The 121896-nt window shown below is 34.2% G+C and overlaps 2 protein-coding genes across 3 annotated transcripts; both read right to left on the bottom strand.

The window, feature by feature from the left end:
• Positions 1-2064: 2064 nt before the first annotated feature.
• On the bottom strand, positions 2065-16902 carry LOC143245042 (uncharacterized). The gene is made up of 6 exons (XM_076490829.1): positions 16697-16902; positions 11526-11628; positions 8252-8337; positions 4686-4787; positions 3821-3874; positions 2065-2566 (listed from the first exon to the last, which is right to left on the bottom strand). The coding sequence occupies exons 1-6, from the start codon at positions 16769-16771 to the stop codon at positions 2489-2491; spliced, it is 498 nt and encodes a 165-aa protein (XP_076346944.1). The 5' UTR covers positions 16772-16902; the 3' UTR covers positions 2065-2488.
• A 3570-nt stretch (positions 16903-20472) lies between these two features.
• LOC143245041 (uncharacterized) lies at positions 20473-98788 on the bottom strand. 2 transcript variants are annotated; one of them, XM_076490827.1, is made up of 32 exons: positions 98507-98788; positions 92006-92084; positions 69466-69740; positions 65424-65619; positions 64195-64328; positions 59685-59807; positions 58576-58809; positions 58001-58156; positions 57081-57263; positions 47566-47793; positions 46933-47280; positions 46290-46508; positions 44851-45207; positions 44547-44702; positions 42518-42746; positions 41127-41328; positions 40258-40411; positions 39574-39777; positions 39187-39421; positions 38034-38250; positions 36477-36681; positions 35287-35526; positions 31747-31885; positions 30971-31130; positions 29887-30041; positions 29450-29528; positions 28961-29265; positions 28312-28640; positions 27608-27754; positions 25197-25348; positions 24278-24425; positions 20473-23526 (listed from the first exon to the last, which is right to left on the bottom strand). In XM_076490827.1, exons 1-32 carry the CDS (start codon positions 98577-98579, stop codon positions 22139-22141), a joined length of 7449 nt encoding a protein of 2482 aa, XP_076346942.1. In that variant the 5' UTR covers positions 98580-98788; the 3' UTR covers positions 20473-22138. The 2 variants fall into 2 exon arrangements, with proteins under 2 accessions (XP_076346942.1, XP_076346943.1); XM_076490828.1 differs by lacking the exons at positions 92006-92084; positions 98507-98788 and adding an exon at positions 75826-75843.
• Positions 98789-121896: the final 23108 nt, after the last annotated feature.

Raw genomic sequence — 121896 nt, 5'->3', positions numbered from 1 at the left:
CTAGAAAAAAATGTGAAAAATCGTAAAAGCACAGAAAAACTTGACTGCAACGTATATAATATTTAAATTTTCTACTATTTGTACTAAACGGACGATAGAGTTATTGTGTTGTCAAAGTATGTAAAAAGACTATTGTATAACTCACAAATTTTACTAAAATCTATCAATGCATTTTACTACTATTACCTTACGTATACAATTAGAAATAAAAGCACCTTATCCTATCTTGCAAAGGCTTTTCTGTTGTTTGTTTGTTGTTAAGTCCAAAGCTATACATGCCCCCCGCTAGTACAGCGGTATGTCTCAGGATTTACAACGCTAAAATCAGGGGTTCGATTCCCCTCGGTGGGCTGAGCAGATAGCCCTTTGTGGGTTTGCTATACGAAAAACACACGCACCAAAGCTACACAAAGGGGCTACATGTCCTCTGCTAACCAAAAATGTTACTTGTTTGTTTATAGTTAAGCACAGAGTTACACAGTGAGCTATCTGTGCTCTGTCAACCACTGGTATCGAAATCCGGTTTCTAGCGTTATAATTCCACAGACATAGGGGTTGCACCACCAGGAGGCACACAGATATCAAATCTCGAATTTTATCGTTATATGCCCATAAACTTAACGCTGCGTCACGAGAACGGTCTTGAAGAGGGATAGAAATTTTCGAGATCAACCATTTACTAATTTTCAAAGATATTGGTAATTTTACAAAATACCAATATCCATTTTAATTCCTCGCTGACACGTTTATATATAATGTTTTGATTTTTCGAATTTCGCGCAAAGCTACACGAGGTCTATCTGCGCTACTCGTTCCTAATTTAGCAGTGCAAGACTAGAGGGAAGGCAGCTAGTCATCACCACCCACCGCCAACTCTTGGGCTACTCTTTTACAAACGAATAGTGAGATTGACCGTTAAATTATAACACCTCCACGGCTGAAAAGGCGAGAATGTTTGGTGCGACGGAGATTCGAATCCGCGACCCTCAGATTACTAGTCGAGCGTCTTAATCACCTGGCCATGCAACGCATATATAATGGATTCCTCTAGTGCCAGGTTTATCTTCAGATATACAATAAAAATATTAAAATACGCGTTTCAATATTTCATGGTCCCAATATTTCATTAATTATTTGAAACATAAAATGGTACACTCTGGGAGAAAGTTTAGGGAAATTATCTTTCTTCATTGGTGTTTTCCTTTAAGAGCAATGGTATACAAAGTGATTTAACTGAAGAACAACAACAAAAAATACAATCGCCCACAACGTCAAACAGTTGAATAGTCCTACATTTTAAAATTATTCATACACGAAAATTCGCTACACTGTTGAGAATGAGAATAGGACGAACTGTTTCTCTTTAACGTTATCTTTAAAAAAGTAAATAATGCTTTCAATACAAAAGTTTTAAGACGAATCATACTTCGGATTATCATTAATCTCAAACAAAATTGTGAGTAGGTGGAATTCAGGGTTAAGAATATTGACGTGTTCCATTAAATATCTGTGAACATTTTAAAGATATCCAACATCACAATGAAAGTAAAAAATTCGGTTGTGAACCGAATGTTAAAACATTTAAAATAGAATAAGCGACTGTAAATTAATAAAATGAAATTATTGTTTATACTTGTTTGAAAATGAAAGATACACCTGTGACACATCTTCGGTAAGTGTATGTAAAGGTGGTATACTAGTGTTTGGTTTAAAATCTACGAATACAGTTTTGCTTGTGTTATACTAAGTTCGATTCTTTACAAGATTACAATTTGTCGTTGGATAATTTATCTCATAATTTTCATCATGGTTTGTGAGTTAAAGAAAATGGAGCCTAAATGTTACTTAAATCACTATTATGAACTAATAAAGAACAAAAACCAGTTGTTACTTTCTGCACAAAATAAAAGATATCCGTGCTTGTAAGACGAAGTGATAATGCTTGTATGACGAACTTTTATTCCTGGTAACATGAACTCACACTCTGATTCCACATCATCATATGATGTGTTATCGTATAATAATTTATCATAACTCGTTTCAACAGTATAATAAGTAGTTTAATAGAACAAAAATGAAGATTACAAAATCTTATCATCCCATGATGGTTTTATAAGCCAGAACAAACTTAAAAACAAAATACAACAATACAAGAAGAAAGATAACTGACCTCGTGTTCTTGACTAAATATTTCGTCAACGGCTACAAAAACAAAATTTTACTCATATTTGAAGCGACTTGTCTGGTGTTTGTCGGTGTGTATAAATATATATACATCCATTCTCAAAACTCAGTAACTGGTTGATTAGATAAAAATAACCCATTGGAAAATCAATGACATGATAAGTCATCAAACGTGGTTGTTTCGCAGTACAAGAAAAATAATATATTATATATATATATATTTATATAAAGAAGGAATACAACGTTCGATAAGGTTTCAACACATGACAAAGCCACGACTGTAAGAGTTCCAGAAACCGAATATTTAAATGGCAGATCGAAGCTGTGTAACATCTGTCCTGAGTATTTGATATTGAGATAGCACGCACAGGAAGCAATATATCTATATAGAAAAATATATACCATTCCTAAGCAAGTGAACTGGGCCATAAGATAATATTATTGCTAAGAAAATGTACTAAATTTTATTCACGCTAGAAAAAATTATATTATTCAAAAATTAGTTTATTACTTTAAATCTATTATAACGATTTATTTTATTACGGATCTTCAATACCCCTTATTATGTACTCATAATGTATGTTTTACTAGAAAAAAAGAACGAATAAAATATAAGATTTTTTATTGTTCTATATGACAACATTTAATGTGAAAGATACATAAACTAGTATGTTACCCATGGTTTCTTAAATAATATAAACTATATAATGGTTTCTGACCAAACAATGGAACAATTAGGACTAATATTAACGCTCTAAAAATCGGGCAAGACAACTTTTTTGGGGCATTTGTTTATTTTATTTTTGCTTTTATGATTTTTTTATATTTTATTTTACCCTTTCCGCATACTTGACGTTGTTGTTTGATTGGAAATGTTCTAAACTAATATCCATCATTTAACACTGTCATTAATTATTTAAATTAATTAAAATTTTCTAAACTTAATAATTGCGTTGATTTGTTATTGTTTCGAAATGTTTGTCGTTATTAATACATCTGAAAAAATTATCATAAAGTTATTTCTATTAAATCTCACTAGAGGCGCTGCTAACATACGTTATAAAGCAAACAATACTCTGTTTTAATCGATAATAAGCAAGTATTTCTCTTCATATTCTTAATACTGTTGTAAATAAATAAATGCACGAGAAACGTGTTTCACTACAATAATAAAAATAGCTTTGTAACTAAAACTACTGATTAAAAAGTACAGGATTTATGTATTAAATTAATAGTCATGATCTGAGACTACAAACAGAAAATATGAACTATTCTACGGGTGATAGCATGCTCATAACCGGAAAAACATACTTATGCGCGTATACTTGTATATAGAGGTTTGTAGGCCAAGCAGATAACTAAGTTCATGAACATCGAAAAATTAATCACTGTAGTTTTATTTTGTATTTCTTTACTATTGTTCAACTTTGAATATATTTAAGATTTCCTTTAATTATTAAAAACAAACAACAAGACTATTAACGCCCACAGTTTGACATGTTATAAGTAACTTTATAGGATTAGTCTACTATTCAACAAAAATTCAACTGGTAAAAGATTTCAGAAAATCCTTTAAAGAACTATAAAAATCAAAATAACGAAAATTTTATTTGTGCAAACAGTAAAATAAACTTACATTGCAGGCAGAAAACGCCACCACAAGGACAATAATGACTTGTATTAATTCCATCTAGAAATAGAATAAATCAATAAAGAGGTTATTAAATATATTTATCCAATTGTTATCAATGATTCAATGCTGAGTGTATAACTACTGACACTTTCTCAAGCAGTTATATTCATAACTTTAAGTTAACCCCGTTAGTTGCATTTTATTTTACAATTGTTATTACTTTTCCTCATTTATAATCATACCTTTTAGTTAAAAAAAAAACTTTCTAAATAACCCACTACAATTCAGTCACATTTTGTATTTTTTAAAGACTTATATATTTGTAGCGGCCGAACAAAAATATTTCTCCAAACAGTACGGCACTTGTAATAAATTGTATGACATTTATTTCTGTTACCAATGCCATGAGATCAATGTTTTTTAATGGTATCATTTTTGTAAAATTCCATGTCTCCGGCATTTTTTGTCACGTGACCTGAATCGCCCTTCTCTGGAGGCGTGTTTTGTTCTGAAAATTATCTGTTGTCTCTTTCTGATTGACTTGTATTGTTTTCAGGTTGCTGCTTTTCCTGTATATAAAAATGTTAATATGGAGTGTTTTAATTGACAACATAATAAGAAAAAACAACGATTTACTGTAATTAAACATAATAGTATAATTGCCACAGAGGTCGTTGTGCTGTGGTGAAAGGGAGTACGACTTCTGAAACAAACAAAAAAATCCACTCTCAGAATTAGTATGACGATTACCACCTTAAATAAGCTTTTTTTAAGTGTATGTTACATCTTTATAAGACTACTATTTAGGGTAATGGACATATGCTGACGTAATCACTACATTTGTTTCACTATTTACATGAAAACTTACCTTGTTGCTTGTTGATAGAATGATAAAAGCTAAAACGACAAGGTTTGCCAAAGTGTTAAAACCCATCCAAAACATCCACGGAAGGAAAAAAGTCCTACTGTTCTATAATAGGAAATTTTAAAATGTTGAAATGTTTATTTTTAACAAAATGTTCTTAAGACGTAAAAACTAATGTTTGAATACACTCATGGGACTATAATTTGCGTGTTTTTTTTTCGACTCGTAATCTGAGGGTCACGGGTTCGAATTCTTGTCGCACCAAACATGATCGCCCTTTCAGCCGTGGGGGCGTTATAATGTGACGGTCAAACCCACTATTCGTTGGTAAAAGAGTAGCCCAAGAGTTGGCAGTGGGTGGTGATGACTAGTTGCCTTCCCTCTTGTCGTACACTGATAAATTAGGGACGACTAGCGCAGATAGCCCTCGAGTAGCTTTGCGCGAAATTCAAAACAAGCGTTTTTTATTTCGTGTTTTATATTTCACTTTTACTCAGATGAAAGTTTTACTTCAACAAATCATTCTACAAACAGTATCTTGCTTTTTCAGAGGGCTCATGTTTTATATTTATTTATAAAAATATAGCTTTTAGAAAAGCAGTTTAGGAGGTTGACAACGTTTTCTTCATACAAATTGTCTCTTTTCTTGGGTAGTAGACAACATTTTGAGTTTTACAGAATTTTGTTAAAATGTGACAGATCGTTACGTAGTACTAGAAAGTTTCGAACAGATGAAAACAGATTGGTTGATATTCGAATTCACTTTGCTTACTACTTAGATGTTCCAGCCTATTAAATATTGTTTTTTTGAGTCAGGCGTGGTCTAATAATTAGTGTTTCCGCAGTGTGAATCATAAAGTTTTTGGTTCGCTAACCATTGTTGCAAAACTGCACTACGCTCTTTCGGACAGTGTCGGTCAGACAAAAGCAGTCCAAAAGTTTACGGTAGTATTGTTGACGCGGTTTTATTCTATAGCTTATCAGTTAAAAATTAGTGATGACTATGTACAGACAGCCTTTTATACAGGTGTGGGTGAGATTAGCTGGTAAACAAGTAATTTTTGCAAAACTTTAGAGCTTTGTCAATCAGCTTGTAAGACTAGGATCCTATTGGCTGCCTATCTTTGTATGATTAAGATTACGTGTGGAAGTGCCGAATTAAAGTGCTTGTAGGTGTAGTCCTTATAATGTTAAAATAGCAGTCTTGTTAAGATATCACACAATATTGTAATGTTGAAATAGTGGTCTTGTTAAGGTATCACACAATATTGTAATGTTGAAATAGTGGTCTTGTTAAGGTATCACACAATATTGTAATGTTGAAATAGTGGTCTTGTTAAGGTATCACACAATATTGTAATGTTGAAGTAGTGGTCTTGTTAAGGTATCATCACACAATATTGTAATGTAGAAATAGTGGTCTTTTAAAGGTAATACACCATCTTGTAATGTTAAAATGATGGAGTTTTCAAGGTATCACACAATACTGTAATGTTTAAATAGTAGTCTTTGAACGCTATTACACGATACTGTAACATTGAAATAGTGATCTTTTAAAGGTATCTCACAATCTTGTAGTGTTGAAATATTCTTGAAGAAGTAAAAAACTGAGCCGGACTTAAAGCCAAAATTTTTGCTTTCTCTTCTTCAGGAAGGGGAAGAAGAGGAATTCTTTTTACTGCAGATGTACTGACTGTTAAATTGTACTTTATGAGAAAGATGTTCTAGATCCTGTGCTACCATTGAAACTACATCTTTCATAATCTGTAGTGCTCAATCTGATGGCCATGTTCATGCACTATTACCTGAAACTTCAAATACCATTGTCACAATCTTCTGAGAAAGATGAAAAGGTTAGTCTTAGACCATAAATCTTGACAAACTTTCTGCAGCCTTCTACTGTGCGTGAACGTCATCTCGTAAGACCAACGTCACAAATGTCCATTGGAAGTGAACCCTCTGTTCTAGCCATAAAGGAGAGACAGGAGATGTGCATGAAAACAATGCCAAAATATAAATTTGCTGCCTAAACTTTTTTCTCTTTTTAATGAATATGGTTTAATTTGTTCAAAAGACAAAAGCCTAAGTTATCAACTTAAAAAAACAATGTTTATATTTTTATAAATGACCAACAAGTGAAAAAAAACTATTGCCATCCTCTCTTTCTCCTAACTTAATATAATATTTTAACTTTTTCCGACCTCATAAATTCAACACTTTAACTTCTGCTTTGAATGATGCTTACGATACATTTCCCACTAATTTATTTATGTTTTTCTTCATTAAAATTGGGATCAAGCTATCAAAATAAAACATACCAATAGAAATAATCACACTTCCTGTGAAAGTAAAGGTGTAGTAAACAAATAAATTCCTCAAACATTGTATATTACACATAATTTAAAAAAAACAACTAGATAATAAACGTTTATAAATAATTATTTTCATGAAACAAAACACGATTATTATTATTTAAGGTAAGTGTGAGAGTCTATAACATCAAAATTTAGCTTCTGATAACCCAGTGGGCAGAGACATAGATAGAGCATTGCTTATCATTTCACTTAGCAAACAAACCGATAGATGTATTCTTGATGAAGACAGTTTCACCTGTCAAAAACACTAAGGTGCTATCGCTTTTGTTTAATACACAGAACTGTAGTTTGCTGTTGTTTACTGTTTCATAAATACAAAACCGAAATATTTAATAACAATAATATTTACTTCTATTTATAGTAAGCCCAATAAGCCGAAATGCCCTTGCCTTTTACTTTGAACACTGACCACAGGAAATCAAAACATTCAGCAGTACCCTACCACAGTAACGGACTGACTGTCACTCTTATAACACACTCACAGCTTAAAGTTCGGGAGATAATTCATGTTATTTATTACTCAGGTCAAATTTGCATCGGCAGCTCCAGAATTTAGAGCTCTACCATGGGACGAACCCGTAGCCCTAAAACATTATTAAAAAGCTGTATGTTTTATAGAATAACTTGGGTGAATTTTATCTAAAACCAAATTATATGGTCTTATTTTACAGTTGCATTCAGATAGTAACATTTTGAAATTTCCCTTCGATTCTTTTATGGTGCATGTGGGACTTAGCTTTATTTTGTTTGTTTGTTAGTTTTAGAATTTCGCACAAAGCTACTCGAGGGCTATCTGTGCTAGCCGTCCCTAATTTAGCAGTGTAAGACTAGAGGGAAGGCAGCTAGTCATCACCACCCACCGCCAACTCTTGGGCTACTCTTTTACCAACGAATAGTGGGATTGACCGTGACATTATAACGCCCCCACGGCTGAAAGGGCGAGCATGTTTGGCGCAACCGGGATGCGAACCCGCGACTCTCAGATTACGAGTCTCACGCCTTAACACGCTACTTAGCTTTATAAAAATCCTTTTTTTGTGTGTGGTCATGCACGACATAAAGGATCTAATACAGAGTAAATTTTCCTAGATTAATTTTAATGCTATGTTTCAATTCAATGTTTAAACCAGATCTAACAAAAACAAAATATTAATTGTCTCTAATGCTTCTGATATCAACAAACTTGTAACTCACATTTATCCCTCCATATACCAAGAATGGACTAGAGACTGTGAAACCCAGACTTTTAACTAGTAAAAATAGACTAAGATTTCGGTTTTCTGAAATGAAAATATTATATATTATATTTTTCAGTGAAAACATTTTTTTTTTTACTTTTCAATACAAAAGTAACACTATAAATTCAATTTCATTTTTTTAATGCAACCAACGACTTTAAACATTGATTGGATAAAAAATAATGCATGAAATTGATGAAACTTTGTAGAATGGACGGCAACTGCCTATTGTGGAGACAAAAGTGTAGAGGACGACATTTCGAAAGTCTTCTGCCTTTTGTCCATTTTACAAAGTTTCATCATGAATACTCTGTCTAAACAATCTATCAAAGAATGTATGATATTTCCGCGTAATCGGTTTATGTTGCTGGTAATAAACATTGTATTCATGGTAAGTTGTAGCTTAGCTTTCTTGCTTTTCAAGGAAATGATTCAAAAACTTTATAAAATGTATGGTTTACCAGATTCATTTGAGAGTTACGTCATATGAACTGTAAAAACATGATGAGCCCAAAAAAACTTTATAAAATGTATGGTTCACCAGATTCATTTTAGAGTTATGTCATATGAACTGTGAAAACCTGATGAGCCCAAAAACTTTATGCAGGCATTTCATAATGACACAGTGTATCTGCTCATTTGCATAATACTCAAACATAAGTGGTTCAAATTAAGCAATTTAAATAGAACATGTTTTAGGCAAAGAGTTTTCCTGATTCACATGACTTGCGACTTTCTATTTGATAAGTAGAAATATTTCTCAACATTTTTACACAAAATATCAGGTCATCCCTTAAGTGATTGCCGATTTTAGGTTCAGAAAAAGAGAAATGATTTCAAATGCTTTTAATGTTATTTAATCAATAATGTATGTTCCATTATTATTAAGTACCTCCTGCCAACGATTCACAAGCTTCTGAACGACACTTCTATAAAATTCTTGGGGTTTGAAGGAAAAGAATGTAGAGAAGGTAGTTTTGACATCTTCAGATATTCCAAGATATTTTTTAACAATATATTTATGCAAACTTCGGAATATATGATAATCAGATGGGGCAAGGTCTGGAGAATAAGGAGGATGTGAAAGTTTTTCCCAGTCTAACTCATCAATTTTTGCATATGTGATCCTTGCTGTATGGGATCGTGCATTATCTTGGTGTAACACAACTCCTTTACGATTGATCAAAGCAGGCCTATTTTCTTTCAGCGCAATATTCAATACTCTAACTGATGACAACAGAAGTCTGATGTAATTGTTACATTGAGTGGCAGTAACTCAAAGTGGATCACACCAACAATATCCCACCAAACTCTTAATAAGACTTTACTAGGGTGGATGTCCATTTTGCGCTGTGTTTTAGCCAGAGTACCTGCACTGAACAATTATCTGCGGTGCTTAACATTTTTATAAAATATCTATTTTTCGTTTACAGTTACTAACCTGTCCAAAACAGATGAGTTACGTTCATGAGAGTGCAGAGAAGTGCAAATATCCACTCTTGCTCTAAGGTTGACTTCTGTCAAATCATGGGGGACCAATTTTCCAAGTCGTGACACCTTTCCAAGCAGTTGCAGATGACGGTGAACTGTTGAATGGGTTGAATTAAGCTTCTGTGCTAGTTCTTTAACTGTTAGAGCACAATATTCATTTAGTGCATCCAACAGCAAGTCATCATTAAACTCAACAGAACGACCTGAACTTGGCACATCACTTAAGCTGTAGTCACCTGATTTGAACTTCTGAAATCACCTTCGACATTTTCTTTCATTGAGAGACTCTACACCATAAATACCTTGAATGTTCCATGTAGTTTCTGCTGCACTATTGCCTTTTATAAACTCATAAAGCATTATTTGCCTAATGTGTTCCTCAGACACATTCATCTTCATAAGAGTTTATTTGATTAATGATATGAAAAGCAGAGTTCAGATAGTTTAATGACTTTCTGTATTAAAGTTTCGGGCATCACTTATAGGACGACCTGATACTTAGCGTTTTTATTTTACATTGTTGTTAACATGGGCTACTGTTCATACAGAACACACTGCGTCGTATTTTCCTAGGGCCAAAATTTAAACCTTCACTGTATAGTAGCTAATATGGCAATACAATAAAACTAAACATATAGTTATTAATATCCATCGAGCAGATTATATTGGATTAAGCGCACAGTCTTATCTTATAAACGCTAAATAAATAAATACGTTTATATTATTTACTGTTGGAAATTAGAACTCATTGATTGGGTAAGAAGATAACGATTTTTTCTCAAGCCTATACCATACTTTTAAAACAGTATAATTGTGGACGTTTAATAAACGTTGGGAATACAATAAATAAATTCAAAGAGTTATACTAAAAAAAAAAAAGACAGAGGGGAAACAAAAATCCGATGAAGCAATTAATTTTGTTTTTAAATATACGTATAGATACTTCTTTTTTATCAAATTATTAAACATTTATATTTATTTTAAAATATTTTTAATAAACATTTATACATTGTTTTTTATTTCCCTTTTGTATTAGTTTTGCACGTTTTTGGTGCATAATTTAGAAAATAAGTACGTGTCCATAGAGCTCCAAACTTATCTTTGTCATTCAATGTTATATTAATATATACTACCGTTTGTAAAATAGTGTAACCAACTATACAGTATCACAGTAATTAAACTCTGTAGGAAAAAAAAATTAATATAAGTTATCTTTAAGCGGCATGTTAGTATACTCAAGAAGGATACGTAAGTACAATATTCATGAAAACAAACAAGATTTTCATAGAACTAGAATATTTATATTGACACACCGAAGCTTTACTGGATAAATGAAAAACAAACATCGAATCGAATAACGGTTTTAAAACTTCTGATTAAGCAGAAAAGTTATATATATTTTTCTAGGAAATAATGATCAAACTTATAAAAATCTTCATATGCAACTGTTACTTCTGCGTTGAATGTTTTCTTTCGTCAAATTCTAACCCTCGTACAAGATGTGAGGTTGGCTATGCTAAGCCTATTTTAATACATTAAGTGTGACTAATATATCTGAAATGTAAAGACTCTACTGTTTTACTGGATTAAAAATATGAATTACGACCATAAACTGTTTTACTGAGGGTTTCTGAACATTTTTGTAATTTTAAAGAAATTTGCAAGCATTTCTTAGAAACAAAACCAAGTGTTTCTTGTAGAAAAACAAGCTAACCCAAAATTGCAGTATGCCTACTTACGATTAACATCCAGATTAATACCCCAGGACGATAGTATGTTCTCAATATTCTCTAAGTTCAACGTCATTTCCACACTTAACATGGCCAGCAACACCGAAAGAACCTGTTAAATAAGCACAGTTTTTCATCTACTTGACAATATAATAGTTACAACGTTTAATACTGAAATCAACTGCAATAATAATGGAACTTGTTGAACGAGACAAGAATAAAATTACGTAGAAATACTTTGAGAAGTTGCTAAACTCTGTATACTAAAGTATCAAAATCTACTTCTAACTTTTGTAAAAAGAGACTAAAATAAACTCTATGTTCTAAGTATCAAAAACACTTCCTAATCTTTATGAGTTGATAATATAAACTGAAAAATAAGTAGTACAATTTCCACAAAAATTAAAGAAACCTGTGGAATTTATCAAGTATTAAACTCAAACCAAGCTAACCTGTTGAAATACGTTATTGAAATTAATAAATCCATCCTCGAACATTAAAAGATTTGATAATTCTCATATTCTTAATGAATATTGTTAAAACAAAACATTGTTACAGTTATTGAAACTACCTTCAAGTACTAAAAGAAGTTTTTTGTAGTTAATAAATCTACCTTCAAACAATGAAATATCCTATTTAAATTAACGTGATATTTTAAGTATTATAACAACTTACAAAACCCAAGACACTGTTAAATTAATTCAGGTATGAAAATTAGGCAGCGTTAGGCAGCTTGTTAAAATAAAAAACAAACGTGCAAACACATAGTTTAAATAGACTGAACGTTTGCGCGTTTGTTTTAGAAAAAAAGCAAAACAAAAAAACATATTGGGCTATCTTCTGTGTCCACAACAGAGAATCGACCCCGAGATTTTAGCGTAAATTTATGCTGTCCTACCAGGGAGTCATACTGAAGTAACTTATTGAAATAATCTCATAATTTTAACTGTAGAGTTGCCCACGAACCATTTAAAGACTGGTTTAAATAACTAGAGTATTCTGATTACTAAACTTGAAAGTCCCCCCCCCCTCAGTGGCACAGCGACATGTCTGCCAACTCATACTGCTATAAACCGGGTATCGATATCCGTGGTGGGCAGAGCACAGATAGCCCATTGTGTAGCTTTGTGCTTAATTCTAAACAAACAAAAAACTGAGAAAATCGTTTCAGACATAATATTGTAGAAACGTATTTTGTAGATTGACGAGTTCTCATGGATTATTTGCAGGGATGTCGCTGGGCACTGGCACAAGGGGCCTGTACCATGAACTCACAGTTTGTGTATTTAAAATATCAGAATAGAGAATTATGATTGACACCATACTGAAATGCGTCTACGGGCCCGAGCCCTGAATCTATTACGTACCTAACAAAGTCTCTGTTATTTGATTAAAAAAAATTCAACAACTGTAAAGGAATTTCTTTCTTTCTTCGGTGATGTTTGCTATAAACTACTCTCACTATAACACAAGTTATAGACCTAAGTTCAAGAACGACATTTAGTAGAAACTGTGATACTAATGCACGATAAAGATACAAATAAATTTATAGGTTTGTCTCGCTAATCAATCGAGAAACATAACAAAGGCGATAAATCTCTTCACTGACACTGAGCTGAATCACAAGAATGCTAATTAACTCAATGGTTCACACAATCAAATCGTACCTTTGTTTCTATATACTACATGAAATATTTAATTTCTACAAGGCCTTAACTTTCATAAACTTTATAAACATATTGAATCATCATTATGATTATCTTCCTTTATACTGATATATTAAAAATATAACTTACAAGAGTTTTTTAATTATCAAAACCAGTAATAAGTTCAAAAAGAAACATAAGATATAGTTCATGGTATAGGCTCTTTAACAGGCAGGAAGGGGAAAAATCTTGCGACAAATTTCGTATTAAAATTACTGATCAGAATTAATTATGAATAGTTTTATACAATACGATATCCCTAATAATTTCAAATCCCTCTAAAGTTTACTAGCCTCACTTTAAATATTATCGTATTATTTTTATTATGCGACATTATAAAAATTTTGTAAGCTGGAAAAACATTGTAAGACAAAGACAGACGGCAAATATACAATTTTAGAAGAGAAATTTAAAAATATATTTTTATATTAATTTGAAAACATACCATTACAAAGATAAATGGCCCGGCAGGGCCAGGTGGGTTAAGGCGTTCGACTCGTAATCCAAGGTTCGCGGGTTCGAATCCCCGTCGCACCAAAAAAACATGCTCATCCTTACAGCCGTGGGGGCGTTATAAAGTTACGATCAAACCCACTATTCGTTGGTAAAAAGAGTAGCCCAAGAGTTGGCGGTGGGTGGTGATGACTAGCTCCCTTCCCTCTAACCTTACACTGCTAAATTAGGGACGGCTAGCGCACATAGCCCTCGTGTAGCTTTGCGCAAAATTAAAAAAAAAAAACAAGAAACAAAGCATTGGCCAAATCACGTGTTTCTTCATTCCAGTTCTGAAGTGATGGCGCGTGAGGTTTGTTATTCGAGAAACACAGGTTAGCCATCCATATTTCTGAACCATTGACCATATTGACCAAAGAAGAAACTGGCCGTCGGCAACTAATTTTACTTTGTACCTTATTACCGTTAATTACTGTGTATCGCTTTTTGTTATATTTTGTACATATATTAACACCAGGTACATAACATGTGAACGATTATTTTGATATTACCTCTACTACTGTTTTACGCTTGAGAAGTTTGACACAAGATCTCCTTACAAGGCCTTTTGAAAACGTACTGATTTATACGTACATAAAAAGATGCGTCTATCCTGAACTCCACCTTCGGTGAAGAATTCGCTAAGTTTACGCGCTATTGACGGGAGCATTAATCTTGATTTATACACACACAAGCAGATGTGTTTATCTGGTTTTACATTTACGCAGATATACGTGTTAATATCGATTTGTAAGTACATTAACAGATCCGTCAATCTTGGTTTGTATGTACAGATAAACGCATTAATCTCGGTTTGTTATGTACAGATAAACGCATTAATTTCGGTTTGTACACAATACAGATAAATGCGTTAATCTTGGTCTAAATGTACACCAACAGATCCGTTAACCTTGGTTTGTACGTACAAAACCTTGGTCGTGATATACGTTTACGTATAATAGATGGAAGCTTGTCTATCTGTATCATTTTTAACATATAACAAATGTAAAGTGTGCATTTATAGTCCAGTGTGTTTTGTTTTTAATACAGTCGATATCACATACGTTTCTTAAATATTATTCATAAACCCTTGTGTACTTATTTAGGTTTACGTTCACAATACCAGGGTTATTGTTCTTAGTTTAGTACAGTATTGGCGGCAAGGGTTTGTTTTGTTATGAATTTCGCGCAAAGCTACACGAGGGCTATCTGCGCTAACCATCCATACTTTAGCAGTGTAAGACTAGAGGGAAGGCAGCTAGCGATCATCACCCACCGCCAACTCTTGGGCTACTCTTTTACCAACGAATTGTGGCATTGACCGTCATATTATAATGTCCCCACGGCTGAAAGGACGAGAATGTTTGGTCTGATGGGGATTCTAACCAGCGACCCTCGGATTAGGAGTCGAGTACAGTGGCAATAGTTTCAGAATCGATCATTCCGCGAACATTTGGTATACTTAAAAAATCCTGCTGCTGTCGTCAGGTGGGTCAGTGATAAGTTTGTGGGCCTAACAACTCTAAAATCTGGAGTTTGATTCTATGCGGTGAACAGATAGCCAAATGTGTGACTTTGCACTAAAACAAACAGTCTCTTAACAGTAACAAAAAAAAAGTGTTTGTGTGTGTTTAATCAATGTCTTCGAATTTTATCTCGGTTTACACACACCGCGTCAAGTGTCGAATGTTCAATACATTTTGTTCTGTTTTTGATATGACTGATTTCTTAATCAACTTCGATTTATTTACATTATCGGAAATCTTTTATCATTGTTAATAAACATAACACTAGATATACATATTGATATTCAAACAGTGTCGGAAGTAAAAGATAAGGACTATGTAGAAGATTACCTCGTTCTATGCAAATTAGAAATTTATTTCAAACCATTGTAGAGGTAACGTTGATGTAAAGCGACATATGTCCAAACTACGTTATGACATCGGCGTTCGTAAACTCGTCGCTTTTTGGACGCAAAATACTCATATATTTAGAAAATAAAGATATTCGAAGATATCCCTCGTACTTAATAGTACTAAAAACGGAAGAATATGGATCATCTTGAGGATCCAGTGTCATCCAAAATAGATACCTGCTACAAGTTCTATAACAGTGAAAATCCATGAGCACGTAGGGCAATAACAAAAGCTCCGTGTGCCGTAGGCAATATTACATAAAATAAAGAAGAAAGATTTCCGTCTGAGAAAATAATCAAGTAACATGTACACAAGTTGGGTTTGTGCCATATCTGCTCAGCCGTCGCATACCTTAAGTATTTGGAGAATAAAACAGGTATTCCTGTTATTCTATATGAAGACATACTAGTCGAGTTGCATAATACAGCGTCTATGGATTTCTTTGCAATCGCACTGTTGAAACAGAAGCTCGAAAACCGCACAATAGATGGCTTATGAAAACAATGAAGGCGGGAGAGGTGTGATTTGGATATGACAGCCTTAATTAAGACGGAGCTTTTGAATGGGAACTACGTCTTGTTACTATTGTCAAGATGGGAGGTCGGCAGAGAGGGGATTGCCAAATGTGGTGATGATGACTGTAATGGCCGTAGTGAGACTCTAAACTCGTTTTAATATAACAAACTAAGCCTCTGTAAAATGGGGTGTATTAATCCTCTTGGTATTAACATTTAGTATCATGTTCATTAATTTTAGTGCATGCGCAGAAACCAGAGTATTGAAAATCTCGACAAATAACATTGAAATTGGTTTCTACCTAAAGCGAGTTGGACATAGAATTTCACTAACACTGAGTAATTAGAATGTAAACGAAAAATATTATACATTTTTCAACATAATTCCCGGATTTTATGTCCGTTTTCGAACAAATTGCATTGAGAACTTTCACGTACATTTTATATTGCACAAAATATTTTGATTATAAAAAGTTGTAACTACATCAGTACAACCAAAAACATTCTACCTCGCACTAAAATCTAGCTTATATTTACCGAAGACTTACCACTGTGTAAACACCGCAGATAATCGTCCCGTCTCTAGTGGTTTGATTACAACAAAAACTCCGTAGAAGAGGCATTGCGATTAGGTTTACGATGCCGAGCACTAGCGAAGTCCAGGCTTATAGTCTTGACTGTTTCATAACAAGCTAACTATACGATACTGCATATTATTATACACTTGTATCATTCGTTCGATTGTAATCATTGTTTCTGAGGCACAAATAATCGAAAAGAAACTCTTATCGGTGTCAGACACGAACATTTGAACACCACAGGTAGACGTAATTATTGCTATTCAATACAATCGATGTACTGTACGTATTTATTTCCCTATTAAAATCGCGAACGAATTTCTGCCAGTTTCTGATATCATGTTATTTTGAAAACAGAACTCTTTAAACCATTAAAACTGTTAACCTTACCATTTTTACTCACTCCTTCACTTTTGTAATTGTCTATTATTTTATTTAGTGTTTGACGTATTTGCATCTATGCCAAATTGAAATTGTTCTTTGGTTTTAAACTAATAACTAGAAATAAAAGCTCCCAGTTAGCAGCACCCTACCGTAAATCATACACACTAAGAGATTGAATGACAAACCCGATTTTAACCATTCAAGATAATAGCTCCCTAATGCTCTAGATTCGGCATGGCCATGTGGTTAAGGCACTTGACTCGTAATCCGAAGGTGGCGGGTTCAAATCCCCGTAGCACCAAACATTCCCGCCCTCTCAGCCGTGAGAATGTTATAATATGACGGCAGTAAATTCAACTATTCATTGGTAAAAGAGTAGCTCAAGAATTGGCGGTGGTTGATGATGACTGGCTGCCTTCCCTCTAGTCTTACACTGTAAAATAAGGGACGGCTAGCGTAGACAGCCCTCGTGTAGCTTTGCGCAAAGTCCAAAACCAAACCAAACCTAATGCTCTGAAAAACACCTACATTTAAGACTCTACTAACACACCGAGGTTTTTATTTATTTGACAAATTTCAATTTATGCCTTATAACACTAAGCTACAGTCATGTGAAAAAGTTAGGACACCCTATGAAAGCCTGTGTATTTTTGTAACTTTTTGAAAAATAGATATTTAATCTTAATTTTAACAATACTGAGAGATTATAGGAATACAACTAAACAATTAAAACTGAAGAAAAAACTTTAAGATCTTCTGTAAATGTAATTCTACAAAAACGCATATTCTAACTGAGGAAAAAAGTAGGACACCCTACCCCCTAATAGCTAGTGTTACCCCCTTTGGCTGAAATAACTGCAGTGAGACGCTTCTTGTAGCCATCTACCAGTCTCTGACATCGGTCTGAAGAAAGTTTGCCCCACTCCTCAATGCAGAATTCTTTCAGCTGTGAGATGTTTGAGGGGTTTCTTGCATGTACAGCCCGTTTCAAGTCACCCAACAGTATCTCAATGGGATTAAGATCTAGACTTTGACTCGGCCAATCCAGGACTCTCCATTTATTAGTTTTCAGCCAGTCCTTGGTTGATTTACTGGTATGTTTTGGGTTATTGTCGTGTTGCAGGGTCCAGTTCCGCTTCAGCTTTAATTTTATTACAGATGGTCTCACATGTTCCTCAAGCACCTTCTGATACACAGGATGCATGGTGGATTCTCTGATTGTGAGCTGTCCAGGTCCTGCTGCAGCAAAGCAGCCCCAAACCATGATACTTCCACCTCCATGCTTCACAGTTGGTATGAGGTTCTCTTCCTAGAATGCTGTATTTGGTTTATACCAAACATGCCCTCTGTTCTGGTGTCTAAATAATTCAAATTTGGACTAATTTGTCCAAATAACATTATTCCAGAAGTCCTGGTCTTTGTCTACATTCACTCTGGCAAACTTCAGTCTGGCCTTGATGTTTCTCTTAGAGAGCAAAGGTTTCATCCTTGCACACCTCCCATGCAAGTTAAACTTGTGCAGTCTCTTTCTGATTGTAGAGGCATGCACTTTCACATCAACAGTAGCCAGAGCCTGCTGTAGGTCCCGTGATGACATGTTAGGGTGTTTGGAGACCTCTTTTAGCATCTTGCGGTCTGCTCTCGGAGTGAACTTGCTTGGACGACCAGACCTGGGCATGTTGGCAGTTGTTTTGAAAGCCCTCCACTTGTTGACTATTTTCCGAACAGTGGAATGGCTGATTTCAAAATCTTTTTGGGATCTTTTTAAATCCCTTACCAGACTCATAAGCTGCTACAATTTTCTTTCTGAAGGCCTCAGACAGCTCTTTTGCTCTCACCATGGTGCTTACTCTCACTTCAAGTCAGGAGCACACCAAACTAAATGTCTGAGGTTTAAATAGGGCAAGCTTCATTCAAAATGCTGAGTAACGATCTTCTTTCTAATCATGTGCACCTAGTGTGATACAACTTGTGTGAGTTGAGCCATTTTAAGTGGAAATAAATGTGGGGGGCGTCCTAACTTTTTCCTCAGTTAGAATATGCATTTTTGTAGAATTACATTTACAGAAGATCTTGAAAAGTCTTTTCTTCAGTTTTAATTGTTTAGTTATATTCCTATAATCTCTCAGTATTGTTGAAATTGAGATTAAATATCTATATATCCAAAAATGTTACAAAAATACACAGGCTTTCCTAGGATTCCTAACTTTTTCACATGACTGTAAGTCTTGCGTTCTTCATTATTTTTAGTTCAGGTCAAAACACATATAATGAGGTTTGAGACTGTAAATTTTATCAGCTGAATTTTTTACAATGTAAATTCAAGGTGTAAATAATATATGTATTAAATATCTTATGATGTCAGTTTTTAAGGTTTTTTTAAATTATACACACTAAACATCAGTGATAACTTAAAATTAATGACGTATGTTGACATTATTACTTTTAATTATAACTTTATTGCTTTTTTAAATACGAAAAATAAATACAAGCGTAAACATATACACACATGCATTCTGATGTATTAACTCGGTATCTTAATTAGTTTTTGGTTTTATGTCACCTTATCAGTTTGCTGAAGTTATTTTTGTTAAAAACTAAATATTTCTTAAAGGCGTTGTTCTTAGTTGAACATTAGAACATTTGTTAGAAACTTCAATGTTGACCAATAGTTTAAAGTGTTGGAAAGTTTTCAAAAATGTACTGAATTCAAACATTTCTGAAGATTCCACTGTGTTAGGAAAAGATTACAAAATTTATAGTAATAAAGGCATTTATTACTGGACAATTAATTTTCCGTGTACGTTATAAATGTAAAGCAGCAATTTCTATTTGTGCAGATGTGCCTTTCGACAATGCATGGACATTGTCTTGAACAGGGCCGGAGTAAACGTGGGTTACTCTGACTCTCGTGTAGTGTCTACACTTAAAAGTAGTGCTCACAAAAGTTAAGGAAGGAGGTAGAGAACCTGACCCTCCATGGTATAAAAACTATCCAAACACCAACAAGGAAACGAGCGAAAGATTTCTGAAATAATGTTGTTATACTTAACATAAAAATGTCGTTTGCCTCCAAATACAATTTCCTTTCAAAGTTTGTACGTTTCATTCTAAATGAAGACAAGACAAAAATTAGTAATGACAAACTTTCTAGGATTTTTTTTTGGTATTTATATTCTTATAATATTGCGCTGTACACAGTTATATCAGTTGGTTAAAGCATTTTGAGTTTACACATTTATAGAAATATATTTGTGACTACTCTCAGTTAGGGTGTAAGTACTTGCTGTGTAGTTTGTTTTAATTAATTAAACCAATTAATTATTTGCACTTATAAAAGTTAAAAAATACAACTATAAATACGTGTATGAAATGTATACATTTAATACTGTAAAAATCTATAGAATTTGTTTTGTACACATACAAAAATATTGGTTAAAAACATCAAACACTTATATATCATATATACACGCAAAAGAAGAATGACTAATATAGGTCATATATGATATATCATGCATCTCAACTTACTAGCCAGTCCTGAAAAACAACTAACATACACTATGATTGGATTTATATTACAAAAAATACAAGTGTTTTGAAAAAAACATTTACAGTACATTCTTATAAATAATTTAATAAAAGCAGATCATAGTTCATACAATAGTGATCAGTAATCTTTTATAAATTTAAAACTGATAACTGTAGTTTATATAAAGTCCAAATAAAATACCAGACACTAACATCAGTTAAACATGGCTGGATTTCATTTTTTTAATAACAGAATAATAAGTATCTTACAATACAATATATAGCTCTTTTATCCATATATCAGAGTTTAATAAGTTTCTTCTCTTTCTTTTACGAATGTACATATATGTATTTTTTGTCATAAAACAACCTTTCCACATCCTTATATTTTTACATTCTATAGGCTTGTTTTAATGCTTTACTATTTTACATTATTACACTTAAGGTTGAAAAAAGTTCTGATAACTTAAGGAAAAAAATGAAAAAACAACATAAGTTTGTATTCTTTGTTTTGGTGAGGTTCTAAAGAAAACTTAAAGTAAACAAACATTAAAATTTAAAATACTGACAATTACTATATTCGTATAATGGAGCTGACAAAAAACAAACAAACCAGAAACGAATACAAGTGAAGTGGATACTTTCTGGTAAATTCAGATGTTATTTTTTCCTAGTTACATATATACATTTCTGTTGTAAAAAGAAACTGGCTTAAAAATAAAACAAACTTTAAGAAGATTCATGAGATCTTCAGAATAATCAAGAGATGAAAAATGCAGTGTTATCTAAAACTTACAAAGGAAGACACTCATCGCAAAAAGAAACAACAAACCGATATGTTGAACAAATTTCATAAACTGCACACACACACACACACACAAAAAAAGGTTGCTGGTTTAATAACTTGAGTGGACTGCAATTTCCTGTTGAATGAAAAACAGATGGCATTTCTGCTTCCACTTAAAAAAGAAACTAGATTAAAGATAAACCAAAATCTTAATAAAAATTTAATTGCACTGAATAAGAAACAAAATTACCAAATTACATGTACAAAAGTTAATAATTTCCTTGTTTCAGGTAGCATAATAAAAAAACATTATACATACCCTCTACTAATATATTTTACAATGAAATAAGACTGAATAGTCTACGTCTTATAGCAAAGCCACATCAAACTATCTGCTGTTTACTGAGGGTATTTAAAACCCTAATTTCAGTATTGTAAATCTGTAGACTTACTGCTGTCCCAGCAGGGAATCAAGCCTGAAGAGGTTTCTATGTAAATTATAATGTTCTTATCACTGAAAATGAATAAACATGACACACACACACACACATGTGAACTTCTTTAATAAATATATATTATCTGTAGTGAGTAAATTCTTTTCAGTGAGTATGATGTGAGGGAAGATTTGTTTTTACAAGTTCTCTCTTTCTTGAGTCATTTTTTTTTATCTTCCTCATCACATCACATTTTCAAACAAAAACACAATATAATTATTAAATAAATACTGCTCCTGGTGGTGGATGTGTACTTTGAATTTGTTGTTGAGGATGAGGTGTTGCTTGTTGTTGTTGTGATTTTGCAGAGGAAAGTGTTTGCAAATTTTTTGAATTCATTGGGCTAGAAACACTTTCTGACCAATCACTTTGAGCAGAATGGTGGGAAGAGCTTGACCAATGCCCAGGAGATTCAGGAGAAGGAGTTAAGTATGTCTCTGGGGTGTGCAAATATTGACGGTGAGTAGCCTCTGATCCACTACAGCTATGTTGGGAAGGAGGGGTTGGAAAATGAAATGGATGGTTAAAAGGCACTTGTTGCTGACCAGTTGCTGATCCATGTGGATTTATCTTTTGAGAATTTGAGTCTAGCATGACAGAGTAATCACAGGCATGTCTGGCACTTTGTTGAGGTTCAATATGTGCATTGTCTTGCTGGAAAGAAGATCTCATTGCAGCCATATGGGTGGGAGAGGTTGGAAGTGAGGGTCTTTGCTTTTCTGGAGAAGATGAAGAAAGTTGACAGGAGGTTGGCACCTGGATCAATGTTAGGTTATCTGGTACTGAACTCTGTTGACAGTGATGAGGTGTAATATTACATACTGTCTGCATATGAGGGAACATCCCCTTATTTACATATGCCAGAAGTCCATCCTTACTTCTTATATTTCCATAAGCCTCTGGATAAATACATTCATTATAATGAGGAGATTGTTTTATGGGCATTGTGCACGTTATACTACCTAATGATGTGAAAATTGGGTGAGTTGAGGCTAATTCATGTCCATTGTAAAAACTTTTATCAAAAGTAGAATGTTCACCATTTGTGGGATGCAAATCAAAGGAGTTAAATAAGGGTAAGTTATTCTGGCCTTCCAACCCATGCACAGTAGCTAGGATTTGATCTTTATGTTTTTTTATTGAAGCTTTTCTTCCAATTCCTTCCTTACTATTCTGAAAAGAGAGGTTTTGCTCTTTCTGTATAGACATTGGAACCATATTGTTAATTTTTGGCCTTCTTTTGGGCTTGGTAGATCTTTTGGAACCATTGACTATAAGTAGAGGAGACATTGATGGATGATTGGCACCCATGCTATTAGGCATTTGAGACATCTGGGGAATATATTCATCCAACATTCTCACAATATCATGATGCATACGCTCCAAAGCTACATCTCTTGGCAAACGATCCATTTCGTCAGTAATGTCTCGATTTCCAAGGTGTTCTAGTAGCATTCTAACACTTTGATAACTACCCTCTCTGGCAGCTAGGAAGAGAGGGGTCTCCCCCTTTCCATCTCGGACATCCTTATTTGCTCCACAAGACAACAAAGCTTGAACAGCATCTACATTATTAACTGCTGCTGCCCAGTGTAATGGTGTTTTTCCTAAAAAATCAAATGAGAAAAAAACTAAATTAGAGTTGACGGACTTAAGTACATGCAGTACCTAACTATATAAAAAAATGGATTTTTTTTTATCATGATACAAATTTTTTTAAACTTTCTCTAAAAAACAAATAAAACTCAAATTAGATATTTGGTAAGTAAATAAATATTTAATTCAAACTGTCTCTTAGAGTTAAAATAAAAACAAACTCAAAATTGATAAACTGGATTTTAAAGTAAACACCTAGACTCCAGAGAAGTGATTATACCTGAAGAGTTTTTTAGTAGGTTGGTTATCTGTTTTTGAGAGGTATCATGCGACCACTCTCATATGCTTACTCTTTCGTAAAGTCAGAAAAAAATTAATATACTTTTACACTTAATTGACCTTGTGACATTTAGTCTCTCAAGTAAGCTGAACATGAATAATTAAAATCTTGATTAATAAAATTCAAAACTAATGATAAAATTTAACTGGCTGAAAGTAATTAAAACCCAATCATGGCAGAATATTCATTGTTTAGAACTATATTAAAATTGCTGGTTTCTAGTATCACTGCTCCGAGTTGAGAAGTTGTATATATAGAAAGCCATATTTTCTATAATTAAAAAAACAAACTAGAAATAAATAACAAGACATTTAATTAAAAAAATAATTAAATGTCTTGTTATTTATTTCTTTTTTTTGTGAAAGGGGGGTTCCTTCTAACAATCTACTCTACTGTTGATTAGTATTAGCAACATATCTCACCAAGATCATCAGATGCATTAATATCAGCTTCTGCATTTATCAGGTCTTCAACTATTCCCTCAATAGCAAGTCTTGAAGCCAGGATCAATGGTGTTGTTCCATCATGCATTCTAGCATTTAAGTTTGTAGCTCTATTCCTTAACAAAATCTGAAAGCAAAATAAACTAATTAATACCAGTGAAAGCTGATGTTTCATGAAATGCAAATTTTAAAGATAAACAGAAAAATCAAATTCTTAGAAATAAAGCTATTCAAACACGTAGCTACAAAAATGTTCTCATGGTATCATAGCAACAGAAATTATTAAAGTAAAAAAAACAAAACAATTACTAATCATGTGATATTAAAAACAAAAATAACCTTAGCTCCTACCATATTATATATATATATATATATATATATATAACACAATGTTTTAATTGAAACAATCTGTTCCACTTTTTAGGATCTTATTTTACTTAGTTATATTTTGAAAGTTAGATTAAATAAACTAATGCATAATATTTTCAATGGTAAACATGTAATATAATAAGTGTTTACAGATTTTTCCAGTGATATTTTGATGTTTGTAATGTTAGATATCAACATAAAGCTTGGAAAGTTCCAGCATTATATACCATGTAAGCTAATTTTGGTATAAGTAGTACAAATAAGCCTATAGATCCTGAAACAAGCACTGAAATTGAGTAGAGGCTTCACTGAGAGCAGATAGCTATAAACTAAAGTGTTGAAATGCCTTAAGTTTAGTTACTAGAAACCATATTTGATCAGTTTTAAAGAGTATGGAAATTGATAACATAATATTTTTTGCTGTGTTTACATTTAATGTACATATATGTTAATGTATTGTTAAAATAATGCTACATTTTACATTACTAAAATGTAAATCCAAGTATTTTAAGTGTTATATCATCATTACCTGAAAGACTCCCTGAGCATCAGCTGAGATGGCAGCATGCAAAGGAGTTCGACCTGTATTGTCTTGTGAATTGGCATCAGCACCCGCATCAAGAAGTCGTTTAGCAGCATCAGCCCGAGCATATCTAGCAGCAAGATGGAGAGAGGTTTCTCCTAGATTTTACAAAGATGTTGAAAATAAATTAGGATTTGAATTCAATAACATATCATTAAAGGACTACAAGTAAGAACACGTTTTGTAAAAGAAGCTCCTTGTTACTGGAAACTAATCCCAGTTCTTTACAAGGTGAGCTTGAAAGTTAATTTTAGTCTTTCATCTTTGTACTCTGAGGGAACTCTTAAACATTACATTTTTTGCTTCTATATATTTATTTTTTATTTTTCATTTCAATTGCAATGAAGAACCTTCTAAAATAATACATTTTCTTGTACTATAAGATTTATGCTAATCTAGACATAAATTATAGACGATCTATTTAAATCATTATATGCAAGAATGTTAAGTCATCTTATCAGGATTCTTTGGTTTTAGCTTAAGATCTTATAATGCTAAACTTTAGGATTCAGTTTCTGAGATGGATAGAACAAAGATGGCTCATTGTGCACCTTTGCACTGAAACAAAAACATTTTATAAGGTCTTTCATTGTAAAAGTGGATTTCCTGACACAGAAACTGTTTAACATCCTTTATTAATAAATGGACACATATCACACTGAAAACTTCTAAAAGTATGATTCAGACAAAATATGTCAAAATTTCAAATATTTTATGTAAAACAAATTCTTGCAAAGTTTGCTCTATGATATCACAAAATATGATTTGATTTAATGAATTTTAATAGTATTGTTGTCTTATGTTTTTAGTCTAGACATTTTTTGAAATTTGTGTTGTGAGAAAGAATCTATCAGAGGAATGGAAAGATTGGTCTGCACTTCCACTGTTACAGTAGAATGTAGTGCAGTAGCATATATTCACAAGAAGAAGCCTTTGAATGGCCCAACTGATGACACTGGGAATATCTGAGAGAGTTGAGTTATATGGTCGTACCTTACAGTTCAGATAACCTGCCTTGAGAGTGGCAGTTGGACATGACAATTTAAATGTCAAGGTAAGAACAAGTATAAATGGGATACATATGTTATAAAGGTTTCTCAGTCAAGAAATCAATGATAAGAAAACAAGGTACAGAAACAGTTGGAGGTGAGGACTGGAGGGCAGTCTTCCAAACATGGTCACTTTCAATTTATCTGTTTTATTAATTATTATTTTATCTTTTTTCAAGGATCTAAATATCCACAATAAGTTTAGAATGATTCCATGCTCACTGATCCCACCCACCATGGTGTCTTACAAGAGGACAATGCAGCAATGCCAAGGTTTTATGAGTACTATACCCAAATGTTAGCATCAGGTCCATTGTCCACAACAACTGTTGAGAATACCCAATATTGGTAGTCTATTTACCCCAGTCCAACAGGACCAGTTGACTGACCCTGGGGGCCAGCAAAAGGTCACCTGTTTACAGGAATTCAAAGACAAAGTGAGGTATTGCAATGCCCTACACATTCCTCAACCAGGATCCTCTCTCTCTTCTCCTTCATGGTTTGCCATGCATGGCAAACACATGGGTGGATGTTCAGATAGGAGAGGAGGTAAACTGAAAATAAAAAAACCATCTCTGGGAGTTCCTCTCACCATGTATAAAAATCTACCTGGGGAAGATTTGTATTCTGTTCAGCTATGAAAAAGTTCAACATAACATGATGGGTGTGGTCTTGATGTTTGGAACTTACGGTTCTGCATAGTTTAAATAATATGAGCCATATATAAAGAGTAGTTTAGATTACAGTGCAAAAGCAAGTTTGTTAGTCAGTTAATAAGCAAACAGTGCTGTAAATATTAATTAAGTTTGCACATCACAGAAAAATAAAAAATTAACAAGTGAAGGGAATTTCTGTTAGATATAGTTTATTTATGATGGTAGAACTATTAGTGAATGTAGTTATACTAACAGCAAACATAAAGGTTCGAGAAATGAAACATTTTTGTTCATACTATGTGGACTGGATTTTTCCATTATTAGTTTTTACCAAATAATCAAAAAAAAATCCATCAAGCAATATAAAAAACATTACAACAATAGCTATATTTTAATTACTATAAAAATGAAACAAAATATTGTATTATTAACTACTAACTTTTTATCACAATAGGAAGTTTTCAAACAGCTGTTTGTGGGATAATAGTTCTATTTTTGTACAACATGCTTCCTTTTTACTTATTTATTTATGAAAAAAAAATCCATAATAGGTAACCTATCATATTTTAATTCAAAAACATTAGTCTGAGATTTAACTTTTATTAATCAATTTTTATTCATTCAGTTTGGGTGAAGAATTTAAATGACAAACCTGTTCTCTCAGTTATCATGTTGACCTTAGCTCCTTGATTAAGAAGGTCTTGTATCATGCTAACAGAACCGTAATCTTCCTCTACATCTTCACCCATGTCCAAACCTCCTCCTCGAAAGGATGCTAACATAAGGGGTGTGAGACCTTCTAAATAAAATAAAATATGGTTAGGGATTTAAAAAAAAAAGATCTTTCAAAAATAATTCAGAAAAAGTAAGACTATATGAGACAAGTACAATCTGAAATAAGGCAATATTTTAAAATCTACTAAACTAGTGAAATTCTGACTCAGTTTTATATATTTAAATGGCATGGCAGAATGTTTAATACTTTGGACTATTAGTTGAAATGTTGCATGTTTGAGGCTTGCATATGTAATACCAAGACACTACTGCAACTACTTCAGTCTACCCATCTGTAAAATGGGTACCACTTCATGGTTTTTGGTTAGCCCACAATGGGCCATCTTGAGTACCATGTCAACATTCTCATATGAAACTGAAACAAGCCCTGGCTCCTATATATCATCTAGGCATGGGATGGGTTGGACTTTAACATTTTTACATATTTCAAAATCCTATAAAGTAACAGATCATTTCAATGGATGTTATTGTTGTAGCATTTTTGAGAGATTACATATTTAGAAATATTTAGCTCTCATTCTGTAAAGCAATATTTGAAAAAAATTAATATAAAATAAATACCTGGCCCTCTAACATCAACATTTCCTGGATCTAATTCACTGTCTCCTTGTGGAGGAGTCAATGCAAGAATATCAGAATTATGAACATCTGCTGCATCAAGATGTTGCTGCGTCCAAGGTCGAGAATCATTTTCATCGTAATCGGTAGAGGTCATTACTGTGTGAGTATCTCCAAAACTGGGATCTGGAGAATGATCAGTTTTCATTCTCTTCATACAGGGATGATCTCCTATGTCTTCATCATTCCATCTTCCTATGTCAGAAGGAATGGCATTGTTATTGCTGGAATCCACATCAGTTCTGTGAGTAAAAGCATGCTTGTGCATATTCCTGCAGTTAAAAAAATAAGTCACAGTTTAAGTATAATGAACAAAGTTTGAATTTTAAAACTCACATTTCAAATGTGTTACTTTAAATAGGTTTTTCAAGTAAATTTACAAAAATGTTTAATTGCAATAAGCATTTTGTTTTAATTATTGAGAAACATACAGTACAGTTACTTTACTTGCTAATGGGAGAAAACATTCTTATTAATTTGATTTGCAACACGTATTAGTTTCTTCAACTATTTAAAGATTTACAAGATTTTATAAGTTACAAATTCTTTATATTATAACATTCTTAAGTGAATGAAATACCATCAATTATACCTCATCTCCTGTCCATCTGGTCTTCGACGTTGTGACTGCTGTCTTTGAAAACTATTACTGTTAAAGAAACCGTCAGGAAACCAGGTGATGCCCCTTACTCGTTTCCTCTGTGCTGTAACAAGTACTCCGAGCAGAAGTCCAAACAAGATTATCAAAATCACTCCAATAACAATGTAAACCATATTTGGATAGGTGACATCAGGAGTGTGAGTATCCTCAGGTTTACCTGAACCTTGAATCTTTTCAATTTGGAAAGCAGTATCAAGAGAGTGACGTGAATGAGATGCAGCAAGAAATCGTGCAGCCTGTGAAGTGAAGTATATTTCTTATGCATCTCGATAAATAAAAATCATCACATCTAAAATGTTATTTTATATACTTGGCTATAATTTTAACATATATTGGAAAAAACCAACTGGACCATAAATCTTGTAAACACTTCTTTATTCATAAGCTTACAAAAGCAACATAAATTAGCTCTGTACTTACTTCTGCTGCTGACTGGAAACATTCACTATACATGGATTTAAGACACTGTTGATTATCAATCTCCAAATGAACCTCAATTCTGTGAAAATATAAAACTAAAATTGAAACAAATTTAAAAGTTAAAAAGTAACTTATTACACTGAAGAGTGCCAATATGTAAAATCTGACTTTTAAATAACCATAACAGAACTTGAAGAAGCTAGAAGCATTACTGGTATTTCAAATAATACATCAGTATTTATTATGGTCTTGTTTCTTAAACACCATAAGTTATTTCTATCTATCAGTTCTTATGATACCTTCAACAAAATTGTAATCAATTTTAGAAAAACTTTAGATTTTCTTTCTTTATATAAAACAATTATCACACAGTAAAAACAAATTATTATACTGAAAACATCTGGCTACTAATGTGGGATGTCAACAAGGAAACTCACCCAAATTTTCCACTATGCCGGGAAAGTTCATCTGGATCCTCAGGCTCCCATGGATAAATCATCTGATCTCCTTTAATGTTTGTTTTAATTTTTACATTTGTTCGTAGAACATGTCCAATTTCCCTCAAAAGTGAGATGTTGGTAGCTTGAAAGTCCTGTCAACAATCAAACAATTTTGCTTACATCGAATAACAGCATCATAAAAACTACAGAATGTATTTTCTAGTAATATAGCATGTCACTTTTAAGCACTATATAAGAAAAAAAAAATTTCACCTTAATTACATATCAACCCAGTTTCATATCTTACATTTCTTGCATAAATAAATCTTGAATATATTACAGTAACAATTATAAAATATATGAAACATAAGAAAGGAAAAATATTTATTACACTGTTAAAGTTTGTCTGTTTTAGGCTCTGTGTCTGTTGCATGGATCAAACCTCAAGTTATAGTGTTATAAGCCTTCGTACTTAGTGATGGGTCATAAATATGTAATATACTTTTAAAAATCTCCCAAATAAGAAATTTTTGTGATATTTTTGTCCAATGCTTTCGATATTAACATCAATAACAGAATTAGTTCCTGGTTGACAATTCATGATAAATTCATATTATACATTTATTAATAACTTCAAGAAAATAATACATTCATAATATTTGAGATAAGCATATAATTTATACCTTTTGTGGTAATAAATCAACATAAAATTGTTTCTCCATCATCACATTTTCTAAAAAAATTACTTCCTTGATTTTTGGCTACAAAGAATTAATATCTTAACATAGAAAAAACAACAACAAAAAAACAAAACAATGGTAAACGTTATAAGGATAGTCACTAGTTTGTAGTTACTGAATAATTTCAAAAATTAATTAGATGTGAAAGAACTAAAGACATTTTGCACACTTAGAAATTACTTATGAAAATCATTAAGTTTTTTTAAATTAATATTCAATGAATTAAATTATATCAAATATTTGATTTGAAGTTTTGTTGAAATTGAAATGAAAGTAATAAATAATTGCTGGTTTTTATTGTTTAACCATTTATAAAATTGCCTGAAATTGACTTTACTTACTAATGAATCCATCAAAATAAACAGGACGAGTTCACCATCTGCTAACTGGGGATGATCATATTCACAATCCAAACCATCCCAATTACACTCCTCATTATTACATCCAGAATCACACCTTCCATTTGCATAATTCATTTGGCAGTAGCTATCATATAATTCACTGTAAAAGTTAAAAACAAAGTTCTTGAAAGCTTTTCTAGAATGAAGTATTTCTGATTTGATGCACACTCTAACAATAAGCATTCTAAACAGACTTATAAAACTAAATTAATGGAAATTAATTTCTACTAATGTAATAGAAAATTATACCTATCAGTTGTTTTTTTCATATAATGTCTTATCATAAAAATTTGAATTTCTCTTATAAACTCATATAAAGTATATAGCCATAGGTTTAAGTTTTTTTCAACAGGCACAATGACAAAATATTTTGAGTACCAATATTAAGATTTAAAATAAAAATTGAAGTTGACCTTACTATTTTCTGAATTCTATATAAATGAATGAAGCTATTACACACTTTACTTTATTTAAAAACATTTTTTTAATCTTTAATTTATGAAATGTTAAAATATTAAAGAAACTTTAAATATATCTTCAGTAATAGGGTTTTAAAACAGCTTTAATTTCAAAAAAGCATGAGAGAGTAAACCTTCTGATACATCATCTTTTAAACTGTACATTAATCTAGAGATGTTTATACAGAGTGAAGTTTCAAACAAGGGGAAAATGAAATTCTAATTCCAATAGTTAAACATTGTTCAAATTCTACGTACTTGCACGGTGAAAGGTACTGAGTGCAATCAAATCCATCAAAAAGACATTCAGTGTTGTTACATTCAGGATTGCATTCACGATTACGGAATACATCCCAACAGTTGATAGCTGCTGTACAATTCTCCCATGGATTGATACCTATGAATAAAACATTTTGTTTTTAGCTGTGTTTCATTTAAAATATTTTTACATGGATAGATTAGTTTCATTATAGCATAATACTATGTTTGTCAGCTTAGAGTCAACATTCGAACTACTTCATTGAGCCAGAATTGGTACAATTCAATACACTACACATTGGCCACCTTTCTAGCTAGTGATGTTTCAGTGCTAGTAGACTTAGATAAAGGCTAAAACATGATGAATATTCTAACAATTAGGTAAACATTTAATTCAACTCAACAAAACTTCAAAGCATTTATGGTGTGGATAGTTTTTGAGGCTCAGTGTACATAATTTTTGCAAGACAATTTGGATTACTTTAAATTCTGTGACTAAATAATGCCATATCTAACTTAAAAACAAATTTCAGTTCTACTGCCTTATTAGTTCTTTAGGATATCCAAACATATTCTGTGTTTAGTACTTTTTAGGTTACTTTATTATATACATGAAATTTCTATGAAGTTTAATTATAATATGCAATTAAAATTGTATTAATAATAATGCTTTTCTTTAATACGTACAATTTTAATAGTTAAATAATGTTATAATTGTCAATTATTTGTCAACTGTACTATTTATTCTTCTAATTAAATATTCATAAGAGGTGCCCAGTGATTTACTAAGAATGAATTTTATCTAATAACTGACATTCATAGATATATTAAAGTGGGTCTGTCTATTTTGAGCTTAAAGGATTCTGTTATATTTGTGTTACAAATACTGAAATAATAAGCATCCTTCTATTGTAAATGGTGTTTTTAAGATCATTAGATATTTTCTATCATTTTCAGATTTAGATAATTATAACAGTTGCTCTGTATAAACATAAATTGTATGCTGACAATGATTTATGTCTGGTTTTGGGGAGATATTCCGAGATAAATCATAGTTGTAACTCCTATTTTTGAAATCAAAAATAAACCATATATATCTGGAATTATAAAAAGAAAAAAACAATAACATATATGTAAATAAATTCAGCACTTTTCAGTTCTTAACTACTCTTGGCATATAATAATGAGAATAAGCAGTGAAAGTGTGTAATTTGAGTACGTAATGATACATATTCACAAAATATGAAATTAAAACAAAACATAACCATTTCTATCAGAGTTTAGTGTAGAAATAAAAATAATACAAGAAACTTAAAATAACCTATATACAAGACAATACAAATAGACTGAATGACATGTTGAACTGTTGCTAAAGGTTATCAAACTGATTATCAAAACTTTGAGAAGTTGCATCTATGTAAAATAGTGCAACTAATTACTTAAAATGTAGAAAGGTGTGATATGTCTTCATTGTTTCACCAGAAAATGTCAAATTTGGTTCTTGAGAAATAATAAATCTTTTCACCAGATTGTCTAATGTTTATTTCCAGTGATTTCCCAAATTCATTCACCCAAAACAGAATGTTATATATGTGTACAAAACACACTGTTATAGTGAAAAGACAGTATCCCTTGAAACTGTGAACAAACTATCAAGTAACATCCAACTCCATAGAGCTGTAGATTACGTAACTGAGTTAAAGATCAGTGGTATAATGGATTCCATGAAGAAAGTTATTCAAAACAAAGTTGGTGTAAGATCAGGAAAATAAAAGTTCTTTAACAGAATTGGGTATTGTCTGTATCTTCAGTGAGCATGTAAAATCTTAACATAATTGTTCAATGCATTGTATTAAAAATGATTTTTGCAAATCGACTAAAAATTAATACAGTCACAAAAACACAGACTGTTTTAGCTACAAGTCTTGTTTAAAGCCCAGCAGTGACATTATTGAAATATGTGGGACTGAAAAGTAAGCTACAAGTAATGATACTTGGGCAAAAATGAAGCTTTTCTTAGGGCATAAATTGTTAGTTAATTAACATAAATATGGTGTTAAAATTACATAATAAATTTAAAAACAGTGCAAAACAAGAACTTTGTATATGCTATTGTTGTAATCAACTTCATGATGAAACTTGAAGCTACATATTTCAAAGAACAAACAGAAGAATGTTACGGGTAAATAGGAATAAGCTGGCATGGAACAATGATAGAATATTATTCCTTAAATGAAGAGACGAGTGAAATTGGTTGCCACAATTGTTCACCTCATGATATCTTAATAGATAACAACTGACAAAATTCCACTGCAGTTTTTTTTTTTAATCTAACAAGATTTGTTCTGATGTATATCAAACATGAATTACATCACATTTAAGAAGGTTGAGTTAGAAAGTGATAATTTAAACTGTTACATATGCAAGAAGGTTTGTTTTTGTTGGCTTTTCTAAGAGAATAATTATTCAGTTTATCTATATTGACATTCAAGACGGGAGGAAGCTTATATGATGCCAGAAATATTTAAGGTAGCATTTGTGAGTAAAATATATCTTCAATTATCATGACAAAATTGTGTGTTTGAGTAGGGAGCATAGTAGTCATTTAAAAACTTCTTAGTAGCTGTTATGTGGGAACAACTGGTGATTGATTGTGCAGTCTGGTAAAACAGTCGAGTTTACCGAGAACCAAACCACTGAGAAGAAATGCAAATAGATTTTAAATAGGGCAAGTAATTATCAGAACTACTTAATGCTAAAATAGCAATGAAGCCTTGATTTGCTATACAGAAATTCAAATAAAGTTTCAATAACACAATGGCAAATGGATTTTGAACTACTTATAAAGTGAAAACAAGATATCCAATTTGAAAATTCAAGAAAATGAAAACTGATTTGATACTGTACCTGAAATACAATAACTAATCAATGGTTCTGAGAACCATTCTAATTACCAATTCTTCTTATATTTCATCCTTGATTTTTCTTTTTGCTAAAATATTTTGTAAATATTTGTATGCTTTGTCTGTTACTGTTCTTATTTAAACATTCCTGGTTATTGTTGTGAATTAAACACCAAAGGATAACAAACTATTAAAAACCAGTGCAAACAATAACAAAAAGTTATAAGGATCAAGCTAACCTTAGATGTTTTTTTTAACATTTTGTAAATTTTGGTATGGTTAAGTCAAAAGTGCAGTTAAAATACATTAAAAGTTAATAAAGCCTTACATGGCATTGTAGAAATTTATTAACTAGGTAACATTATCCAATAAATGCCTCTGCTTCTACTAAATACATTTGTCTTAGAACAAGCACACGAATGCATTTTAATAAATTCTGTTAATATGTCTACAAAAAATGTCATGCTTTTTTCTTATGAAAAGACTGACCAGCCAACACCTAAACTATGCCTACCATATATCAGGACCATTGGTTAAATGCACTTTAATCAATGGACAAAAACTGAAAAGCAGATCTGGATAATATCCAAAAATAGAAGTAAATGAATAAACTAAACTGGCTTTTGAATACAATTACCCAAAGAACAATCTCCTCCATCAAAATTGCAAGCCAAACTGTTACACTCTTCATCACAATGATAATCTCTAGCTTTAGTTTTGCACATTTGGAAAATACACTGTTTCTTCTCTTCCTCTAAAGACTTCTGTAGGTTCTCAACTGAAATAAATACTGCTCCAGTTCCTCCTCTGAAGACAGGATCAAAATTTTCACAACGAAGCCCTTTCCATCTTTGTGGACAGATGCATTCAAATTTACCTGATTAAAAAAAAAAAAAACTTCGTGTTTTAAGGTGTGAATACTTATCTTCATTGATAAATTTTACTAAAAGATGTACTAAAAGTATCATAAGTGTCTTCATGGATGTTTTAAGATCAGTTTGTTAGTTGTTTTTTTTAACTATCAGTCATATGTTTCACAGAAATGACTTATAAACAAATTGAAAATCATTTAGCACAAATATGTAATAAAAATGATCAATATTAACTAAAAAATTGTATTCTGTTACACAATAGAACACTTTCTGGTTAGATGCCTGTAATTTAAAAAAAGAAAAAGGTTATAAGTTCGCTCTGATACTAAGTTTCTAATACATTAAAATGTTATCAGAATCCCGAGTTTCTTATTGATTAAAATTTGTAGATACCTTTTAATTACAATTCCGAACAAAATAAAAAACTAGATATTCATAAGCTAACTTTTTCAAACTTGTGAAAATTATTTTTACATATCAACCAAAATGAAAAATGGATTAGTTAGTTTTTTTGTTTCAAAGCAAAGCCACATTGATATGTCCACCATGGAAAATCAAACCTTGAATTTTAGCAGTGCAAGTTTGTAGACTTACTTCTGTCACATTAGGGCATATATGGATTAGTATCTTCAAAAAAAAACTTTAAAGAGAGCAAGCTGTCAAATAGAAAAAGTGAGGAGAAATGTAACTTATTTATGATAAAGAGTTTTAAGTATTAACAATACCAAAGGAAACAGCAGTTTTACAGAGACTTGTGAGCATAATAAGTAGTTATTCATTTGATTCACTTTAATATGTCTTGAGATTTTTTTTCATGGTTTATTTATTTTTTTGTTCAATAACTTCAGTAGGCTTCTGTCCATGGTTTGAAATGTTTAGTTTTGTTAATTTTGTGATTAGCTTTAGAAACATTTAGTCACTAAACACTAAAGATACACAACAGAAAAGTACTTACCAATTCTATTAATGCAAGTCCCTTCATTCAGACATGGTGATGACATACACTCATCATAAATATCAATATCACAGTATTTGCCATTAGTCCCCTGAGGACAGATGCAAGTGTACCCAGTACGATGAGGTTCGCAATAGCCTCCATTTTTACAAGGGTTACTAATGCATGTAATGTCAGTGTTACTGCAGTTTTCTCCCCAAAATCCCTAAAAATAGAATATAAGCAACTACAGTTAGAGCAGATCAGAGCTGTTTGTGCATTGAGAGTTTTATCAGATATTTCCGAATTTTTACTGTCAGTTAAAAGTAAACAAAGTCTCACTTCTTAAGTCAGACCACATTTCTTGTCAGAACATTCTGTGATAGTCTGACATTTTCCTGTACCTACTATAATTTTTTGTTTATCTGGAAATATGATGACTGAAATTCACTCCCTGTTAGCTCCATCAATGCTTAACAAATTGATTTATGAGAAATTTTATTATTCAGTGGTATCCATAAACTTCAAACCATTATGTGTGTGCACGTGTTGTGTATCTTACATACTGTAACTATTCTACCATTTTACATAAGATTAGAGGGAAAAAGACTTATTTTAAAATTGAATTAAGATATAACTTTTTTTTCGTACTTTGCAGAAATAAGCAATATTTGTGCCTAATAGGGAAATTGCATATAACTTGCTTAATGATAAGATTAGTACAATGTTATAAGCTATATTTTCAATGTTATAATTTAGTTATTTGCTAGAGAAAGCTGCTAATCTCAAGATGGCTGGCATGGGTATTAGCACTTTAACTCCCTAGTTAACCTGAAGATGACCTAAGAAAGGTTGAAAAGCTGTTCTGTACTTTATTTTAATTAAAGTGCTAATATCCACATCAGCTGTTTCGAGAATACATTTTTACTTCAATTGGGTTTCTTGTCATCACCAAAGCTGCTAATCAGAATAATGATATTAGATCTAGACAGTTCCTAAATGCAGTCCTATAGAATACCTAGAAAATTCACAACCTAGAAATTTTTATAGGATTGGAGAAGTGGGAGTACATTATAAATATCAGTAATCAGTTTGTGAAGATCAATGATAATTTATTGGAATTTAAATGTTTCAGTTCTATTAGCAAGGAATTTCTGTTGAAAAATATACATATTTGTAAACTTAGGCCTATCACTTGTGTCAGTGTGAATATATCAAGCAAATTTTATAAAGAAAAAAAATTATTATCATGTTAAGTGGAAAAAACCAAAAAGCAACAGTTCTGCAATATCATAAGCAGAGTCTACCAGAAAGTATAAGTAAATTTAAACCTAATTTTTCCAATAACACTCATTCAGTTTTTAACTTCTAGAGTATTCACAAGTTTTCCATAGCATTATTCATAAAACTACTACAGTTATACAGTTATATTAAAGCAATAATATTAATAAAAATTAATACATGTAAGAAGAAAAAAATATTATGTTTCAAGCACAAACATTTAGCAACTTGCAACACTACTAATGTTATTTCATTTTTCTTAAACATATGTTTATACATAAGAGTTAAGACACTTACAATAGGGCAGACACAGTTAGGACCATTGTGACTGCTATTACAGATTCCACCATTTAAACATGGATTTGAAGCACAGAAGTCAACCCTGATCTCACAGTGTCGACCCATAAAGCCAGGTTTACATCCACATTGATAGTCATTTACTAACTGTACACAGTCCTGAGCCCCAGGGTTACTACACGGGTTGGAGAGGCATTCGTTTACATCACCTTCACATCTAAAATCATACATTAATGGTCAAGATCAGTTGCAAACTATTACGAGTCATACTGAATATATCTTAAATTGTAGTACGATGGCTAAAACATTTTGGCATTGCTAACATTACTTCTATTAAGACAAAGCCACATTGAGCTATCTACTTTGTTCAGCATGAAGAATCTGTAGATTTATTGTTGTGACAAAAAAGTGACAAACTTGTCTGGATGCTATTTCTCAAACTAATTATGAAAATATTTATTTGTAAACCAGTTGAGTAAAATAGTTAGTTTTTCATAAAGTGAAACACTGACCCCCAGGAGAAGACTAAAATACAAAAATAATAACATGAACCTATTCTACTTTATTTGGGGTAAATCGTAAGCTAAACATAACTGTGTAACATAATGAACAAATAGTATTTTTATGTAACTGATTAGTAAGAAATATATGCTAATTGGATTAATTATTTAAATCTGTTTAAATGTTTGAGAATTTTTCAAAGTAAAATATCACTATATATACAGAACTTCAAATTTCTGTCAAAATTTTTATTAACATACACGTATAAGAAAAAAAAGAAAGTGTTTTTTTACATTTTTATATTATTCTTACTTAATTATGTTTCTGAGAACACTAATAAATATAGCTTTTCTTCTCCATTCCACAAAACATTGAGCTTTGTGAACTGCATAAAAAATGATTAGAAGAATGACAAAGGTTGTTTGTTTAAGAACAAAGCCACACCTGTTGCATCTGCTGCAGGAAATTAAACCCTGAATTTTAGTGTTGTAAGTCCATAAACTTACTGCTGTCCTATAGGGGATAAATGAGGGAGGTAAAAAATTTAACTGACATATTTCACATTTATTAGATACACTGATAGAATAATAATAAAATGTTTTAATAATCAGTGTATCAAGGAAAGTAGTATGAATATAAATATAAGGTTTACCTTGGTCCCACAAATCCTGGTGGACACGCACATTCATAGCCTCCAACTTTATCAATACAAGAGCCTTCATGGTGACATGCTCCATCAAAACATTCATTCTCATTTATCTCACACAGGACACCTACAGTTCCACGAGGACAGGAGCAAGCAAATCTATTAACCAGATCATGGCATGTCCCTCCATTCTGACATGGTTCTGGGTGACAATCATCAATATTGACCTCACAGTTCAAGCCTGAAAAAAATATAAATACACTATATTTTTCCTTGGTTCATAGTTACATTTCCATTAGTGCCAACATATTGTTAGAAAAACAAAACAAACACTAGCAGAAAAGAACAAAGTAAACACATTATAGTGTTCTGATTATGTCAAACAACAATCACCTTCATATCCAGAAGGGCAGTCACATCTGTATCGTCCAATCATGTCATGACAAGTTGCACCATTTTGGCATGGTTGTGATGCACATTCATTGATTTCATGCTGACAGTAACTTCCTTCATAGCCCTTTAGGCAGTAGCATTGATGACTGTTTCCAATGTTTTCACATGTACCACCATTTTTGCACAATTCACTCACCTTAATGCCTAGAGAAGATACAAAATTAAGTTTATATAATCTACTAAATAACAGATGAGCTAATAAAAAAGTTTCATTTTCTAAGTTATCATTTGAGGCAAAGATCACCCATCAATGTAGTAACAATATAAAAGTACATTATGTTTATTTTACTAAACCTTACATTTAAAAACTGTCAACAACTTCTATAAAAAAAAAAAAAAGGAGCTAGGAATGAAACCACTGATCTGTAGAGTTCAGTCCTATTAATAAAATCAATATTTTCACATATATCTTTGATGTCCATTCAATATTTAGATGACATATGTACTTTGGTAATTCTTTATTATACTTCACCTATTTCAGACATACTGAACTTTATAAGCAGTAAGTACAAAACTTATGGCATATGAGATGTAATTACAAATATAGTTTCCTTCTTTGGGAAATTCATTTCAAATCTAAAAGGATGATCAGGGTTCACTAGTCTAAAACAATAACAGACATACCTTTCTGAAGGGCAGCATCAGAGCAAGACACCATTGACACATCACAGAGGATACCTGTCCATCCAGGTTGACACATGCAATGGTACGTATTTTTGTTTTGCTTACATGTAGCTCCATTCATACATGGTTTTGTATTACACCAGTCAACCACATCCTGTAATGTAAGAAATTAATAACTCGTTTGAATGTTTGTTTGAAGTTAAACACAAAGCAACACAAATCTGTGCTCTGCCCACCATGGGTATCAAAACCCAATTTTTAGTGTTGTAAGTCCACAGACATAATGCTGTGCCTCTGGGAGGGCCTCTAATTTGAAAATGAACAAAATAATACATTTCACACCACTACAAACACTGTTTTAATAGAAAACATATCTATCGTTTCACATAAATATATTGTTATAATTAATTTGAATGTTTTAATTAATTTAGGTTACATCTTAAACAGTTTAAAAACCTAATGTTAATTAAAACGTTTCAAATAAAGATAAACAAGTCGGTATTTTTGAGCAATTCCAAAAAAACATGAACACTATGTGAAAATCCAAACAAACATGTGATTTAAAAATGTCTAACTAGTGGTAAAACTCAAGAATTAGAAAGTAAGCTACAATAAAAAACAAATAAAATATAGTATATAAAGACATGTTATTTGGGTACACCAAATTAAAAATTGCTTTTACTCAAAAAATTAATCAAGCTTTAATTTTATATGTATGGTATTGTCTTAATAAATTGTCATTACTTTTAATTACTTAAAAATTAGGTTTATCTCACAATGATTATTTACAAGAAATTTTATGAATGCAGCAAATTTTATAGATATGTTCATAGCTACAAAATACAAAAACAATGGACATCTGTTCCTACTTGACATTGCAATCCTATATAGCCAAATACACAGTGGCATGTGTAGTACCCCACATGGTCAACACATGTTGCTCCATTCTCACAGGGATTGGAATCACACTCATTAATGTGTAATTGGCAGTTTGAACCTGTGTATCCCTTGGCACAGTGACATGTGTAAGTATTAATTCCATCTAAACATGTTCCTCCATTCATGCACGAACTGGAAAACATGAAATACTTTAAAACATACTCCTATTACAGCTAACATTTCACTTATAACAGCCTGTAAAAACTAGCAAGGAGAACACATAGTATAATTATCCTTTTGCCATGTACAATCTCAGTAGTCATACATATTTATAGCTAAAGTTTGGAACCCTTATCTTTCTGACAACAACCTTATATTTGTATCCAGCATAACCAATAATAACCAATGCAGACATAACTGAATTTGATTTACAATTATATTATTCACCTAAGTATAGTAAAAGTCTTAAATAAAATTGTTCCTTTGAGTATTGCGAAGAAAAAAGCTTCTAAATGCAGCAACAAATTATAATTGCTTTACTTTTATAATAATGTTGTAATAGTTTTCTTTACTGACAATCACCAAAAGCAGGAGTTGTTGCTTTCACACTATATACAAAACCTAACATCCTTGCTTCATTTTATACATTTACACCCATTCATAAGTTTGAAGAAATTGTTTTTAAGGTATCAAGAAACAATATTCCTCATACCAGATTTCATAATTTTAATATACTACTCTAATATATATCAATTTGTATACAAAATATTGTTTTATCTTCTGGTTTAAAATACAAAACTGCACTTGTGTGAACTATATACCTATCATTAATCTATACTTCAAGAATCTATTTGTTTGGTGTCAAATAAACTGCTGTGAAGAACTATCTTAACCAATTATGATTAAATTTTAGACAGATGAACTCTAAACAAAGAAAAACTGAATTTGAATGAATTCCAAGTTTAGAAGGGTTATCACATGAGGATATATGGAAATCTCTTTACAAGCTTTTTCTAAAGAAATATTTTTGTGTGTGTGTGTGGGAGGGGGAGATTGAGGATTTTTACAATTGTTAGGGATTTGGAATTCATTCAGATGTTTTCATAACAAACCTCTGCTGGTAGTCAGATCAGAGTACAAAAATTTAAGATGTAGAAAGTCAAGCAGGACTCCAGTTAAGACAGTGGTATGATTGTAATAGAATAGTTGCTGTGAAATGCAGAAGAAACTAAAATGCTAAAAAACATGAAAGAGGAGATTGGGTGATGAGAATTTTAAAAGCTAAGGTTAGATAATAGGTAGACAAACATCTCAGAGCTAAATGGTTCTTCATTATTCTTAGGAAATGAATAAATTAAATTCTCTCACAATGATCCCATACCTAGAAGTACAATCTTCATCATTAGTCTGACAGTTTGTTCCACTGAATCCAAGTGCACAACTGCAGGTGTAGCTGTTCACATAATCTTTACAAGTGGCTCCATTCTGGCAAGGGCTGCTGGCACATTCATCAGTGTCAGTTTCACAGTGTTTTCCTCCAAAACCATCAATACACAGACAGGTGTACTCTCCAATACCATCTAAACATGTTCCTCCATTTTGACAAGGAACTAATTACAAGGTGAATAAAACAAGAGTTACAGTAGGAAAGACGTTTTGGCTCATATGAATGAAGTTTCACCTAGGGTTTTGTATACTACAACCAAGTCATCCTGGTGAGATTTGGTAGGAGAAAGGCCTAGTTAGTAGTGATATAAAAATTAACAAATATATATTCTTTTCAATGAAAGACTGTATATAACCTCAAAGAATTATAGGGTTTAGTAGAATGCTACATTACACACACACATTATAAATCAAAAGTTAAAAAACACTTTGCAAAAAACCTGTAAAATTGTTTTGTAAGATCAGTATCAATGTATCATGTTTAAAAGAAGCACAAGTTGTTTTATATTTCTTTTAAGCATCATTTTGCTAAAAAAAGTCTTTCTAAATGAATGACAAACAGCAAAAATACAAAATTTAGTGTGAAAATATGTTAAATTTTGTTTGTTTGTATTTAGAACAAAGTTGCACAATGGGCTACCTGTTTGCTGCCCATCACAGGTTTCGAAACCTGGTGTCTAGCATTGTAACTCAGACATACCTCTGTGCCACTGGGGATTAATATGTGTTAAATAAAATATAGATTTTGTACACTACTAATATAAAACATGCCATTGAACCCATGAGCCTAAGTCCCACATTTATAGAGCTTCTATAAGGCAAATTTAATGCTTAAGTTACTACTTTGCATCACTTTATTGACACAACAGTATGTATGATGACTTAAAATACTAGAAAAAGGATTTCAATACCTGTGATGGTCAGACTACTGACTGCCCATTGTGTAGTTTTGTGCTTAACTTCAAATAAACAAAACATTTTGCACTTTTTCGATTTAGCAATCATTGCTTCTGTAATGTAAATTTAACTTCTTTAACCAACTTACAAATGATAATTAGTAGGCCTACTTATTTCCATGCTCTATTGTAGTGGTTCCCAACCTTTTTTATGCCCCGCACCCCTATAAAATTTTAATGTGTTCTTGCACCCCTCACAGTAATTATTTATTTAAAAATAAAGGTGAAGGTGGCCAAAACAAATGCAATCTCGCACCCCTGGTTGGAAACCACTGCTCTAATGTAAATGTCAGGTTTGGGATTGCTTTAAGGGAAATCCTGTAAAAGTGCTTTTGCAAAATACACATGCTCCTAGGAGGGTTGATGAAAAGTTTTACTGTTATGCAAACCTTGGGGCCAAGACAATTTGCATGACACAATTTTGAAAACCTGTGAGCCTATTATGGCCCATGTGTACAAGGATGCCATAATATAAAGTTAATGCTTGAACTACTATATTTATGTACTCTAATGCCAATCAATACCAAATTTGAGGTCTGCTTTCAGAGAATTCCTGTAAAAGTGTTTTCTCAAAATACTCGGGTATCCTAAGGGTTAGGGTGAATCTTTTTACTTTCATGCATATCTTGGGACTGAAACAATGTATTTGGAACCACTTAGAAGTCAGTGTGACCAGCAACTTAGGAGTTACTTAACACACAAACACTGAATCTTATTGCAGATTGTGGCTAATAATAGTATAATTAAATATTTCTTATTAGATTTACTCTAAACATTCATAAATGTTCTAACAATTTTATAATTGTATTAGTTTTACTGTAAACTTTCATAAACACTCTATATTATCATGTTAGTTACTCTAATGTTCATATTAGATCTCCTCTGAACGTTTACAAACATTCTAAAGATTTTATAACATTATACTTGTATACTACATTTACTTGAAAGATTTCATATTAAGTACACTGTATTAAGACAGTACATACTAGACATTATTGCAGAACTTACAAGATGCGCAGTCATCTATGTTTACTAAACAGTCTCTTCCTTCATATCCTTCAGCACAGATGCAGGTGTATGAACCATCAATATTAACACATGTTGCTCCATTATGACATGGTGATGAAATGACACATTCATTGACATCTTCATCACACAGTCTGCCTATGGACAGAAAAATATATTTGTTTGTCTAGGAATAAAGTGCATTGAGACTTGTAATAGAAATAAAAAAAGAGCCCATATTACAAGACATCACATTTTACAAACTGCAGCTGTTCAAACAGATGAAACCTTATGGGGCAAGACTTACCTGTAAAGCCAAGTTCACAAGTACAGGCAAAATCCAAGTAATTTGAAGATGGAGTGCATTTTGCTCTGTTTCTGCACTTATTTGGGTAGCATGGATCCAGTTTCACTTCACAATTCTGACCACTATAAGAAACCACACAGATACACTTATAAGCATTGACTAGATCAACACAGGATCCTCCATTCAAGCAGGGACTATCTGCACAGTCATCAATATCCACTTCACAGTTCTGTCCAGTATATCCTTCCAGGCATGTGCACACATAGCTAGCCAGAACATCATGACAGCTACCTCTATGTTGACAAGGATTTGACTGACATTCATCTATGTCCACTTCACAGCGAAGACCTCCATAACCTGGGTTATATACATCAACAAATAAACAATGGCATGAGAAACAGACATGGAATTAGAAAAATATGAATATTTATTACAACTAACATATAAAAAAAAACAAAAGTGGTGAAGAGACTTATTTACCTTATTTGCCATGTCAGTGTTTAACATCTAGTCTATATTTCAATGAAATTCTAAATTTCGAGGACTGATGGGTTATAGAGAGTATTACTGTTTTCAGTATTGAAATTGGAATGCTCTCAAAAAAAGGCATTCCAATAAAGGGCATAATCTGTTGACCTCAGGAAATGAAAAATTGTTCACCTCTCTATAGTGTTGAGCCATAATAATACGATATTTAGGGGTTTAATGGGCTATGTTCCTCTTGTACAATATAGTGTAAGTGTGTTATGTTTAGACAGGTACCACACCTATCAACATTAAAGCAAAATATAAACTTCTAGGAGCTCTTCTCAGCCATCTCAGCAACACTTGCAAAGGCTGAGGATAAAACAGCTTTGTAAAGCTGAGGAACCATATTTTGTATTGCACAACGTGTAAAGTCACTAGGTTTTGTGTTGGAATTTTGATAGGGGTACAAGCTTTACTTATCATAGCATAGAAACTAGGATAAAGTTACACATGCTGGTGGAAAAATCAACTTGCAGATACTGCAAGAGGTTCAAATTTTTATTCACAATGTAACACATTAAGAGAAAGTTTTGTTTGAGAATTAATCCATGTATTTTATCTTGGCTCACAAACTGCTGTTAATAATCAAAAATCCAATTTCAAAATGTTTAAAATGTATATAAACATGTTTCACAAAAACAATTTGTAACAACATAGAATAAATGAAGTTATGATACCTGGAAAGCTGATAGAAACATAAATATAGAAATTTTTGTTCCCTTTACTATGAGTAGCAACGTTGTTCTATGTGATTAAAAAGAGTCTATCACACACATTTTATAAATGTTGGGAAAAATGTTCTTTTCTATAGTTTATTTTAAGCTGTATATTATTTTTATTATTCTATAGTTTACACTGAAAACTCTTTCATCAAAATTATATATGTAATGTGTAAGCTTCCTAATACTAACCTTGAGGGCAGTGACAAATGTACCTGTTGACTTCATTTTCACATGTGCCACCATTTAAACATGGGTCGCTTTCACATTCATTGACATCAGAAAGACAGCGTGCATCAAAATATCCCCTAGGACAGACGCACTTAAATCCATTCTCTAGATCAATACATTTACCTCCATTTGCACAAGGACTTCCAGCACATTCGTTGATATTTGTTTCACAATGAAGACCTGTTCAAGAAAATTATACAGTATTATTTTATGATATTTATTTTCTTATTTGCTAAGTCTGTAAATTGCATCTCTATATTAAAGTAGATTTTGTATCAAAAATCATTCTCACAAAAAGGATATTTCTCTATCAAGTAAATATAATTATTCTCAACATCAAGTAACCATTGGATCATTATGCTATATACATGTTTATGTATGATACCTTAAAACATTTAATTACAGAGTATTCAGCAAAAACAATCTATCAAATTCATATCAATTCTTAATTGTGTTTCAACATTCCTGGTCACTTTAATCTTGTAAAAGATTGCAACCTTCATTTCTCCCACAGAAAAATTATGATGGTAAGCTATAAACACACTGAGTTTGCTCAGTTAAATCTAATATACATTAACTCTGAACAATATTATCCTGAACCAACCTGTAAAACCAGGAGCGCATATACAAGAGTAGGAATTGATCCCGTCGTTGCATGTTGCACCATTGCGACAAGGATTGGTGAAACACTCATTAACATTATGTTCACAGTTCGGTCCAGAAGTCCCTAGACGACAGCGACATTGGTATCCATTGATGAGGTCTTCACAGAATCCGTCATGCTGGCAAGGGTTACTGAGGCACTCATTGATTGGCATCTGACAGAGGATGCCAGTATAACCAGGACTGCACTTACACGTGTAGCTGTTGATTCCATCAATGCATTCTCCATGATGGCATGGAGAAGTGTGACAGTCATTAATGTTTGTATCACACGTCTGGCCAGTAAAACCTAAAATAGTGTTAAATGACCCAACAAGAGAAATTTTTAGCATAAGCTTCTATAATGAGATGCATGTTATACAATTGTACTTCTCTCATTCGGAACATAAGTGTGTTAAAGTTTAAGCAAAATTTACACACACAAATATTAGGAATTTGTTCAATATTTTATGAATACAATTCTCATTCCTGAGGGGTAAATTCACATAACACGTATTCTGTTAATCCCTAAGGTTAGCTAATATGGACTGATCATGTTTATAAGAAACACTAAGCATTTCTCATTTATCCATACCTGATGGACAGGCACACGTAAAACCTGCAATGCCATCTTTACATGTAGCGCCATTTCGGCAGGGTTGACTATGGCAATCGTCATCATTCAATTCACATTTTCTCCCAGAAAAACCGATTGGACAAAAGCATCTGTAGCCATTGATTCTGTCACTACAAAGCCCGCCATTAAAACAAGGATTTGGAGAGCATTCGTCAACATCTATCTGACATCGATTTCCACTGTATCCTGAAAACAATTAGAATAATTTAATATTTCATTAAGACTCACATAAAACAAGGCTAATATCTATCTAGCCAACAACAGTCTGAACTGTATGTTGAAAAAAATTTACAGAATCACATCAAGATTCATCCTGTGTCAAGATAAGTTGGAACACTTAGATAGCAGTGATATCTTTTTTTCCTTTTCATGGAAGAACAAGCATCAAGATTAATCAAAATTCATGCCATGTCACTATTTTCCAAATCACACAAAAACAATAAAATTTAAGTTACACTTTCACAATATAATAGCAAGATTTGGGTGATATTTCACATTTTAGTCCTCTCTCCCAGTGGCATTTATACTGCTAGAAATCAGATTTTGATACCTGTGGTGGGCAGAGAACAGATAGCCCATTGTGTAGTTTTGTGCATAGTACGAAAAAAACAAAACAGAAAAAGAACAAAACACATTTTAGTGTAACTAAAAAACTGGAGTCAAAGATGTTTTTCATGCAAAGCTTTTAGAAATAGATTTATGAATTTTCAAAAGTACATTTACAAATATTTGTTAATAATGTTTTAAATGGTGAAAACACAGTCATATTTATACTTCTAATTTAGCTGAATTATTTGAAAATCAAAAAGGCAAAGTGAGCGTTTCAGTGTTTCTTCAACAGTTTCTGTTCAATTTTCACTGTGTGAGCAGGCTAATTTTGTTTTTTTAAACTCTCTCAAAGGTATGAAAGGAACTGCTTAATGTCAGACTCAATTCTGATATTCTTATGTTTGAGAATTTCTGGACTTTTGAGGAACTATCTACATTCCATTGTATAGCCTAGCAAGTCCCTACCACTAATTTTTGAAGCACTCTTTATATCATGAATTACTTTCTAAAAAAAATGGTATCAATAGTTGAAGGTTCTTTTAAATTTTTAAAACTTCTTTGTCTATTAAATCCAGACTTTCAAGGTGTTGTGGTCCAGCTAAGTTTTCCAACCATTTTAAAGATGAAAATCTTTCCAACAATTTCCTGACTAGATCAGAGAGATCCGCAGCCATAAAAATCAACATCAATTCATTATCCTCGAATTCTTTGAGGAACGATTTGATCTCTCTGGCACCTGATAGAAGAACAACGTTGTGATGGGAAACTGACTAACAACATCAAGAATACTTTCAATTTTAGTGTGGTTCTATTCACACCAACATATGTTTCAAGATGAGGTAGCAGGGACAAGTACTTTTAAACAACACTGATGTTCTCCAGTGTCTATTTTAACTGCATTTATCAGCTTCACTTCATAATACTTCATGGAATTTCCAATCAATATCGGAGCTGCTCATACATGAACACCTGCAATAACTTATTACAACTAAAGCCTACAACGACAGAGAACAGCTTATCCAACTGATCAGTGATGGACAGGTTTTTCATCTGAAAATAAAGCACATATGTCACACTGTTCATCTTGAAGGATTTATTCAAGTTCACAAAAGGATATACACATCAAACTTCTGAAGTTTCTGCTTCAGTATGGAAGTGAAATATGGTGCTAATTTAGGTACAACTAAATTTGATTTTCTGTCTTTCCCTTGGGCAACTTGTCTGGAAAAATACAATTTATTTGTCTGGCTAACAATACAAGAACATCAGTGGCAGAAACAAATAATTGGATGCTCTAGGTTGGATGATTGACAGTAGTGGTGGCAGTTTGGTTCTTTATGATCAGCTGTTTTTATTCACGTAATTTGAAGGTGCAGATAAAAATACTGTTCACTGGTTTTGCTATCAATGTCTTTATGTTTTCTTCTATTACATTACTTATTTTGACATGGTTTATCTTTCTAGAGTATGAATTCCTTTATAACTATTCCTGGTAGTTTTTATTTGAAAATCAGTACATTGCAGATCTCCAGGATGATAAAAATAAAACTCACAATACCAAGAATTTTCATTTCTTTATATTTTGGAGTTTTAGCATTATATCCAAAACTAAAATATATTAAATTATTACATAATGATTTTAAGTTTTTAAGTTTGATAGAATTGATTAAATAGTACTTATCATTAGATTTATCTTGAAATAATATTGTATTAACTATTGGTATTTATTCATTAAAAATCCTTATTTGTATGGTAATATACATGCATTAGTAAACATTGTTATAACTTTCCTATTACTGTTTCTATATAGGAGGCTTGTTTGAACCAGATTCCTCAAATTTGGTAGAGAATTCTTTGCTACAAGTACCCAGATCTAGGCTAGTCATAAATAACAATCATCTTTTTTTAGACTGATGATGTACATTATGGTCTACAGCATAGTTTGGCAGGATTGGATGTCTAGTGCATTGCTAGGCATTGAATTATTTTGGAAAATTTCAATAATTGCAAATCTTAAAGTACTGATGCAAATACAGGCAAATAAAGTAGCACAGTTACTGTTTATATAATATCATGTGAATGCCACACGTGCGCCATTGCACAAAAAAGCAGATTTTATGTTAGAGAAGATGCTGGTACAATTTTAAGACCTCATAGTTTATAGACGAGTTTTGTTACGCTGTATACCTAATACAAGATTATATGAAAAATGCATTAGTATCATTTATAACATTATTTCAACAAATGTTTTACGTAAATTTATTTCTTTATTTGCACATATGATGTAACATTAGCATGTAATTGGACCTATGACTAGAGCTAACACAAGCTGATTTCCATATCATAGCAACCATAGATATAATATTTGATGAAAAAGGTACAATTTATTATTAGAACTACATCTGAAATCTTCAAATACAAATAAGCAAATATTTCAAAATAGAAACAAAATTGTCAACAGACAAGTTAGCTCATTTCATTGGTAATGAGAGGTACTAATAGAACCTGTTAATCTAAAATTTAATAAATTTCATGTTTAATCTTGGAAAACTAGATTTAACATTGGATCTATACTTAGATCTGTTATATTTAACTGTTACACATATAACTCAACTTGCATTTAGAATAAAATAAACAATTTTTCTAGGTTTTTCCTACGAGTAATAGGTTAAAAATAATGTTACCTTAATTTTATACGTTAGAAAGCCATCAGAAGTAATATTTGATTGGCCAAAAAATCTACTGTACATATTCAGATCTGATTTTTAGTAGACTTATTTATTTCTCATAATATGCTTAAAGTTTAATAACGCTGTATATATTAGTTATCACAAACTAATATATAAATAAAATTATAACATAGTTAATACAAACACTATGTAGTCCACTAAATAGTTATATTACACTATAACATGAGAAGAAAACGAGCTTAAGAACACGTTCTCGAGGCTTAACCACCACAGAAACAGCCTTACTAATACTAGTTAGACCTAGATTACGAATTTAACTTTTGTCAAGATTTTCACAACACCATGTCTAACAATTATTTTCAACAAGTTTAATGACAATTTGTAAAAAATGAAAAATATAAAAGTATGGGTTCACCATAACTGTCGAGTTTTTGTTATATGACAAAAATCAAAATCAAATTGCGATTTTATATTCAAACATCCAATATGGACTATAGGCCACTAACTGAAATTTCATCCTACTTTTTATACCACACTTACACTTAGGTCTCATTTTGAAAGGATAAAGCCTTTAGCACTTAAATGTTAGGCCAGTATCTATCTATTTATGCACTTAATTAATGCCTATAACCTTACTGATTTAACAATTTTGATATAGTATATTATAATGTAGATCCAAATCTAGTTAACACACTAAGATTATGTACTAACATTCGATATTTTAGATTATAATGTTAATCCAGTCAATGTCTTATTCGTAGCAATTGTCTAAAATCTATGTTGGTTACCTCTGTGGCTTCCTCAAGGTTAACATACACAACTGTTTGACATTAGATTAGTCGTTAAAATCTAGCCTATACATACTTGCCTAGAAGCCCTATAAAAGTATAATATATTGTGCAAAATTGTTACCTTTTATTTCAGATATCAGTATTTTATTTTGTAGCCAAACTTAAAATATATACCAAATTATTAAATAAACATTAAAAAAAAAAACAGCTACTTACCCCATTAAATCATGGGATCGACAAATCGGTTAAAATATGGTTATTATCGTTTTGGGTACGAACAGAACGTCAGTTTATACACAAGCGCAAACAACAACCTTCTGACTGATAGTTTATGTTTTCAATTTATTTATTTATCTTTAAACTTTATTTAAATTTTTGATCAGGTCGTTGTCTAAATTTCAAAACTTCTCTAAAGCTTTTCAGAAATTTCCATAATATTTACAGGCCTAGAAATGACGTTCAAAATTTAAAAACTTTACGGAATTTTAATGATTGCAATCATAGAGAGCTCTTGCTGCATTTTGTTGTACAGTAATGTCGCACAAGTGTAATAATGATGCAGTTAATAACCATAACATTTACTTTCTTCCATTTCATCATGTTACAGTAATGTAATATACAAAACTTATATTTAGTAAGCAGAGAGGCCTGGCATGGCCAGGTGGGTTAAGGCATTCAACTCGTAATCTGAGGGTCGCGGGTTCGAATCCCCGTCGCATCAAACATGCCCGCCCTTTCAGCCGTGGGGGCTTTATAACGTTACGGATAATCCCATTATTCGTTGGTAAAAGAGTAGCCCAAGAGTTGCCGGTGGGTGGTAATGACTAGTTGCCTTCCCTCTAGACTTACACTGCTAAATTAGGGACGGCTAGCGCAGATAGCCCTCGTGTAACTTTGCGCGAAATTCAAACCAAATACTAAGCACAGTATTTTTCAATTGTGTTTCTACAAAGAAAAAAAAAATACATCACACGAACTCTCTTCAATGTCAGTAACTGACCATACATCGTATTTGTACAGATGTTTTATTGTGCATTAATATCAAATAGTATTTCTGCAGTAACTTATCAAAACTTTTAACTGGGTGGTAAGGTCATATTTCATAATGTTCTTGCAATAACTGGCTACGATATTTATACTTAATTTACAAGGGTGTGTGTGTTTTCATATAGCAAAGTCACATCGAGCTATCTGTTGAGCCCATCGATGGAATCGAACCCCTGATTTTAGCGTTGTACATCCCAATTTACAAGGAGCGGCAAGGTTACACAGTGTGGTATTCTTGCAGTAAAACACCACCATATTTATAATTTAATTCCACTAGGTGATAACACCACATATCAGATTATTTCTACAATAACTGATTATAGCTAGCTGTAACATGTACTGAGTTGCCTACAGTCTTTCAAATACAGAGAATCGAAACCCAGATGTTAGCGTTATAACTCCATTATCTTACCACTGTATCACTTGGATCACTGCATACACTATCACTGTAATATAGTTAATATTCAACACAGAAATACAGTACGTAATTTAAGCATTATGCTGTATATCAATATCAGATGTCTCTTTGTAGCATCATTTTTTGTGTGTTGTAGAAGTATTATTGTAAACTTTGTTCTAATAAATTGATACAATAACGTTCAGGTGATTTAACAATTGTCGCCAAATGGACAGGAGCAGTATAGTTGTAATAGGTAGATTCTTCTTGGCTAGGGCAATACTGACCTTAGGGTCATTACTGTAGGCACGACCACCATCCTTTGGGAAAAATAGATCACGATCATTCCCATTCCCATAGGTGTCAGTAATGAGGTAGTTCCTTCTGGTGGGGACTGACACGAGAAATGCTTCTCACAAGATGTGCAAAACTTCCGGTGGAACGAAATTTCTTCATTACACTTGAAATGACTTTCTTTCTCCTATATTTATTATTAAGGTAGGATGAAAAAGAATCAGCGCCGGTCGAAACATTACTAACCTGTTTCACGTATTAAACTGTGTGTATGTGTGTTCTTTTAGCAAAGCCACATTAAGCTACCTACTGAGTCCACCAAGGGAGATCAAACCTCTAAGTTTAGCGGTGTGATACTAATAATTACCGCTGTACCAGCGGGGGACTTCAACTTTGGTACACTGACAAGAAACTGTTAATTTAGTTTCTATGACGTTACTGTAAATGAAATTATTAACACAGTTTTAGGAGGGAAAATACCATTATATATTTTAAGAAATTTTCGATTCTTTAAAATATGTTCTGGCTAATAGGGCTACAATCTTAAATCCAGTGTTGGTCACTATATATCAACTTTCACTTTCTTACATGCTGTAGCTTGTTGGTATGTATTGACAAAATGTCATGACATCTAATGAAATACACCATAGTTGTGAAAAAAAAATGGTAGCGTACGACTTAAAGAAATAAACTCAGAATTGCCGGTCAAACTGGTAGCTAAACATATAGTAATGAAAACAAATTTACAGCAAATGTTCATTCATTAGTTAGCCAGGCCGCATTTTTGTCCAGCTTAAGGTATGATGGAAAGGGAAGTGGACAAAATCAATGCTATAAGTGTAGTTACCAGGCTGATCTCCAGTTTTAATTTCATTCCTATAAATAGCACGCTCATCCCTCTTTGGCCCGGCATGGTCAGGTGGGTTAAGACGTTCGACTCGTAATCTGAGAGTCGCGGATTCGCATCCTGTCACACCAAACATGCTCGCCCTTTCAGCCGTGGGGGCGTTATAATATTACGGTCAATCTCACTAATCGTTGGTAAAAAAATAGCCCAAGAGTTAGCGGTGGGTGGTGATGACTAGCTGCCTTCCCTCTAGCCTTATACTAAAAAATTAGAGATGGCTAGCGCAGATAGCCCTCGAGTAGCTTTGTGCGAAATTCAAAATCCAAACCAATCATACCTCTTTTGACGGTAATTTTTAATTAAGTTATAAATAACAAAACTATTAATCAAAAAGCAACGAGATACAAACCACACACGTTATTGTTGATATTCTACACTTCAAACAGAAATATCGCACGAAAACTAGAAAAGATGAGGGTATACTGTTCAACAGCTCTGATTATGAAAAGTTTCATCTATTAGGTTGAGGAATAATTCGTGAGCGTTTTTAAATAATTTCATTCAAGCATTACATGCAAGACTATACAATACTTCAATGGATGAACACATTACACCCAAAACATTTATTATGATACGTTATTTCATGTAATACCTAGGTATAAGTAACTAAAGGCGAAAAGCAGAGAAAAAGATGCATTCCATTTAAAGCTGAAAATATACTATTGTTCAACAGCTCTGATTATGAAAAGTTTCATCTATCAATATATAAATACGTTTTATTCTTAATACTTACAACGCTGCATTTTCATACAGTCCATTAACCAGCAAAATGTGAAAAAGTTGCTATTTTAAATTAATTAATGTCTACAGTTTTTCATCTTACTACAATAATGATAACGTAAAAACCTTAATGCTTCCTAAATACTGAGGGAAGCAACAATAACTCGACAAACAATACCAATACACATTGCAACAATACGGTAATATTTTACAACTTCACTGAACAACACTGTGTATAAAGTAAGTTACTATATGGTGAAGTAAAATGGACTCAAAGCCTCACAGATATAATATACACTTCACCACTATAAGAGGCCCAGTGGGTTTTCTTTGGTTTGCTGACCTGAACTATGCTAATGAAGTTTTGAATAGACAAAACTGTAGTCAATCAAAGAATGCATTAGGCCTTAAGCTTACAGATTCTCTTGTCAATTTCACCTCTCGTGAAAAAGAAACGAAATATTTACTAGATGTATACAATTGTGCTATTTAAATTTGACTTTAATACTTTATATACTTCATGTCACTTTCAAGCAACTTGAACTACGTAATTTCTGTTTTGTTCAGGCTAAATCTACCTTGTCATATATGACTTACACAGTTTTCGTGGTTGGAGGTTTTATTACGACATCTATACCCAAGCTAAATCATATCAGACCAAGTGCCTATGCTTAATCTATGCCGAAACGGTGCACATTTAACATTTCTAGAGGGTGTGTTGCTAGGGTTAGGCACACAGTGTCTAACGCTGTCGACAATGTATTTGCCCTCTTCAATTTATACGTTGGCGAAGTACAAGTCAGCGTTTATTGGCACACAGCTCCTTGCCCTCTAACGAATATCTATAACTGTCGACAATGTATTTGCCCTCTTCAATTTATCCACACGTTGCATAAAATGATTTTTTTTCCGAAGTTATCAAGTCTTTATTGCGTTGATTGGCTTTTAAAGTAAAATATCCGGTGTCTCAACAGTAAGTCTGAGGGCTTGTAATTTGAAATGATGTTTCGATAATCAATGTGAGCACATCACAGATAGCCCATTAGGTAGCCTATAGCTTAACACGTAACAAACATTTAACAAGATGACATCTAGCTCGTGCAGAAGTTAGTCTTACGATCTGATCATCTGAAAATTGTAGCAGACATGTTTAGGGAGAACTAGTTAACAAAGCGCAAATACTTGTATTTGTTAAAAACAAACTACATTTGGGACTGAAATACTCTTATTCAAGTTGATAAAACTTGTAGGAATATTAAATTTTAAAACACTTTACTTTTTTTTTGGTAAAAAAAAAAGACAGTTTAACTACACAGAGATACCAACATCGTACATCTATCTATGCCAGCGTAACCTGTAAAGTAGAAGATATCTTACCCAATGGAAGTGGATGCCTTTAAAAATCTATTGGGAATATGAGGCCTTTTAAAGTAGGATTATGCTTGTTTTGGATAGAAATTAATCACGCACACACTCTCCAGAAATGAACTAAAACTGAGAGTTCCAGCTGTCTTGACACTATACAACATTTTTAGTGATTTCTTTTCTTCTTTTACTAGTTGTTGTGTTTAATAATTAACTCACCGTAAACGAATGAATCATCTCCTCTTTCAAGATAGTTTTCCAGTGTGGTCAGCTTGAAGGACTTAACATGGAGCCATAAACGTTGTCGTCAACAAATAGAGGACATGTGCATTATATTAATAAAAAGTATATTCAACAGTTTCCTCTTTCAAGAAGTTTATGTCTATGGAAGTGATATATCCTGCTAACCCTAAACCGAAGTGTTGTTTACAATCCAAACAATGTATGAGGTAAACGCCAACGAATTCTCAGTAATACTTGTTAATTACTACTTTTAAAAGAGCAAGAAATATAAATTGGGTGAAGCGTTAGAAAAAAATTACATTTCATGGAATAATTCCACTTTTTTTTAAAGAAAAGTGAATATCACACACACACACACATCACGAAAAGAAACCTTTCGTACAAGTTTCGTAACTAAGTTGGAATACACTTTCTATAACACTGAGTATTAAATAACAGTTTATATTAAAGGAAAACACATTAATACAAACCTGGCATACAGACACAACGAAATCCACCTCTTTCGTCTAAACAAGTCCCATCGTTATGGCAAGGATTAGATTCACATTCGTTAATATTAAGTTCGCACCTGGGTCCAGAAAATCCTTTGGTACAATTGCAGGTAAATGAACCTGGAGTGTTTACACATACACCCCCATGTTCACATGGTGAACCTGCATAAAAAAAATATTCAGTGTAAAAGATAGGGTTTCATTTTACACCATTTTTATTGTCTTTTCAAGTAAACTTCCAGAATTTCCAGATTTGCATCTGCACGAATAAAAAAATCGCTGTTTCAACTTTTACTCATACTAATACCATTTGAAATTAGAACAATTATAAAATATATATACCGAAGATGGAATGTTGTCAATCACAAACATTACAAATTAAGGGTAGATAATAGAATGCTGCATGTTTATCTGTGACAAAATATTTGATCTAATCTATAATCGAATATAATAATTACCACAGTATATAACAACATCAGCTGACTTTCTGAAATTAAAATAAAATGTACCAATAACTGGTACAGCAAAGGTACGCATGCTGTTTCCGAGATAAACAAAAATTAAAAAAGAGGAGAAGGATCCACAACCTTCCCCTTAATGTTTTTAACTCCTTTTTACGTTTTCACGACTTTCCTTCTCTGTGTGTCACACTGAAAATAAACAGATCACCACAACCAACGTACAATATTACAATGTTGAAAGTATTTTTGAATACGATCGAAATATTGCACCCACGTTTCGATTACTGATTTTTTTGTGTTTCTTTTAAGAAAAGGAAGAGCTCGAAAGGGTTAATGAAATGCAATCTCTGCACGGGCAGTTCAAATATCCTATTGTACAGCTTTGCGATCAAACAAACTAAATTGTTAAACAGCTGCTATCATTTGTGGCCTGTTTACCTTCTTTGCATTCATCAACATCATTTGTACAGTCGTTTCCCTGAAAACCGCTAGGGCACGAACATCGGTAACTTCCGTCTATCGGATGTGTATTGCAGATAGCTCCTGAAAGGCAAGGGTTGCTTGCACATGCATCGTCTAGGTGGCATAATAGGCCTGAAAACACAACAGAGTACAAGGAAAAATACAATTTCTCATGCTATTTAAATATGTTCGTTCTTTCTTATGAAATTGTTTCACTTTTAATTATTCCAATTAACGTTTAGTTACATAAAAGAAAGTAATATTTATGTCTTTCAATAACTTAGACTTTTACACCTGAACGAACGATTTTTCTGATTAATTTAATTTTCTCATTACTGTAATCTGAAAATTCAATTTATAATGACATTTGGCATACATCGCATAAAAAAACAAACAAACAATGACCTTCAGACTAAGGCGCAACTGACCTGATTAACAATGTTGAAAAGCTGTTCTCTATACCATTGAAGTAATTTAGAATGTGAATTATCTTAACTTTAAATATATATATACTATCAGGGAAGTGTTTCTATTTTTAACATTAAAAATACCAGTTTTTCCTTGAGCGCATTCACAGATAAATGCTCCAACACGATCATGGCAAGTGGCGCCATTGAAACAGGCTGTGACTGCACAGTCGTCGATATTTTCACTGCAATCGGTCCCAGTCCAACCATTTACACAAATACAAGAGTATCCGCCAATGATGTTTATACAGGTAGCCCCATTCTGACATACACTGGGTTTCAACGCGCACTCGTCCACATCTGTGCTGCAGTATGTTCCTGTAGAAGTAAACACAATCAATACAAACATATAAAATGATCAGAAGAATGTTTGACAGATTTTCATGAAAATATCAATACTTTTCTATTCATACAAAATATTTTAGTTCAGATCCTCTTTTGGTATTATAATATAGCAGAAGTTCCAAACACTGAAGTTATTCTTTCAAAAATGTATCAAAACTTACTCCACGAACAGTAAATAAAGAGCGCCCATGGTATCGTTCTAAATTTTGTAGTTCCAGAGCCATACCAAAATTTGTAAGACGTGTGACTTCACTATATTGTTGTTTTTTGTTTGTTTGTTTGTTTTTGGAATTTCACGCAAAGTTACATGAGGGCCATCTTACCTAATTTAGCAGTGTAAGACTCGAGGGAAAGCAACTAGTCATCACCACCCACCGCTAACTATTTTGTGTCTGTAAAAAACGGCTGGTATGGGTATAGAAAACATTATGCAGAGGAACGAACAACGCCAGGTGGTCGCGGGTTCGAATCCCCGTTAGACCAAACATGTTCGCTCTTTCAATCATGGGAGCGTTATAATGTTACAGTGAATCCCACTGTTCGTTGGTAAAAGAGTAGCCCAAGAGTTGGCGGTGGATGATGATGATTAGTTGCCTTATCTCTAGTCTTACACTGCTAACTTAGGGATGGTTAGCGCAGATGACCCTCGTGTAGCTTTACGCGAAATTCAAAAACAAACAAACTGTTTCTACAAGGTTAAGTTTTTAAAGAGTCAGGTTTTATTTTTAGTCTTGGAGCGGTGCTCCTGTACACTTTATAGCATTACACTTTTGAAATGACATGTACACATAGCGAAATATTACCTAAACAAACTACACAGTTAGGTAAGAAGCATTCAAAAGCGATACCTGTATAATTTGGAGGGCACCTGCAAGTGTACTTGTTTACTTCATCTACACAAGTAGCTCCATTCTGACACAAATTCCCGATGCAATCGTCGATATTGATATCACAGTCAATCCCAGTGAAGCCTAAAGCGATAACACATAAAAATAATGTTAAAGTATTATAAGCTTAAACCATTGACGAGAAAATGTATTACTAAGTCTCATTTCACAATATTTTTTAGTTGAATATTTCAGTTCCTTATTAACAACTACTAAATTTCTTCTGAAAACTCTTAAGGACTTGGGAACCTTGCTCATGAACTTTAACGACTTAAGAGGATGTTATGTAGTGAATGACATTTCTTTAATGCATCTCAGAATGGCTGGTATTGATATTAAAACTTTTATTGATAAGGAGAGAACAACGTTCCGACCATCCTATGTCATCTTTAACCTCAAGATGACCTAGGAAGGTCGAAACATTATTCTCTCCTTATCAATAAAAGTTTTAATACCAATACCAGTCGTTCTGAAATAACATTTTTATTTCAATGGATTTCTCATCACCAAGGACATTTCTTTAAGTTAAGTAAGACATGTAACTGTGAAAACCGAAACGTTACATTAAATGCATCATGATAACCTATAAGCATTGCTCATAAAATTCACCCACTGTCAAAATGTTCGAGAAGTAAGAATTGCTTTGCATTCTGAATACATAACTTTCCAAACTTACACTTCTAAAGTATCTGTCATTTAGTTTGTAACTTTATTTTACACTACTTGTAATGAAATAATACTTTCAAGTGTTTGTATTATTTGTTCACTTTCCTAACACCTTAATATTCTTATCACCTTTATACCAGTTATGCTAATATGTCCTAATCATCTCCATGCAAGTCGTGCTAATGTCCTAACCAATAATCTTGTTAGCTGTTTGAGTTATGTTTTTCAAATTAAATACCTGCATTTTTATTACAATATTAACTTCTGTTATAACATTATGAAAATAACAAAAGCATAATAATGAGTCAATTTAAAAAACACAAACTTCACCAGAACTGCATTGTTTATATAACAAAATAGAAGCTGAGTGAAAAAAAAGGAAAGAAAAGAAATTACTTATTGAATATCCGTGAGTCAAGGCCAAAACAAACCACTTGAAGCGTGACTTGTAAATCTGTCGGCACCCACCAAGCTTCTGTTGCCAGTTCCGTGAGTCAAGGTGGATTATAGCATCAGGTAAAGATTAGTTGTACCACTAGTCTCTCAGCCTAACGCTGAAAAAACATTCTGGCATATAACTAACAACTATGCCCACGAGGACCTAACCGCACGAGTAGTACTACTGTATAATCAAATAGGAACGTTCCTTTTTTTATTTCCATGAGTAATACTCAAACACAAAAGTAAACCACGATTGCTTGTTATACACATGTTGATATTCATACAAAATCTACAAGAAGCAGCTTGGGTATCTGAGGATCTCTTTAACATGTAACGGACTTATTATTATATATTTATTGTAATATCGACGTTTGTTTTAGTCAAATATGTATTTAGAAATGCGTGTAATATATAGTGTTGTATATGTGTTGCGAAAGTCCCGCTTATTTTCTAAATTTGTAGATTTTCGAACGTAAGAATCAACAATGTATTATGTGTGTATGTAAAATACAAGTGATTGCCAGTATTATTGCCAACTGAACTTTCGAGAACCTCGTCTTAAAGTTTATAAATCGCAACACGCGGAGAGACAGTAGAATATTCTTGGTTTGCTACAGTTAGTATACTACAAACTTCAGGAGCTATAATTGTTAAAAAAACACAAAAAAAAACGCTTATTAGTCTGAAAACTATTGATATTTGGCCAGGAACGTTTATGGATTTCGAACATTACAAATCGTTTAATTTCAGTGAATTAACTTCGGACGTTAGTATTTCCATCAGGATATTACATATCTTCGTCGAAGCAAAGTCTGTTCGTAAACGGCGTGAGGCTAGCCGTTAAGCGAACTGTACCGATATCAACATAGAATTAATGCGTTCATCGTGAACCGTCGATAAAATATTCAGTTTCAGACCAGATAGACAATTCTGTATCGTTCGTAAATTTGTAAAACTTTTGTATATAAATCTTTATTTGTAATAACCGTCATAAATATAAATTGTATTATTGTTTGTATATTGAAATATATCTGTGTTAAGAAAGAAAATTGAGTGTATCAATCTTGTTGGTAAATGTCGTAAATTTAATGCATATCAACATTCAATTATCTTTTAAATTAAAAGTTCCTATTATTTGAAATCGTTATATGTAACGTAATAAATCGGAGGTACTTCCGAGATAAGTTATAATATATAAAGTTTGCTTCCCAAGGATTGTAGTTATAGACGTAACAATCATATTTGTTTAGTTAAATATATTTAACTCGTTTACTTCCACGATTATAGATATGTGCTTAATGCTACACTTTGTCCGTTTGTTTAGAATTAAGTACAAAACTATACAATGGGCTATGTATGCTCTGCCCATCACACGTATCAAAACCTGGTTTTTAGCTGTGTGAATCAGCAGGCATGCCACTGGAGGGCTCTACACTCTTCATGGATAAATAAAATGTTATATAGTGTGCACTTTATTGGTTTCTATGACAGTGCTCTGGGGAAGAGGGAAAAACAATTATTTTTTTTTTTTACATTAGTGAAAGACTGAAGCAAAACCTCCATTAAAATAAAATTTTTCGGTATCGTAACAATGTGACAGGTAAGCACTGAAGGTCTTCATATTTTTAATACGGGAGAAGTAATATATACAGGCTTAAATCACACGTACTCTAGCCCAACCAATACCAACCAACAATGCCCTTCTTCAGAAATTATGAACAAGAAAATCTGTATTCGGTCATCACAATCTTCATTCTATAAGTTGGGTGCTTCGTAATTCGGGGGAGGGGGGGAGGGGGGAACTAGCATTGGTCTTGTTTTTTATTTACATGTATCATAACTTACACTCGGTAAAATCTGAGATTTTAGGATTTTAAATTACACCAATTGTTTCTTCCAACTTTTCCAACAGAAACTACCAACACTAAGGCAATGAAATGCAAAACAGGTTAACTTTAAAATATTTAAAAAATTGATGTTACATTTTTATTTATTTTTATTTCGCCGCTACAAGTACACAGGATGACAAAAAGTTTGTCGCCACTGGGTCAACGGTAAGTTTTCGCTAAAATCTGAAGCTCGATTTCCCGTGGTGGACATATCGCAAATTGTTGAGTTTTAAGTTAAAATAAACAAACAAAGGTAATATTGATTATTTTTCTTATTACATAAAGATTCCAATGCACAAAAATAAGTAGTAAGATCTATAAGAAGTCAGGTTTAGCCCATACTCAAACTTAATCCTGCTTCGTGAATCGAGCATTTTACCATCAGCACTGAAAGGTTAAGTCTTTAACAACTGCAAGTAATGCACTTTTTCAGCTCAAACTATTCTCGCACTATATTTTTTCCTTCTCACGACCAAGGTTTGAACCAAAGCTTCACGTTTGATATTTTAATTTTTAATTTTGCTGAAGTTCGGGTTTCACATTTCCTAGGATAGAATATAGTGCACAAAGCGCTCGTTTCTTACCAATTGTTTTGTTTTTATACTTATGGGAAAACTACTAAGCTTATGTGCAACTATCCCTAATTTTTAAGTACTTAACATATGAAAGGCAGCCAGTCAGTGGCATTCTATTACCCGCGCCAAAGGACTGAATACCACTCTCATAATGCAGCTACAGCTTAAGTGTGAAAATATTTTGTGGTATTGCAGTTACTAGAAACCTGCTCGCCAGCTCCGAAGCCAAAAGCTCTACCAAACGATCACACGTGAGTTCTTTACCAACTAAGCTAGAATTCTTCCCCAAGTTTCTTCCCCGTGAGACTACTACTTACTATGATAAGGCCATATATCCATACAAAACTGTCAGTAACCACTGGAGTTGATCAGAAACTGACCTCACGCGCAATAATTACTTTTAAAACATATTATTATAGAAGGAAGAAAAAGGTACTTGATATATTTTCTTTTGTGCGACTCTCGAATGTGATACGAACAAAAGTTGTAGTATGTTAAGTACAGTATGGTGCTAACATGTGATACACTCACTTCAACTGTCCTTATCAATTAATTATTAGATAAAAACTGATTGTGGTTAATGAGAATACAGATCAAACTATTGACACCAATCTTAATATTATAATAAGTTTATAGTATTGAGTATCCATTAAACTTATCGTTTCCAACTTTTATATTCTACACATAGAATATCTTGGAGGACCTAATAACCCAGAATTTCTAAGAAGCTAATTCTTTTAATTCGGAAGTAAAGCTTAACTACGAACGTGCAACGTCTTCACCTGGGAATACCGGGTGATGGCAGCGTTACGAACAAACAACGTTAATATCTGGTGTTTCACGGTGGACACAGCAGACTGCCTAATGTAGCTCTGCTCTAAAAGAAACAAACGCCCTTACCTGGCAGACACGAACATTGGTAGCTCAAAGTATCGATGGGGTTACAGGATCCGCCATTCTTACAAGGACTAGGATCACAAGGAACGTACTTGGACTCGCACCTCTGACCGGTATAACCAAAGTTACAGAAACATCTAGAAAGGCAAAGAAATACGCATGTTTCAGTAAATAGCCAAAGTAAAGTTTTTTTTGTTTTGAATTTCGCGCAAAGCTACACGAGGACTATCTGCGCTAGCAGTCCCTAATTTAGCAGTGTAAGACTATAGGGAAGGCAGCTAGTCATCACCACCCACTGCCAACTCTTGGGCAACTCTTTTACCAACGAATAGTGGGAATGACCGTAACATTATCACGCTCCCATGGCTGAAAGGGCGAGCATGTTTAGTGCGACAGGAATTCGAATCCGCGACCCTCAGATTACGAGTCGAAGGCCTTAACCCATCTGGCCACCATGCTGGGCTCCGAAGTAAAGAAGGTCGTTTCCATATCTGTAGTGCATAGTACTGTAACCAATCTTACTGACTAATTTGCAAATAACGTTTCACATGTGTGACCTTGTTAAATATTATTTAAATTGATTAAACAAAGAAAAGAGCATTTCTCCCAGTTAGTGGAAGCCATACAAAATCTTTTTTAGAATCTCATGGCGCGGCAAGGCTCGTGATCTGAGAGTCGCGGATTCGAATTCTCATCGCACAAAACATGCTCACTCTTTCAATCAATCTCATTATTCACTGGTGAAAGAGTAGCTGCCTACGAGTTGGTGGTGAATGGTAATGACTAGCTACCTTCCCTCTACTCTTCTTACACTGGTAAATTAGGGACGGCTAGCGCAGATAGCCCTAATGTAGCTTTACGCGAGATTAAAAAACAAACAAAAAAACTTTAGAATTTCTGCGGCACGACTAGATAAAATGTCATTTGCGTATAGTCATTCTTAATATTGAAGACAGATGGTCAACAACACAATGTAGCCAGATCATGCTTGACCAAGTAGTAAGATTTCACTGTCCGTCTAACAGCGATGCATTGACGGGCCCGAAGTTCAGAGTGCAGTTTTGGTGCAACAGAACACGAACCATAAACTCTCATATTCGCAATCTGGGTACGTTACATGATTGGGCCACGGTCAGCCCCATGAAAGAAAAAAAAAAAGTAAGTTAAAGCCAGGTTGACGTTACTAGAACAATTGCTTGGAGGTAGCCGTCAGAGAACATATAGACACGTACCTGTAAGAGCCGACAGTGTTCATGCATATGCCGTGAATACAAGGATCTTTTTTGCACTCGTTGATGTCACGTGTGCATGTGCTTCCAGTGAACCCTTGAGCACATGTGCAGCGGTACGAATCCCGTAATGACTGGCAGGAGGCACCGTTACGACAAGGTTGAGAAGCGCAGTGGTCCACTTGTTCACAGTAGTTCCCTATAAAACGAAGAATCGATGGTCAAGTATTCTTAATGTGTGGATAGATATTAAAACTCATTTGTGTTTGTGTTTATAAGGGGGGAATTTATCAATAACCTCGGCATTTGAAATTCTTTCAGGCAAGGTTAGAATAAATTAATGTATGAATTTTTTTTTCTTTTTTATCTCTTAATTAGTTTTTTTCGCTACAAAACAAGCATGGGGCGCGCGTATGCAGGATTTTATTTTATTACTTATCATAATGTCTACCAGCCTAGCCTCAAATTGAAATTATTTTATGCAGGATTAGAGCAAATTACTGTGCTAATTTTGGGCGTGGTCAAATACACTAATCGAAATGGTTTGACCTCCTCAATCGAAAACTGTAATTAGATGTCAAATCTGTTAAGTGATGACGGAACTATGAACTAAAAAGTTTGTACTTGGAAAAAATCAAAGCCATTCTATGCGTCACTAAGCCGTGACTAAAGCCATTTCTACGAATTATAGAGTCACGATGCAAGTTTTACGTAATTGAAAATCATGAAGTTTTTAAGAATTGGTGTCGGATGGGTTTCAGTTCCGTGCTGAAAAGTGTTATTCCACAACATTGTCTGGGGTTTCAGGAATCATTTGTCACTGTAGTTAACTGAACTTATTCAGTAATTAATATCATAATATCTAAAATAAATCATGGCTTTTCATTGGTTAAACTGCTCATTGTGGTGCATACGTTTCTAGCGTGTGAGTTTTCTTATATGCCCGAAGCACGTTAAACATTTGAACCAGAATAGGTTATTTGCTTTTGAAAACCAGACAACATTAATTCATAAACCACTTTTTACTAAACGAAATGCACCAGAAGTGCCGTTCATTAGTAGCCAAGAAGCTTTACAGATCTTAGGTACAACACAATTAAAATTACGTTCAAAAAATGTGTTGGTATTGGTTTCTTTTTTAATTTATGCATGCGTAACAATTTTTTTTATTAAGATATCTCGTGTTGTTTTAACTAAATACTAGAATCAAAGTTCTTGAGAAGTAATTTTTTTCCAAAATATTGAAAACATTTTCTCGTGTGTCATTTCAAGATAAATATTACATTGGTAATTTTATGAGTAAATATGAGAGAAGAGATTATAAACAAGTAAACAACCGGGTGTTATATGATAGAAACAGCAATTTGAACTTTGTATTTGTGTATTTTGCACAGCTGCTAAGGTTACCTACTGCGGTTCGGTTTGGTTTTTGTTACGGATTTCGCGCAAAGCTACACGAGGGCTATCTGCGCTAGCCGTCCCTAATTTTGCAGTGTAAGACTAGAAGGAAGGCAGCTAGTCATCACCACCCACCGCCAACTCTTGGGGTACTCTTTTACCAACGAATGGTGTGATTTACCGCACATTATAACGTTCCTATGGGTATGAGAGCGAGTATGTTTGATGGGACGGGGATCTGCTGCCGTTCCTAATTTTTAACTACTGGTTAGAGGAAAGGTAGCCAGTCAGGAATATCCTATCACCCACTGTTCACGCTAAGTAACTGACAGCCACTTTTATAATGCACTCATAGCATAAAGTGTAGGGAGTATTTTGTTTTAGCATGGAGTCAGAAACCGACTCACTAGCTCTGAAATCCAAAAACTGTTCACAGAGCCAACCCACACCCTTAATCTGGATAGTTACTGTCACTCTTTAACTTCCGCCCCCAGTGGCACAGCGGCACATCCACAAACTGGGTTTTGATACCCATAATGGGCAGAGCACAAATAGTCTTACGTATAGTCCTCGAAATTACAGTTTTGATTTCTCAGAATGAGAATTAAATTATCAGTTTGAAGGAATATCTTCCCACGGGAAATAACACAGCTGTATCGCAAGTCAAACTTCATGTTAACAGATGTAATACTGCGAACATGCTACGAAATCAATGTCTACATATCAATGCACTGGTAATAAACCATTTTATTTTTCTAAACGTATAATTTATTTATGCAACTAAGTAAAGATTGTTACTAAAGTTACAACCTCTTGACGTAAGTTATATTTAGCAAGCAATACTTTTTATTTAGTTTTTGTTTAACCGTTAACATTGTTTTGTAAACGTATTTTTGAGAAAGTTTTAACACGCGAAACATCATATTAACCACATACAAAAACAATATTTTGACTTTGTATTCTAATTTTAAATACAAATTGTTATGTTAAATGTTAACTTAATTTGTTTGATACAATGCAAACAATACGCCTAGTCTTAGATCGTAAACAAACGTTAAAAACCCAATCTGAATAACTTTTAGAATTACGTGTAACGACACTTAGTGCCTATGAAAAAACGAAAGAAGACTGAATATATGTGGTTATGTTTAACCCTTGATATAACATGCGTTTTTTTTTAAATAAATAAAATAATAATAATAATTTCTTTTGTCGTTCTTAAGCGCAAAGCCACACAATTGGATATCTGTGCCTAGTTCCCCCTCGAGTATGGAAACTCGAATTTTAGCGTTATAAGCCTCCAGGCTTACCGATGGACTATTACAATAATAAAAAGCCAAGCGCTTTACGACTGATTTTGTTTTCAGAGTAACTTTGCGATCATTATTTATTCAAGTAAGTGATTGAAAAAGTAAATTGTCTAAAGATTGGAAGTTAAGAACTAAAGGACATTATATGATAAAATCAATGACACTATATGACACTATAATGGAACTCTTGTTTGTTTTTGTTTTTGAATTTCGCACAAAGTCACTCGAGGGCTATCTGTGCTAGCTGTCCCTAATTTAGCAGTGTAAGACTAGAGGGGAAGCAACTAGTCATCACCACCCACCACCAACTCTTTAACATTATAACGCCCCCACGGCTGAAAGGACGAGCATGTTTAGCGCGACGGGGATGCAAACCCGCGACCCTCAGATTACGAGTCGCACGCCTTAACACGCTTTGCCATGCCCGGGCGATGGAACTCTTACTTATATGTTTCTGGAAAAACGTTTTTTATTACGCAATGTGCAATTCCCAACTTCGCGAATTTTCTTCCCTGTGCGCACGAAGAGTTGTAATGGGCATCACGTTCTTCCCGTTTCACTTTCTTTTCCCGTCACGGAGAACTTTGTTTTCCTTTATTTTTAGATTTTATACATGACGTAATGAAACGTCACACGCGGCTCTACTGCACTGGCGTCATCTATATAAATATAATAGCACTATCTCTTGTATGTCCATGTAAATACTTTGCAAGGTGTGGATAGATCTTCATTAAAACTGGTATGGAGGCTCATTAGGTCCATGGGGAAAGACACAAATTTTCAATTTTGCATTTTGGGTTTTTTTGTTACCTGTTGATGTTACCTGTTCGCCTCTTTTGTTGGATCTTCACCAAATTTGGCATGAAAATTTGTCGGGTCCATGAGGAGATACATGCAAATTTATGGTTTCACATTTTGTGTTTTGCTGTTTTTATGGGCTTTTTAGAAATTATATATGAAGAAAACAGCTTTTCATGTCCTTAGATAGCCTTTCACTAATTATGAAGTTGCATAACTCTTTCGTCCAGGGTATGAGTACCCTAGCTAGTATATATAATTAGAAGCAGGTCAGGTTAAAGCAGATAAACTGCTCAAATAAGTTACAAGACAATCAGTAAAAGTCTTGTCTGATTGATTTATACGACGAGGAAGTTGTGTTAAAAACCTATAATCGCTTGATCAGGTGAGCAAGACTACCTTTTTATTTCTACAATAGAACAAAGGTAATCACAAGACTGATTTTTAACGAAAAAGAAATGGGATAACATTAAATGGAAGCCCTAATTATACGTTTCAGTTTATTATTGTTAAATATAAACTTAACATCAAAAACTTACCTCTAAACCCTGCTGCGCATGTACATGTATAATTGTCCAGTGATTTAAGAGTGCACGTGCCCCCATTCTGACACGGGTCACTGTCACAAATATTCGGAAGAGCAATTTCACAAAGAGAAGCTGTGTAACCAACTGGACAGGTGCACGAAAACGTTGGGTTACTCCTAACGCTCAGGTTCACATTACAACTGCCACCGTTCTGGCATCTTGGTCCAGCACCAGTATGGCAGGGATTCAGGTACTGACAGTACTCTCCAACAAACATTGACGAACATCTGGAAGAAAGAAACATGTACATTCAGTTATTCAGTTGTATACTTGAGGAGTTATAACGCTAATATTCTGGATTCCATATCTGTGGTGGGACGGTTCTGGCATGACCAAATGGTTAGAGCACTCAATTCGCAATATGAAGTTTGCGGGTTCAAATCCTCGTCATATCAAACATGCTCGCCCTTTCAGCCGTGAGGGAGTTATAATGTGACGACCAATCCTACCATTCGTTGGTAAAAGAATAGCCCAAGAGTTGGCAGTGGGTGGTGGCGACTAGATGGCTTCCCTCTAGTCTTACGCTGCTAAATTAGGGACGGCTGGCGCAGATAACCCTCGTGTAGCTTCGAGTAGCAAAATTCAAAACAAACAAACTTTGATGGGTACAGCCCAGATGCCTCCTAGTGGCACAGCAGTATGTCTGTGGACTCACACCGCTAGATACCCGTAGTTGGCAGAGCACAGATAGCCTACTGTGTTGCTTTGTGCTTAATTCAGAAAACTTCAACAGCGCAGATAGTCTATTCTGCAGCATTGCGCTTGAATTGAAAAGCCCCTCGTAATCATGTAATCCAGATAAAAGAAACAAAAATTATATGCCAACTTAAAACGAGTTTTGACAAATCTTTATGAAATTCTTGTTGTTTCCGTGGAACAGATTGCCGGTTTTATCACCAAATCTTCACACGAACGAACTCCCCTCTAGTGGATCAGCGGTAAGTTTACAGACTTACAACGCTAGGTTTTGGGTTTTTTTCTCCACAGTGAACAGAACTAGACAGCCCATTGTGCAGTTTAGTGATAAAGAGAACAGTGACAATTCTATTTTAGTCTTTAAAACAATCAACGATGCCACATCGATTACATACTTTCATATAATTTGAAATTTCTCTGTGTTGATTATCTGTCATTGTGTTGTTGTTTTTATTTACTTTAGTCTAAAGTTACACAATGGCTACCTGCCCCACCACACCTATGGATCGAACATCAGTTTTAATCATCATGAATCTTTAAGATTACCGCTTAGTTCACGTGTGATCTTCTCCCTGAAAGAAATAGATTATATAATTTATTTACCTTTAAACAGTAACAGGTTTAAGAGTGAAGTACTGAAATCTAAACACTTAAATCTCGTAGTATAAAATTGTGTTTAGCGAGAATTACTCACCTGTAAGATTAATATTCAATCAAACACTCGCTGTTGGTTTCTCAGTACAAAGTTATACAATGGGCTATCTCCACTCTGCACTACTGTGATGAATGAAAACCCCAAATTTTAGCATTGAAAGCCCGTAATTTTATTACGGGCTTAGGAAGGGGGGCTACTATTAATTATTATTAGCTTGTATTGATAATATCAATTCTGTTAAAATTTTTATTTGCATTTTTTTCAGTTGCATGTAATGAAGGAAGAATGGTCAGATGATTTCGATTGGCCAATGAACGTCTACCACTTTTAGTTTCTGTGCTTATTCAGTATATTTTGCCCATTTTTGTAGTAAGAACCTTCCATTCACGCTTCTGTTATTTCAAAGTCCCTTGTAATATCGCGTTTTTTCTGTTTAAATACTTTAGATTAGTTATAGAACACAGCAAACAAACAAACAGAGAGTCATTAAGCAACACTATAGCGTTTTTACGACTGCACTTTAACAGATGGTGTGATATATGTTTTGAGATATCAGACTTAATTTAACTTAACTTGTTTAGTATGAATAGAATAACCTTTACAGCGACAGATTTGTGTGTTTTGAATTTCGTGCAAAGCTACACCAGAGCTATCTGCGCAGTGACCGAAACCAAGCCAATACATTATATACAATTATCTTTTTCTTGATATTTTAAATTAGGGATACGCGACTATTTTTTTTTTTTCGGTAAGAAATCGCACTGATTTTAGGGTAAAAACAGAGAACTCTCTCGAATTTGTCAGATAACTAAAAATCAAAGAAGAATAATTAGGGTTCTACAACAAACGCTAGCCAAAGAGTTAGTGTCAGTTGGTCCTGATTAGTTTTACTCTTTCTATTTGGTCAATCTGTCCAAAATCAGTAACGGACGGATAGGTACAGATACGTCAGGAACGAACTCGATATGTGTTGTGCGTGTGTGTGTGTGTGTGTATATATATGACGAAATTATCTTTCTGTATCACAGACAGCGAAGACGATAAAACGATATTTGACTATATTTGACTGTTTAGTATTTACTCCTTAGCGACCTCTATAGGGCTTTTTTCTACGACTCATAATTTGAAAGTATCTATTTTAATTGGTTGTTTTTTTGTAAGAGGGTACTTGTTAAAACTCTCTCACTCCAGTGCAATGTGGCCTTCGTGTTCTAAGCACGAAGATACTTGCTGCATTCCTGTCGTTTTGATGAAATGTAATATTCATATTCCGAGCACAAAAATACTCACTACAACGTTGTCATTTTGGTGGTGTGTGATGTTCATATTTTGAGTACTGTGACAACCGTTGCAGCACCGTCACTTTGGCGCAGCGTAATTTTCGTATTCTAAGTATAAGGATATATACGCTGCCTATCTGCATCTTTGATGCAATGTAATATATATATATATATATATTATGAGTATTAAGATACTTGATATAACACTCACTTTTATGCATTTTGCCCTTCGTGTTCTTAAGAAGCGATGTTTTTTCTACTTACTATTTTCTTAGTCACAAACACAAAGTAAACTATGTATGCGTAAGTTTCAGAGACGTGTCACAGCGACTACGTTAAGTTTTCTTGTGTTTAAGAAAAATTAAGGTTCTTTGATAAAAGTATATTATTCAATTTACGAACTTACACTAACGTACTGGTTGTGAAAAAGAAATCTTAGTATATTATAAGAGACAAAAATTACTAATTAAAAATATTTGGTGTATTATGTGCCCCCACCTTAGAAGTTAAAACGAAGAACGGTTCAGTATCTCTGGAAATACCTGCATATGTCCCCAGTATAAAACCCGGTACATAACAATACGAAGAGTTGAATGTTTTTTAGTGGAATATTCAATTCACACGTCTAGTTTAAATTCGTCTGAAACTGAAAACCCAAAGCGTTAGACAATAACAGTTTGGGATGTCTGACATTATGAATAACAACATCGTCCTAGATGGCTGGGAGGAGAAAAAATGCAACATGGTAGCTATTCGCCATAGTCCCCGGGTCGTGCTACTGAGGTATTCTCGTCCCTCACGAGACTTTTTCAGTTGTTTGAATTTACAAAAAAAGCGATTAGCTCGGCGTTTGTTCATAAAATCTAAATCTGGAAACAGAATCGTTGACATCGTGACCTTACAACCCAGTCACCCCGTGGGACTCTCAGCTTCCACATCGAAACAATGAACACGTGAGAGAAAGCCTGCTTTACAAAATTTAGTCGGGATGTATGCATGGAGAAGGGCTGATGTGCAACTACAGCCTTACATTGTAACAAGAATGAAAAACAACTTTCACAACCCCCTACTTCATATCGCTACCCGGTTTTGGAAGCACTATAGTTAAGTTTAGGAACATTCAACTGTGCATATGACACTTTATAAGGGAAGAAGTTACTCTAGTTCCACTAATACTATTTTTTTGTTTTGTTTTTTTTCTTTTCGTTAGACAGGTGACATATTTCGAATGTCTATATTATTGGTATTTTCATTGTCGTTATTGATACATTTAGGCTAAATGACTCCCAAAAGTCCTTCACTGAAACTATTGACAGTGATGACAAGGTAATGGGAGGTTAGACTCCAAGAGAAAGTAGTGAGTGGATTGTAAAGTGAGTTAGAAAACAGCGCGAAGTTAATGAAGACACACGGATGTGTTGAATCTAGATTCTCTAACATCAGATCTCCTTATAGTTTGTTCCTTTTACTAGCCTCCCAAGTGGCCAGCAGTTTGTCTGCGAACTAACATATCTAGAAATCAGGTTCGATATCTGTGATGAGTAGAGCATACCATCGTGTAGCTTAGTGATTAATTTCAATCAATCCTTTTACTGTGGTTTGTCACTAATTACTCAAAGCATTTAAGTTGAAATACAAAGAATTATGTAATATTTTATGGGCTGTATTTTTTTCTTCAGGTCCAAAATTAAAATTCGTTTTTCTAACAATACATTATATTAACATAAGGGTTAACTGGGTGTTAAATAAGGGACGGCTAGCACAGATAGCCCTTGAGTAGCTTTGTGCGAAATTCAAAAACAAACAAAGCTTTGAGTTTAACAATAAATTTTTTCGGAAAACAAAACAAAACACAACGGATTTACTAAGATAATAAACATTTTTACGAATTATATTTTTCATTTGTTTCCATTTTTCAAAAGTTCATATACGTTTTTAAATGTATTTTCCTTTCCGTTCTAACAGAACAATAGCAGATCTTGGGAGTTTATTTGTTGTTTCGGAATTTTGCGTAAAGCTATATCCCCTTCCTAATTTTGAGCTGATAGACTAAAGAGAAGGCAGTAATATAATGCTTCCACAATCAATTCTTTGTCTGACCGAATAGTGGGATTTGACTATCACTCTTATAGTGCTTACACTGATCCAAAGTGGGGAGCAGGCTAGGTTGTTGCAGCATGACCATGTACAGTCCGATTATACGAACCATATGGCTCGTCCAGCACATTTTCCTAATGAAAGAGGTTTTAAAAAGCACTCTCTAAACCATTTTTTTTTCTGTGCAGTAACAGAAGCTTTCCTTTTGTTAAAAACAAAACAAAAACATTTCACTCTAACACAGTCTTGCTTACCGAGAACTTTTACAGTGTACTATATTATAAGTTAACAAGATCCAAGTAGCTCTGTTCAATATCTAGTGATAAGCGACATGCACAATGCCTATTACTAACTCGCTCCCTTTCAAAACAAACCAAACCTTTATAATCATGACCACCTGTAATTTTACAGACAGCCGTGACCTCTAGTGATCATAAACAATCCTAATTACTACTGATTATAACTTTTATCAAATGGCTAAAGGCTTAATCTGATCGTAACTTATACAAGCTAAAGCTCTAACATCACATGATCGTGACCAGTTGTCGTTTAGCAGACAGAAGGTAACCTCTGCCACCAAGCGCTCTTGCGAATTTGCAAACAATTATTTCTTCTAATAACCATGAACACTTGTCATTTTGTAAACAATCTTAACCCTCTAGTGGTCATGTACTTGGGCTAATTTTCAAACAATCCTGGCACATTAGTCAAAAGCTGAGGTTACCTGGGAGACAGTCCTTATTGTTGGTAACTATTAAATCATGACATCTGATGAACGAATTTCACCTATAATGATTAGCAACTAACATCCTTTGGTGGACAACAATTTTTTTTTTAATTATTATGATAACATTACAATTTTGATCTGCGGTATTTATAAGATGCTATATTTAGCGTTAGATCATCCGCCATCTATCGTTAAAAAAGTGCTATAATTAGTAAGCAGTTCTGCCATTTAGTACTTTTTTTTAAATATTTTCCACTTCTACTTAATGAAATATCACGCTGTACACCAGACACGAATAACTTACAATCTTTAAAATAGCTCTGGCCTGTGAGAATTGTGAAACTGGAAGATTTTAATAAAGAACACCGCATTCTACCAACTCAAAAATGCCGATAACTGGAAATCAAATAAAATAAATGAGAAAGCTAATTTTTTACACGTGATAATTCATCAGATATTTTATGTAAGAGATGTTTTATATATATATATATATACCTAACTAAAAGTTACAAAGTACATACAAATATAACTTTCTAAGGCTCATACACATGATTTAGTAACATGTAGTTGAATACATATATTTCTTCCTTCTTAATTTAATAACGATAGTGCTTACGATAAATACCGATCGACATGTGACTACAGTTTGTCCTCGTTGAAACAAACTTATTTCTAAGATGACCTTGGTAAGCAACGGCTTAGTAACAAGCATACAGAAACAACACATCTGGTCGTCTGGGTATTTGGTTTAGTTTGTTTTGAACTTTGTACAAAGCTACACGAGGGCTATTTGTACTAGCCGTCCCTAATTTAGCGGTGTAAGGTTAGAGGGAAGGCAACTAGTTATCACCACTCACCGCCAACTCTTGGGCTGCTCTTCTACTAACGAATAGTGGGATTGACCGTCAAATTATAATGCCTCCATGGCTGAAAGAGAGAGCATGTTTGGTGCGATGGGGATTCGAATCCGCGCCCCTCAGACTACGAGTCGAGTGCCTCAACCACCTGGCAATGCCGGGCCTCGCCTGGATGTAGTGTAAAACATTTTAGCCTTAGAATTTCATTTGGATTAAAATTCTTAGCTTATTGTTCAAACAAGTACAGTCAGCGATCATAACACAATCAACATCCTAGCCATGAGACAAAACCCGTTTCGTTATCTTCTCTATTTCATGAGAACTTGTGCCATCATATATTCTCATGGTTTCTACATTAACAATTCGCTAGTAAACAACAGGTTTTATATTACATATATTTTATAAGCTATTTTAATAACTCTCACAACCTAGCGTAACCTAACGATTAACATGTCGAATTATGAATTCAGTAGTCCTTGGTTTGCGCCCAACTATCGCATTATTGCGCTTCACTACGTGGGGTCTTGAATGTGTTATTTTAACAGAAACAATTAAAAATTGGTGGTGTGTGTTGCGGACTTTTTACCTTTCCTCAGTTCAAAATTAGGGACGGGTAATATAGTATTTCCTATGTAACTTTTCACGATTATTCGAAAAAAACAAATCTGATAACATTGTATATTTCTGAACTTACAGGTTTACGTGAAGCAACATAAATTAAGTTTGCATTACCAACTAATAATCAGAGTTTGTGATCGCATGCAAAACTACACTCTTATAATTGCTTTAAAATGATTTATTGTCCCGATGTTATTTACTAAAACAGTTGTTAGATCACATATATACTTGTATACGAATACTCAAAACATTCGTGTTACTTTTACTTAGCCACACTTGATACAATAGTGAATATTCTGTTAACAGAGGTTTATTTTACTCTTAACTAATCACAATGATGTTTGCATAAATATATAACAGATAGTTTTATTCATATGCGGATCAGTATTTACGAGAACACCGAGTACAATAAAGTATTTTTAGCCTTTGTTGGTAGCCCCATCTACCGATTATTCCTAGAAATACCAATAATATTACCATGGAAATTTTTATAGTTTTAAATTTCATCAGATAATATTTGTGATTGAAGTGTATATAATTGAGTATCCTCGTAGAATCAATGTTTTATGAGGCACAAGTCCAAGAACTGACGTAAATTTCCAGTTGCTTTTTTTTTTACCACTAGAAGTTTGTTTATTAATTCTTAAGCCACGATTCCATAAAATGCGATTTAACGGTCTGACTGAAAGTTTAAACCCATATGATAATTTTTAGTTATTAAACATTTAAATAAATAATTATATATTCTTCAAAATTAAAAGTTGCGCAGTTTAGTGTATGTTATGACAATTTAAGTTGGTATTTAAAATTTATAAAATTAATGCATGTTGAAATATTCACCCCACACTTTTTAAAGCCCCCTCAGTAGCAAAATGGTATGTCTGCGGACTCACGTTTCAAAAATCTAATTTCGATACCCGTGATTGGCAAAGCACAGATCGCCCATTGTATTGCTTTGTGCTTAATTCCAAATAATCAATAGCCAACCCTAAAAAAAATCGTGAAAACCGCCATGGAATTTTGTATTAATAAACAAGTCTGGAAATAATCATATTCTTAATTACTTGCCCTGGCATGACCAGGTTGTTAAGGCACTCGACTCGTAATCCAAGGGTCGCAGGTTCGAATCCCCGTCACACTAAACATGCTTGCCCTTTCAACCGTGGGGCATTATAATGTGATGGTCAACCCCACTAAATTAGGGACGGCTAGCGCCGATAGCCCTCGTGTAGCTTTGCGCAAAATTCAAAAACAAACAAACAAGCATACGAAAAACAATTCTTGAATACACGCTTATTGCATTCAAAAGAATGAAGCTTTAGTTTGGAATTAAAGGAACAATCCGTTTCGCATGGCAGCCACTGAAACAGTAGTAAAAATTCCCACATTCGCCGTTTTACACGCGTGCTTTTTCTTGACCAGAGTGCAAGCTGTCATGTCTAATGTACCACTGAGGGCGCAAGGACACAATATTCATGACCACATTGCTTGACTAGTGATGGTTGTAATCAGAAGGTCACGTATCACTGCGCTACCGTTTCCATGGTCTACTTTCTCCTGGGAACATCAGCCTCGAATATTTTCCTTCAAACTATTGTCATTGTTAAAACACCTGTTTCCCGACCTATATATAGTGGCCATGCTAATTCACAGCTTTGACATAAATCCCTATCCGGTTACGGTTTCATAAACAATTGACAGTATTAAATTCTTGTTGATCATGCCACATGAAAGCGACAAATATAACTTTAAAATTCTCACGCGTAAAAATGTTCAAGAAAATGACAGTAAACACTAGTTATTTGAATTTTACAAATTATATTAATTACCAAAGAGTTTTTGTTTGTTTGTATATTTCGCGCAAAGACTATCCGAGAGCTATCTGTGCTAGCCGCCCCTAATTTAGCAGTGTAAGACTAGAGGGAAGAGAGCTAGTCATCATCATGGTGAACTCTTGAGTTACTCTTTCACAAATGAATAGCGGAATTGACCGTAGAACTATAACACCCTACAGATGAAAGTGCGAGCATGTTCGGTGTGATAGGAATTCGAACCCGCGATCCTCAGACTGCGAGTCAAATGCCTTAATAACCTGGTCATGCCTGATCGAGTTTTGTTTTTCCTAGCTAAGAAACTCCACTGAGAGCGTCACCATGTGACAAGCTGGGAGATTATGAGTTTTTAAGAAAGCTAATTTTATGATGGCGTTTTTCATTCTTTTTTTATTTTTAAAATAAAATCTTCTTCATAGTGGAGCCAATAAAGTAAAACTATCCATGTGAAATATACCATGGTATAAGTAAGCATTTGTTGGTAGGATTTATTTGTTTTAAAGTAAAGGCACATTGAACCGCTAGGGGGAACCGAATCTTGGATTTTAGCGTCGTAAGTCTGTAAGCTTACCGCTGTTTCTTCTGGTGACACTTTGGTAAAAATGAAATAATAAAAAAACATTATACCCTTCCTCGCTGTGTTTCAAATATATTTCTCTAAGGAAGAGAAAAAATGTATCAACCACTATTTTAGATTTATTATGTTGTATTAATGGTTCGTTTTCAAGAAAAACATGGCGCATTGATTTTGTTTCTGAGTGTTGTCGGATCCCTGACGTTACACCATTGTTACGACCGGCATACGACATAAAATTAAAAAAAAAGATCTACTTTAGAAGATTCTATAATTTTTTTAAATGTTCCTGTTTACAAGGTGGTTGTAACTTCTGCAGTATTGATGGTTGCATGGCCTAATTTATTAGCAACATCAATCTCACTTAAGAAATAACCATACTGTAGGTTCGGCTAAATGGGGTGCTGTAAACCTAATGGTAACAGAATCAATCAAATCAGGCCCACGTGGAGAGAAAGCAAACTCGAGAGACTGAAATATCCACCAGGCACATTATATAGTCCTGAATCATGGGGCGTATTTTACGACCAAATTCTAGGAGTAGACTAAAACAGCTTTCTTCTTTTACACTATGGATAATGACCCCAATCTAACAGTGGGGAAGGAATCCTAGCAAGAAAATTATACATACAAGATAAATAAGTTTAACTAGAAGCAAGTTCTTGCTGATTTTGTTTTTTTTTTTTAACACATCCAGTAGCCATTAAATGTTTGCGTACGTGGATAAGACAATTTAAACAAATAAAGCTTGAAATCAAATTCTTAACTTCGAACAAAATTAGAGCAGTAGGCGTTTTTTGTTGTTTTAATTCATGAAAGCATTAACTGGTTATCAAAATTTTTCGCATGTCTGGGTTTACACAACTAGAGAGATGACATCTTAGAACATTAGATAAACAGTCCAAACGAATGGTATGACTTCGACGAGACACGACCATCCAACAAGTAACCTCTACCTGTGAAATTTACCTCCACTATATATTTTCCGTTTCCTGGACAGCATTCAATATGTTCTTGCGCACATTCATATCATTTGCAAATATATGGGATATGATAATCATTATCATAAAAGAAAGTATGTTGAGGCACCGAAAACCATTAACGTGTCCATCTCTTTATGAAAAACAACAACAGAAAAAAAACACTAAAATAAACAAGTTTGATTTTACATGTAATGGTAACGAAAGATCATTCTGAACGAAGTATGCATCCTCTTATAACTAAGACTTTGTAGCCCTTTAATCGACCTGATCATTCTTGTAGAAAAGGATTTTCTGTACAAAACACATTGTTTTCTTGTAATGACAGCTTATTATGGTAGCATAACTTCATTTTCTTCTTTGAATAAAAGTACTTTTTAACTTAAAACTGACAAACAGAAAATAACTTGTCTGTTCACAGTGTTACGAACGTGATCAGATTTATCCTACCAACAAAGTGTTTGTTTATAAAGCTACTATTGATCAAGGCGTCAACAATAGTGCTCATTTATGGTTCATAGTTATATAAATTCTTTATTTTACTGGATTTAACACAAAGAAATGCGAAAGCTATCTGAGCTAGAAGTTTCTAATTTTGAGCTGATAGACTTTCAATATCTGATGCAAAACTAAAACATGCACTTATTGAGAACAACAGAAAAGTAAGTTCTTTTTAATTGTAGTTACAAAATTAGCTCAACTGATTAACAACAAAGAGACACTATCTATAGTTACAAAACTAATCCAACCGACTAACAACTAGGAGGCACTAGCTAGAGTTACAAAATTAACCCAACTGATTGAAAACAAGTAAATACTAACTGGAGTAACAAACCTAACTCCAACTGGTTAAAAACAAGTAAATACTAACTGGAGTTACAAACCTAACTCCAACTGGTTAAAAACAGGGTGAAACTGACCGAAGTTACAACCTTAACCTGACGGACTAACAATAAGAAGACACCAATAGGAGTTACAAAAATAATCCAAATGGCCAAAAAAAAACAACAAAACAAACAATGACACGCTAATTGGTATTATGTACAATTGTAACTGCCTTGAAACAAGTAAACTTAAATGTGTAAAGTAAGTTGTATACAGTAATAAAACTAGATCTGCACTTGTCCTTTTATTGACATAAATAATAATAATTTTTGAGTTATACTTAAGCATCTGTACAGTACGGTTAACAATAAGCTGCTCTAGTTTGCTATTATGTTTATCAAGTCAGGAGGATCCAACATCATCTCGGAAAGACAAGGTACCAAACTAGAACAACTGTTGCTATTATGTTTATCAAGTCAGGAGGATCCAACATCATCTCGGAAAGACAAGGTACCAAACTAGAACAACTGTTGCTATTATGTTTATCAAGTCAGGAGGATCCAACATCATCTCGGAAAGACAAGGTACCAAACTAGAACAACTGTTGCTATTATGTTTATCAAGTCAGGAGGATCCAACATCATCTCGGAAAGACAAGGTACCAAACTAGAACAACTGTTGCTATTATGTTTATCAAGTCAGGAGGATCCAACATCATCTCGGAAAGACAAGGTACCAAACTAGAACAACTGTTGCTATTATGTTTATCAAGTCAGGAGGATCCAACATCATCTCGGAAAGACAAGGTACCAAACTAGAACAACTGTTGCTATTATGTTTATCAAGTCAGGAGGATCCAACATCATCTCGGAAAGACAAGGTACCAAACTAGAACAACTGTAATTACACACGAGTTAAACAAACGTGCAGAGGTTCTTCGAACAGTTATTTTTTCTCACAAAATTTCATGGACACAACAGCATACGAACAAAGAACAGCGCTAAATGGAGAGGAAATATAGGCACTGACAAAAAAAATTGCTTTGAGGTCTAATAGGAGAGTTTAGACAGTTGCGAATAGTTCATAACTTTGGAGAGATCACCACACCACGTATATGTATAATAGTTATTCGGGATTATTGTTTTACGGTAGCAAAAATAATTAAACTTATTTTTAAAGGGGAAGGCGTATTTTATTGGAGGCGATGCTTAGAATGGACTAAATCATACTTTAAAATTCAACTGAGAGACGTATCTTGCCACTACAATACGTGCCACGTATACAACATAATAAAAAGATAAAGGAGGCAAATAGTTTAAAAAGACTCTTTGTATCAGTAATGAACGTCACAAACGTAAGTAAATAAATTGGAGCCGGTTGAAAACTTAAACTGCTACAATAGACTAAGGGATCCACGAAAAAGATTAGGCTACGAGTAATTTAAACAAACAAGCTTGGCTCAGTTATAATACAATTAAACATCAGACACACAGTTCGAACTAATATAAAAGGTTTAAAATTCGTTTGTTGTTATTTTTTAACTTCGTGACGACAATCAGTGTTAGCTGTCCCTACTTAATTAGAAGTGATGCACTAGGGGGAATGCAGGTAGTCAACATCACCCCATCGCCAGCTCTTAAATTATTCTTTACCAACAAACAGTGATTTTGTTTGTTTTTGAATTTCGCGCAAAGCTACTCGAGGACTATATCTGCGCTAGCCGTCCCTAATTTAGCAGAGTAAGACTAGAGGGAAGGCAGCTAGTCATCACCACCCACCGCCAACTCTTGGGCTACTCTTTTACCAACGAATAGTGGAATTGACCGTCATATTATAACGCCCCCACGGCTGAAAGAGCGAGCATGTTTAATGCGACGGGGATTCGAACCCGCGACCCTCAGATTACGAGTCAAACGTCTTAAGCCACCTGGCCATGCCGGGCCTACAAACAGTGGGATTGACTATCACGTTATAATATTCCCATGGCTGAAAGGAAAAATATATTTGGCAACTTATTTCGATTCAATGACCTGAAGTTTGTGAATTGAGCGCCTCAACCATTCAAGGTTGTGCTATCATTATCAAAGAGTGCGTTAACACTTTCTATGTTGGTATAGCGTGGACACCTGTATTAAAGCAATATATAAAGCGTCTGGATATACGTCTCTACAAGTCATCAGAAGCTAGATATGAAGAGCTACCTCTACATATGCCGCTTTTTACTTACCGGAGTGTCCCAAAGTCGAAAACCGGAGAACAGCCAGAACCGAGATTTCTTACTTTAATTCATCATCATCATCTTTCTTCAGTAGGCCTAACACCTACCTAAGCGTTATAATGTTACGATCAATCCCACTATTCGTCAAACTTACAATTCCAGTGATATGTCCACTTCCATTCCTATCTTGCTTGGCTTCTTTATCAAACTCAGAAGGCGGCCTTACATAGAATGTTCTATTTATTTAGCAAAACCTTTCTTTCCTAATACTTGTACTGTATATACATTTGGTAGGTAGAGTTTATTTTTGCCTTAAACATAGGAAACGCTTGTAAATGACGAATTGACACATACTAATATTTTAAAATACTAGTTTCTGGTTAAACTGGCACCTATATAACTTTGAGATAGGTGTCCATGTACTAAAATACTTCATACAACTTGAGCTTATGATATAAATCATGTGATAAAGGATTACTTCGAACAAGGATCAGTTTCAGTGTCTGTTACATAGTAGTGTTAATAATAAATAACACTATGATTAAAGTAATTAAATTAAATATGATTATAAATTTATATATAACTAAAGAGAAAGATTTACTGTTGTTGGTTTTTTTTATTCTATATCGAACTTAATATCTGGTCAGAATTTAAAAACCAAATAAACGTGATTAGAATCTTTAACATAATTAATATGACTGATTTAATATGTCCCTAATTTAGCAGCGTAAGACTAGAGGGAAGGCAGCTAGTCATCACCACCCACCGCCAACTCTTGGGCTACTCTTTTACCAACTAATAGTGGGATTGACCGTCACATATAACACCCCCACGGCTGAAAGGGCAAGCATGTTTGGCGCGACCGGGATGCGAACCCGCGACCCTCAGATTACGAGTCGCACGCCTTAACGCGCTTGGCCATGCCGGGCCCACCATAAAAGAGCTGTGTTTTAGCAAACGTTATGTTCTGAGTAAAATTTGTAACAAACATCTTGAATTCTAACAGGTAACAAATTCGGAGCTTCCTTTTTGTTTTGTAAACGTAACTTTTAGTTTTTGAGAGAAATTTCTGTCTATTCGCAAAATTTTGTGTACGTGTGAGCGATGTTTTTGTAATGCATATTTGATTCCGCTAAATAAAAGTGGCAAACATAAGGCGGAGGACTTAGTCCTTAAAGTATTACAAACATAATGCGGAGGACTAAATTACAATACTTTAAGAGTCTACTGTTTTTTTTTCCTTTGCTGAACAGATTACATAAAACTGAAATTTGCACAAATGAATATCATGTAAGGGCATAAGTAATCCCCAGAAAACACGTACTGATGTTGTGTCTATACTTTCTACTGTGCAGTCTGCCGAAACGGCATAATACATACATCTGACACGAATGTTTTGAATGACATATGGCTCTGCGCACAATAGTGTCCGCTTTCTTCGGAATCCAGCTATGTTAAGGATATGACATGTCATACGGGATTTATCGTATATGTATTAAACGTAGATACATGTGGTAAATGGTTAATGTAAATATAACCATATACAGTCCCATGTTTATATAAGCACTTGAAACCAGTAAAAGCTTCATGTTTGTGTTATAAAGAGTACCACCACTTCCCGACACAAGTGTTAGTGATACATGTATAAAAATAATAAATAAGATACCGATTTCCTTTGGCAAGCTTTATATTATAGAAACGCGTACATTGTCACGTGCTCCGGGTTGTGTCGTGGGTATTTTTCCATGAACTGAATGAAACTCAAACTAAAAACTACCAATTATGAAGTGTCAGTAAAGTCCGTGGAAAATCCACTACAATAGCTGCAGAATATACCGGCTTACAAGAATTCCAGTGTTATTGTAATGCGAATAACACGCGTTACATCAAATACTTTCTTCCTGTTATAAGATGTACAGATATAAGTGAACCATGGCTTATTCTTACACGGCAATGCATAGTATAACTTATAAGCATAAGAAATACACACGTATATACCACAAGTATTTAAACTAATATGATGTTACGATTATAAAGGTATACAATACTTTCTCAACCATTGTTCCGAGCATACATCAAGTTTGACTTTTTACGAACAACGCGACGTGTTTCCTTTAAGGAAGACCTGTTCTTTCTCTCAGAATGTTTGATATTTACGCAGTTCAAGGCTTCTTTCTGTGCAAACTCAAAGAAAAATCAGGGCGTTGATTCAAGGCACATCATACTGTGTAAATGGACAGAAGCAGTGCAGCTACTGTAAACCCAGTCTGCATACCAGAGTGCTCAAAGCCTGCATTCAGCCACGTAAAATACCAGTTCAGTGCACGGGCTTATAGCGGCTCGCGCACGCTTTGTTCACTGGTCGTGATTCCCACGGTCTAGGGTGTCAATGTGAAGAAGGGGCAGAAGAATATACGGGGGTCTAACAAGCTGGTAAAAGAGGAACGTGAGTGTATAAAGATAGTGGCGGAATGATTGTCAAGTACACTACTGATACTTTATACTTTAAAATGTTCTGGAGACGGTGTTCGTTTTTGTTTTGTTTTTCCTACCAGAAAAGTGAAAGCCTACACGACTATGAAAAACACTTTTAAATGCATTGCACAGCTTGCTGTCTTATAAGAGATGTTTTGTTTGTGTCTGTCTAAAGGAAAACCATTTAGATATATATTTCAACTTTAATTTAAGAAGAAAAAAACAACAACTAGGGTTGAAAGTTTCCCTTCTCAAAAAAATAAAGTTTAGCGTTTGCGCACTAAACGCAAGAATAATTTTCACAATACTTGTTGTTTAATTTTTATAAATTATGTAATTCTAATCATATGTTAGAAAGAAATGTCTGATACATATCTAAGTCTAGCTTCAGAGTTGGAGTTGCGCGTGGCCCATCGGCTAACATGATTGGGCTGTGGATCAGAGTTCGCACTTCGCATCCCGTTGCCGTAAAATCACGCCCTACCCTTCATAACCCGTATGTGCGATATAAGAGTGACCGTCAAACACTTCTATTGGGATATATATGAGCAGTCACAGTTGATGATGGGAACTTTTGACAAATTGGTTTTCCTCTAGTTTACCTATTCAAAATTAGAGACCAGTCGACTAGGCAGAACAACCATATGCGGGTTTACTAACTTTACTGGTTAGTGTGCAGATTAAAATCACTGATTATTTAGTTCCATCACCTTAACATGGCAGTTACATAATCCACTAAATACAGCAGAGGAGTAATAGACAGTGAACACACGTGGTCTTACCGAATTAAGTAAAGTTAATTCTAAATTACTTATTTTATAAACAATGGCGAAATTTATTAACAATGAAGCCAACTATACCTTTAATGGCTCTTAATTTTACGCTCCCATTATACCTTAGAAACTTACCTTCAAATTTACCTAAGTAAGTTACACTGAATCTGATACATTTAATGTTTTTCAATTCCATATGCAGGTTCAAATGGGTTTTGCATGGGTTTCTGTTCCATTAGTAAGTTGAATCTCACACAGTACTGAAGATTACCTTGTTAACAGAAACTATCCAGTTCAATAACATTGGTTTATGTTTGTTTGTTTTGAATTTCACGCAAAGCTACACGAGGGCTATATGCGTTAGCTGTCCCTAATTTAGCAGTGTGAGATTAGAGAAAAGGCAGGTAGTCATCACCACCCACCGCCAACTCTTGGGCTACTCTTTTATCAATGAATAGTGAGATTGAAAGTCACATTATTATAATGCCCCCACAAATGAAAGGGAGAGTATGTTTGGTGTGACGGGGATTTGAACCTTCAACCCTCAGATTGGTAGACGAGCCTGTAACAACTTGGCCATTCTGGGCCTCGAGGAGATCAGTCATAGTTGGGATAAACAAGTTGTCTGCAATAATATACCCGGTACAAAACGTGTGATCACATATGATTTCATTGACTCGCCTATTACATAGTAGAAGATTGGTCCTAAAGCATTTACATATGGCACAGTGGGGGTCTGCCCATCGCCTGACACTACCATTCCAAATATGTCAATCTTATAAATTTACTGGTGAAGCTATCATAAGCCTTTCATTTAATGTTTTTGTAGTTGCTGTTTTCTTTTGTTGTTTTTGCAAAATTAGCTTAATAGTTTTAATAACCGAAGATTCGTAAATAAAAAGTGTGGGGAAGGTGTCTGGTAGACGTGAACACATAACCTCTGGAACTTTCATGAAAGTGTATGAAAACACTTGAGCGATATAATATCGCTAAATAGATTACACCGATGATTAATTAGTGATTTTGTTAGTCAGTCTGTCTGCTATTCAGATTTGTAAATTTCAATTTTGGGTTTCAACGAAGTGCTAGAGATACAAGAAATACCATACTTGCGAGACAATTAGCAAGTAGTTTTCTTATTGAAATGCCACTTATTCACAAAGATAGGCTTACTATAGTCACGTGAAACTTGTAGAACTTGTACAACTCCTTAAGATGAACAACAACAACAAACTTTATTTATCATTAAATGAGCTAGACTTTGCTTCTTTATTTTTGAGGAATAATCTAAAAGCACTCGCCCAACAACAGAAACCATTACAACAAGTTTCATCTATTGGAAGCTAAAGGAAATGTTTTTTCGGTTTTAAAGTAATAGTATACACTCAACCAATGGCTGAAATGCACGAGAAGGTTCAAAGGTAAGTTGAGATATATCCAGGTGCTGTTTTCCTTTCAAGAACAACTGTTCTAAATAATTTTACATATAACAGCATCAATATAAAAGCAAACTAGTCACATAACATGACTTAAGATAATTAAATAACTTAAATATATTTAAGACAATTCGATAATGTTACTTAACGATACGTAAAGGCAGTTTAAATTAACTTTTAGTCTATCTTCAAACACTAACAATTTAAAGGAAAATAAATAAAGCATATGGAAATACTATGGAAGTCCGGGAAAGGGGTGGACAACTGTAATAACATTTTAATTTCATATAAATGATATAAACTATTCAGTCATCGGGTATCAAACTTTTGTTACTGACATCCACTTCCCAGAACATGTGTTTACAGTATAAACTTTAATGCAGGCCTGATTAATCTAACATTTACCTCGGATGTTTATTTATTTATTATTCATGAAAAAACTACTAAATGCATAAAACGCATCAACGTTTAATTAGAACAAAGCTTTTACTTTGAATTAAATTCTACACTTTACGTGACATAAAAGTTAAACAGTGAAAAAATCTGGTTATTAAATTATCTACTATGGTTACTGAATAGTAATTCTTGGTTCTCTTCCCTCGCGTTGTTTTCTGTTTGTTTATAAACAAACACTTATTTATTATTGGTTTAATGCCACAATTCGATTGGCTTTTAAGACGTTCTAAATATGTCTTGATCAAATATTTGGTTCGATAGTAAAGTAAGTATATTTACTTTGAAAATTTGTCTTCTTAAATTCATTAATGATCTTAAAATTCCGGAAGTAGACATTCAGTGTAAAATAAACTCCGGTTATAATCAGATAACTAAAGTCACTTGAAGACCACATTATTCTCTGTAAGTGCCTTAAAATATCAGAAAGAAATTCGTTAAAATTTATAATATATGTTTAATAAATGGCTTAAAAGTGAGAATAACTATACAAAACAACAACAAAGAAAACAGATGTGGTGAAGATCGTAAATTAATACATGTGACGTTGCCAACAGTTTTACTTATGTATAGACCTATTGCCTAAGTTACTACTGCATGTTTGTATGTATATTAATACATATAATGATACATGTTATATCGGGGCGACAAAGGGTTGCCAATCTCTCTCTTTTTTTTTTTTTTTTACCAAATGCTTGACTTTCATATAACTCACTTAAAACTCATCACGGGAGTAACCCGTATATTTAAATGGGTATTGACATACCTATCTACAAATACCAAGGGCAGTTTTGTCTTAACCCTAAGTGATATCACAATAGGTTTAGTCGGCGTTTAATCTGCTTACAAAACAGCCACTATCCATTCTTTCTCTCCCGTATTTAACATCACGTATTCAAAACCAAGATCCCAGTGGAACATGCCTCTAGGTAACAATAACTGGTCTACCATGATTTTAAGAGGGGACAGTGTGTTGAAGCACTTTTAAATTCCATCCGTAAAAGGCTTCTGTAAGTGTTAAAAAATCAATTGGAACGTTTAGTAGAGCAGTTTACAAAAACTCTCTTAAACGTTTGGTAAATAATAAAACAGATTCGGTGCCCTATGGCAACAGTTGCCTGTCAATGACAAGAGTGCCATCTGTGCCTATAAATCTGAGTGAAGACAAGAGCAACCGACATCTCTTATCTGTAACCAAAATATAATCGTGTTCCAAAATATTCCATCTGCCATGATATGTGCAATAAAGAGTGAAGATACAAATATTTAAAGTGAGAAAACTGAACTTTAAAATAATGCAGGTTGGGTATAAAAATAATCAGTACCAGAACCGTATGTCTTTGGCGGACGTTGTTTTATATTTTTTTTCACTTCTTCTATATATAATTCTGGCGTATAAAAGGTTCATGTCCAACTACTAATAGTAGTATATAATATGTAAAAACTTCTATAAAGAGCAAAAGATGCAGATATGCAAAAACATATGCATCTTTCTTACATCATTCTACTAAGATTGTAGAAAAACGTGCTATTTCGAACATTAACATACACATGTACAGAAAATACTTTGATTTTAAAGATACAAACAGTTCATTTCAGGAAGTGTTTATTCGGGTGAAGCGTACGTAAATACATGTACTACTAGTCAGTTCGGTGAGTGATTGCAATATGAAATGAATGAATTATAAAAATTTATGCTGACAAAAGAAATAATTCTGTTACACAATCATCATTGACGTAAATTTGAAACAAAATCACTGAACTCACTGAAGACTCCACGAAGAAACTCGTTGAGGTTGTGCGTATATATAAAGAAAGGTATGTCTCACAAATCAGTTCCATCTGCTGGTTTATGATTTGTTTTGGATATCACCATAAATCAATTATTATTCGTCTTATCATACAAAATTGATAAACTTAAGTGAGCTGCGAGTCTTAACAATACTTATAATTTACATAATACGATTGTTTGTTTGTTTGTTTTTCTTTTTGCAAAGCCACATGGGGCTATCTGCTCAGCCCACCAAAGGGAATGGAACCCCTGATTTTAGCGTTGTAAATCCGGAGACATACCGCTGTACTAGCTGGGGGGCACATAATACGATTACTTCAGTTTTAGGTAAATGTTATTCCTGAATCTCCGTCACACCAAACATGCTTGTCCTTTCAGCTGTGGGGGTGGAGCGTTATTATGTGACGGTCAATCCCACAACTCGATGGACCAGCTAGCTGCCTTCCCTCTACAGGATAACCCGTAAGTCCCTACCCATCCATATGTTATTATGTTATATTCAATTACGCATGTATTATAAAATTGTTTCTTTTTTTCAGTGAAATATGGCCGATGTAAGCCCATTTACACTTAAAGAGCGTATTGTGCATAATATTATGCAGCGAGAATGAGGGACGGCACGGAGATACACTGGATACATAAGATATATGGATGGGTACGGACTTACGGGCCACACTGTAGTCTTACGCTGCTAAATTAGAGACACCTACGCAAATAGCCCTCGTGTAGCTTTGCGCGAAATAAACTAACAAATAAATAAATAGGTTAAACGAAAATGCTTAAATTCATTGACGTAGTAACAATTGTAATTTGAGCTTTATTGTCCTATTATTATTCAAATTACAATGACTTGGTGAACCGAATTTCTGCCCAGAAGAAGACGAGACTTGTCAGACCGTGTCTTAAGCATTTATTAGGTCAATTACTTTCACTTAGCTGTTAAATGCTGTCCGTTGAACTATTATTTCACTTCATTATGTTTGTTTGTTTGTTTTGGAATTTCGCACAAAGCTACTCGAGGGCTATCTGTGCTAGCCGTCCCTAATTTAGCAGTGCAAGACTAGAGGGAAGGCAGCTAGTCATCACCACCCACCGCCAACTCTTGGGCCACTCTTTCACCAACGGAAAGTGGGATTGACCGTCACATTATAACGCCCCACGGCTGGGAGGGCGAGCATGTTTGGCGCGACTCGGGCGCGAACCCGCGACCCTCAGATTACGAAGCACACGCCTTAACGCGCTAGGCCATGGCAGGCCCCACTTCATTATGAATGAGTGAACTATCTTGGCGAACAGACAACCTTTACTTTTTCTCTTTAGAAGATAAAACGTTTTGTGTAATTCAAACTTCGACACCAACTTCAACAAATAACTGTATTTTTCATACCACTTATTAAACCCACAAACCACTCCCTCCTGCGAAGATCAGGCAACTTTGTGAGAGTATATCCTTGAATTACCAAAGAAATTTTTATTTTAGTTTTAACCAGTTTGCCATTTAACACTAAATTATAATGCCGAACGAAGGCAAAAATAAACTAGACAATTTCTGCGGTTTTGCTATTTATTACACAGTCATTACATCTTCACTTTAGTCGGCCAACTTTTCAATGATTTTCATTAGAACAACCTTTATGGATTGATTATTACTAGTGGTCACTAAGGCAACTGTTATAAGTTATCACTAGTTGATCACTAAGGAAACTGTTGTAGGTCATCAATAACTGACCACTGAATAAACTGTTATTGATTATTGCTAGCTTATAATCAGCTCCAGCTTTAAAGCGCACGATATCATAGTTTTAAACAGAAGTCACGTAGTCCACATTCAACGTGATCGTTGTTGATCCAGCTGTTGTTTATAATGGAAAATGACACTTCAGAAAGTCTTCCTTGACACTTTTATATATTTGAGGAGTTTAAAAAAACGAAGCCAACGTATAATGTTTTTTCACCCGTTGGTTTATCACATTACAAACAATCTAACTTACGTCATGCACATCATATAGCATATCCGTTGTGATAACTTGCCTTTAAACATAAAAATGATTTAAATATCATTATTTGTTGACACTAACAAATAGAAACAAAGTTAGGGCCATTACGTTTCACACCAGTGCATTGCATTTCTGTGTGAACAATTAAAAATGTTCAAATCTCTTTTTACATTCGGAAAATTGTAATTAAAAGAAAACGAAACTCACTTGCAGTGCGATTCTCCGCGCAGGTTGACCACGTAAGAAGCTTCGTTTTTACACGGACTTGGAGAGCAGGAAACCATCACTGAAACAGATAAACAAACAATTCAAATGGACAAGTTTAGTAAAGGATTAAAAACTGGAGATTTCTCATAATGTCAGATTTAATTTTAGTTACTGAAATAGTATTCTTATTAATTGAAGACAAATACATGCATGTTTTTCGTTTCGCATGCTACTAACATTAATTTTTATTTATTTTTGTTTTCCAAAATTATTTATCTCTAACGTAGTACTATTTAATATTAACAGTTGAGAACTTTATAATGTTATAACAAAAAGAAGCAAGATTATTATTTTGATGTTTTTGCATTGTTATTTTTTTCCCCTGGTAACACATACTAAATTTTATTATGTAAAAACTTATGATTATATGATTATATCTCAGCTGTTCATGGTATTTAAGATGTTTTTTTTAATTACATAGACTACATTATTCTCGTGAAGCATTAGCACATGTTTTGGCTTGACACGGTCGCATTAGCATGGCTTGCATGCTGAGAGCGTTTCGCACAATAAAGTTTGGCTTTCACCTCATTAATTAAAATCCTCCCCCCTTTCAAACATTCTGTGTATACAGTCTATAAACACACATACGCACATGCGTATATCATTGTACATAATGACATGGAAATTTGATATAAAATGAAACACATGTGCCCGGCATGGCCAGGTTGGTTGAGGCGTTTGACTCGTAATTTGAAGGTCGCGGGTTCTCATCCTCGTGGCACCAAACATGCTCGCCCTTTCAGCCATGGGAGCATTATAATGTGACGGTCAACCCCACTATTCGTTGGTAAAAGAGTAGCCCAAGAGTTGGCGGTGAGTGGTGATGACTATCTGCCTTTTCTCTAGTCTTACACTGCTAAATTAGGGGCGGCTAGCGCAGTTAGCCCTTGAGTAGGTTTGCGCGAAATTAAAAAAAAGAAGAAAGAAACATACATATACGCACATGCGTATATCATTGTACATAAGAACATGGACACTTGATAGAAAATGAAACACACACACCCGACACATAGGCAGCTGTATAATGTGAGATGAAATATGGACTGGTTTAAATATTTTTTAATCAGTATGAACGTAACATGAACACACGTGTAAACAATGAGCTTAAATTAAAACCAGAAAGTAAATAAAACGTTTCAATAAATGCCAACCACTTTCCACTTATAATTCTATGAAACCATAAGCGAAAGAAAAGAATACAACTGGTACATAGCCCGTCAAAAGTTACGGAGCAAATACTACCACCCCCACACCATAATATTATACTCTAATCTCACATAACTGAAATAAATTTTACGAACCCAAGCTTGACCAATAAGGAGACAGGAAAGTGCAGTTCAGGGAATCAAATGTCCGTAAATTCCTCTGTGAGCCAATTAAAATTACGATAATTCATGAAACAAATTAGTTACATATTCATAGCATAAATGGCAGTAAAAATCAGTTAGATTGATACCTTCTGATATATATATAAACTAATGCATTTTGGTACGACTAGGTGCTAACAATGTCTTTTATGTCATGTTCTTAAGCCACAAAGGTATAATTAATATTGTGGCTAGTCCATGAACTGAAAATATAAAATGATTATTTTTATTTTGTTTGTTTGTTTAATTTCGCGCAAAGCTATACGAGGGATACCTGCACTAGCCGTCCCTAATTTTGCAGTGTAAGACTAGAGGGAAGGCAGCTACTCATCACCACCCACCGCCAACTCTTGGGCTACTCTTTTACCAAAGGATAGTGGGATTGACTGTAACATTATAACGCCCCCACGGCTGAAAGGCGAGCATGTTTGATGTGACCGGGATTCTAGCCTGCGACCCTCAGATTACGAGTTGAGTGCCTTAACCCGCCTGGCCATGCCGGAACTAATATAAAATGAAATGCACAAAGAACAAAAACAAAACTTTAAAAATATTTGTTGATTTCTCACTGTAGAGCCTCGGTTGGTTAAACGTGTTATTGGTTTTTAACAACTAGGGGATATAACAGGAAATAGCTTAATTAAAAAACGATTTAAGCTTAAATTTGAATCAATATTTTTATTTTCATGATAAATCTTATGCACTTTGCTCTAGGTTTGGCGATCCCACATGACCCCTTTTTCTTTAGGTTTGTTATAAAAAACACACACTACATTTATAAGATTTCACGGCACCCCATCCTCACGGCCCTCTTGTATCCCTGTCGATAAATTCATAAGGAATAGATAATAATCGAATTATTCTGTCTGGACAAATGCACTTTGGCTTTTATGACTCGTCCCATTTCGAAAAATCAAGCGTCACCTGACATTTCCTGTTTTTTTATACAAGTTAAATGTATCAACCACACAACATTACACTCCCAATACCAAGGATCAACAGGCCTGCCTGAATACAACAGTGGTCTAGACGATATATGTACGTATCTTTATGTGTGTGTATGTCTATATATATATACGTTTCATTCCAGCAGGGCCCGGCGTGGCCAGGTGATTAAGTTACTCGACTCATAATCCGAGGATCACGGGTTCGAATCCCTGTCACACCAAACATGCTCGCCCTATCCGCCGTGGGGGCATTATATTGTAACAATTAATCCCGCTATTCGCTGGTAAGAAGAGTAGCCCAAGAGTTAGCGATGGGTGGTGATGACTAGATGCCTTCCCTCTAGTCTTACACTGTTAAATTAGGAACGGCTAGCGTAAATAGTCCTCGTGTAGCTTTGCGCGAAATTCAAAACAAACCAAAATCATTCCAGCCATAGACTGGCGGGCCACTGAAGTAATGCGCCCTCTCTCGAGCTATAAGATGCGACTATAAAAGTAGAGAAAAATTAACGATGGGTGATTAAGAATATATACATATATATATATATACCACCAAGAACAACAACAGTTGTGGTGTGAATCAGATTAAAGAAGTGAATTGCAATTATTATCAATTTTATACGGGTCATTTGCAAACCAAAATTTCAACGAAGTAATTCATATCTACTTCTATTTCATGATAAATAAAGGAATTTTCTAAACATTCGTCTACTCCTCAAGTATGTATTACGTTGATGAAATATTGTAGAATAGCACAGAGATCATAAAAGTCATTCTATTGTTTTATTTGTTCCTAAAGAGTCTGTTTAGTTAAGCGTTAACGAGTTTTAACACTTCCCACATTTCAACCGTATGGGAGTTATAATGTGCGGTCAATCCCACTATTAATTGGTAAAAGAGTAGTCCAAGAGTTGGCGTAGGTGGTGATGACTAGCTGCCTTCCCTCTAGTCTTATACTGCTAAATTAGTGACGGCTAGCGCAGACAGCCCTCGTGTAGCTTTACGTGAAATTAAAAACAAACAAGAAAACACTTAGAACAACCTGGTGATAACATTTCGACCTATTAATACTAATCTTCATTAGGTTTGTTTGTTTGAAGTTAAGCGGAAAGTTACGTAATGGGCTACATGTGCTCTGCCCGCCACAGGTATCGAAACTTGGTTTCTAGTGTTGTTAGTCTGCAGACTGTACCACTTAGGGGTGTCTTTATCAGGTTTGATGTTGGCAGTAAAGTTGTGTTTTGTGCAGGAAAATATTTTCTCAAACGCAGAAAGCCTAAAAATAAATACGTAACTTAAGACCTGTAATTATTGAACACAATTGAGATGTGGTCAATATCTGAAACAATAAGTGAATTTGGTCAACCTAAAATAATCTGAACAGGTTTATTGTTGTTTTGTCACTTTTTGCTTCTTTCCTGTGATTGTGAAACTTCACCAGATTTCCATGTATCTCTCTCATCCTAGTATTTGTAAATAAACCATCAAAGGTATGGCTGTACATTTCTGACTCCAGTTTTAACCGCTGTTATATATTACTTATGAATGTAACTAGCATGGTAGTAATAGCGCGTGTTTCATAACTGCCCTATCGTTCAAGTAAAAAATAAAAATAATACAAGTTTGTGTTTCTACTTGCGAACACGACATTGTTCCTACACATTAAACATCCGATTCTAGCAAACAATGTAATTTCTATGGATCTTTATCCACCTCCCCAAATCTTATTTCTGTCTGTCTTCTGAGTCACGAGGACGATGATGACACCTCGTGACATTCCTAAAAACTACTTCCTGCAACCATGTGACGATAATGATCATTGGCACAGGAAATTCGGAGAACATGCACATGTAAGACAAAAGGAAATGCAACTGATTGGTCTCAATTAACCAAACTAATACACATTCGTAATTACATATGTAGGCAATAACTCAATGAAAATAAGTTTTCCTGAGAAAACACATCATATGTTATTTCCACATGTGGTTGGAAATTCCGTACAAAGATCTAATCCTGTTTTCCCTCCACTTCTGTATCACCTGTTTTTGGTTTGTTTGCTGATCTTCTCCTGTGTAAGTTTTCTTTGGAACTAAGCTGGAAAGTTGCACACTGATATACATGTATATGCCGGGATGAAATCTATTTTATTTATAATAAGAGACGTACGAAACAGAAAAGACATGTTATTTCTCGTTCTCACTGCGTAACACACCTTTCCCTTTGCACTGCTATAAATCTAATATAGCAATTAGAATTTTTTTAAAGTAATCCTAGTGCTTCTGTTTATACAGTTACCAACATAATTTCCAGTTCTGATCACCGTAACTAGTGAACAGCCTGCCAGACTATAAATTTTTGGATTCATGGTCCTTGAAATGTTGACAGCAAACGCGCTCTCCACTTTGAAGCTGTGTGTGCTTTATAAGATGGTGGTATATTTCTATTATTCGATTAAAGTAACCTGAGAACTGATGGTAGGTGCTCTTGGTTAGCTGCCTTCCCTCTTGTCTTATCAGATCAAACGTAGGGTGACGAGCTTAGCACGAACTTCCTAAACAAAATCTATGTAGGTAACTTGCTTTGTTATTGAGAGTATGCATTTCGTTTTGAAGCATAAGGTTTAATATCAATTAAATGTCTTTCAAAAAATATAAGTTATCAAATACCAACTCACTTTTATAACCTTCCGAAGAGAAAAAAAAAGAAACACGAAATAAAACGTTGTTCGTAATTCTAAATAATACATTAAATTACCGGGATTAAGTTTGGTGTGTGTGTGTGAAAATAATTTGTGGCAATAACTGGACCTGGGCTCATAATCACAGGTACTGAGCGTACAATCTGAAAGCAAGGAAAATGTATTGAGAGGAAAACAGTAGTAAAATCAAAGAACGTACATGCACACAATAAATAAGTACAACAACTAAAATACAACAAACAGAAACAGGCGAAAGGAAGTATAGTCATGTTTCGCCCTCATAAGTGTTGTCTTGTGATAAAAGTCGCCAACTATGGCGTTGAGCTGACCGTGAGAGCTTGACTCACAAGGCTGGCGGAACGTGCATCCGTGAGTCCGTGTCACAGGTTCGAGTGAAGCTTGAGAAACGGAAGCCAGTTGCCTTGTTAACAATATTCGTCGATAGAATTAGTGGTTATCACAACCATCACATTCGTGTGTGTTGAACAATATTGTATTCTGTGATACGTGTTTTAGTTTACATAGAAACTATATTTTTATGTTTTGGAAATTACCTTGACCTTTGATCACGAAATTAACACAGTTCTTTTCTGTTTTTAAGAGAATTGATCTATGAAGTTTTATCAAATTTTCGTTTTTAGAACTATGTAAATTAGAGGTCCAAAGACGGACAGACAACACCATCGTTGTATTCCACCTTCTGAATCGTTTCCATCGAGGAAAAACAAATCTTACTAATTTCGATACACCAATATTGATATTTATTTTGATAACAGGTTGATTGAGTGATTGATTGTTTGGAATTAAGCACAAAGCTACACAATGGGCTATCTTTGCTCTGCCAACCACGGGGGTATTGAAATCCTGTTTTTAGCGGTGTGAGCCCGTAGATATCTAGCTGTGCCACTGAAGGGGGGACGAAACAAGAGGAAACGCATCTTATTTTAAACATAAAATGTATTGTTAAAATTTATTTAACACGTGTATAACTGTTGGAACAATAACTGTTTTGAATGTTTGCCTAGAACTAAAAGTATAGTGTAAAAAACGATGCGTTTAGAGAAAATTCAATAATCTATAACAATATGAATTACATTACCTTAAGATGACCAGATAATAGATGTAATACGAAACAAAAGAAAAAAAAACTTTTGTTTATACACAGTTTCGCTCAATTTCTCCTTGTATTAGAGTAAAATGTACTAAAAGTTAAAGCTGTAACTTCAGATACTTTCTGAAGTAACAAAACGTTAGTTAAAACTTAAACAAAACTATCAGAATTGCTGTTGTCCAAGTGTTAGGATTAGAAATATATCAAATATTTACCAAGTTATAAAATACTGTGTTTAAAAGCTAGGAATAAGGGTTGCCATAAGATTATCTGGCCACACGACAGTTGTATTTTACGTTTTCAGAACACACCTACCTCGGATAAAACTTGGGACGAGCGCGATCACTAAGAAAGTAACCTGAACATAAACATTCGGTAGATGTAGCATTGTTGTAAAAAAAAAAAAATACTCTCACTGATACGCAAGTTAGTCGTTTATAGAGCCATCTTGAACACGCACTGAGATTGTTGTAATAGGATCACAAAACTGCACACGTACGTAAAATAAACTTTATCCAAATAATACTTCGTCTAAAAAGGTTTTTACTACAGTTGCTCTCCTCCCAACCTCTTTCCACTGACTTCTAAACTGTTCTGACTGCTCATTTCATCACGGCATTTCGGCATTATTCCGTAGAGCTGAGACTATCTTGTATCCTTCCGCACCTTTAAATTTTTCTAGTTGTCCCAGCGATTTTGATGCACTATCTTTTAGCTTATATTTTAAATTTTCTTAAACAAAGCTAGTAAAACCTATTTTAATCATAAGTTTACATTTCAACGTTTTTTATCAATAATAAGCATACGCTCTATCTTCTTTCCAAGTTTAGGTTTCGGTGAACGTTGATATAAGATTATTACGCGAGTGCGCTAAATCGGCTTCAGACGCGTTGTACAAAGAACGTTTCAGGACCGCTTATACACGACACTGTTTGCTAACGAGGTAGAGAGCTGGTGAGAACAGTATTAAATTAAATAACAAAATGTGAAAAATTAATTACAGGTAAAATGAAAGATTTGAAGTATAATTAACGAAGTACAGTTTCTTTGAAAGCGAAGTCAATAAGCATGGTTTAGTTTTCAAATAGATAAATGATTTCCCAGTGTTGATTTTCTTACCCGAATTTCCTTTAATCGGAACTTCTCTAAAACATTGAATCATATATTGTAAGAAAACTGAATTATAAGTTATCGTAATTTAAAAGGTTTCTATTATGAGAAATTGGACCACGGAATGAAACAGTTACGTTGTCAGATACGGGTGCATATATCATATCATATTTATAAATTCAAATATATTTGAATATCATGTTTATACATTCATACGTATGAACTCATATTTAATGTTAAATATAACTCATTTGGTATAGAACAGTAAATATTTTGTTTTGTTTTTGTCATAATATTGCGCACTACAAAGAGTAATTTCATCTGGTAATAAACGAGAGGTGTATTTGTGCTAGCCGTCCGTAATTTAGCAGTGATATAGGAAAGACAACACCACCCACCATCAAATTCTTGGTGTATTCTTTTACCAACGAATAGTGAGGTCGACTGTTACATTATATAACGCTTCTACGGTCGAATTGTTTTATTGCATCACAGGCCTACAAATTGTGTGTTTGTTCTTGTGATTCTCGTGTTCTTACCAATCGAATTACATAATTAGGCCTAGATGTAGGCTTTTTCAGTAGCCGAAATATACATCTTTAATGTAGGCGTGCTTCTAAGCTTTGCGATCTAAGCGATAGTTCGTAAGTATCAGTCAATAGGCCTAAGTATACATGCAAGTATCGTGGCAACAAGATTACTTTGTGACTGCATGTTTACAGCTTTCAGGTTCACGTAATCAGAGATTACCAATTTGCAAATTGAACAGTCCACAAAAGTGGTTGCAAAAATCATCCCCCCCATCTGAGAGTGGTGTATGGAACAGGACATATCCTTATTGAGTCAATCTAAAATAATCTTTGCAGATTAACACTTCAGACAATGTTGAATATTCTAAAGAAGATATTCAAGGTCAAAATATGGAAAACAACAACATGTTTTTATCATAGTCAGTGAAACCTATGGTGTTCCACGGTTACCTCATAATTTTTATTTGTTGGTAGATGGAAACCAAACTACAAACCTCTTTTTATGAATAGGCCTTATTTGATTGTAAAATTTTGAGATTAAGTTATGCTTATGTTATTACTTTGAAATAAATTATTGTTGTTAAACTTACATTATTTTAATTAAGTTTAAACATCATCTGTCGTTTGACGGGTATTCAAAAAATTCTAGAAACATCACGTCACTTGCGGATAAATCGATCAGACTAAGATTTTCTTTTTGTTACTTGATTATTACTTTCAGACTAAGATTTTCTTTTTGTTACTGGGTTATTACTTTCAGACTAAGATTTTCTTTTTGTTACTTGATTATTACTTTCAGACTAAGATTTTCTTTTTGTTACTTGGTTATTACTTTCAGACTAATATTTTCTTTTTGTTACTTGGTAATTACTTTCAGACTAAGATTTTCTTTTTGTTACTTGGTTATTACTTTCAGACTAAGATTTTCTTTTTGTTACTTGATTATTACTTTCAGACTAAGATTTTCTCTTTTTGTTACTTGGTTATTACTTTCAGACTAAGATTCTCTTTTTGTTATTTGATTATTACTTTCAGACTAAGATTTTTTTTGTTACTTGATTATTACTTTCAGACTAAGATTTTCTTTTTGTTACTTGGTTATTACTTTCAGACTAAGATTTTCTTTTTGTTACTTGGTTATTACTTTCAGACTAAGATTTTCTTTTTGTTACTTGGTTATTACTTTCAGACTAAGATTTTCTTCGAAATTCTTTCACGAAAACTGTCATATTTCAAATAATCGAGCTTTACACACTAGGTTAACGCCACCTTTCTTACGTAATACTGGATAGGGTAGAAAAAGTTTCACGGTTCCTATTGAAAATATTGAACAGAACAGCACGTGCTTTTCAGAATTAGCCCAGTTGTTGCTAACAGTTTCCCACGCTTTCTCGAGTGGGACGCGACGCTCCTGTTGAAGGTGGCACGTGCCGTGTTGTACTGGTAAAATTTTGCCAGACCTGAAACAATCGTATAATACCGAAAGCGTCGTAGAAATTGGTCAAAATAAAAAATAAAAAAGTAAGGGTTGTCGGTCGGTCGGTCGACTCAGTATAAAGGTGACTACGTGCTTTGCCCAGGAGACTGTTTGAACTATAGTCCTACTGCCGTCCAGAACATCAGTGTCCCTCAAGCAACACTGAATTTTGAAGTAGAAACTTTTCAATTGAAAACATAACTGGATTAAATCACAAGTGGATATTAAAGTGATTAAGTGAAACTCTAGGGATCATTGAGCGCAGGCTAATAAAAAGAAACATTATAGCAGTGCACACAACCAATGGATACCACAGGATTAAAAATGAAAGAAAACAAAACGTATAGGTTTTTAAAGTTGTAACCTAAGGCTTCGCTGGGATGTTTGTTCTCTTATCACAACGATCATATATCATACATTATCACATTCACTAATCTGATATTGTTACGGTGTCAGTTCGTCTTTCAATCCATCTGCATTTCAGTTTTCGGTCTCAGCTCGCAAACTATTATGAACATATTTAGAAATAAGCACAGTTAATACTAACTTATAAATTCGGTAGAATACCTGGTTGGTTAGTTGGTTCGTTGTTAAGCAAAAAGCTCCATAACGGACTCTCTATGCTGTGCCAACCTAGCACGGTCACGTTATTAGGGTGCTCGGTTCGTAATCTGAGGGACGTGGGTTCGAATCCATGTCGCATCAAACCTTTCAGCCGTGGGGGCGTTATAATATGACAGACAGTCCCACTATTCGTTGCTAAAAGAGTAGTCCAAGAGTTGGCGGTGGGTGGTGATGACTAGTTACCTTCCCACTTGTCTTACATTGCTAAATGAGGAACGGCTAGCGCAGATAGCGTTTTTATGCTTTGAGCGAAATTCAAAAAACAAAGTACAGTGGTTTTTAAACTAGAATTATGACTTTATTTCTTTGTTTGTTTTAGACTGGATGTTATGTCCACTGCAGTTAAACGAACCCCGAAATTTGGCGCCGTAGGTCCGTAGATTTATTGTTGTTTCATAGGAGTGCTAGAAGATAAAGGAATTTAAATAAAATCACTTATTGTTTCAGTCTTTAATGCATTACAATTATTGATATTTGACGCCCTGACTTATACATAAATATTTACATGCACTTATACCGGTAAAAATGAGTATGTCAGTATACTAAATAAATAAATTATATTTATTTCAAATAAATTTAAATTAAAACTGCCGGTTATTTGAATTTGGATATGTATAAAATTTATGATATTTTCAACAATATTGAGACACATTTTTTTTCAATTTTGTATATATATATATATATATATATATAAGCAATACAATCATATATTAATGGAACTCTTGCTTATATCATACGGGAAAAACGTTTTTATTACACGATGTGTAAACCCCAACTTCGAGAAATTTTTAACCCGTGTGCGTTTAGATTTGCAATAGTGGTCACGATTTTCCCGTTTCGGCCCCGTTTTCCGTCTCGAAGAGCTTTATTTTTCTCTATTCTCAAGGTATATACATGACATCATGAATACCTCACACGTGGCACCACTTATGTCTGTTGTATGTCCATGTACATACTACACAGGGTGTGGATGGATCTTCACCAAAGTTAATATGAAGGTTCATTAGGTCCATGGGAAAAGACACACAAATTTTCAATTTTGCATTTTACGGATTTTATGAGTGTTATTGCGATTTTTTTAAACCACTGTTTCGCTCCTGTTGACGGATCTTCACCAAATTTAGCATCAAGGTTTGTTGGGACCATGAGGAGATATATGCAAATTCACTGCTTCACATTTTAGGCTTTGCTGTTTTTATGGGCATTTTGTTTTTTTAAATTATGTATTAAGGAAACAACTTTTCATTATTCTAAGATAACCTTTCATTAATCATTAATTTACATAACTTCCGTCCAGGGCAAGAATACCACAGCTAGTTTGTAGTAACGACTATTGCCAACAGGTATTACAAGTAATTATTTCTATGCAAAAAAATTTTATAGACTCGGACGTTCAACAATATTCGAATACACGTTAGTGTTTGCGTAAAATATATATGTTGTTGATTTTTACTTTCGAGAATCTCCTACAACAAGCTGGACTTGCGCAATTCAAATCCAATAATATACGTCATGTGCGTCAAACTTAAACAAACGCAGATATTAAAATAAATTTACAACAGTAAACACGTAACACTTGTGATTTGTTTATTTGAAAATAAGCACAAAGCTAAAAAGTGGATTATCGGTGCTTTACTTACTACTGGTAGCAAAATCCTGTAGCTAAAGTTGTAAATCCGCAGACTTACCGCAGTACCAGTGGGAATTTTACTTGTGAATTTTGGAGGATACTTTTATTCAAATTCTGAGCTTCTGCATCATTCGGCTGAACTCGTTGATCCTCGAGATATGCATAATTATTTTAACGACAGCCCTTTTAAATATGGCCGTCCATCGATGAGATAGCAGAAAATCCACACATTTACAACGCTCAAATTCGGGGTTCGGACACAGCAGGTGGCACCACGCGGCATTGTATCAAAACAAACAAACAAACAATTTAAAGTGACATTACGTAATAATGCAACATAAAATTCTTTGCAAAAACAGAAATAGCTCGTTAACTTTAATCGTTTGGATTCTCCAGATAAATCAGATATCATCGAAGGGTCGGTGGTAAGTTTTCGTAATTACAACGGTTCCCCACAGTAACCCATTTCAGTACAACAGGAAATCAATATACATATATATGATTGAATCTAGTTTATATAACGCATACAAAATAATTCTGCTACTTCAACCGTTTGCAGTCCTTTATAATTGTAATACCCGAGCCTTTGGATGCCACTTACTTGTCGGACATCGAGTAATATGATGCTTTTGACAACTGCAACGCTAAGAGGAAAACTGAACAAATACGTTGTGTGTAACTGAAATGTATATGGGTGATCCCAGCAACAACTACAGGGATAAAGTGTTCTATTGATAGGATTTTATTTCATTTTTTGTGTAGTTCTTTATACATAAAATATTTTTAAAATGTTTAAAAACTGATGTAGTTTCATTAGTAATAATTATCTAACCTATATAAAAATCCAACGTGTGTCACATCACATCACGAGTTATTTCTCGAAATAAGAGGAGCCATAAAAGACAAAATTATTTATCCAGATAAAATTGTTCGATTACTTAATGCCAATTTCGGTTTTAGTGACGGTGAAGTAAGAGGGCGGTAAAGATACGTGAAATGATGCATTATAAGTGTAGTGAGTGTTGGTATAATAACCATAAAGTAAGGATGTTGTGTGAAATCACCTAGCCTAGAGTCAAGTGTGTAAAATTAATCATGAACTTAAAAATATCGATTAAATTTTAAACTTAAATTGTTTCTGAGTTAAGCTATTTTCTGCTATATTACCAGTCTTTTGAAATAAAAACAAACCTCTATAACAATCAGAGACTCTAAATTAAAAAAAAATCTATACAAATATAATAGTATTGTCTCTTGTACGTTCATGTAACTATTTCCCTGGGTGCGAATGGATCTTCACCAAATTTGCCATGAAGGTTTTCTGGTTGCACACGGAGATATGTGCAAAGGATAGTTTTCACACTTTGTGATTTACAGTTTTGCTGGAAGTTTTTTGTTTTATTTACAATTACATGAAAGAAAGGTAATTTTCCATGTCAAAAGATAATATTTTATTAAACAAAACCTACCGATATGTAGTTTGTTGGCAAGCTAAAGCAGTAATTATTGTAGCCTCACCCAGTTTCGGATACACGGTTTTGGAAGGGGTAGGTGGGGGTCCAGTTCTTAAACCAGAAAATGCACTTAATGATTTATTATCCTTAACTGTTATAATGATATATGTAATTCCTTAGCAATATGCTAATTACTAAAAGTATTATAGTATCATTGTTTTAATTTTTTTTCTGATCTGGAAAATGTGGAGAAGCTGATTAATGGACCATTTCTGTGTACGCCCTTGGTTTTACCAGTGTATAGCATGATAAAGCATTGACTGTCGACGTAGTCTTACCAATACGCAGGCTGTCAATATGATAAAGCAACATACATTATTGTGGTTTTACCAATATGCAGTTTCTTATAATGATAAAGCAGGCCCGGCACGGCCCGGTGTTTAGGGCGCTCGACTCGCAATTTAAGGATCGCAGATTCGAATCCCTGTCACACCAAACATGCTTGTCCTTTCAGTCGTGAGAACGTTATAACGTTACCATCAATCAATTGGTAAAAGAGTAGCCCAGAAGTTGATGGTAGGCTATGGTGACTAGCTGCCTGCCTTCAGTGTAGTTTTACACAGTTGATGGTAGGTTATGGTGACTAGCTGCCTGCCTTCAGTCTAGTTTTACACAGTTGATGGTAGGTTATGGTGACTAGCTGCCTGCCTTCAGTCTAGTTTTACACAGTTGATGGTAGGTTATGGTGACTAGCTGCCTGCCTTCAGTCTAGTTTTACACAGTTGATGGTAGGTTATGGTGACTAGCTGCCTGCCTTCAGTCTAGTTTTACACAGTTGATGGCAGGTTATGGTGACTAGCTGCCTGCCTTCAGTCTAGTTTTACACAGTTGATGGTAGGTTATGGTGACTAGCTGCCTGCCTTCAGTCTAGTTTTACACAGTTGATGGCAGGTTATGGTGACTAGCTGCCTGCCTTCAGTCTAGTTTTACACAGTTGATGGTAGGTTATGGTGACTAGCTGCCTGCCTTGAGTCTAGTTTTACACAGTTGATGGTAGGTTATGGTGACTAGCTGCCTGCCTTCAGTCTAGTTTTACCCAGTTGATGGTAGGTTATGGTGACTAGCTGCCTGCCTTCAGTCTAGTTTTACACAGTTGATGGTAGGTTATGGTGACTAGCTGCCTGCCTTCAGTCTAGTTTTACACAGTTGATGGTAGGTTATGGTGACTAGCTGCCTGCCTTCAGTCTAGTTTTACACAGTTGATGGTAGGTTATGGTGACTAGCTGCCTGCCTTCAGTCTAGTTTTACACAGTTGATGGTAGGTTATGGTGACTAGCTGCCTGCCTTCAGTCTAGTTTACACAGTTGATGGTAGGTTATGGTGACTAGCTGCCTGCCTTCAGTCTAGTTTTACACAGTTGATGGTAGGTTATGGTGACTAGCTGCCTGCCTTCAGTCTAGTTTTACACAGTTGATGGTAGGTTATGGTGACTAGCTGCCTGCCTTCAGTCTAGTTTTACACAGTTGATGGTAGGTTATGGTGACTAGCTGCCTGCCTTCAGTCTAGTTTTACACAGTTGATGGTAGGTTATGGTGACTAGCTGCCTGCCTTCAGTCTAGTTTTACACAGTTGATGGTAGGTTATGGTGACTAGCTGCCTGCCTTCAGTCTAGTTTTACACAGTTGATGGTAGGTTATGGTGACTAGCTGCCTGCCTTCAGTCTAGTTTTACACAGTTGATGGTAGGTTATGGTGACTAGCTGCCTGCCTTCAGTCTAGTTTTACACAGTTGATGGCAGGTTATGGTGACTAGCTGCCTGCCTTCAGTCTAGTTTTACACAGTTGATGGTAGGTTATGGTGACTAGCTGCCTGCCTTCAGTCTAGTTTTACACAGTTGATGGTAGGTTATGGTGACTAGCTGCCTGCCTTGAGTCTAGTTTTACACAGTTGATGGTAGGTTATGGTGACTAGCTGCCTGCCTTCAGTCTAGTTTTACACAGTTGATGGTAGGTTATGGTGACTAGCTGCCTGCCTTCAGTCTAGTTTTACACAGTTGATGGTAGGTTATGGTGACTAGCTGCCTGCCTTCAGTCTAGTTTTACACAGTTGATGGTAGGTTATGGTGACTAGCTGCCTGCCTTCAGTCTAGTTTTACGCTAAATTAAGGACGGCTAGTGAAGATAACTATCTTCCAGCTATGCGCGAAATTATAAACAAGCAAATAAACGAAGCAGAAATTGTGAATGTGATCGCCCCAGTGTGAAGTTGTGTTGTAGAAATACAAGTACCTTTTTTTCTGTAACATTAGTATTTTTTCTAAGTCATTATTCTAAATACCTTCTGTTTTCTTTACAAAACGCCCCAGTGTGAAGTTGTGTTGTAGAAATACAAGTACCTTTTTTTCTGTAACATTAGTATTTTTTCTAAGTCATTATTCTAAATACCTTCTGTTTTCTTTACAAAACACGTCGTGAAGAAAACTGTTGAATTGATTTTGTTTAAGATTGCCTTTGTTTCGTTGTCATTCTTACAGTTAAGTGCTACTTGTTACCACACACAGAAATACTGTAACATGCGACCTAGTGATTCAAGAATTCATGACTCTATCAGTGTGTAATGAGAATGATCAGAACAGATAAATGCGGTATTTTGTTCTAAATAGAATCATCTCAATTAGTTTTTATTTTCCTTTTCTACAGAATCTAGTCTAATCCTGTCATGGTGTTAAAAAGACGGTCTGACGTAAGTAATGCGCAACTACACACACTGTTTTGTTGCCTTTACCTTAATGAATATTGTGTTTTTATTGTTTTACACTTTGTGTTCGTTCAAGTTTTCCTGGACTTAATAGCAGCTGGTATGCATTCATCACCGTTCCGTAAAACCTTATCTTGTGGAAACTCATGTTAAACAGACGTGTCAGTTAAATCTGAGATCTGTACTCAGTTAACCAGAGTTTACCACACAGTTTATTAGCATGATAAAGTAGTAATTGTTGATGGACCTTATAATTTGTAACTTGTTGTTATAATCATATAGTAATTGTTACTATAACCTTATAATTTGTAACTTGTTATTATAACAAGGTAGTAATTGTTGCTGTAGTCTTACCAATGTGTAGTTTCCTAGTATAATAACAAATCGAGTGTTTTTGTGATTTACAATGCACGATAGATATGTTTGCCGATATTTACGTTATCTGTTTCTGATGAAGGATATTTGTGCACAAACAAGTAACTTACACCCAATATACATGTGTGTGTGTCTCTAACGCATACAGAATGAAAAAAATCAGAACCGTTGTCTATAACATCAGACTCATTGATCTAAATCGTAATGCTGAAATCAACGGTTCTGATTTTTTTCATTCTGTATGCGTTATGATGGAAAACAAACCACATACATCTTACAAAGGAATCGATAGCTAATTTTGATGAGTTTCTTGAAGAATTATAATTTCGTAAAGGTATTAATCGTTTATAATTAGATAGAACATAAAATGCTCTCAACATGTGACTATAGTAAGTTAAGACTGTTAGATGAATTTCAAAACGAGTGATTATTTGTATCTCAGAACGGCTGTTATGGATATTAGCACTGTTATTGATAAAGAGAGAACAACGTTTCGACCTTCCCAGGTCATCTTCAAGTTAAGAAAGATAGAATTTGAAAGTGACCGTTGACAGATGCATGTCTTAGGGACAAGAGTATAAACGGGTACGGGATTGTAGGGGGCGTTGCATGTGTATGTTAGGTTATTAATTAGTATAGGTATAAAGGTGCTCCTTTACATTGGTTTAATTTTGGTTTTAGTTGCTGTATAAGTAGGGCTTCTTTGAGTACACGCTCGTGCAATCCTAACGAAGCTAAAAAAAAATAAAAAAAATATAAGAAATGATATTTGTTTCATCCAACATTACAGAAAGGAAAACTAATCCCTAATTTTGTGAAGATAAAACTATCGAAGAATTTTACCAATTGTACAAACATTATTTATAATTTACAGAAAAACTACTAAAAGTCATGTTAATTTCAAAATATAAAGAACTAAATGACCTACAGAAACAAAAAATTAATCTAGACTATTAACTGTCCTGCTGCATTCAACCAGACATTTATGGACTCATACAACGCGACATCAATCAACTCAATAGTGAGAACGACAAGGAAAAGCAGGTCCGTCACAACAAGGACCTAGATAAATTAAGGTGCCAACAACTAAAAAAACGCCAACACGACGAACCGCCAACAATCCTCGTAATTAACACATTCGACCTAAAATTAAGCAATAAAGAAATACATTTACTCAACAAAGGACTGAACTTCGCAATAACACCTGGAAATATTCCATCCGTCGAAATTAAAGCCTGCCTAGAAGACTGATGATCCACTCTACACAAACTGAAAACACCAACGAAACAACGGAAAACAACCACCAGAAAAAAGACAACTTCGACAACAATTCCACCGACAACCAATCTTTCCAGGTAGAACTGAAAACATCCATTTCCCTGAAACACCTCAAACAGTATCTTAAACAACTTTTCAAAGAATTTTCACACAAAATTATCAACATAATTTCACAAAAAAAGAAATCTAAAAAACAACCTTAAACAAAAAGATATTAATTCTATAAACAACTTAAAACAAGACAACAACATCAAAATTATAAAAGCAGATAAAGGCAATGCTATAGTTATAATGAACACAAATGAATACATTTAAAAAATGAACATCTTATCACATACAAACCAATTTAAACTACTAAACACAAATCCAACAAAAACACATAAAAACCAGTTAAACAAAATACTACTACAAATGAAAAAAAACAACACAATTTCAGAAAACATTGATTCTTACCTACGAAAGCCCAACTCACGCACACCACAACTATACGGTACCTCCAAACCCCACAAAGCTGATTTTCCAATACCACCCATAATGTTGACCTATGAATCATTTAACTACAACCTCTGCAAATATATAGCGTGGGAATTTTCTAAATATGTAACATCAGTCGGTTCCTTTTTCAAAGACTCTTTTAACTTTAAATATATTCTTAATCAACTAAATCATAAAGCCTTAATGGCCAGTTTGATGTAATCTCTCTCTACACAGAAGTCCTAACAACTGAAGCCTTTATGTCCAAGACCCCAACCCATTAACACACATCCACAGAAACCAGTTAGAAACCCTTATAGAATTCACTACCATCAAAACTAACTTTATGTTCAATAACCAAGACTACCTGCAGATAAATGGCCTAAGTACGGGGAATCTCGTGTCACCAGTTCTAGCCAACATTTGTATGACACAGATTGAATCTCAAGCGATCAATTCAGCCTTACACCCATCACTATACTGGTACAGGTATGTTGATTATATTATTACTGGATTCACTTCTACAGAACACACATTTAGTTTTTTTCAATTACGTTAACTCGATACACCCCAACATTAAGTTCACAGAAAAACTAACCAAATAACTTTTCTTAACCTCAAAATTACTAGAACCGATACACAATTCAAAACAGAAATCCACAGAAAAATCACCTACACTGGATTATACATTCCCTGGGACTCAGCACATGAAACAAAACAAAACTCAACATATTAAGAAACCAAATAAACACAGCCACAAAACAATGCTCACCTGATAAAATTAACGATGAAATCAACAAAATAAAACAACACTTCATGAACATCAACAAATTTCCTCATAAAACCACGGAAAAAATTATACGCACACAACAATAAACAACAAGAAGAAATCCCAAGATACAACAAACTACATGACCATATACTGTTGCATAACATACGTTCCCACACTAGCGTAAAAATAACCAACATCTGGAAAAAAACTTATAACCTAACACAATATTCCAGTAAACACCAAATTTATTCAAAAACCAGGTACAAAACTAAAGTCCATAGTAAGTAAAAATTACACTGACAAACACAACGCTAACATAATCTATAAAATACAATGCAACTGCCACGACTTCTTTATTAGAGAAACAAACAGAAAAATGGAAACTAGATTCAAAGAGCACAAAAAAAGTTCACACGTTTTTGAACACTGGAAATCAAATGAACACAACATGACCATAGAAAACACACAGATATTAAGTAGGGAAACAAATATAAACAAAAGCAAAATCAAAGAAGCCCTACTTATACAGCAACTAAACCAAAATTAAACCAATGTAAAGGAGCACCTTTATACCTATACTAATTAACAACCTAACATACACCTGCAACGCCCCCTACGATCCCGTATCCGTTTATACTCTCGTCCTTAAAAGACTTGTGTCGGTCGACAGTCACGTACAAATTCTCTCTCAACCTGAAGATGACCTGGGAAGGTCAGAACGTTGTTCTCTGCTTATCTATAACAGTGTTAATATCAATAACAGCCGTTCTGAGATACATTTTTATTTCTCGTAATCAAGTGATTATTTCATACTAAACTTTAAAACACAGAGACTCCATTTTATAACCACTTTAATACCACAAAGTTTATTTTCTTTCAGGTTTTCTTCACTATAGAAGAGCGGAGCATCATAAAGTCTTTAGGTTTATTTGTTCGTGACCTGTGTATTGCTTCGGTATTCACCTGTTGAGGAAAGCCTTTTATCTATCTGTCTTTTTTCTCACACAAAAATGAGAGTTCAATGAACTTTATGAATAATAGAACGTTATTTCCAACTAATTAATACTTGCTTTGTTATATAGTGCTGCAACCCTTACCAGCCATTAATGATCTCTATCGCTTCTTTGTAATAACGCCATTACAATTATTATTCCTATTAGAGTGCCTATAGAAGTGTTAACGGTGCGTATCTCGTCTAACCACTTGTAGTAACTGTTTCCGTTCAGGTCGAACATATAGAAATATCGATGAAGACCTTTTTGATTCTTTAGTGTCCGGCAAAAAACACATTTAAGATAATTATTAATTTGTTATTAATTGATTGTGAATACCTTACTCTTCTATCTCTTACATAATAAATTGAATTTTCGAGCAAAGCTAAACGAGGGCTTTCTGCCCCCGCCGTCCCTAATCACCGCATACCGCCATCTCTTGGGCTACTCCTTTACCAACGAACTGACCGTCACTTTATAACGTCCACACGGCTGAAAGAGCGAACATGTTTGAAGTGATGGGGATTCGAACCCGGTACCCTCAGATTACGAGTCGAACGCCTTAACCCACGTGGTCATGCCGGGCCAAGTAATTGGACATAGGGTTAGTTTGATTTGAAAACTAAAAAAAATATAATAAAAGTTATCGCTAAGGGCAAGAATGACTTTTGCAATAAGTCATGTATTTTTATTCATTGTGTTAAATTTAGAACACAATAACTGATAGTATGTTTATGTCCACATTTAAAAAGATTTTGCTTTCGGTGCTTGATAGAGGCTGGAAATCTAAACTTAAAACAGTAACATCTTAACGCCCCAAATACTTAAACATTTCGTTTAAAAACCCGTGAATCCAGTTGTCTCACATTCTGTTTTTATAACAGAAAAATGATTCAGTTTACACAAACTTTTATAATATTAAATTACCGTTTTGTCCTGAAGCCAGTAGAACAGTTAATATACGCTATATAAAACTTTTCTACTGAGTTGTTACGCCCTGTATGTTACATATATGTACATATCCTTTCTCCAAAAACAAAGAACACAACATCTCAACAATATCACCTATATAGATATAATAGTATTGTCTGTTGTATGTTCACATAAATGCTTCGAAGGATATAGATGGATTTTCACCAAAATTGGTATGGAGGTTCATTACGTTAATGGAGGTGAAGATACAAACAATTATTTTTTTTTTTTACCACTGCCTCACCTATCATTAGTTAATCTTCCCTACGACTGATTTGAAGGTTCACTGGGGTCCATGTGGTGCTACGTACAAATATCAGTTTGCATTTTGTGGTATCTATAGGCGTTTTAGCGTTTACTACCAGTACTTTCCCCTCCGTTGATGGACCTTCATGAACTGTAGCTTGAAGGTTTATGTGGTCCATGCGGAGACACAAGAAAACTTGCGACTTCACATTACATGTTTTATAATTTTTGTGGACGTTTTTTCAGAATGACATTGAGGGAAGCAAATTTTCATGTCCTAAGATAACCTTTCTTTAATGACGAATTTACATAACTTCCATCCTAAGGACGGATACTTCAGCTAGTTACTTATGTAGTTGGTCACCTAGTAACAATGAGATTACGTTTTGTTATGAAGAATAGAACATGTTAAATTTGAATCTCTGTGCATTACCTCGTCATGGTCGAGTTCTTAGATTGTTGTAATTCTTTAAAAATATCGCAGTATTTATGCAACAACGATAATTAATCATTTATGACTTGGAGACGATAAAGATGTGCAAAAGTATTACACAAAATATGTATGACTGTGGTAACGATAACAAGAAAAGATGTTATTTAGCTTCTGTGAAAACAACGGAACAACGAATAGAAGTGTGATTATTATGTTGACAACAGGCAGAAGAGTGATTATTACGTTGACAAAAGACAGAATTAAGATTATTGGCAACGAATAGAAGTGTGTTTATTACGTTGATAAGAGATAGAAATGTAATTATTATGTTGATAACAGAAAGAAATGGACTGTCTGTGCTATTGCCCACCACAGGTATCGAAAACAGGATTTCAACAGCGTGAGCCAGGAGATTTATCACTGAGACATAGGGGGAGGAGAGGGGGTGCAGAACGAAGTGTGAGTAATGTGCCGAAAAAAGAAATAAATGTGACTGTTATTAATGTGCAGGTAACGGAAAGACATGAGTGACGAGCATGTAGATACCAGAAAGCAGTGTCATGCTCCGCACTTTGTAGCCGGAGATACATCATAAGGGTAATAGTCAAATCCCATAATTCGTTCTGTAAATAATATCCCAAGAGTTGTTGGTGGTGCTGACTAGCTAGCTGTATTCCATCTTGTTTTTATGTCAAAATTAGCCACAGTTAATTAACTCAGGTAGCTCTGGTGTAGCTTTCTTTGATAAACACTCTAGGTTCTTCTATATTACAGTCTAAAGTTCGTGTGGCACATTATAGTGAATTTATTTAATTACGTTTTCAGAGAAAACCTGTTCAGTAATGGGCACTGTTTTACGAATAAAGCAATAGTACAGCTACACGTTGTTTCATTATCGCGTGTTCGTGTCAATAATAAAACTAAAAAAATGTTTCAATATTGTATACGTGATTATATCGACAATTACTTATGTGTTTTTAGCACAAAAGCCACTCTGGGCTTGTTTGTTTGTTTTGAATTTCACGCAAAGCTACACGATGGCGATCTGCAACAGCCGTCCCTAATTCATATCTCGTCACACCAAACATGCTTGCTCTTTCAGCCATGCGAACGTTATAAGTGACGGTCAATCCCACTCTTCTTTGGCAAAAGAGTAGTCCAAGAGCTGGCGGTGGGTGGTGATGGCTAGCTGTCTTCCGTCTAGTCTTACGCTGTTAAATTAGAGACGGCTACTGCAGACAGCCCTCTTTTAGCTTTACGCGAAATTCTAAAATAAACAAAGATTAAATAGGCAAAACCTCAATGAGTGAACGTATATAGTTGACGTCGGTTGTTTGTTGCTGAACGTTGAAGACTTTTTGCAAAGCACAGTCATGCTGAGACTACAGTCAAAAACAACTTATTGGACTTAATTATGTAGTGTGATGACCCTATGGTAGCGCACTAGAGGACTCGGGTTCGAATCTATTCGCAGATAATATATACTGAGATTACCATAGAAACATACTGGTACCAAGCTAGTGGTCTTCCCACCACCTAAAGTTAATGTCCGAAGAGGAAACTTGTGACGCCAATTGAACTGAAGATTAATCCACTGGTCAATGGCTAGTAAAATATCTGTCACCAATTCAGACTGTCCAATAAATTCGCATAAGAAAGATTTTATATGGACATGAAAATCGTCATAAAATAGTTTATTATGAGTGTATATGTAGGTCTTGATGTGCTATCATGGTAATATAAGCTCCACGCGCTCACAGATAATTGGAAGTTATAGTTTGAAGCCCAAGATCGAATTCGGTATAATATCGGTTCTGATGGTTTGGTTTGTTTTGAATTTCGCACAAAGCTACACAAGGGCTATCTGCGCTAGCCGTCCCTAATTTAGCAGTGTAAGACTAAAGGGAAGGTAGCTAGTCATCACCACCCACCGTCAACTCTTGCTCTTGGGCTACTCTTTTACCAACAAATAGTGGGATTGACCATCACATTCTAACGCCCCCACGTCTGAAAGGGCGAGAACGTTTGGTGCGACGGGGATTCAAACCTGCCACCCTCAGATTTCGAGTCGAACGCCTTAACCCACCTGGTCATACCGAGCCCCGGTTCTGGTGAAGGTTCATCACATGGATCGTACGTGCAAAGTCGGAGATCTCACCTTCGATGCCACCTTGTTAAAATCTGATTAAAATGAGTAAAAGAACTGAGCCGAACCACATGAAGTTACAATATCGAGTAAAGTAAGATCTTCGTTTCAACTTATATAAGCGTGGGGGCTGGTTCGAACAGGTGATCACACGTTATATATTTCCATATTTTCAAAAACTGAATCAACGTACATCGTGTACAGTAGTTTCTCGTATCTGGAGAGCCAGTTATGTAACTTAAAGCTTTCTTTAGTTTTCACAAAAAGTACACTCAAAAATATAATCTGTGACGTTTGAGGCCTAATGCATTCCTTGATTGGTTGTACCCTGTATTGTGGACTGCAGTTTCACGGCTTCTTTATAACTTTATAATTATGATGTGTTTACGGGGGTTTTAAAGTTCTTTTGAACTCTTTTATATAGTAATCTAATATTTTTTTACTTATTTTGAGAGTGTAAATCATTAAAGCGCACAGTTCATTTCTGTCGCAGTGAGACGTAAGCTATCGATCTTCGGATTCATAGTCCACCACACTACCAACTTGACCACGCCCTACATCAATAACGTCTTCGCTGAAGACAGAACTCTTCAAATGTAGGCTACATATTTATCTAAAGCTCACATGATCTTGGGCCTCGCTTCGTAGTTTAGAGTAATATAAAGGTAGGCCATATAAGCAATGTTTAGTTATTATTGTGGTGAAAAAAATATTCATACTTTTAAAAGTCTTATAGAAAAGAGTATAGAGTGCTTTGGAATGAGGATATTAAAATAATGGAAAATAACACATGTATGGATAAAATTCGCTTACAGGAATCTCATCTCAAAAACGTGTTGTTTAAACTAGAGATATGGGAAGGAAATTAAAAAGGATCAAATGGCAGATAAAACTACTTTATTTAAACACGAAAAAAGTATAAGAAAATTTTGACAATGCTGGATAAAAATCAATAATCATTTGTGGAAAAGTGTGCTTACACATCATGACATCAAATAAAAGCACAAAATAAAACGTGTTAAAATGTTTATTATTTATTATTGTCATAGTAGTTTAATACGAAATTAAATATTAAGATACAACTGATAACGCGTATAGTCCTAAAGTTTGCTTCCCACAACCAATATCTTTGCGAAAGGTTTTTGTTTGCTTGTTTATAACATCATTAAACAAATAAGGTGTTTCAAGATCTTTCGGAGTTGAAATAGTCTATTCAATATTTTACTATAGAGGGAGCAGATGTCCCACCTTGATGTTGTAATGGCATCTGACAATGAGACACAAGGGTTCTCATTACTAAAGGCGAGTGCAAATTGGGCGTAGCCAACTATGAAAGTTTTTATCCATAACTTCTGTGGAAAAGGGCATTTAAAAAAAAAAAACACGACAAAATTATTCCACTAGGTTACCAGACAAAGGCATTGACGTTATATTAGGGTTACATTTGAGTGACACTAGTTGCCTATGGCGGGAAAACAAGTTTTTCTAAGATACCCAAGTGTGAGAGTGGTGGTTTGTGCGGGTTCACACACGCCTATCATCCAGGTTATACCCGTGCAATTCACACGATTGCCATTCTTATAGTAGCCTTCCTGTAGGAAAGTTGACTTGCTGGGGTGGCAACACCAATAAGTTTGTATAAGCCTACTAAAGGGCTAGGCCAACGCTAAGGCTACTCTAATCGAATAGTGGAGCTTGGCTGTTACTCTTATAATGCACCGACGACTCAAAAGCGCAGATCTCATTTTTGCAGCAGTGAGACGTAAGCCATGGATCTTAACATTCGTAGTTCAGCATGCTAGACCACTCCCAACACCGATAACGTGTTCACTAGAGACATAACTCTTCAAATGTAGGCTACATATTAATCTGTAGCTTAGATGATCTTGGGCCTCGCTTCGTAACTCCACGTGAGGTAAAGATAGGACTAATCTGAAAAATCTAAAAACTAGGAAAACAAACCAACAAAGAAATAGTGAGAAAGGTTGAAACTAAACAAGGTAAAAATGTATTCAAAATATCAAACTGGTAAAAATAACTGAAAAATATTTTGTAATATTTTCCTGTTTGTTTTGAAGAAGTAAACAACCGTAATGCATGATAAACATCAAAGAATACCAGTAATTTGTAATTAGTAGCAGAAAATCGCTTGTTTACCCAAACTTGTGTAAATATTCTAGATAGAATAAAAATATATTACATATCCAACCAGGTAAAACCTATGTGTATAGTGTCTTGGTTTACATTAATGTAAATATAAAATTAGTTAAAGAAACGGGAAATATAATGAACTTAAACAACGGTATGAAACAAAGGAACATGACAAGGAACTAAATATTAGATTAAATGAACAATCAAAACTGGGCAGGTGGTTAGGTTTCGGGCACAGAACAGGTACAACTTTCGGCGCCTGTCCTGTGAAAGTGGGTTTTTCTCGGGGCGCTCCCCCCCCCCACAGCTATCGGGATGAGTTCTGGCTGTTTTTCTCCGGTGTTACCTTTGCCTTGTTCATGACTAATATTAATTATGACCAACTCCACTCCCTCACTCAAAAGAGTAAAAAAAACATCCTTCTAAATTCAATAACCTTCCACGAAAGGGGACGAAGAGGAACCACAACGTTCCTGAACACCCCAGTTGGAAAGAGAATTATTCTTCTGACTTCTCTCTCTCTAAACTAAACCCCTGCCACGTTAGTTTGCGTTTTGGGCAGGTGGTTAAAGCACTCGACTCGTAATCTGATGGTCGAGATTCGAATCCCCGTTGCATCAAACATGCTCGCCCTTTCAGCCGTGAGGGCGTTATAATGTGCCGTCAATTCCACTATTCGTTGGTATAAGAATAGCCCAAGAATTGGCGGTGGGTGGTGATGACTAGCTGCCTTTCCTCTAGTCTCACACTGCTAAATTAGGGACGGCTAGCGCAGATGGCCCTCGTGTAGCTTTGCGCAAAATTCAAAACAAATTCAAACAAACAAACTAATTTCCAAATGTCAGACATCTTTATTCAGAATACCAAACATATGAGTGGGAACCATAACATATGTAATAAAACATTCCTATTTTACCTTAGTAATTGGTTCAAAAATAAGACTCAAGTATTTATTCTTCACGTAACTAATTAAAAAAAAAGAACTAGTGTGTGACTGTCAATTCCTGCTAGAGAAGTTTGCCTTTTTTATTGTTGTTGTTTTGTTAAAAATCAGTATTCTGAATGTGAAATATAAATTATCATGATATCATATCCTGGTTCTCATAAATTTTGAAATGAAATTTTAAACAGTTTTTATTGAAATTTTATGGATAAGATAAAAGAAATACAGCTTTTCTTTTGTCAAAATTGACTTAGGAATTGAAAATGTTAAAAGTGAGTAATGGAGACAACACACAGCACTGTCGCTGGAAAAATTATGATAAAAATACTAGTAATTGGTCATAATATTATTTTGTTAAAAATGTTCCTGTTATTATTAATTTATATATATATATGTTTTAATACCAAAATAATAGTTTTTGTTGACACTATTATTTAGTTTGTAATTTGTAGAATTAGTTTAAAAATAGAGCAGGATTAACCTTCGCTAACTTAGAGGTCAACCTTAACTTATTTATTGGTGTATGTGTTTTTATTATAGCAAGGCCACATAGGACTATCTACTGAGTCCACTGAGCGTTGTAAATCCGTAGACTTACCGCTGTACCAGTGGGGGACATTTGTTTATGTAAATACCTCAGTACTGGTAACAAAAACAAATTACCTCCCACCTAAAGGACAATTGCATCCTGAAATAGTGATGACGGCAATTATCGCTTCTTTAGTTTAACACATTACAAAAGTAGAAACAAGGAGAAACTATTTAAATACTGTAACTTAGTTTGCATAAATCTGAAGCGAAGCTGTCAAAAATAATATTTGTTCAAATTAATTTGCTTCGTTTTCTACATCAGAAAGCAATAACTACACGTTTTAATTATTGTTTTGTATCGCCTCAATCCTTTGTAAACAAAGCGTTTTTAAACTGCAGGTTTATATATTAGCTGTAATAATTTTGTGTAGTGTAGGTCTATATGTGTGTGTGTACACGAACAACTAATTGCATCAAAGTTGTTTTTCTAATATAATGAATGCATGTATTCGGTTATCGAATGTTGTCCTACGTCGACACTAAGAGGATAGTGCGAACTATGTGCAAACAAGCGAGGAAGTTAGTTTCGACTTGTATTATATATAGACCCGCAGGTGTTTCATCCATAAAGATCACACGGGGGCTGCGGAAGTCCCGGGAGGTTTACGAACTTATAGCTTTTTCCCACATGATTCTGATAACTTTATATAGATGGTATTAAATATAGTCTTGAATTACTGGGTGATTGATAGCAGACACGCGCGTTCTGCTTTATTGGAATGAATAAAGCTGGACAAGTCTTGTTATGGCAGATGGATGAATGTTAAGTAAGTTCTTGCTCTGACAACATAGGTACAGCTCACATTGTAGAGTATACATAAACGTACGAATACTTACAAACAGTAGAACTGTAAGCACACGAAACAATAGCAAAAATGTCATAATTATTTGTTTCTGATCTAATACAATGAAAAATATAAACATCTACTTTTTTGTGACTGAAAACAGAAAACACTGTATTAATAAAATGGAGAAAATATGACGGTTATGAGTGAATCAGTTCTGTAAAACCACACTAAAAGAGACAGATTTAAAGCTAGCAAACCAAGTTAAAAGTTTTGAAATGTTTTCCTGCCACCAAGAGGTAACCTTGAGAACTTGTAACAGTTAAGTTTGACGTTCGATCCATGCTTTGGGCAAACGACAGATAGCCCATGGTGCAGCTTTGGAAAAAGAAGGATAATCAGTTTAATAGAATATAAAATTAGGCCTAACAACATAAGGATTATAAAGGTAACCACATTTTCTTATTGATTAATATGTTCAGTCATTTTTGGATTGATTTGTAGTACATATATTTAATTTATGTTTTAAAAGGTATGATCAGTATCCTATTAGGCACATTACTCCGTTTTCATATTGTTGATTTGTTTTGAATTTCACGCCAAGCTACTCGAGGGCAAGCTGCGCTAGCCGTCCCTAATTCAGCAGTGTAAGACTAAAGGGAAGGCAGCTAGTCATCACCACCCATCGCTAACTCTTGGGCTACTCTTTTACCAACGAATAGTGGGATTGACCGTAACATTATAACGCCCACACGGCTGAAAGGGCGAGCATGTTTGGTGCGACCGGGATTCGAACCCGCAACCTTCGGATTACCAGTCGAACACCTCAACGCGCTTGGCCATGCCGGGCCTCATGTCGTTGAACTTAGTTATAAAAATTTCGATTATATGCTTGTCATCTATTTTGAACAAAAAAATAAAATTATGCGGTATAACACCTTTAAATTTCATTGAAACGAAACTGTATTTATTCTATTTCTATGCCTTAAATTAAATGTTCACTGAAAAATACGTATTTGCAACGCCGCGTTCACAAGAAACAACTTAGTTCAATGTACACACTAACAGAAAAATAAAATCCGCGAATGTATTGAAGCTTTACGAATTAACAGAAGTTTGTGTGGGGAACACGAACAAATAACGTTGTCAAGGTAAGGACCTTATACAACTTTTTGTATTCTGCACAGAAGGAAAGCTGCATGGCAACACACAAGAATTTGGTAGTTTTATTGTGTTAACATACAAGTTAGCGGCTCTCATTAACAGACACCCTGGTGTGGAAACAGGACTTCAGGGTTATGTAACAATATAAAATGACGCTTGTCAATTATTCTTCAGTGTTAATAATATTTTAAGATATACATTAAATCCCCCTCAACAAGTTTAAAACTTTAGTTGTTAATAGTGATTTTTATCACGTCTTACAACGAGAACGATTATAGATGAAAACAAAGTGTTTTAACTACATAAGCAGTTCTGGCGGTATTCTTATGAAATAATAATTAGAAGAAAATGAGATTATAGTGAATTTACGAAAGGCTTAAAAATAATATAGTCTTGTATAGTATCACATTTGTGTATGCTGTCAATTTGAATACAAATCATGGCGTAATAGTGAGTTCAGAATACCAAACGTACGTTTTTAATATTGTTTTACGTCTGTCATAAATTAAGTAGAACTCTTTTCTCCTTTCCTGAGTGGCCCAGCATGGCCAAGCGTGTTAAGGCGTGCGACTCGTAATCCACGGGTTCGCGCCCGCGTCGCGCCAAACATGCTCGCCCTCCCAGCCGTGGGGGCGTTATAATGTGACGGTCAATCCCACTATTCATTGGTAAAAGAGTAGCCCAAGAGTTGGCGGTGGGTGGTGCTGAATAGCTGCCTTCCCTTTAGTCTTACCCTGCTAAATGAGGGACGGCTAGCACAGATAGCCCTCGAGTATCTTTGTGCGAAATTCAAAAACAAAC

The sequence above is a fragment of the Tachypleus tridentatus genome, chromosome 2 (assembly GCF_004210375.1).
Source record: "Tachypleus tridentatus isolate NWPU-2018 chromosome 2, ASM421037v1, whole genome shotgun sequence".
In the NCBI taxonomy this organism is placed as follows: domain Eukaryota; kingdom Metazoa; phylum Arthropoda; class Merostomata; order Xiphosura; family Limulidae; genus Tachypleus; species Tachypleus tridentatus.
This window is presented reverse-complemented; position numbering and strand designations above follow the sequence as displayed.

What these genes read in the sequence shown, in the direction of transcription:
- LOC143245041 (XM_076490827.1), bottom strand. Translation starts at nt 98,579, where the DNA reads ATGCTACATCTACCGAATGTTTATGTTCAGGTTACTTTCTTAGTGATC. An exon ending in CCAGGATTTGTGGGACCAAG is followed by an intron (nt 38,251 to 39,186) that starts GTAAACCTTATA and finishes GTATGATTTTAG; the next exon opens with ATGTGAAGGTGATGTAAACG. An exon ending in GACTTGCATTAATAGAATTG is followed by an intron (nt 35,527 to 36,476) that starts GTAAGTACTTTT and finishes TTTTTTAATCAG; the next exon opens with GTAAATTTGAATGCATCTGT.
- LOC143245042 (XM_076490829.1), bottom strand. Translation starts at nt 16,771, where the DNA reads ATGCCTCTTCTACGGAGTTTTTGTTGTAATCAAACCACTAGAGACGGG. An exon ending in TCTGCGGTGTTTACACAGTG is followed by an intron (nt 11,629 to 16,696) that starts GTAAGTCTTCGG and finishes CTTATTTAACAG; the next exon opens with GTTCTTTCGGTGTTGCTGGC. An exon ending in TGGCGTTTTCTGCCTGCAAT is followed by an intron (nt 2,567 to 3,820) that starts GTAAGTTTATTT and finishes TTTTCTATATAG; the next exon opens with ATATATTGCTTCCTGTGCGT.